At 45.0% G+C, this 144,179-nt stretch overlaps 2 protein-coding genes across 3 annotated transcripts in view; one reads left to right on the top strand and one right to left on the bottom strand.

Moving 5' to 3' along the window:
• LOC311119935 (synaptic vesicle glycoprotein 2A-like) overlaps window positions 1-21,030 on the top strand; it is a gene marked incomplete at both ends in the record, with an annotated part of 21,366 nt that extends 336 nt beyond the window's left edge. Inside the window, 12 exons of one of the 2 annotated variants that reach the window (XM_084157796.1) lie at window positions 1-265; window positions 6,013-6,193; window positions 9,547-9,698; window positions 9,847-9,980; window positions 18,350-18,439; window positions 18,756-18,863; window positions 19,149-19,237; window positions 19,471-19,635; window positions 19,819-19,952; window positions 20,102-20,305; window positions 20,510-20,669; window positions 20,847-21,030. The exon at window positions 1-265 is cut by the window's left edge and continues 336 nt beyond it. In XM_084157796.1, the coding sequence (XP_084013922.1) occupies window positions 1-265; window positions 6,013-6,193; window positions 9,547-9,698; window positions 9,847-9,980; window positions 18,350-18,439; window positions 18,756-18,863; window positions 19,149-19,237; window positions 19,471-19,635; window positions 19,819-19,952; window positions 20,102-20,305; window positions 20,510-20,669; window positions 20,847-21,030 (1,866 nt within the window). Of the gene's footprint in view, window positions 270-5,950; window positions 6,194-9,546; window positions 9,699-9,846; window positions 9,981-18,349; window positions 18,440-18,755; window positions 18,864-19,148; window positions 19,238-19,470; window positions 19,636-19,818; window positions 19,953-20,101; window positions 20,306-20,509; window positions 20,670-20,846 lie in introns of both variants that reach the window. The other variant, XM_084157795.1, reaches the window with a different exon arrangement.
• A 29,303-nt stretch (window positions 21,031-50,333) lies between these two features.
• LOC311117497 (protein Jumonji-like) lies at window positions 50,334-141,187 on the bottom strand. The gene is made up of 19 exons (XM_084157529.1): window positions 140,898-141,187; window positions 140,703-140,748; window positions 93,481-93,616; window positions 90,115-90,235; window positions 80,832-81,001; window positions 76,143-76,166; window positions 73,428-73,607; window positions 67,188-67,399; window positions 59,693-60,899; window positions 58,513-59,024; window positions 57,491-57,583; window positions 57,191-57,309; window positions 57,000-57,070; window positions 56,758-56,872; window positions 55,151-55,439; window positions 54,612-54,742; window positions 54,112-54,295; window positions 53,648-53,755; window positions 50,334-52,883 (listed from the first exon to the last, which is right to left on the bottom strand). The coding sequence occupies exons 2-19, from the start codon at window positions 140,745-140,747 to the stop codon at window positions 52,701-52,703; spliced, it is 3,900 nt and encodes a 1,299-aa protein (XP_084013655.1). The 5' UTR covers window position 140,748; window positions 140,898-141,187; the 3' UTR covers window positions 50,334-52,700.
• Window positions 141,188-144,179: the final 2,992 nt, after the last annotated feature.

Below are 144,179 nucleotides of genomic sequence, written 5' to 3'. Positions count from 1 at the left end.
GCCGACAGCCTAGCAGGGGGAGATGGGCAGCAGTTCAGGGACATGGCACAGTTGGAGGGGGAGCGGCGGAAGGACCAAGAAGAGCTAGCCCAGCAGTATGAGACCATCCTACAGGAGTGTGGCCATGGGAAGTTCCAGTGGACCCTCTACTTTGTGCTGGGGCTGGCCCTCATGGCGGACGGTGTGGAGATCTTTGTGGTGGGCTTTGTGCTCCCCAGCGCCGAGAAAGATATGTGTCTGTCAGAGGAAAGCAAGGGCATGTTGGGTAAGTGTGACCCTTAAACTGTGTATTTTTCATTAACTTGATTGATTTACATGCTAGGTTAGTGAGCCCTTAAATGTTTTGGACAGTGTTGGAGACTGTTTTTCTCCAATCAAGTGTCAAATGTGGGTGGGTTAATCGGTCCCAATGCAAATTCAACGGTTCTACGGTAAATTCCTCACATCTTATGTCTTTGATAGACAATAAAATGTGCAGTCTATGAATGTGTAACCTAATGTAGCAGGCGTAAAAAGACACCTGAGCGGAGTCTAGGTTGTAAACCTGAAAACTGGAAACATCCGCTTTCTGCCGATCCTGTGGAGAGTGATGAATGTGTAACTCAGTAACCTATTCATGCAAATCATCCATTGACATCAGCACCTGCTACACAAATGTCTGCTTAGCAGCACTTCATTTTATGATACAGAAATGACCTGGTGTTTAATTTATTCACAGAAATAACCAGGTACTGTAGATACTAGTGCAAACTTACAAAAATAAAAAAGTACCCATTGTCACCACATCATTTTCTAGAAAAAAACAGTACAGTGAAATCAAATTTACATTACATTTAACAGACGCTCTTATCCAGAGCGACTTACAGTTAGTGATTACGTATTTTTTTTTATTTTTATACTGGCCCCCCGTGGGAATCGAACCCACAACCATGGCATTGCAAACACCATGCTCTATCAACTGAGCTACATCCCTGCCGGCCGTTCCCTCCCCTACCCTAGACGACGCTGGGCCAATTGTGCGCCGCCCATGAGTCTCCCGGTCGCGGCCGGCTGCGACAGAGCCTGGATTTGAACCAGGATCTCTAGTGGCACAGTTAGCACTGCGATGCAGTGCCTTAGACCACTGCGCCACTCAGGAATTGTGTTGTGTGTTTGTGTTGAGTTGTGAATTTCATGCCAGTGTACCGCCAGCATCCAGCCAGTTGTGCTTCGAGTGCAACACCATCTGAAACAGGTCTCCCTCTTTTAATTCTCTTACCATCTCTCTTTCTTGTGCTATCTTTAGAATATTTTATACTGTAGGTGCCTATAATCTTTCTTGTGGCTCAGAAATGGCCCAAAGCAGACAGCAACCTAAGCCCAAATTGGCTACCCATTTTTCTGAGGAGATAAACATAAACATCATTTTATTATGCTGAAAGAGTATGATAGAGGAAAACATGCAAAACAATTGTTACTAGTTTTGATTGAATATAGGGAGCCTAATATATGTTCTGTGGCTTGCATTGATCTTGTCTCTCCGACACATCTATAATAATAATAATAATAATAATAATAATAATAATAATAATAGATTAAACTTCTATCTCAAAGCGCTTCAAGAGCAAAAATCAAACAAGCAATATGCAGTATCATAACAGGTTAACCAATAGAGGCCAAGTCTTTGCTGCATCCTCTGAAGATGGAGAGGGTCAGTTCATGGCTTGAGTGGAGGGAGCTGGTCAGAGGATGGTAAATGATGTTGATGTAGTCTGCTGGTGATCTTGTAGAGGGCAAGTCTGGGGACCAGCCTGAGTCTTATAGCCACTGGACATCTCCTCTTCCACTCTGTGTAGCAACCACTTGGGTGATGCCTCAGTGCTCTGGGCGCCAAAAAGCTCACCACACAAAGTTCAGAATAGTAGCCAGTCGTCCTCACTACAAGCCCCCTGCCTCAGCACTGCTGTATTCCTCTACGGAAGACTGGCACCCAGGTGAAACAAAAAAGCTGGTAATATGTCCAGATGCATTTTTCAAACAAAAACATTAGCCGGCTAGCCATAGCTAGCTACCTATGTCTTTCACTGACAAAGAGAGTTCATTCTCACATAAACGGGAAAACCATCTATAAATAGCCTCCTCCATCCCACACCTCCCCTTCACTACCCTTGAGCTTTTTGTGTTTAGGTGTGGGTGTGTACGTTTGTGTGTGTTTGTGTGTGTTTGTGTGTATCTGCCCGTTTGTGTGTCTGTTTGTGAGTGTGTGACAGTACCTGCCTGCCTGTTTTTTTTTTTTTTTTTACATCGCAAGACAGTCATGTACAGTGCATTCAGAAAGTATTCAGACCCCTTGACTTTTTCCACATTTTGTTATGTTACAGCCTTATTCTAAAATTGATTAAATCGTTTTTTTCCCTCAGCAATCTACACACAATACCCCATAATGACGAAGCAAAAACAGGTTTTTCAAAATTTTAGCAAATTTATTAAAAAGACAAAAACGAAAATATGTATTCAGACCCTTTACTCAGTACATTGTTGAAGCACCTTTGGCAGCGATTACAGCATTGAGTCTTCTTGGGTATGACGCTACAAGCTTAGCACACCGGTATTTGGGGAGTTTCTCCCATTCTACTCTGCAGATCCTCCCAAGCTCTGTCAGGTTAGATGGGGAGCATCGTTGCACATCTATTTTCAGGTCTCTCCAGAGATGTTAGATCAGGTTCAAGTCCGAGCTCTGGCTGGGCCACTCAAGGACATTCAGAGACGTGTCCCGAAGCCACTCCTGCATTGTCTTGGCTGTGTGCTTAGGTTCGTTGTCCTGTTGGAAGGTGAACCTTTGACCCAGTCTGAGGTCCTGAGCACTCTGGAGCAGGTTTTCATCAAGGATCTCGCTGTACTTTGTTCCGTTCATCTTCCCCTCGATCCTGACTCGTCTCCCAGTCCCTGAAAAACATCCCCACAGCATGATGCTGCCACCACCATGCTTCACCGTAGGAATGGTGCCAGGTTTCCTCCAGACGTGACGGTTGGCATTCAGGCCAAAGAATTCAATGTTGGTTTCATCAGACCAGATAATCTTGTTTCTCATGGTCTGAGAGTCCTTTAGGTGCCTTTTGGCAAACTCCAAGCGGGCTGTCATGTGCCTTTTACTGAGGAGTGGCTTCTGTCTGGCCACTCTTCCATGAAGGCCTGATTGGTGGAGTGCTGCAGAGATGGTTGTCCTTCTGGAAGGTTCTCCCATCTCCACAGAGGAACTCTGGAGCTCTGTCAGAGTGACCATCGGGTTCTTGGTGGTTCCAAACTTCTTCCATTTAAGAATGATGGAGGCAACAGTGTGTTCTTGGGGACCTTCAATGCTGCAGACATTTTTTGATACCCTTCCCCAGATCTGTGCCTCGACACAATCCTGTCTCGGAGCTCTACGGACAATTCCTTCAACCTCATGGCTTGGTTTTTGCTCTGACATGCACTGTCAACTGTGGGACCTTATATAGACAGGTGTGTGCCTTTCCAAATCATGTCCAATCAATTGAATTTACCACAGGTGGACGCCAAACAAGTTGTAGAAACATCTCAAGGATGATCAATGGAAACAGGATGCACCTGAGCTCAATTTCGAGTCTCATAGCAAAGGGTCTAAATACTTATGTAAATAAGGTATTTTTGTTTTTGTTTTTTTATACACTTCCGGTCAAAAGTTTTAGAACACCTACTCATTCAAGAGTTTTCTTTATTTGTACTATTTTCTACATTGAGGAATAATAGTGAAAACATCAAAACTATGAAATAACACATGTAGTAACCAAAACAGTGTTAAACAAATCAAAATATATTTTATATTTGAGATTCTTCAAATAGCCACCCTTTGCCTTGATGACAGCTTTGCACACTCTTGGCATTATCTGAACCAGCTTCACCTGGAATGCTTTTCCAACAGTCTTGAAGGAGTTCCTTCACTCTGCGGTCCGACTCATCCCAAACCATCTCAATTTGGTTGAGGTCGGGGGATTGTGGAGGCCAGGTCATCTGATGCAGCACTCCATCACTGTCCTTCTTGGTAAAATAGCCCTTACACAGCCTGGAGGTGTGTTGGGTCATTGTCCTGTTGAAAAACAAATGATAGTCCCACTAAGCCCAAATCAGATGGGATGTTGTATCGCTGCATAATGCTGTAGTAGCCATGCTTGTTAAGTGTTACCAGCAAAGCACCCCCAAACCATAACACCTCCTCCTCCATGCTTTACGGTGGGAAATACACATGCGGAGATCATCCGTTCACCCTCACCGCGTCTCACAAAGACACGGCGGTTGGAACCAAAAATCTCCAATTTGGACTCCAGACCAAAGGACACATTTCCACCATTCTAATGTCCATTGCTCATGTTTCTTGCGGAGATCATCCGTTCACCTACTCTGCGTCTCACAAAGACAGGGCGGTTGGAACCAAAAATCTCAAATTTGGACCGTCTAATGTCCATTGCTCGTGTTTCTTGGCCCAAGCAAGTCTCTTCTTCTTATTGGTGCCCTTTAGTAGTGGTTTCTTTGCAGCAATTCGACCATGAAGGCCTGATTCACACAGTCTCCTCTGAACAGTTGATGTTGAGATGTGTCTGTTACTTGAACTCTGTGAAGCATTTATTTGGGCTGCAATTTCTGAGGCTGGTAACTCTAATGAACTGATCCTCTGCAGCAGAGGTAACTCTGGGTCTTCCATTCCTGTGGTGGTCGTCATGAGAACCAGTTTCATCATAGCGCTTGAAAGTTTTTGCGACTGCACTTGAAGAAACGTTCAAAGTTCTTGAAATGTTCCGTATTGACTGACCTTCATGTCCTAAAGTATGATGGACTGTCATTTCTCTTTGCTTATTTGAGCTGTTCTTGCCATAATATGGACTTGGTCTGTTACCAAATAGGGCTATCTTCTGTATACACCCCTACCTTGTCACAACACAACTGATTGGCTCAAACGCATTAAGAAGGAAAGAAATTCCACAAATTAACTTTTAAGAAGGCACACCTGTTAATTGAAATGCATTCCAGGTGACTACCTCATGAAGCTGGTTGAGAGAATGCCAAGAGTGTGCAAAGCTGTCATCAAGATAAAGGGTGCCTATTTGAAGAATCTCAAATATAAAATATATTTTGATTTGTTTAACACTTTTTTGGTTACTACATGATTCCATATGTGTTATTTCATAGTTTTGATGTCTTCACTATTATCCTTCAATGTAGAAAAAAAAGAAAAAAAAAAAAGAACCTTGAATGACCGGTAGTGTAAATTTGCAAAAAAATCTAAAAACCTGTTTTCGCTTTGTCATTATGGGTATTGTGTGTAAAAAATAAATTTCATCAATTTTAGAATAAGGCTGTAATGTAACAAAATGTGGAAAAAGGGAAGGGGTCTGAATACTTTCCGAATGCACAGTATGTGAGTTTTGATAACAAAGTCTGAAGATGCAAGGGATTTACTGTAGAACGTCGTGGATTCTTTTAATTCGCATCGGGGACGATACGAAAACAAATAACATGTGGGTCGGTCCATGTCATTTCAGCAAGCCATGACAAGTCCCATCTCAGATTTTTCTGAAATCGTTTCTGTTGTTAGAAACCGATTAGCATTCCTGCAACGTTGTTTTGTTGAAATGTACAGTAATTTGATCTCTGAGAGCCAATTGATTGCACCCAAATTGGCTATTGTAATTTATAGGATACATATAATTTTTGACAATTTCTTTGGATTCCTCATGCCTAACTCATTGTTAGAAAAAAGTTTGGTCCAAATTGGATGTTAGGTACTATATTTATTAAATAATATATGAATCCTATAAATCCTATAAATGGCCAGTCCTATAAATTAAAATTGTCAATTTTTAACAACAGAAACTATTTCAGAACAATCTGAGATGGTGGGTGTCGAAATCATCTTTCTTGTGCCTCATGTTGTGCCGAAGGGTAAGAAATAAAGCAGCTGTATGCAGAAGTATGACCGAAACATGTATCTCTTTCATTGTCTCTCTTTGTCCTCTGCAGGTCTGATTGTTTATCTGGGAATGATGGTCGGTGCATTCGTGTGGGGTGGGCTCGCTGATCGGATAGGCCGACGGCAGTCCCTTCTCATCTGCCTCTCCATCAACAGCGTCTTCTCCTTCTTCTCCTCCTTTGTTCAGGGTTACAGCACCTTTCTCTTCTGCCGACTACTTTCTGGTGTTGGGTAAGATTCTGAAAACCGATGGATGGTGAATGATAGATAGAGACAGAGTGACACACAGACGCAGGTGGGCTTAAAAGCTTTCTTATACAGTGGGGGGAAAAAAGTATTTAGTCAGCCACCAATTGTGCAAGTTCTCCCACTTAAAAAGATGAGAGAGGCCTGTAATTTTCATCATAGGTACACGTCAACTATGACAGACAAAATGAGATTATTTTTCTCCAGAAAATCACATTGTAGGATTTTTAATGAATTTATTTGCAAATTATGGTGGAAAATAAGTATTTGGTCAATAACAAAAGTTTCTCAATACTTTGTTATATACCCTTTGTTGGCAATGACACAGGTCAAACGTTTTCTGTAAGTCTTCACAAGGTTTTCACACACTGTTGCTGGTATTTTGGCCCATTCCTCCATGCAGATCTCCTCTAGAGCAGTGATGTTTTGGGGCTGTCGCTGGGCAACACGGACTTTCAACTCCCTCCAAAGATTTTCTATGGGGTTGAGATCTGGAGACTGGCTAGGCCACTCCAGGACCTTGAAATGCTTCTTACGAAGCCACTCCTTCGTTGCCCGGGCGGTGTGTTTGGGATCATTTTCATGCTGAAAGACCCAGCCACGTTTCATCTTCAATGCCCTTGCTGATGGAAGGAGGTTTTCACTCAAAATCTCACGATACATGGCCCCATTCATTCTTTCCTTTACACCGATCAGTCGTCCTGGTCCCTTTGCAGAAAAACAGCCCCAAAGCATGATGTTTCCACCCCCATGCTTCACAGTAGGTATGGTGTTCTTTGGATGCAACTCAGCATTCTCTGTCCTCCAAACACGACGAGTTGAGTTTTTACCAAAAAGTTATATTTTGGTTTCATCTGACCATATGACATTCTCCCAATCCTCTTCTGGATCATCCAAATGCACTCTAGCAAACTTCAGATTGGCCTGGACATGTACTGGCTTAAGCAGGGGGACACGTAGGATTTGAGTCCCTGGCGGCGTAGTATGTTACTGATGGTAGGCTTTGTTACTTTGGTCCCAGCTCTCTGCAGGTCATTCACTAGGTCCCCCCGTGTGGTTCTGGGATTTTTGCTCACCGTTCTTGTGATCATTTTGACTCCACGGGGTGAGATCTTGCGTGGAGCCCCAGATCGAGGGAGATTATCAGTGGTCTTGTATGTCTTCCATTTCCTAATAATTGCTCCCACAGTTGATTTCTTCAAACCAAGCTGCTTATCTATTGCAGATTCAGTCTTCCCAGCCTGGTGCAGGTCTACAATTTTGTTTCTGGTGTCCTTTGACAGCTCTTTGGTCTTGGCCATAGTGGAGTTTGGAGTGTGACTGTTTGAGGTTGTGGACAGGTGTCTTTTATACTGATAACAAGTTCAAACAGGTGCCATTAATACAGGTAACGAGTGGAGGACAGAGGAGCCTCTTAAAGAAGAAGTTACAGGTCTGTGAGAGCCAGAAATCTTGCTTGTTTGTAGGTGACCAAATACTTATTTTCCACCATAATTTGCAAATAAATTCATAAAAAATCCTACAATGTGATTTTCTGTATTTTTTTTCTCTCAATTTGTCTGTCATAGTTGACGTGTACCTATGATGAAAATTACAGGCCTCTCTCATCTTTTTAAGTGGGAGAACTTGCACAATTGGTGGCTGACTAAATAGAACAAGTATTTGATACACTGCCGATTTTGCAGGTTTTCCTACTTACAAAGCATGTAGAGGTCTGTAATTTTTATCATAGGTACACTTCAACTGTGAGATACGGAATCTAAAACAAAAATCCAGAAAATCACTTTGTATGATTTTTAAGTAATTAATTTGCATTTTATTGCATGACATAATTATTTGATACATACAGACCTTCTCCAGATCCTTCAGGTTTCGGGGCTGTCGCTGGGCAATACGGACTTTCAGCTCCCTCCAAAGATGTTCTATTGGGTTCAGGTCTGGAGACTGGCTAGGCCACTCCAGGACCTTGAGATGCTTCTTACGGAGCCACTCCTTAGTTGCCCTGGCTGTGTGTTTCGGGTCGTTGTCATGCTGGAAGACCCAGCCACGACCCATCTTCAATGCTCTTACTGAGGGAAGGAGGTTGTTGGCCAAGATCTCGCGATACATGGCCCCATCCATCCTCCCCTCAATACGGTGCAGTCGTCCTGTCCCCTTTGCAGAAAAGCATCCCCAAAGAAAGATGTTTCCACCTCCATGCTTCACAGTTGGGATGGTGTTCTTGGGGTTGTACTCATCCTTCTTCTTCCTCCAAACACGGCGAGTGGAGTTTAGACCAAAAAGCTCAAATTTTGTCTCATCAGACCACATGACCTTCTCCCATTCCTCCTCTGGATCATCCAGATGGTCATTGGCAAACTTCAGACGGGCCTGGACATGCGCTGGCTTGAGCAGGGGGACCTTGCGTGCGCTGCAGGATTTCAATCCATGACGGCATAGTGTGTTACTAATGGTTTTCTTTGAGACTGTGGTCCCAGCTCTCTTCAGGTCATTGACCAGGTCCTGTCGTGTAGTTCTGGGCTGATCCCTCACCTTCCTCATGATCATTGATGCCCCACGAGGTGAGATCTTGCATGGAGCCCCAGACCGTGGGTGATTGACCGTCATCTTGAACTTCTTCCATTTTCTAATAATTGTGCCAACAGTTGTTGCCTTCTCACCAAGCTGCTTGCCTATTGTCCTGTAGCCCATCCCAGCCTTGTGCAGGTCTACAATTTTATCCCTGATGTCCTTACACAGCTCTCTGGTCTTGGCCATTGTGGAGAGGTTGGAGTCTGTTTGATTGAGTGTGTGGACAGGTGTCTTTTATACAGGTAACGAGTTCAAACAGGTGCAGTTAATACAGGTAACGAGTGGAGAACAGGAAGGCTTCTTAAAGAAAAACTAACAGGTCTGTGAGAGCCGGAATTCTTACTGGTTGGTAGGTGATCAAATACTTATGTCATGCAATAAAATGCAAATTAATTACTTAAAAATCATACAATGTGATTTTCTGGATTTTTGTTTTAGATTCAGTCTCTCACAGTTGAAGTGTACCTATGATAAAAATCACAGACCTCTACATGCTTTGTAAGTAGGAAAACCTGCAAAATCGGCAGTGTCTCAAATACTTGTTCTCCCCACTGTATATAGTAGAGATAGATTTGTTTTGCTTTAATGCTAAGAAGGACCTTTCATCCAAAGAGCATCCTCACAGAAGCTAAGTAGCACTCCTACCACCAAGTATTCTCCCCAAGTTTGATTTCATTTACAGATTTTCCAAAAAGATTAACTGGGAACAGGAATAGAAAGTCCAGCTCAACCTCCAGTGGTTTGTTTCTCTGTGCTAATCCTTGCAGGATCGGTGGTTCCATCCCCATTGTGTTTTCCTACTACTCAGAGTTTCTGGCCCAGGAGAAACGTGGGGAGCACCTCAGTTGGCTCTGCATGTTCTGGATGATTGGTGGCATCTATGCCTCAGCCATGGCATGGGCCATCATCCCACACTATGGTGAGTAGCTTATGGCAGGAATTCAATCATCACGGATATTGCCCCAAAAGCACTCAAAATGCCTTACTACAAAGTTGTATCTAGGAATTACGCAGGTTTACAGTTTGTGCTTCGTCCCATTTCTCTCTCTTTGCTCCTCTCCTCCCAGGCTGGAGTTTCCAGATGGGGTCAGCGTACCAGTTCCACAGCTGGCGTGTGTTCGTCCTGGTGTGTGCGTTTCCCTCTGTTGCGGCTATTGCTTCTCTAACCACCATGCCAGAAAGCCCTCGCTTCTTCTTAGAGGTAAGCAGGGGTCACTTTCTCATAAATCCATATAGAAGCAGTTTACCCAATTCCAATTCTAACCTCAATCATTTGAAGTCATATACAGTGCCTTCAGAAAGTATTTACACCCCTTGACTTGATTAAAATTGACTTAATTGTAATTTTCTGTAAATAATCTACACAAAATATTCTGTAATGTCAAAGTGGAAGAAAAATTCTAACATTTATAAAAACGTAATGGAAAATAAAACACTAATATGTGTGTAGCTCAGTTGGTAGAGCATGGCATATGCAACGCCAGGGTTGTGGGTTCGTTTCCCACAGGGGGCCAGTATGAAAAAAAAAATGTATGCGTTCACTTAACTGTAAGTCGCTCTGGATAAGAGCGTCTGCTAAATGACTAAAATGTAAAATGTAATATATTGATAACATACAGTTGAAGTGAGAAGTTTACATACACTTAGGTTGCAGTCATTAAAACTCATTTTTCAACCACTCCACAAATTTCTTGTTAACAAACTATAGTTTTGGCATGACACAAGTAATTTTTCCAGCAATTGTTTACAGACAGATTATTTCACTTATAATTCACTGTATCACAATTCCAGTGGGTCAGAAGTTTACATATAAGTTGACTGTGCCTTTCAACATCTTGGAAAATTCCAGAAAATGATGTCATGGCTTTAGAAACTTCTGATAGCCTAATTGACATCATTTGAGTCAATTGGAGGTGTAACTGTGGATGTATTTCAAGGCCTACCTTCATACTCAGTGCCTCTTTGCTTGACATCATGGGAAAATCAAAAGAAATCAACCAAGACCTCGGAAAAAAAATGGTAGACCTCCACAAGTCTGGTTCATCCTTGGGAGCAATTTCCAAATGCCTGAAGGTACCACGTTCATCTGTACAAACAATAGTACGCAAGTACAAACACCATGGGACCACGCAGCCGCTCAGGAAGGAGACGCATTCTGTCTCCTAGAGAAGATCGTACTTTGGTGCGAAAAGTACAAATCAATCCCAGAACAACAGCAAAGGACCTTGTGAGGATGCTGGAGGAAACAGGTACAAAAGTATCTATATCCACAGTAAAACAGATCCTATATCGACGTAACCTGAAAGGACGCTCAGCAAGGAAGAAGCCACTGCTCCAAAACCGCCATAAAAAGCCAGACTACGGTTTGCAACTGCACATGGGGACAAAGATCGTACTTTTTTGAGAAATGTCCTCTGGTCTGATGAAACAAAAATAGAACTGTTTGGCCATAATGACCATCGTTATGTTTGGAGGAAAAAGAGGAACGCTTGCAAGCCGAAGAACACCATACCAACTGTGAAGCACGTGGGTGGCAGCATCATGCTGTGGGGGTGCTATGCTGCAGGAGGGACTGGTGCACTTCACAAAATAGATGGCATCATGAGGAAGGAAAATTATGTGGATATATTGAAGCAACATCTCAAGATATCAGTCAGGAAGTTAAAGCTTGGTCGCAAATGGGTCTTCCAAATGGACAATGACCCCAAGCATACTTCCAAAGTTGTGGCAAAATGGCTTAAGGACAACAAAGTCAAGGTATTGGAGTGGCCATCACAAAGCCCTGACCTCAATCCTATAGAACATTTGTGGGCAGAACTGAAAAAGTGTGTGAGAGCAAGGAGGCCTACAAACCTGACTCAGTTACACCAGCTCTGTCAGGAGGAATGGGCCAAAATTCACCCAACTTATTGTGGGAAGCTTGTGGAAGGCTACCCGAAACGTTTGACCCAAGTTAAACAATTTAAAGGCAATGCTACCAAATACTAATTGAGTGTATGTAAACTTCTGACCCACTGGGAATGTGATGAAGGAAAGAAAAGCTGAAATAAATCATTCTCTCTACTATTATCCTGACATTTTACATTCTTAAAGTAAAATGGTGATCCTAACTGACCTAAGACAGGGAATTTCTACAAGGATTAAATGTCAAGAATTGTGAAAAACTGAGTTTAAATGTATTTGGCTAAGGTGTATGTAAACTTGCGACTTCAACTGTAAGTATTCAACCCCCTTAGTGAATACATGTTAGAATCACCTTTGGCAGTGATAATAATAATAATAATATGCCATTTAGCAGACACTTTTATCCAAAGCGACTTACAGTTATGCGTGCATACATTTTTTTTTTTGTGTGTATGGGTGGTCCCGGGGATCGAGCCCACTACCTTGGCGTTACAAGAGCCGTGCTCTACCAGCTGAGCTACAGAGGAAATACTTACAGTTGCAAGTATTTCTGGGTAAGTCTCTAAGAGCTTTGCACACCTGGATTGTACAATATTTGCACGTTATTCTTTAAAAAATAATTGGTTGTTGATTGGTCAAGTTGGTTGTTGATCATTGCTAGTCAGCCATTTTTAAGTCTTGCCATAGATTTTCAAGCCGATTTAAGTCAAAACTGTAACTAGGCCACTCAGGAACGTTCAATGTCGCCTTGGTAAGGAACTACAGTGTATATTTGGTTGTGTGTTTTAGGTTATTGTCCTGCTAAGCGGTGCATTTGTGTCCAAGTGTCTGTTGGAAAGCATCTAGGATTTTGTCTGTGCTTAGCTCTATTCTGTTTCTGTTTATTCTAAAATACTCCCTAGTCCTTGCCAATGACAAGCATACCCATAACATGATGCAGCCACCACCATGCTTGAAAATATCCCGCTTTGTATTCAGGACAAAAAGTTAATTGCTTTGCAACATTTTTTTGCATTATTACTTTAGTGCCTTGTTGCAAACAGGATGCATGTTTTGGAATATTTTTTATTCTGTACAGGCTTCCTTCTTCTCACTCTGTCAATTAGGTTAGTATTGTGGAGTAACTACAATGTTGTTGATCCATTCTCCTATCACTATCAGAACTCAAGATCAGACCCAGATGCAGACAGTTCGAATGACAGATGTTTATTAACAAAACAGGGGGGGCAGGCAAGAGGCAGGTCGAGGACAGGCAGGAGTTCGTAAACCAGGTCAGAGTCAGGTAGGTACAGGACGGCAGGCAGGCTCAAGGTCAGGGCAGGCAGAGTGGAAACAGGAGACAAAGGGCTGTGAGACATAGGTTTAATCCTAGACACATGAAAAGTGGGATGTACAGTGGGGAAAAAAAGTATTTAGTCAGCCACCAATTGTGCAAGTTCTCCCACTTAAAAAGATGAGAGAGGCCTGTAATTTTCATCATAGGTACACGTCAACTATGACAGACAAAATGAGAATTTCTTTTCCAGAAAATCACATTGTAGGATTTTTTATGAATTTATTTGCAAATTATGGTGGAAAATAAGTATTTGGTCAATAACAAAAGTTTCTCAATACTTTGTTATATACCCTTTGTTGGCAATGACACAGGTCAAACGTTTTCTGTAAGTCTTCACAAGGTTTTCACACACTGTTGCTGGTATTTTGGCCCATTCCTCCATGCAGATCTCCTCTAGAGCAGTGATGTTTTGGGGCTGTCGCTGGGCAACACGGACTTTCAACTCCCTCCAAAGATTTTCTATGTGGTTGAGATCTGGAGACTGGCTAGGCCACTCCAGGACCTTGAAATGCTTCTTACGAAGCCACTCCTTCGTTGCCCGGGCGGTGTGTTTGGGATCATTGTCATGCTGAAAGACCCAACCACGTTTCATCTTCAATGCCCTTGCTGATGGAAGGAGGTTTTCACTCAAAATCTCACGATACATGGCCCCATTCATTCTTTCCTTTACACGGATTAGTCGTCCTGGTCCCTTTGCAGAAAAACAGCCCCAAAGCATGATGTTTCCACCCTCATGCTTCACAATAGGTATGGTGTTCTTTGGATGCAACTCAGCATTCTTTGTCCTCCAAACACGACGAGTTGAGTTTTTACCAAAAAGTTCTATTTTGGTTTCATATGACCATATGACATTCTCCCAATCCTCTTCTGGATCATCCAAATGCACTCTAGCAAACTTCAGACGGGCCTGGACATGTACTGGCTTAAGCAGGGGGACACGTCTGGCACTGCAGGATTTGAGTCCCTGGCGGCGTAGTGTGTTACTGATGGTAGGCTTTGTTACTTTGGTCCCAGCTCTCTGCAGGTCATTCACTAGGTCCCCCCGTGTGGTTCTGGGATTTTTGCTCACCGTTCTTGTGATCATTTTGACCCCACGGGGTGAGATCTTGCGTGGAGCCCCAGATCGAGGGAGATTATCAGTGGTCTTGTATGTCTTCCATTTCCTAATAATTGCTCCCACAGTTGATTTCTTCAAACCAAGCTGCTTATCTATTGCAGATTCAGTCTTCCCAGCCTGGTGCAGGTCTACAATTTTGTTTCTGGTGTCCTTTGACAGCTCTTTGGTCTTGGCCATAGTGGAGTTTGGAGTGTGACTGTTTGAGGTTGTGGACAGGTGTCTTTTATACTGATAACAAGTTCAAACAGGTGCCATTAATACAGGTAACGAGTGGAGGACAGAGTAGCCTCTTAAAGAAGAAGTTACAGGTCTGTGAGAGCCAGATATCTTGCTTGTTTGTAGGTGACCAAATACTTTTTTTCCACCATAATTTGCAAATAAATTAATAAAAAATCCTACAATGTGATTTTCTGGATTTCTTTTCCTCAATTTGTCTGTCATAGTTGACGTGTACCTATGATGAAAATTACAGGCCTCTCTCATCTTTTTAAGTGGGAGAACTTGCACAATTGGTGGCTGACTAAATACTTTTTTCCCCCACTGTATATGGAGGGTACTGGGCAACAGAAGACAAACAGCAGAGGGGCTAAGAATCTTGGAGATGAGGAAAGGGACGATAAACGGGGGGAAGTTTGCGGGTCTCCACCCGGAGGGGTAGATCCCGAGTGGACAGCCTTACCCTCTGCCCGAGACGATAACGGGGAGCAGGGGTCCGGTGGCGGTCCGTCTGTCGTCGATACCTGGAGGTGGTCTTGAGAATAGCCGACCGGGCTCTTCCAGGTATGGCTACAGCGGTGGACGAAAATCTGTGTCGAGGGCATGCTGAACTCTTCCTCTTGCTCCGGGAAGATATCCCAGGTAACACTCAAAAGTCAAGAGACCAGTAGGTGAGCAAGGGAGGGTGTTGCGGATGTACTCTACCCGCACGATTTGCTGGCTCCAGGTGGTGGGGTTGGCGGAGGCAGCGAAGAGTCGTCTCCAGGTCCTGATTGGCTCGCTCCGACTGGCCGTTAGACTGGGGGTAGAACCCGGAGGACAGGCTGGCCGACAACCCAATGAGCGTGCAGAACGCCTTTCAGAACTGGGACGAGAACTGAGGACTCCGGTCGGAGACCATGTCCACCGGAAGTCCAAGGATCCAGAAGACGTGCTGCACCATGAGCTGGGCCGTCTCCTTGGCTGAGGGTAGCTTGGAGAGAGGAATGAAATGAGTGCAGCTGCAACCCCAGGAAGTGTTGCAGCTGCACTCTGGAGGTGGGTTGCGGCTAATCCACCACTGCTCTCACCTTTCCGGGATCCATCTGTATGTTGCCTGCAGCTCTGATGTATCCAAGGAAGGAGATGGTGGAACGATGGAATTCGCATTTTTCCGCTTTGACGAACAGCTAGTTCTCCAGAAGACACTTCATGTTCTTGAGCCGAGTGGGGAAGAAATGAGGATGTCATCGAAGTAGACGAACTCGAACCGGTTCAACATGTCACCGAGAACGTCGTTTACCAGGGCCTGGAATACAGCAGGAGCATTGGTCAGTCCAAACGGCATCACCAGGTATTCGTAGTGCCCGCGAGCCGTGTTAATGGTGGTCTTCCACTCGTCCCCTTCCCGTATCCGTACCAGATGGTAGGCATTCCAGAGGTCCAACTTGAAGAAGATGGTAGCCCCCTGGAGAGGCTTGAAAGCGGAGGCGATGAATGGAAGCGGGTAACGTTTTTTAACCGTGATGTCATTCAGGCCCCGGTAGTCGAAACATGAACGCAGGGTTTTGTCCTTCTTCTCCACAAAGAAGAACCCTGCGCCGAAGGACGGATACCCCCTGCAGCCAGGGAGTCGTCAATATACATCTCCATCGCCTTGGTCTCCGGACCTGACAGGGAAAAAAGCCACCCCCGCGGCAGTCATAGGGCCGATGCGGAGGAAGCGAGGTGGCACAGGCCTTGCTGAAAACCTCCCGGAGGTCCTGGTATTCCGCGGGAATGGTGGAGAGGTCCGGGACTTTTCCCAAGCCCACAGGAAGAAGTCCCGGGGCAGGCAGCGCTGACTTCAGGCAATGCGCATGGCAAAATGGGCTCCAACCCAGGATAGAACCAGAAGCCCAGTCGATCAGAGGATTGTGCCTCTGGAGCCAGGAAAACCCCAAAACCACGGGTGCATGAGGGGATTCAATGGGCAGGAACTGCATAGACTCACTGTGATTACCCGATACTCTCAGGTTATTGGGACACGTAGTGTGGGTGACTGCCAATAGAGCGCCAATCCAACGCACTGATGTCCTTGGGAATGGAGAGGGGTTGTGTGGGGATTCCCTGCTCCGACACCAGGGTAGCGTCCATAAAGCTCTTGTCGGCCCCAGAGTCAATGAGCACCTGGAGAGATTTGGACTGGTCACCCCACAACAGGATAGCATGGAGAGGGGTACGAGAAATGGAAGATGGGAAACTCCCCGTATGGCTCACCAACATACTTGTACCTACTTGATGAGCCTGGTATTTTAATGGGCAGGTAGATAAGAAATGTCCCGTAGCTCCACAATACAGACAGCTCTGGGTGTTTAGCCTGCGTAAACGCTCAGCAGGAGACAATGTAGCCCTGCCCAGTTGCATGGGCTCCGGAGGAGACGACTCGACAGCCCTCGGTGACCTCCGAGAGAACTCGGGCGACATCGGATCCACTCGGAAATGTGGACTTCGGGGATTTCCGGGATTCCTTGGAGGCGAGGTGGAAATTGAGGACGAGCGTTGGAGACAGGGAACAGACTCCCTCTCCCTCCTACGTTCCCGTAGCCGCCCATCGATCCGGATGGTCAAGGCTATGAGGGAGTTGAGGTCCAGGGGCAGCTCCCGGGCTGCAAGCTCATCTTTAATCACCTTCGATAATCTGTGAAGGAACGCGTCGAACAGGGCTTCTGGGTTCCAGGCACTCTCAGCCGCCAACATGCGAAAATCAATACGGGAATCCTGACGTAGTTGGAGCAGCTTCTCCCGGACAACAGAGAATTGAACACTTTATGTACCTCCGCCACAAACTCCTCTGAGGTCAGGGCAGGCAGAGTGGTAAGGCAGGCGGGCTCAGGGTCAGGGCAGGCAGAAATGGTCGGAACCGGGAGGACTAGAAAACAGGGACTGGAAAAACAGGAGCACGGAAAAAACGCTGGTAGGCTTGACGAGACAAGACGAACTGGCAACAGACAACACAGGTATTTATACACAGGGGATAATGGGGAAGATGGGCGACACCTAGAGGGGGGTGGAGACAAGCACAAAGACAGGTGAAACAGATCAGGGTGTGACAATCACAGCCATTAAACTATGTAACTGTTTTAAAGTCACCATTGGCCTCATGGTGAAATCCCTGAGCGGTTTCCTTCCTCTCCGGCAACTGAGTTAGGAAGGATGCCTGTATCTTTGTAGTGACTGGGTGTATTGATACACCCCAAAGTGTAATTAAAAACTTCACCATGCTCAAAGGGATATTCAATGTCTGCTTTTTTTTATTTTTACCCATCTACCAATAGGTGCCCTTCTTTACGAGACATTGGAAAACCTCCCTGGTCTTTGTGGTTGAATCTGTGTTTAAAATTCACTGCTCGACTGAGGGACCTTACAGATAATTGTATGTGTGAGTCCATGCAACATATTATGTGACTTGTTAAGCACATTTTTACTCCTGAAGTTATTTAGGCTTGCCATAACAAATGGGTTGAATACTTATTTACTCAAGACATTTAAGCTTTTAATTGTTAATTAATTTGTAAAAAATTGAGAAATATAATTCCACTTTGACATTATGGGGTATTGTGTGTAGGCCAGTGACCAGAAATCTCAATTTAATTCAGGCTGTAACACAACAAAATGTGGAAAATGTCAAGGGGTGTGAATACTTTCTGAAGGCACTGTATATCATTACATGAGTTGGCTATTGAACAGCAGTAAATATAGCAGATTATACCTTTAAAGGTACAATCTGGGATCTTGTTAATTTAATATTTTCAATTCTTCAGATTCTTCAGATTTACGCGTTGATTGTTGAGCTTAGCACAATTGTCTTAGTCTAATAGCATAACCCTAAATATAAGGTTTTATTACAAACTCATGGAAATGAAGGCACATTACAGTCTACCCTTAGACACTTCACACAGACGTAATGTTTCACAATACTCGTAATGTGTTTCAACTGTAAGTATTTTTGATGAAGTATGCAATCATTTCCCAACAGAACGGCAAACACGACGAAGGCTGGATGATTCTGAAACAAGTTCACGACACCAACATGAGAGCAAAGGGACACCCAGAGAAGGTGTTTTCTGTGAGTATTTCTGAGACAAACATGTAAAGTCTTTGAATCGAAGGGTTCTTCTGCAAAAAGTGTTTATGAAGTTGTATTCTCCTGTCCTAGCTGTTTGTTTTTGTGTAACCTCGTCCCCAGGCTGGAAGTGTCTGGTGAGACTATTGTTTGTCTACTGCGTGTCCTAGACGTACTATGTTTTGTTTTTTGTTTTTTTACCACTCCAAACAAGAAGTTCCCTCACAGGAAAATCTAATTTAATCTAATCCGATCTAATCTAATGTATACATGTACTGCACACAAATGAGTTGAAAATGGAAGGTCTTATTTTTCCCAGGTCACCACCATCAAGACTGTAAAGCAGATGGACGAGCTGGTGGACATGGGAGGAGACATATCAACTTTGCGACGCTATAAATTGAAGCTGACCAGCCTATTCCAACAGGTAAGAGTCATGTTAAGATCCCTATAAAGGTATGAGAATATGATTATTTTCTGTGTATATCTTTTATATTTCATACAGAATATGTTTATTTACTGTATGAATGAGACTGCATAGATGATGTATGCCACTTAGCAGATGCTTTTATCCGAAACGACCAAAGGCCAATTTATGCTTAGGTCCCAAAAAATGGTGCAATGTGTTTTATAGTGGGTTTTTATGTTTTTAAACCATGTCAGCAGTAAAACCTAGATGCATATTTCAGTAATTGTCTGTGGGTTGCTATAGGTGCGGAGTAACTTCTTGGCCATCTTCAATCCAGAATACAAAAGGACCACATTAATGATGATGGCTGTCTGGTTTACCATGTCCTTCAGGTAACAGAACCAGGGCGGTTATCAGTGGCCTGTGCACAAACTGGTTATTTTCTGATCAATCAAAAAGCTAAACAAATGTTTTGTCATATAAAACCTTTCGTCTTAACATACTGGCCATTGATAATATTAAGGTTCATACTTATCTCAACTGATTTCAACATAGTGTAATAAAATAAAGAAACATAATCATTTTTGTTTGGTTTAACTACATTTGTATTTTGCTTCTCCCTCAGCTACTATGGGCTGACAGTGTGGTTCCCTGACATGATCAAGTACATCCAGAAGCAGGAATATGCCTCACGCACCAAGTTCTTCACCAAGGAGCAAGTGGAGCATGTCACTTTTAACTTCACCTTGGAAAACCAGGTGCACCGCCAAGGACAGTACTTCAACGACAAGTCAGTCCTCATTATCTTACACAGAACTTTCTGAATTTGCTAAATTTTCTTCTGTATTTAATCGGGAATGGTAAACTGTGCGGGTCTTAATTTTGCAACTATGCTATGGACACTAATTGTTAGTCGACTCTAATACAATCGGGCCGTTAAATACGTCTTTCTTACTTTTCCATTGTCCACAAGGTTCATCAACCTTAAGATGAAGTCCATGGTGTTCGAGGACTCAGTGTTTGAGGAGTGCTACTTTGAGGACATCACCTCTAGCAGAAGCTTCTTCAGAAACTGCACCTTCATCTCAACCCTCTTTTACAATACAGGTAAAGTGTCTCCCAAATCAAGAAGCATAAGCAATATAAAGTAGAGCTTACAATAGTTTTGAGCTCAGTCCATGCCTAGCATTGAACTGGGCAGTATCCTACCCTTGGTCCCTTCTTGACACATCTCTAGCTTTCTTTTCTCTTCTCAGACTTGTTCCAGAACAGAATCATCAACAGCAAACTGGTAAACAGCACCTTCCTACACAACAAGGAAGGCTGTCTGCTGGACTTCACTGATGACAACAACGCATACATGATCTACTTTGTCAGTTTCCTGGGCACTTTGGCCGTATTACCTGGCAACATTGTGTCAGCCCTGCTGATGGACAAAATTGGACGTCTGAGGATGTTGGGTATGTCACGCCTTCATTAATGTGTTATTAATACTTTATACAACATTTAAAGAAAATGTGTATATTTTGAGATTATACATCTGATGATACATTAATCATGCATTACTACACCACAGTATTTCATGATTAGCCTACTACAGAAAGATCCCTTTGTCAGATTTTTGCTCCTCTTTCTCTTCCCCCTCAATCTCATTTCCTACACAGCGGGATCAAGTGTCATATCTTGTATCAGCTGTTTCTTCCTGTCATTCGGCAGTACCGAGTCGGGAATGATCGCCCTCTTATGTCTCTTTGGCGGCATCAGCATAGCTTCCTGGAATGCCCTGGATGTGTTGACTGTAGAACTGTACCCCTCGGATAAAAGGCAAGCGCAGCTACCTCACATTTTGAAAGTGTTATAGCTCCTTTATTCTTGCACAGTGAATAAATGTGTATTTTATGCAAATGTTTTTATTGAAAACATATTTAAGTTTTCATGTTATGTTTTGAGAAGTTACCCTGCCAGAAGTGCTGACAATTTCCACGGTCTTCTCTTTTTTAGGACCACTGCATTTGGCTTCTTAAATGCCCTTTGCAAGCTGGCTGCTGTCCTGGGCATAAGCATATTCCAGTCCTTCGTAGGCATCACCAAAGCTGTGCCCATTTTGTTCGCTGCGGGCGCACTCGCTGCCGGCAGTTTCCTAGCACTAAAGCTGCCTGAAACACGGGGCCAGGTGCTGCAGTAGCATAATTCACGACCAGAAGGCAGCAGAGTGTAGCTTCAGTGGCCACATTGCAACCAGGGCCTGACCAACCATACAATCCCAGCCCTTAGCAATCCAACATTGCTCATTAAACACTAATAAACAGACTGTCATTAACAGTGTCACAACAGTCCCAGATTACTGACGATAGCATCATACTTAAAATGCAGATCTAACCGATATAGCCAGCACAGACTAGCTGACATCTTCACCACAGCATAAAATAGCACATTTTGCTTCTCAGAGACCCTACGGATTAGACAGAATGAAAAATCCTGCCAACAAAGATACCAGTTTATAAACCACTGCCAACGGATACAAAGATACTGCTTGATAGCTACAATGCCTAATGGGGATACTTCCCAACAAAAGAGATCAAACATCTACAGTCGTGGTCAAAAGTTTTGAGAATGACACAAGTATTGGTCTTCACAAAGTTCGCTGCTTCAGTGTTATGAGATATTTATGTCAGATGTTACTATGGTATACTGAAGTATAATTACAAGCATTCCATAAGCGTCAAATGCTTTTATTGACAATTACATTAAGTTTATGCAAAGAGTCAATATTTGCAGTGTTGACCCTTCTTTTTCAAGACCTCTGCAATCTGCCCTGGCATGCTGTCAATTAACTTCTGGGCCACATCCTGACTGATGGCAGCCCATTCTTGCATAATCAATGCTTGGAGTTTGTCAGAATTTGTGGGTTTTTGTTTGTCCACCTGCCTCTTGAGGATCGACCACAAGTTCTCAATGGGATTAAGGTCTGGGGAGTTTCCTGGCCATGGACTCAAAATGTTGATGTTTTGTTCCCCGAGCCACTTAGTTATCACTTGCCTTATGGCAAGGTGCTCCATCATGCTGGAAAAGGCATTGGTCGTCACCAAACTGTTCTTGGATGGTTGGAGAAGTTGCTCTCGGAGGATGTGTTGGTACCATTCTTTATTCATGGCTGTGAGCCCACTCCCTTGGCTGAGAAGCAACCCCACACATGAATGGTCTCAGGATGCTTTACTGTTGGCATGACACAGGACTGATGGTAGCGCTCACCTTGTCTTCTCCGGACAAGGTGTTTTCCCGGATGCCCCAAGCAATCGGAAAGGGGATTCATCAGAGAAAATGACTTTACCCCAGTCCTCAGCAGTCCAATCCCTGTACCTTTTGCAGAATATCAGTCTGTCCCTGATGTTTTTCCTGGAGAGAAGTGGCTTCTTTGCTGCCCTTCTTGACACCAGGCCATCCTCCAAAAGTCTTCGCCTCACTGTGCGTGCAGATGCACTCACACCTGCCTGCTGCCATTCCTGAGCAAACTCTGCACTGGTGGTGCCCCGATCCCGCAGCTGAGTCAACTTTAGGAGACGGTCCTGGCGCTTGCTGGACTTTCTTGAGCGCCCTGACGCCTTCTTCACAACAATTGAACCTCTCTTCTTGAAGTTCTTTATGATCCGATAAATGGTTGATTTAGGAACAATCTTACTAGCAGCAATATCCTTGCCTGTGAAGCCCTTTTTGTGCAAAGCAATGATGACAGCACATGTTTCCTTGCAGGTAACCATGGTTAACAGAGGAAGAACAATGATGGTTAACAGAGGAAGAACAATGATTTCAAGCACCACCCTCCTTTTAAAGCTTCCAGTCTGTTATTCTAACTCAATCAGCATGACAGAGTGATCTCCAGCCTTGTCCTCGTCAACACTCTCACCTGTGTTAACGAGAGAATCACTGACATGATGTTCCTTTTGTGGCAGGGCTGAAATGCAGTGGAAATGTTTTTTGGGGATTAAGTTCATTTTCATGGCAAAGAGGGACTTTGCAATTCATTACAATTCATCTGATCACTCTTCATGACATTCTGGAGTATATGCAAATTGCCATCATCAAAACTGAGGCAGCAGACTTTGTGAAAATTAGTATTTGTGTGATTCTCAAAACTTTTGACCATGACTGTATACACCCTCAATTCATCCTAGCACCCATATCTGACAGTAATACCAAATAATCTGAGGTTAAAGATGCCCTCCAATAGATTCCCACCTGAAAATAGCTTTCACTGTAACTTAATTTTCCACTGAAAAAGCAGAGCTCAAATTAATACTTTAATATTAGCAGTATGATGAAAGCCCATTGGTTGATCAGCCTATTGCTTGCATCTTATCTCCTCTGTCCTTTAGGATCAGTGAGCAAGGGAGGACAGGATTATTGTCATTTAAATATCTTATTGGCTTCCTCTGAAAGAGAATATTGCAAACAATATTTCCCTTACCAGGTGACATGCATGAAGCTCCCTGCTTCAAAATAATGATGTAGATTATTTCTTCAAACTTGGCATTGATACTAGTTATTTTATTATATATAAAACAGACTGTGCATGTGTGTTGAAGATACATTGTAAGGAAATAAATAATGACCAATAACTGGTAAATATTTTAGTTTATTTATTGATGGTAATTCGAAGGGATCGGTTTTGTTGATATGCACACAAAAAAAGTACTATGTATGTTTGTCCACATCAAATTTACATCAAGCAGTGAAATATATGTCTAAATAGTTATATGTTGTGTGCGTATGAGAGAGAAAGAGATGGAGATAGAGTTACATCATATGTATCCTGTATATTTTTTGTAATTGGTTCTATGAGACCTCTGAGGAACTTGATATTGGAAAACCAGTCAAAGATGAGTAAATAAGATGAGAACCTATTTAACACATCAGTGGAGATAACCTTTAATTTTGAAAGGCTAGAATATAGTTACTTTAGAATAACCTTTAATGCATCAATGAGTCCAGCATTACAGCTCAAGCTTCCTGCATATCACATAGTGGTCTTATGCTCACTCTGCATCAGCATGTTTAACATTCCAGTTAGCTAAGGCCAACATGCGCCCTCTGCTGTCTATTAAAGCATACAGAACATTACACCTAGGAGGACCAAAGTCAGTCGGTTCAGTAGACAAACGATGCAGTATTAATGAAGCACAAATTAATCCATATACACTTATTAAGCACATTGTCCTTCAGTCATACGGCTTATGGGAATAGAACCATAGCAACTAGTCACTCACAGATTCATTTGAAGGGCTAAATTAAATCCAAACTGTGTTGTGTTTTTTCCACCGTTGTATAAAACACTATTTTCCCTGTGATAAATTTTTTTCAAGTTATTGTTCCCCCTCCCGTCAAAGGTAGATGCCTACAGTTTTTAGATTATGATGTGTGCACAAGGCCATGTACATTGGCAAGGCAGGCTTGGTTGAATCTGGCCTTATGTCTTTGTTGATTACTATGTGCTTACTTGTCACCATGCCACACCATCCCTTCTAATCTTTGTGTCACAAGTGTGGTGACAATCAGTGAGAGAGATGATCTCTCCATTGCTCACTGTAGTGTGAGTGTGATATTTGACTACAGGGCTATTGGGCTGGTTGAATGTGTTGCCTGTGGAATTTCTCTGTTGCTGTGTGTCTGATGTGGTACTGGATTTATTCATTAGAATCAGATCTCTTTAGTGTTGCATATGTCTGTATATGACATCTATTGTTATTTGTGTTTGCACATACAGTTGAAGTCGGAAGTTTACATACACCTTAGCCAAATACATTTAAACTCCGTTTTTCACAATTCCTGACATTTAATCCTTGTAAAACTTCCCTGTCTTAGGTCAGTTAGGATCACCACTTTATTTTAAGAATGTGAAATGTCAGAATAATAGTAGAGAGAATGATTTATTTCAGCTTTTATTTCTTTCATCACATTCCCAGTGGGTCAGATGTTTACATACACTCAATTAGTATTTGGTAGCATTGCCTTTAAATTGTTTAACTTGGGTCAAACGTTTCGGGTAGCCTTACACAAGCTTCCCACAATAAGTTGGGTGAATTTTGGCCCATTCCTCCTGACAGAGCTGGTGTAACTGAGTCAGTTTTGTAGGCCTCCTTGCTCGCACACGCTTTTTCAGTTCTGCCCACAAATGTTCTATAGGATTGAGGTCAGGGCTTTGTGATGGCCACTCCAATACCTTGACTTTGTTGTCCTTAAGCCATTTTGCCACAACTTTGGAAGTATGCTTGGGGTCATTGTCCATTTGGAAGACCCATTTGCGACCAAGCTTTAACTTCCTGACTGATGTCTTGAGATGTTTCTTTAATATATCCACATAATTTTACTTCCTCGTGATGCCATCTATTTTGTGAAGTGCACCAGTCCCTCCTGCAGCAAAGCACCCCCACAGCATGATGCTGCCACCCCCGTGCTTCACGGTTGGGAAGGTGTTCTTCGGCTTGCAAGCCTTCCCCTTTTTCCTCCAAACATAACGATGGTCATTATGGCCAAACAGTTCTATTTTTGTTTCATCAGACCAGAGGACATTTCTCAAAAAAGTACGATCTTTGTCCCCATTTGCAGTTGCAAACCGTAGTCTGGCTTTTTTCTGGTGGTTTTGGAGCAGTTGCTTCTTCCTTGCTGAGCGGCCTTTCAGGTTATGTCGATATAGGACTCGTTTTACTGTGGATATAGATACTTTTGTACCTGTTTCCTCCAGCATCTTCACAAGGTCCTTTGCTGTTGTTCTGGGATTGATTTGCAGTTTCGCACCAAAGTACGTTCATCTCTAGGAGACAGAACGCATCTCCTTCCTGAGCGGTATGACGGCTGCGTGGTCCCATGGTGTTTAAACTTGCGTACTATTGTTTGTACAGATGAACGTGGTACCTTCAGGCGTTTGGAAATTGCTCCCAAGGATGAACCAGAGGTCTTGGCTGCTTTCTTTTGATTTTCCCATGATGTCAAGCAAAGAGGCACTGAGTTTGAAGGTAGGCCTTGAAATACATCCACAGGTACACCTCCAATTGACTCAAATTATGTTAATTAGCCTATCAGAAGCTTCTAAAGCCATGACATAATTTTCTGGAATTTTCCAAGCTGTTTAAAGGCACAGTCAACTTAGTGTGTGTAAACTTGTGACCCACTGGAATTGTGAGACAGTGAATTATAAGTGAAATAATCTGTCTGTAAACAATTGTTGGAAAAAGTACTTGTGTCATGCACAAAGTAGATTTACTAACCGACTTGCCAAAACTATAGTTTGTTAATACGAAATTTGTGGAGTGGTTGAAAAACAAGTTTTAATGACTCCAACCTAAGTGTATGTAAACTTCCGACTTCAACTGTAACTGACAAATTTGTTCTCCTAGACCTAGTGTGTTTGACGGAGTTTGGGAAAGATAATTGTAAAATAATGTGTTCATGTTTGAGAGTGTAGATTGAATTTGTGCTCTCTATGTGTGTGTGTGTGTGTGTGTGTATGTGTGTGTGTGTGTGTGTGTGTGTGTGTGTGTGTGTCTGTGTGTGTGTGTGTGTGCTAGTGCCAAATATTTTTCTACTTCTGTTGTTCTGGTGTTTTCATCCCAAAGAACGAGCACAGGTCAATAGGGGCCAATATAACATATCTATGAACTAAAAGACTAATGCAATAGATATCTAGATCAATGTGATGTTCTTTAGATTTTCTGATTGGTCATCCGCCAAACAAATGTTTGCCCCTGAAAACAGACATTTTGTCTCTGTAATTGCCTGACAGGTTCGATGGTAATCATGACATTTGTTAAAAGCAAATTCAAATTAAATGTGTTACCAATTGCAGAGTGGTTTTGGGGAGTGTCAAAATCCCAGGCATTCTCCCTTTAGATAGATGCTTGTTGTTTCCAGCATAAGAATCTGGATCCATCAACCTTTAAACTTTTCTCTGTTCATATTTCTCTAAGATCAAAGGTCCGTCTGGCAGGCTTGTGAAAGTAGCCCTCACAGTAAACAGGATGTCAAGCATGCTTGTGGTGTCTGATCTCTTTGGCTGCCCTGTATGCCTGGTCTGTTTGTCCAAAGCAGGATCTGCTTTTGTATTGCTGTCGTGTGGTGACACTTTGGGTCTTTATGTACAGTATCAGTTCTATGATTGCTTTTGATCAGAGTGGGATGACTTGGTGCAAATTTAGTCTGTGTTTTTGAAAGTAAGACATTTTTGTTGATCCTATTAGTTACTGTTAAATTGTTGTACTTCTTTCTGCTTTCAGTGGGGGTTAAAGTTCAAGGAGAAAATAAATCAAAGCAATAAAAGGGACATCTTTCGCCCTTTCTTAGTGAACAGGCAAAAGAATAGATGGGTTTCCATAAGTAAGTATTTCAAAAGGACCACAATGTTTACATCAAAAGAGCGCCCTCAGTCAATTAAAGCTCATGCCCACTTAGATGAAACTGACGTTATTGAAATGTGACTTAAACATCAACGTGCTATCATTGTACTGTGTGTAGAAACTGTAGATGTTTGTACGTATGAGTATAAAATATGTGAACAAAAAAAGATCAAGGAAAACACTTTGACAATATTATCAATATGACAGAACACTATTGTATGTTGTCTTTGTTTTGTAAATGACATTTAAGAAAAAATATGTGAATATATTCTTCAGTAATCACTCCCATGGGATGTTGAGAATATTTTACAGATGCTGACAAGGTGCTGTATGTATTTATTTTTTGTGAGAATTGTTACTTATGCTGGGATTCACACGTGTGGGCTATTTGTCTATCCAGTTCAATTAAGAAAATAATAAACTACTATGGACATAAAACAAAGTCCTTTCCCTGTATTGTATGGTTTTGATAAGGAAATTGTGTGGTGTGTGTGTGTGTGTGTGTGTGTGTGTGTGTGTGTGTGTGTGTGTGTGTGTCACCATAGCAATCCACAATGTTGAATGCTGCGCTAAGATTTATAACAAACACAAGGCCTCTTACATCACATCACTGTACCTTGTATCAGTTAGCAGGAAGGCCATCCTTAACTGTAAGGCGACAGAGTCACTGTTACATGTTTGTCTCTAAGGCCATTTTAGGGCAGCTACCAATATATTGAAGCGCTTTCCTTACCCTACAGACTCATGGTCATTACCGTCTGAGATCACAGAACTGTATTTTATATAATGTTCCCAACATAATAACTGAGTTTGGTAAGAGTGTTTTTAGCTTTGCTGCCCCATCATCTTTTAACACTTTGCAGAAGGGCTTTAAACTAGGCCATTTTATTCTGATTGGTGATTTTAAATCCTGTTAGGAGGGCTGCTGACAACAGATTGCACATGTTTTTAAACCTGCCCTTTTAAGCTCTCTTATGCACTTTGCACTGTTTTAACTTCCATTTATTGTTATGTTTATGTTGTGTTGTGTCTCGTGTGTAACTAACTATATGTATGTTGCATTCTTGGCTAGGGCTCACTTGAAAAAGAGATGTAAATCTCAATGTGACTAAATAAAAGAGGTTGGCATGGGCCCCATCAAAGAGGTCAAAGAGGTGGACATCAGAGAGAGGGTGGCAGACGGCAGGGAACTGTTGTGTCTAATAAAGTCCTGGCCATCGTCGTTGACCATGTGGTAAACAGAGGCCTTACCATGGTAGAGGCTGCCAGATTAGCTCACCCCAATCTGAAAAGATCAACTGTCAATTCGATCATTAGAACATTTCGGCAAGAAAAACGGTAAGTCTGCAGGATATGCACTCTGCTTTACCATTACATTTACAATAAATGACATATTGTAATGCATGTAAATTCACAAAACATATTACAGTAATATTACAGTATGATACTCTGTTCTACCCTCAGAATTGACAGAAGACCAACAACAATCGGCCACCTTTTGAAGAGGCACCAGGTATCTATGAAACACATTTACCTGGTGCCTTTTGAGAGAAACAACGACTGGGTGAAACAACTGCAGGCCGAGTATGCTAAGGTACAGCACTATATACTGTATTACTGTTACTATTTGCTGCACATGCTACTTCACAATATCATATTGGAACTGTACTGTAAAAAATAACAAAGTAAAATATATTTTTAGAGGGTGATGTGCTTGATGCTGCTGTGAACCATCATAAGTATATCTTTTTTGATGAAGCGGGCTTCAACCTGGCTAAAACTTGGCGCTGTAGGCGGAACCTCATCGGCCAAAGGGCGACCGCCCAAGTGCCTGGAAAACATGGGGGAAACATCTCCATGTGCACAGCTATCTCTGAAGATGGTGTGGTAGAACGTAGGCCATTACTTGGATCCTACAACGCTGCACACCTCATTGTGTTTCTCAATGAAATTGAGCAGGCCTGTCAAGGTGAAGGGGTCACCTATGTCATTGTGTGGGACAATGTCAGGTTCCACCATGCAGAGGTGGTGCAGGCATGGTTTCGGGCCTATCCCCGATTCGTGACCCTATATCTGCCCCCATACTCTCCTTTCCTCAACCCTATTGAGGATTTTTCTTCAGCATGGAGATGGAAGGTATACGATCACCATCCCCATGAGCTGGCCATGGATGAGACATGCGATGACATCAAGCTTGGATTCGCCATGCCAAAAGGTTTTTCCCACGGTGCATGAACAATGAGGACATTCATTGTGATGTGGATGAGAATTGATGGCCAAATGCTCAAGACAGGCTTGATGCAAATTAATGCGTGTTAAACGTTATGTTTTATTTTCATTCATTTCATTTGTTTCATTCAATTTCTTACATTTGATTACAGACAGTACACCTATGTTGCAATTATATCTGAAAAATAACATTTTTTTGTTGCATTAATGATTGTAGAGGATGTCTTCATTGATCACACCTTTGTGGTCCTCTGTAGCTCAACTGGTAGAGCACGGCGCTTATAACGCCAAGGTAGTGGGTTCGATCCCCGGGACCACCCATACACAAAAATGTATGCACGCACGACTGTAAGTCGCTTTGGATAAAAGCGTCTGCTAAATGGCATATTATTATTTATTATTATTATTATTATTATTATTATTATTATTATTATTATTATTATTATTATTATTATATTATTATTATTATTATTATTATTATTATTATTATTATGATTACATATTGGATAGATATTATGGAAATTATAGATTTTCTGTAACTTTTGTTGGGTAATATAAGTGTATTGCCTAAAGTAAAAACTGTGTAATCTACAGTAATTTACAGTACTGTAGCATATTACTTTCAGCACTTCTAAGGGCGATTTCAAACACGTAGCTTGCATTGTTTTCTATTGGATTAACTGGCAGTTAAAACGACTACATTTTACATTTACATTTTAGTCATTTAGCCGACGCTCTTATCCAGAGCGACTTACAGTTAGTGAGTGCAAACATTATATATATATATATTTTTTATGTTTCATACTGGCAAACGCCATGCTCTATATTTACATTTACATTTACGTCATTTAGCAGACGCTCTTATCTAGAGCGACTTACAAATTGGTGCATTCACCTTATAGCCAGTGGGATAACCACTTTACAATGTTTTTTTTTTTTTGGGGGGGGGGGGGGGGGGGTAGAAGGATTACTTTATCCTATCCCAGGTATTCCTTAAATATTCCTTAATGTTCTCCTGAGTGGCGCAGTGGTCTAAGGCACTGCATCGCAGTGCTAACTGTGCCACTAGAGTGCCACTAGAGATCCTGGTTCGAATCCAGGCTCTGTCGCAGCCGGCCGCGACCGGGAGACTCATGGGCGGCGCACAATTGGCCCAGCGTCGTCCAGGGTAGGGGAGGGAATGGCCGGCAGGGATGTAGCTCAGTTGATAGAGCATGGCGTTTGCAACGCCAGGGTTGTGGGTTCGATTCCCACGGGGGGACAGTATAAAAAAATATATATATATATATGTATTCACTAACTGTAAGTCGCTCTGGATAAGAGCGTCTGCTAAATGACGTAAATGTAAATGTTAAAGAGGTGGGGTTTCAATGGAGCTTGTTCCACCATTGAGGTGCCAGAGCAGAGAACAGTTTTGACTGGGCTGAGCGGGAACTGTGCTTCCGCAGAGGTAGGGGAGCCAGCAGGCCAACTGAGCTACATCCCTGCTGGCCATTCCCTCCCCTACCCTGGACGACGCTGGGCCAATTGTGCGCCGCCCCATGGGTCTCCTGGTCACGGCCGGCTACGACAGAGCCTGGATTCGAACCAGGATCTCTAGTGGCACAGCTAGCACTAGTGATTAAACCAATGTTCTCATTACATTTCACAATAAACATATATTTTTAATCAATGGTTGTGTGGTGAGAGATGTTTACAATCCAAATGAATGCATAATGACAGATTTTGAAGGAAAGACAGGCTGCGCTACAAGTGTGACCAGTTTGGAGTTTTGTACTATTGCTAGCAATAGTCAGGGCCGGATTACGGAACCATGTGCCCTGGGGCCCCCAACCTCCAGGGGGCCCCCAATCCAAAAACATATTTGGAGGTTGGGGGGCCCCCAGATAGAATATGATTACAAAATATGTAGAATTGCAGGAAATTAGCTTTAAAACTGCAAAAATGTCTCTCAGCCTCATGGCAAAATGTGAACAAAAGCATGAGATGAGCTATAAAACATCAACAACAACAAAAAATGCAGGAAGTTGGCTGATCACACCTGCAAAGCACGTTATGCTCCTGCATAAGGTAAGTCTGAATACCAACTACTGAGAAGTGGTTAGGAAAGGTGTGTGCAGGAAAGGAGTACATTTGTCTGAATTTGGGCCCTAAGAGAAGAGGGAGGAGAGAAGAAGCGAGGCTGATTATTGTCCTGATGTTCAGCCTTATTGGAATTTGATTATTGTCCAGCCAGATGTAAATGATAACAACACATCATATCAGAGGTTCTCTTACTCCTCCTCTCTCTCTGTCTTACACAAGCACACATGCACGTATGCACACACACACACACACACACACACACACACACACACACACACACACACACACACACACACACACACACACACACACACACACACACACTATTTGCCTCCCTCTGCTCTTATTGTAGCTCTATGACTGTGGCTAATGGTACATTCCCAGCTCCTAGCCGTGTGATTGGTACATTCCTAGCTGTGTGATTGGTTCATTCCTAGCTCCTAGCCGTGTGATTGGTACATTCCTAGCTCCTAGCCTTGTGATTGGTACATTCCTAGCTCCTAGCCGTGTGATTGGTACATTTCCAGCTCTTAGCCATGTGATTGGTACATTTCCAGCTCTTAGCCATGTGATTGGTACATCCTCATCTCTTAGCCGTGCTGAAGCCTCTCTGTCTCCACAGCCAGATCAGTCAGCCTGCAGGCAGCAGCTCTACCCTTTCAGACAGCCAGTGTGGGGGAGAACGTTGCTACCGTGCTTCTGTGTGTGAGAGTGTGTGTGTATAATACTGTATGTGGGCATGACTGTGTGTGTGTGAGTTAGTGGTTTAAGCAGCCTCTTAGGATGAGCGGCAGAGGGAGACAGACAGTGCTGTGATTGAGAGTTGGCAACATCGCCTCTCTTTGCCTGTCCTCAGCCCATCCTGCCCTCCTCTCCTTTTCCTCTGGCTCTGATCTACAACACCACTGGGATGTCTTCTCCAGGATCCATGGACGGCAGCCAGAGGAATAGCTGTAGGTACCCACCATAGATATACATACAGTATATATACATATAATACAGCGCTCTAATTCTACGTCTATGGTACTGACACCCGCTTGTATTGGTTTATTTATTTGATTTATTTTTTGTTTTGTTTTTTGTTTGTGTCATGATGTCTACATGCTAAGGTATAGTGGACTAGCAGATGTTGATCCATGCATGATTATTAGATAGTTGTAATATTTCTGGATATGTTTCTTCTCTTTCCTGGTAGACTTTTTTTATCTGGCTTTCTTTTCAATTTTTTATCTGAACTTTGATCATGGTCACAAAAATGTAGTAATTTTTTAGTTTCAAAAGTGTATGGAATTCATATCAACATTATTTGATGTCAAACATTTGGAGTGAGGAGGATAAGATGCAAGCCTTCAACCACAACTGAACACATACAGTAATACTAAGATACGTATGTTATTAATGAATAACAAAAAGTCTGGGTCTGAAATTATTGGTACTGTAGCTACCAGTGATTGATGGGTGTTGTGACTTATTGTGAAAGCTTAGTGTGGGCACACACACACACACACACACACACACACACACACACACACACACACACACACACACACACACACACACACACACACACACACATACAGGAGATGAGAGAATGAAAGCTTTTTATTGCTTTCATTATTATTGAACCCCCCACTTCCCTCCTCCTTCTGCCCTTCTATTCATCCATTCCCCTCCTCCACCACTCCCTCCTCCACCTCGTCAACTCCCTTCTCCCTATCCCTTTCCATCCACCCATCCATCCATCCATCCATCCCCCTTTGTATGTCTCAGGACAAGAAAAAGATGGGACAGGACAGAGCTAAGGACAGGACAGGATAGAACAGGACAGGACAGGAAACAGATGGGAGAGGACAGAGGTAGGACAGGACAGGAAAAAGATAGGACAGGACAGGAAAAAGATAGCACAGAACAGGAAAAAGATGGGACATGACAGAGAACAGAACAGGAAAAAGATGGGACAGGACATAGATAGGACAGGGCAGTATAGAACAGGACAGGAGGAAAGGACAGGACATTGAACATTGGTCTCTGTAATCTATTGAAAAGCTACACAATAACAGTGCTGTAGAGGAGAGGGAACATTAGTTGGTGGCTCTGAATAGCCATCTATGATGAAAGCCAGAGGGAACCAACAACATTAGCAAAGCCAAAGAGAGAAAATGAAAGAAGAAGGAGTTAAAGGTTGCCCCCAAAGCATTGTTTACTGTGTGTTTGTGTGTATGGGGCGGCGGCGCAATTGGCCCAGCGTCGTCCAGGGTAGGGGAGGGAATGGCCGGCAGGGATGTAGCTCAGTTGGTAGAGCATGGCGTTTGTGGGTTCGATTCCCATGGGGGGCCAGTATGAAAAATTAAAAAAGAATGTATGCACTCACTGACTGTAAGTCGCTCTGGATAAGAGCGTCTGCTAAATGACTAAAATGTAATGTGTGTGTGTGTGGTTTGTTTTTTACTATCCTTGTGGGTACCAGAAGTCCTCACAAAACAAGGAAAATTGGGGACATTTAGTTGGTCCCCACTTGGAAAAATGCTATTTTAGGCTTAGGGGTTATGTTTAGGGTTAGGTTTAGTTTTAGGGTTAGGGGTTGGGGTTAAGGTTAAGGTTAGGTTAAAGGGTTAGGGAAAATAGGATTTCGAATGGGAATACTTTTTTGGGTCCCCACAAGGATAGTAAAACAAACATGTGTGTGTGTGTAATGTATTTTGTAACAACTATGTTATTACTGTAGTAATTTCAGTGTTACTACCCAGGTATAACAGAAATGTTATGTAATGAGTTACTGCAGTCTGGGGTGTTGCAGCCTATTTGACAGATGTTGGCACACCTGGTGAATGGCATGATGTCTACACTGGGTTGGCACTATGTCTACACTGGGTTAGGGTTAGGGATGGTTAACCCAGAAATAAAGTCCCACGTAATTGGTCAGCTGCTCGATTAAGTTCTGGGTCCATACGTATTAAGAGAAGAGACGAAAAGATGCTAGAACGAGGAGCAGAACTGGAAAACAAAGAGCTCCACCCTCTCTCTTCGCAAGTTCATTTCCCCTTACGAAATTTGAAAGATATTAACACCTACGAAATCGTGATTTGTCAATTAACCAGTGACAAAAAAAAAAAAAAAAAAAAAACGGAACTACTGCTTCTCGTTATCCCACGCATCCCATTCCTTCCCATCAGATTCTACGGTACCAGTTATGCGTACGTAGATTTGTACACAAGATATTAACACTGGGATGACATGACATCATCTTATCGTTCATCATCTTCTAAAAGACTGTTGTAGAACCATATTGCCTTTTGCTTCGACAGGGCTTTCCATAAATCATTTATCATAACTTGTGTGTGAGCTTTTTCTCCAGTGAACATAGTAAAGTACAATATCATCTGAAAAACCACATGCAAGGTTTTGGAATATTCATACACAGAGAAGCTCTAATCTACTGTAGTAGGCATGCTTGGTTAGGGAGGAGACTCACACAGAGTCTGTGTTTACACAAGCAGCCCAATTCTATTTAAAAAAAACATATTTTTTCCAATTTTGTGATATCCAATTGGTAGTTACAGTCTTGTCCAATCGCTGCAATTCCCGCACGGGGAAGCGGGAGAGGCAAAGGTCGAGATCCATGCATCGTCCAAAACACGACCCTGCCAAGCCGCACTGCTTCTTGACACACTGCTCGCTTAACCCGGAAGCCAGCCGCACCAATGGATCGGAGGAAACACCGTACAACTGGTGACCGTGTCAGCGTGCATGCGCCCGGCCCGCCACAGGAGCCGCTAGAGCGCGATCGGACAAGGACATACCGTCCGGCCAAACCCTCCCCTAACCCGGACGATGCTGGGCCAATTGTGCGCCGCCTCACGGGTCTGTAGTGACGCCTCAAGTACACCACTGGTAATATTCCACTGTTTCCAACTCCTTAGTCTGTTACATCTCCTTGCACTGCAACATATTGCAATGTTTCACCTCCTCCTAAGTAAGCATTTCACTGTTTGTTTGTTCACAAAAAAATGTGACAAAGCATCAGACCACTGCGCCACTCTGGAGGCCCTTACAAGCAGCCCAATTCTGATATTTGTTCACTAATTGGTCTTTTGACCAATCAGATCAGCTCTGGAAAATATCTGATGTAAAAATATCTAATGTGATTGGTCAAAAGACCAATTAGTGGAAAAAAGATCAGAATTGGGCTGCCTGTGTAAACGCAGCCAGAGAGGTATTGTGTCAGTAAGGAAGGATCAAATCAAAATTGTCACATGCTTCCTAATTGGAATATGTTGCAGTGTAAGGAGTTGTAACAGACTAAGGAGTTGGAAACAATGGAATATTACCAGTGATGTACTGTGTGGTACTACTTTGTGCTGGTTGCTTGGTTACTTGCTGATTTGGCAGTGATGTTCCCTGCTCATGGTTCTTTCTCCCACTCAGGGTTAGTGGTGATTGTCCATCGGCCTTGAGAATGCTGCAAGAAGGAGGAGGAGGAGAAGGAGGAGGAGGAAGAGGTCCATCTTGCACAATCTATTCATTGTCCATAAATGTGTTTAAAATAGGAGTTACTATGAGATAAACCATCACAGGAGGCTATGAAATTATATGTGTTGGTCACAGGAATAAGCCATCATTGGTTTACAGTTGCCTCATTGGTTTAAATTAGTGCGCTGACATAGAACACTAACAGTTCCAGCAATGAAGTGAGTAAGCGGTTCAAAATTAACATTAGATAGTTTAATGGCAGTGAATGCTTAGTGCTCTAGTAGATATAGTGCTTGGTAGATATAATGCTTAGTGCTCTAATATATATAGTGTTTGGTAGATATAATGCTTAGTGCTCTAGTAGATATAGTGCTTGGTAGATATAATGCTTAGTGCTCTAATATATATAGTGTTTGGTAGATATAATGCTTAGTGCTCTAGTAGATATAGTGTTTGGTAGATATAATGCTTAGTGCTCTAATAGAGTGTTGTTAATTTGGCTCTGCCAGCTCTCTCTCTAGGATGTTGAGTGGGCCTGACAGCAGTAGAGTGACTCAGTTTGCCCCCAGGTTCCCACTCCTACGCTCTTCTTGTCTGCACAAACCAAAGTAGAATGCAGATAGCCTGGGCACTGTCTTCCCATGAGTATTGTAGTGGAAACTCCTCTGTGTGTGTGTGTGTGTGTGTGTGTTTGCTTTGCCATAATCATTATAGCACATGGACGCTGGATGCAAATGAAGCTATTAAACAAAGCAAACAAAGACAGAGTGGTCTTGTCATTCTGGCGCCCCCCTCACAGTCATTAATCAGTTCACTTTGTCATGAGCATCTCACCATCAGTTCACTTTGTCATGAGGCACTCGATAAATGAATTGAATGAATCCTGTGTGCCACACAAGCACAGATGAGCATGTTGCTATCCCAAATCCTAATCCTAGCTTCATATCCACATCCCAGTTCAACGCTAACCCTAGCTTCAACCCTAACCCTAACCTTTAGCCTAATCCTAACCCTAGGTTCATGTCCACATCCCGGTTCAACCCTAACCCCAGTCTCAACCACAACCCTAACGCTAGGTTCATGTCCACATCCCAGTTCAACCCTAACTTCAACCCTAACCCTAACCTTTAGCCTAATCCTAACCCTAGGTTCATGACCACATCCCAGTTCAACCCTAACCCTTGTCTCAACCACAACCCTAACACTAGCTTCATGTCCACATCCCTGTTCTACCCTAACCCTAGTCTCAACCACAACCCTAACCCTAGCTTGCCATACAACACTCCTTCCGTAGCCTCCAACTGCTCTTAAACGCTAGTAAAACTAAATGTATGCTCTTCAATTGAACGCTGCTTGCACCCAACCGCCCGACTAGAATCACTACTCTCTGCGGGTCTGACTTAGAATATGTGGACAACTACAAATACCTAGGTTAGACCGTAAACTCTCCTTCCAGACTCACATTAAGCATCTCCAATCCAAAGTTAAATCTAGAATCGGCTTCCTATTTCGCAACAAAGCCTCCTTCACTCATTTACATTTAAGTCATTTAGCTCTTATCCAGAGTGACTTACTCATGCTGCCAAACATGCCCTCGTAAAACTGACTATCCTACCGATCCTTGACTTTGGCGATGTCATTTACAAAATAGCCTCCAACACTCTACTCAGAAAATCGGATGTAGTCTATCACAGTGCCATCCGTTTTGTCACCAAAGCCCCATATGCTACCCACCATTGTGACCTGTACGCTCTCGTTGGCTGGCCCTCACTACATATTCGTCGCCAAACCCACTGGCTCCAGGTCATCTATAAATCACTGCTAGGCAAATCCCTGCCTTATCTTAGCTCATTGGTCACCATAGCAACACCCACACGTAGTATGCACTCCAGCAGGTATATCTCACTGGTCATCCCCAAAGCCAACACCTCCTTTGGCCGCCATTCCTTCCAGTTCTCTGCTGCCAATGACTGGAACGAACTGCAAAAATATCTGAAGCTGGAGACTCTTATTTCCCTCACTAACTTTAAGCATCAGTTGTCTGTCACGATCGTTCATGAACGAGAAGGACCAAGGCGCAGCGTGATATGCATTCATATTTATTTACGTACTGAACACACGACAAAACAACAAACGAAACGTGAAGTCCAAGGTAAATAACATACCTCACACGGAACAAGATCCCACAACTAACAGGTGCCAAAAGGCTGCCTAAGTATGGTCCCCAATCAGAGACAACGAGCAACAGCTGCCTCTGATTGGGAACCACTCAGGACAACATAGATCTATACATACTAGATCTAACCATAGAAAATCGACATAGCAAACACAACACAGAAAATACACACCCTGACTCAACAAATACAAGTTCTCAGAGTCAGGGCGTGACAGTACCCCCCCCCCCCCCCCAAAGGTGCGGACTCCGACCGCGCCACATAAACATAACAGGGTAGGATCCGGCTCCGGGCGTGACCACCACTTACTCTCCACCTCCCTGTTGCGCCCCTGGTCTGGTCTGGACCTCGGCGCGCTGCTTCCCCTCTCCTTCCTCCCACGACGTACCAAGCCCTGTCTGGACCCTGGTGTGGGAGACCCCGAACCTGGAGAGAGGCTGACGTCTGGATCTGGACTAGAACCGCTGTCTGGAGCTGGACCCGACGACGGTGGATCGAGCCGCTGACCGGAGCTGGATCAGGCACCGGTGGAGCGGACTGCTCTGGCTCCAGAGTGGAGCCGCTGACCGGAGCTGGACTGGACCCCGGTGGAGCGGATTGCTCTGGCTCCAGAGGGGATCCGCTGACCGGAGTTGGACCGGACCCCGGTGGAGCGGATTGCTCTGGCTCCAGAGTGGAGCAGCTGACCGGTGCCGGACCAGGCACCGGTGGAACAGGCACGGGCCGTGCCGGACTGGACACACGCACCACTGGCTTGATGCAGGAAGCAGGAACGGGCCGGACCGGGCTGATGACGCGCACCAGCGGCCCGGTGCGGGGAGCAGGAACGGGCCGCACCGGACTGGCGACGCGCACCACTGTCCTAGTGCGGGGAGCAGGAACAGGCCGGGCCGGGCTGGCGACGCGCACCACTGGCTTGGTGCGAGGGGCAGGAACAGGCCGGGCCGGGCTGGCGACGCACACCACTGCCTTGGTGCGACGGACAGGAACAGGCCGGACCGGGCTGGCGATGCGCACCACTGGCTTGGTGCGAGGGACAGGAACAGACCGGGCTAGCGATGCGCACCACTGGCTTGGTGCGAGGGGCAGGAACAGGCCGGGCCGGGCTGGCGACGCGCACCACTGGCTTGGTGCGAGGGACAGGAACAGGCCGGGCCGGGCTGGCGACGCGCACCACAGGTTTGGTGCGAGGGACAGGAACAGGCCGGACCGGGCTGGCGACGCGCACCACTGGCTTAGTGCGGGGAGCAGGAACAGGCCGGACCGGGCTGGCGACGCGCACCACTGGCTTAGTGCGGGGAGCAGGAACGGGTCGGGCCGTACTGGGAACACGCACCACTGGCTTAGTGCGGGGAGCAGGAACGGGCCGGACCGTACTGGGAACACACACCACTGGCTTAATGCGGGGAGCAGGAACGGGTCGGGCCGTACTGGGAACACGCACCACTGGCTTAGTGCGGGGAGCAGGAACGGGCCGGACCGTACTGGGAACACACACCACTGGCCTTGTGCGGGAAGTAGGAATGGGTCGGGCCGTACTGGGAACACGCACCACTGGCTTAGTGCGGGGATCAGGAACGGGCCGGACCGGACTGGCGACACGCACCACTTGCTTGGTGCGAGGAGCGGGACTGGGTTCCCTTATAAACCCCCGCTCCTTCTGCTGCCTAACCAGCTCCTCTCGCCGTGCCTCTACACTCTCCTTCTCCCTTATAGCCTACTGTAGCTCCTCCCTCTGACCAAATAACTCCTGCTCCCTCTGAACCAATAGCCCCCGTAACCTGGCTGCCTCCTGCTGCCTCGTCGTCCACACCGTGTGCCCCCCCCCCCAAAAAAAATGTTTTCTTTGGGTTGCCTCTCGGGTCTCCGTCGTCGCCACTGTTGGCGCCGTTCGCGTTGCCGCTGCTCCTCTCTATATCGCGCCTCCACTGTCTCCTCCCAAGGACAGCGATCCATCCCGGCCTGAATCTCCTCCCAAGTCCAGGATCCCTTCCCGTCCAGGATCTCCTCCCAGGTCCAGGCTGTCTGCTCCTGGACACGCTGCTTGGTCCTATTTTGGTGGGATCTTCTGTCACGATCGTTCATGAACGAGAAGGACCAAGGCGCAGCGTGATATTTATTCAGATTTATTTACGTACTGAACACACGACAAAACAACAAACGAAACGTGAAGTCCAAGGTAGACAAATAACATACGGCCTATTTATTGCCTTACCTCCATAACTTACTACATTTGCACACACTGTATATAGATTTTCTATTGTGTTTTTGACTGTATGTTTTGTTTATCCCATGTGTAACTCTGTGTTGTTGTTGTTTTTATCACACTGCTTTGCTTTATCTTGGCCAGGTCGCAGTTGTAAATGAGAAATTCTCAACTGGCTTACCTGGTTAAATAAAGGTTAAATAAAATAAATAAATAAAAATTCATGCCCACATCCCAGTTTAAACCTAACCCTCAACCATAACCCTAACCCTAACACTAGCTTCATGTCCACATCCCAGTTCAACCCTAACCCTCAAACCTAACCCTAGCTTCATGTCCACATCCCGGTTCAGCATTAACCCTAGCGTCAACCACGACCCTAACCTTAACCCAAGCTTTATGTCCACATCCCGGTTCAACCCTAGCCTCAATCACTAACCATAACCCGTACGAACTCTCCACTACTGTTTACTGTCCTTTACTGCTAACTCTCCACTATTAACAGCGTGAGTTATTTTCATGTTGGCTACTGCCTTGCTGGAAATCTGAACACTTGAGAGAAAGATGCCTGCAATCTAAAAGTAACATTGCATAAATGCACTGCTACAACTGTCAAGAATGTGAGCTTCATCAGGCCAGCAGTTTTTTCTTTGAGTGAAAATCTGCCTTTTAACCAGGCATAACAAATTAATCTCAGAGTAGACAATCCATTAATTATTTGTATTTTTAATCTAATAATAGACAATAATTTGAGCTGATGCGTTTCAGAAGAATAAGGGGGGAAATTGTCAGCATTGTACTATATTGTGAATAATGTGTCCTGATGAATGGTGTTTATTGCTAATCTGTTGCCTCTGTGGTGGGATGTGCTTGCATTAGCCTACTTTCCGCTATTGGGCTGGACAAGGAAACTCGATTGTGTAGTCTGGCAACATTCTAAATGGAGCGCTGCAATCAGATAATGATGTCCAGTTTCATAGAGGCCCAGCCAAAACCCTCTCACAGAATACTAACATAATTGTTCTGCTTATATGCTTTATCAGTGAACCTTGGTCATCCATTCTGATTACAACCCATTAAGAGTTGTTATGCAGTAATAGTAATATGCACACACCTCTGTTTGTTGGTGTGGGTGGAATATGTTGGGATGGAATACTAATGTCTATAAATGCAGATTTTTTCATCAGTCAACATAAAAATATCTTATTTGATAGCATATACGGTGACTAACATGATCAATCAATCAAGTGTATTTATAAAGCCCTTTTTACATCAGCAGATGTCACAAAGTGCATGTTCAGAAACCCAGCCTAAAAACCCAAACAGCAAGCAATGCAGATGTAGAAGCAGGATAGGAAAAACTCCTTAGAAAGGCAGGAACTTAGAAAGAAACCTAGAGAGGAACCAGGCTCTGAGGGGTGGCCAATCCTCTTCTGGCTGTGCTGGGGGGAGATTATAAGAGTACATGGCCATTAAGGCCATATCGTTCTTCAAGATGTTCAAACGTTCATAGATGACCAGCAGGGTAAAATAATAATCACAGTGGTTGTAGAGGGTGCAACAGGTCAGCACCTCAGGAGTAAATGTCAGTTGGCTTTTAATAGCCGAGCATTCAGAGGTCGAGACAGCATGTGTGGTAGAGAGAGAGAGAGAGAGAGAGAGAGAGGGAGGGAGAGAGAGAGAGAGAGAGAGAGAGAGGGAGAGGGAGAGAGTGGGTCGAAAACAGCAGGTCCGGGACATGATTCAAACCTCTTGGCACAGTACATATGACTGATTTCATATTTACAACATGCGTGCAATTGTATTATGTCAAGTCGAGTGGAGACACATTCTACAAGGGCAGAATATCTTTATTTCTTAGGGTTAACAAAGTTGGAGCCAACTAACCACAGTAAGGAAACACACTGGAGTCCCTTAGGAACCCCACTACCTTTAATTCATCCTCAAACAAAGCACAACACACACATGTATGCACGTACACAAGCACACATACACGCATGCATGCAAAAACAAACACATAAGAAAATCACAGACACTCAAATACTGTACACACACACACCAACCACACTCAGCAGCACACATACAAAGAAAAAGAGTGGAAGGGCAACAGTGAGTGATGGAGAGAAAGAGGGGTAGCGAAAGAAAGAAAGGGGGAGAGAGATTGGAGATAGCTGCTGATAATGGGCACGTCAACTGTACCCTCTCTCTTTCTTTCTCCCTCTCTCCCTTTCGTGTCTTAGATCGTTCTTATATAACGGACTCTCCCTGTCTGAGAGAAACAGTCAGCAGAAGTGACACTGTGTCGTCTAAATCTCCAGGCTCTGTCATCATCCAGACAGACAGAGATGGTCAAAAACGTGATTTTCTTGTGTTTTATATATATTTCCACACTATGAGGTTGGAATAATACTGTGAAATTGAGAAAATGATAATGCCCTTTTAATGTATGAGCTGTTTGAAAAGACTGCCTGAAATGTTAGCCTGTTTTGGTGGGATGGAGTTTTGGCCTGCCTGGTGACTAGACCAATACGAAAGAGAGTTCCAAACCTCTCTGTCAATAACAGCTAGTTTTCAGTTTTCCCCTTCCCGCTCAGACCACTCCCGGAAAGTCCTAGCAAAATTCTTGTTTGAGACATTTTTATTTTTTAAGAAGCTATTTTTGTTTATTTTTGACCATTTTAATTGAAAACAATCACAGAAAGGTACTTCATTTTTACCCAGAAATGATTTGCTATTGAGATAGAAATGGCTGCATTGGACGTTTAAATGAAAAATTTAAATATCTCGGCCCTGTGTAGCGGAGAAGGTGCCACCCCAGGTGAAGGACGCGGAGCCTGCCCAGGTGAAGTTAAAGGAGGTGGATCCTCCCCAGGTGAAGCCAAAGGAGGTGGAGCCTGCCCCGGTGAATCTGAAGGAGAGGCAGAAGTTCTTTGAAGAGGCATTCCAGCAAGACATGGATCAGTACCTGTCCACCAGCTGCCTGCAAATCACTGAGAGGAGAGGTGAGAGACCCACCTTAACGCCTTATTATCATCTTCAATGGAGAAGTATGGTCACAGTGACAGATGGCGTGTGTGTGTACTGGTGCATTTCCAATTAGGATTTAACCCAGTGTTTTACCCAAAAGGTTCAGACTTTTTTGTTTCGATCTACACGGGCCAGAACCCGTGTTTTTACTGGGCCATGGCTCCGGCGGACCTGCACCTTCTCACAAAATAACAGATTTGAATGATGCAGACGTTGTTGATTCTACTCGCCACAAGTCTTTAGTGTCACACTGTTGATGTAAACACAATAACAGCTTCATTAGCATAAAACACTGGCGACCCACTGGTGTGGGGGTAAGTCTCATTGGAAAAACACTATTTGTGTGTGCGTGCATGTGTGGGTGTGGCTGGCTAATAACAGCTCCCTCTCTCTTTACTCTGCCCCACTCTGCTGCCCTGCCCTGCTCTCCTCGTATCCTTGAGGTACGCCGTCTCAGCTGTCAATCATCCCTCACAGTGCACTGTGTGTTTGTAACGCATGCACCACATGATCATAACACCGGTGTTACAACAGATTCTGTTTTGTTGCCTTACAACCTGGAATTAAAATGGATTTTTGGGGGTTTGTATCATTTGATTTACACAACATGCCTACCACTTTGAAGATGCAAAATATTTTTTTTTGTGAAACAAACAAGAAATAAGACAAAAAAACAGAAAACTTGAGCATGCATAATTATTCACCCCCCCCCCCAAAGTCAAAACTTTGTAGAGCCACCTTTTGCAGCAATTACAGCTGCAAGTCTCTTGGGGTATGTCTCTATAAGCTTGGCACATCTAGCCACTTACCCATTCTTCAAGGCAAAACTGCTCCAGTTCCTTCAAGTTGGATGGGTTCCGCTGGTGTACAGCAATCTTTAAGTCATACCACAGATTCCCAATTGGATTGAGATCTGGGCTTTGACTAGGCCATTCCAAGACATATACAGTGAGGGAAAAAAGTATTTGATCCCCTGCTGATTTTGTACGTTTGCCCACTGACAAAGACATGATCAGTCTATAATTTTAATGGTAGGTTTGTTTGAACAGTGAGAGACAGAATAACAACAAACAAATCCAGAAAAACGCATGTAAAAAATGTTATCAATTGATTTGCATTTTAATGAGGGAAATAATTATTTGACCCCTCTGCAAAACTTGACTTAGTACTTGGTGGCAAAACCCTTGTTGGCAATCACAGAGGTCAGACGTTTCTTGTAGTTGGCCACCAGGTTTGCACACATCTCAGGAGGGATTTTGTCGGACTCCTCTTTGCAGAACTTCTCCAAGTCATTAAGGTTTCGACGCTGACGTTTGGCAACTCGAACCTTCAGCTCCCTCCACAGATTTTCTATGGGATTAAGGTCTGGAGACTGGCTAGGCCACTCCAGGATCTTAATGTGCTTCTTCTTGAGCCACTCCTTTGTTGCCTTGGCCTGTGTTCTGGGTCATTGTCATGCTGGAATACCCATCCACGACCCATTTTCAATGCCCTGGCTGAGGGAAGGAGGTTCTCACCCACGATTTGACAGTACATGGCCCCGTCCATCGTCCATTTGATGCGGTAAGTTGTCCTGTCCCCTTAGCAGAAAAACACCCACAAAGCATAATGTTTCCACCTCCATGTTTGACGGTGGGGATGGTGTTCTTGGGGTCATCGGCAGCATTCCTCCTCCTCCAAACACGGCGAGTTGAGTTGATGCCAAAGAGCTCGATTTTGGTCTCATCTGACCACAACACTTTCACCCAGTTCTCCTCTGAATCATTCAGATGTTAATTGGCAAACTTCAGACGGCCCTGTATATGTGCTTTCTTGAGCAGGGGGACCTTGCGGGCGCTGCAGGATTTCAGTCCTTCACGGCATAGTGTGTTACCAATTGTTTTTTTGGTGACTATGGCCCCAGCTGCCTTGAGATCATTGACAAGATCCCCCCGTGTAGTTCTGGGCTGATTCCTCACCGTTCTCATGATCATTGCAACTCAACAAAGTGAGATCTTGCATGGAGCCCCAGGCCGAGGGAGATTGACAGTTATTTTGTGTTCCTTCCATTTGCGAATAATCACACCAACTGTTGTCACCTTCTCACCAAGCTGCTTGGCGATGGTCTTGTAGCCCATTCCAGCCTTGTGTAGGTCTACAATCTTGTCCCTGACATCCTTGGAGAGCTCTTTGGTCTTGGCCATGGTGGAGAGTTTGGAATCTGATTGATTGATTGCTTCTGTGGACAGGTGTCTTTTATACAGGTAACAAGCTGAGATTAGGAGCACTCCCTTTAAGAGTGTGTTCCTAATCTCAGCTCGTTACCTGTATAAAAGACACCTGGGAGCCAGAAATCTTTCAGATTGAGAGGGGGTCAAATACTTATGTCCCTCATTAAAATGCAAATTAATTTATAAAATTTTTGACATGCGTTTTTCTGGATTTTTGTTGTTGTTATTCTATCTCTCACTGTTCAAATAAAACTACCATTAAAATTATAGACGGATAATTTCTTTGTCAGTGGGCAAACGTACAAAATCAGCAGGGGATCAAATACTTTTTCCCCTCACTGTAAATGTTTCCCCTTAAACCACTCGAGTGTTGCTTTAGCAGTATGCTTAGGGTTATTGTCCTGCTGGAAAGTGAACCTCCGTCCCAGTCTCAAATCTCTGGAAGACTGAAACAGGTTTCCCTCAAGAATTTCCCTGTATTTAGTGCCATCCATCATTCCTTCAATTCTGACCAGTTTCCCAGTCCCTGCCGATGAAAAACATCCCTACAGCAAGATGCTGCCACCACCATGCTTCACTGTGGGGATGGTGTTCTCGGGGTGATGAGAGGTGTTGCCCCCTGTAGCTCAGTTGGTAGAGCATGGTGCTTGCAATGCCAGGGTTGTGGGTTCATTTCCCGCGGGGGGCCAGTATGAAAATGTATGCACTCACTAACTGTAAGTCGCTCTGGATAAGAGCGTCTGCTAAATGACTAAAATGTTTTAAAAAATTGGGTTTGCGCCAGACATAGCGGTTTCCTTGATGGCCAAAAAGCTCAATTTTAGTCTCATCTGACTAGAGTACCTTCTTCCATATGTTTGGGGAGTCTCCCATCTGCCTTTTGGCGAACACCAAACGTGTTTGCTTATTTTTTTCTTTAAGCAATGGCTTTTTTCTGGCCACTCTTCCATAAAGCCCAGCTCTGTGGCGTGTACGGCTTAAAGTGGTCCTATGGACAGATACTCCAATCTCCGCTGTGGAGCTTTGCAGCTCCTTCAGGGTTATCTTTGGTCTCTTTGTTGCCTCTCTGATTAATGCCCTCCTTGCCTGGTCTGTGAATTTAGGTGGGCAGCCCTCTCTTGGCAGGTTTGTTGTGGTGCCATATTCTTTCAATTTTTTAATAATGGATTTAATGGTGCTCTGTGGGATGTTCAAAGTTTCTGATATTTTTTTATAACCCAACCGTGATCTGTACTTCTCCACAACTTTGTCCCTGACCTGTTTGGAGCGCTCCTTGATCTTCATCTTATTTAGGGGCTTCATAGCAAAGGGGGTGAATAAATATGCATGCACCGCTTTTCCGTTATTTATTTATTATAATTTTTTTAAACAAGTTATTTTTTTCATTCCACTTCACCAATTTGGACTATTTTCTGTATGTCCATTACATGAAATCCAAATAAAAATCAATTTAAATTACAGGTTGTAATGCAACAAAATAGGAAAAACGCCAAGGGGGATGCAAGGCACTGTATCTTGAAACATTTCAGGGTTTATGGCAAGTCAGTGAGGATAGATTAAAAAAATTATTCTGATTAAGCGCAGTTCTTTTGACGTAACATGATTTCTTGAAGGTTGTGTTTGAATAATCTGAAGGTTTGGGAGGGTTTTGTAGTGAGCAGGCGCTGAATCTGCGGTTTCTGTTCATTCAGATTTAGCCACTTCCACCCCCAGAAGAATAGTCAGTTAGCTAGCTAGCTAGCTAGCTAGCTAGCATATAAGACTTTGTTGTGGGTTCAAATATATTTGTTGTTGTTGTTGCCAAGAGTAGTTAGATGGTTTGGGCTTTTTATTTCTTCCTTAGTGTGTTTGAGAGTTTTAAAACAAAAAGCCTTCAAGGCTCTTCCTGGACTCAGCTCCTTGCCGTTGCATTCTGGGTGATGAAGTTTTGTATGCGTTGGTGACTAACACCTGTGTCTTGCTGCTCAGGGCCAATAGGCAGCTTTTCATCCATGGAGGTGAACATAGACATGCTGGAGCAGATGGACCTGATGGACATGTCCGACCATGAGAGCCTTGACGTCTTCCTCCACTCTGGGGGTGAGGACAACCGCGCTGCCTCGCCCATGCTGGGTATGACACACAGACCCAGACACACATGTAAACAGACATGCACAGTAAACAGCAACTTCATACTTTGATTAATTCTCGGGCACTGCACAAAACATACATCCTCTGTCTCTCAGGTCCAGACGTGGAGTCGTTAACCACAGAGATCACACTGCAGGTTCCCACCCAGGCTGAGCTAAGACACAAGCTGTCCTCCCTCTCCTCCACCTGCAATGACAGCCAGAACACCGAGGCCAGGGAGGATGAAGGGGGTAGGGTGGACCGCAGCCACTGTCCTGTTGGGGTACAATCATACGAGGCAGAGGTTCCCCTCAACACGTTCCTAGCAGGGAGGCCACCGCTCCAGCCACTGCCCCCAACCAGAAACCAGACACTTAAACACTGAGGACAACAGCTCACAGGCCACATAAGGACCAGGGTAGGAGCTAAGACACTGAGCGAACTGAAATCCTGAGAGGATGGGACCGAAGACATTGAACGGACCAAAACCCTGCGACTATGCACTGTAGGCATGGAGGAAGAGATGCATCATTTATGTTTACTGTATTTTCATCCATTTAGTAAATAAATAATTCCATGTTGAACATTGTGTGGTTACAGTACCATTACCCTCAAATCTCTTGAGTTGGTAATAAACATTTCACCCCTTGTACTGCCATTTCTCATACTGATCCCTTATACTATTTCAGAATGAAATGAAACTGGAATAGAATTACCGTTTCATAGTCCCCCTCCACTAGTCTTGATTTATAACCCAGCCTGAACACTTTGAACACAAGGTGCTGACAGGTGGAACCGCAGACTAGCGCTGCGTACATTCAGGGTTTATTTTCTTTACTAGAGGCCATTATTGCACACCTACATACAGTACCAGTCAAAAGTTTGGACAGACCTACTCATTCCAAGGATTTTTCTTTATTTTTACTATTTTCTACATTGTAGAATAATAGTGAAGACATCAAAACTATGAAATAACACATATGGAATCATGTAGTCACACAAAAAGTGTTAAACAAATCAAAATATATTTTATATTTCTAGTGCAGTCGCAAAAACCATCAAGCGCTATGATGAAACTGGCTCTCATGAGGACTGCCACAGGAAAGGAAGACCCAAAGTTACCTCTGCTGCAGAGGATAAGTTCATTAGAGTTAACTGCACCTCAGATTGCAGCCCAAATAAATGCTTCACAGAGTTCAAGTAACAGACATCTCAACATCAACTGTTCAGAGGAGACCGCATGAATCAGGCTTTCATGGTCGAATTGCTGCAAAGAAACCACTACTAAAGGACACCAATAAGAAGAGGCATGCTTGGGCCAAGAAACACGAGCAATAGACATTACACCGGTGGAAATCTGTCCTTTGGTCTGATGAGTCCAAATTTGAGGTTTTTGGTTCCAACTGCCGTGTCTTTGTGAGAGACAGAGTATGTGAACGGATGATCTCCACATGTGTGGTTCCCACCGTGAAGCATGGAGGAGGTAGTGTGATTGTGCTTTGCTGGTGACACTGTCAGTGATTTATTTAGAATTCAAGGTACACTTAACCAGCAATGGCTACCACAGCATTCTGCAGCGATACGCCATCCCATCTGGTTTGCACTTAGTGGGACTATCATTTGTTTTTCAACAGGACAACGACCCAAAACACACCTCCAGGCTGTGTAAAGGCTATTTTACCAAGGAGAGGGATGGAATGCTGCATCAGATGACCTGGCCTCCATAATCACCTGACCTCAACCCGATTGAGATGGTTTGGGATGAGTTGGACTGCAGAGTGAAGGAAAAGCAGCCAACAAGTGCTCAGCATATGTGGGAACTCCTTCATGACTGTTGGAAAATCATTCCTCATGAAGCTGGTTGAGAGAATGCCAAGAGTGTGCAAAGCTGTCATCAAGGCAAAGGGTGGCTACTTTGAAGAATCTAACATATATTTTGATTTGTTTAAACACTTTTTTGGTTACTACATAATTCCATGTGTTATTTCATAGTTTTGATGTCTTCACTATTATTCTACAATGTAGAAAATAGTAAAAATAAAGAAAAACCCTTGAATGAGTAGGTGTCCAAACTTTTGACTGGTATTGTATGTATTTATATCATGATTATAGAATCATATATCATACAGCTGCTTGAAGCACCAGCAAGGCCTGTTAATGGAGTAATCTCTCACATGTGTGGGTGATTGGCAGGTTATTGCAGAGTGAGAGGTGGACTAAGTAGCTTCTCGGTCTGATGGGGTCTTACAGCGTTGGTTTGACACTTTTTTGTTATGGCATGCCTTTTAGATTTTTCCCTTTTTGTATATTATTGTCACCATTTGAACTTAAATGGTCTGGTTGGGCTGGCGTCCAGAGAGTCAGGACAGAACTCGCCCTGGCCCTGGTAAGTACGCTGTTTCCTGGGTACATTACAGACATCTGTCCGCTTACTCTTTAGTTTCACGCTAAATGCACACATTTATATCAGGTTATGGACCAGTTAGTCAGGCTTGGAACCCTAGACATGGTGAGTATACTTATTTGTAGAATGGTCAGTTAGTTTCGTAACATAACATCTTCAGAAGAACACAAGGACAGACACACACAGGTTCAAAAGAAAAGACAGTGAATTGTCTGTACGTTTTTATTAAACCTTTAGTACAAACTGCAAAAGTAAAAAAATGGCAATATAACCAACATGAAATCTTTCCAAGTGGAAGGAAAGATGGAGAAGCAGTGCTAATAAATTAACTTGCCAGACAGTGAGCAATAGTTTAAACTGTAGAAAAAGAAAATTGCAAAGAAATCTGAATAAAATACATTGTAAGGCCATAAAAACTTGACAACCACTTTCTTGTTGAAAACGACCAACTTTGTTTTAATGAAATATTCCTAAAACAGTTTAGTCTTCTGTAAAAGACAACAACCAACAAACTGGATAATAGGATCACCTTGTCAGCCACCACTGGCAAGCTCAGTGCAACATGAGGAGCTACTACATTGTTGAATTTTCAGTAATAAATGTAAAAACATTTTTTTGTGAACATATTTTCCCTTTCTTTAAAAAAGTAAAGCAAAAAAAAAAAAAAAACCTAGGGGGCCATTGCTACTCCATATCTTTGTCTCAGTGATGTAAGCAGCACTTAAAATGTATACACGTAACCAGAGCAACTATGTAAGCATCAAACTCACACAGATGAAGAAACTAAAACGTAAGGCTTTTTCTTCATCAAGCACTTCCTCCCTTGCTTCCTCTAATACCTTTAGAGGTATCATTTTCCTTCCTTCACCCCAGAAAAGGCTTGAGTATTTAAAGACATTTACAGGATTATGTACAAAAATGTATGTTTTTGTGTTGGACTATCTGCTCAAATCATTCATAATACATCTGAAATGGGAAAAAGGAAAAATATATATAAAACCTAAAGAAAATAAGAACTTGGATTTCCATATTTCACATTTCACACCCTTTGACTAGTGGCTCTACTCGCACATCAGAACAAAACACAATCAAATTAGAAAATAATAATGAAATAATTAATGTTTACTGGTACAGATGAAACAATAGGACTGGAAGAATGGAATGTTAACATGATTGCACATCGAGAAGAGGAGAGCCTAGAACCCTAACCCTGTGGGAGAGGAGAGCCTAGAACCCTAACCTAACCCTGTGGGACAGGAGAACCTAGAACACCAACCCTGTGTGAGAGGAAAGCCTAGAGGCTACCGCCCTGTGGGAGAGGAGTCTAGCAGTTAGCCAGCACCCCATCTTTCTTTTGTATTGTTATACAGTAATAACAACCAACAGCACCAAAAACAATCTCTTTGTTGAGTATCAGGCACAGTTTTCACTTGCTAGCGAAGGAGGCCTCCCTCCTACTACGGAGACAGAGACCAGCGGCACCTAGGTCTGTTTCTGACATACAGCCACGGCAACCCAGGCTGTGGTTCTGACATACAGCCACGGCAACCCAGGCTGTGTTTCTGACATACAGCCACGGCAACCCAGGCTGTGTTTCTGACATACAGCCACGGCAACCCAGGCTGTGTTTCTGACATACAGCCACGGCAACCCAGGCTGTGTTTCTGACATACAGCCACGGCAACCCAGGCTGTGTTTCTGACATACAGCCACGGCAACCCAGGCTGTGTTTCTGACATACAGCCACGGCAACCCAGGCTGTGTTTCTGACATACAGCCACGGCAACCTGTGTTTCTGACATACAGCCACGGCAACCCAGGCTGTGTTTCTGACATACAGCCACGGCACCGCTAGTTTCACAAGCAATAAAGAAAAAGGAAACAACGATGACAAAATAAACACAAGACGTTCTCAAAATCTAAAATCAAAGCTAAAATCCAAAATAAAACAAGCCAGCCAAAACACATCTTCCTTTCAAGTTTTACCTGGCGTGGGTTAGGGAGCAACAGGCCCTGAACAACAGGAGCTGCTGCAGACAGAGGAGGAGAATAAAAACAACTCATCTTCAAAAACTAAAGATGAGAGAAAACTTTGGGTTCTACTTGTGTCATTTCAATAAAATGAAAAAAGGAGCACCTTCTCCGTTCGTCCCTTTGTTCACAGTTGAGTGACAGATGGCGATGGGTGTGACTGCACCCATCTGGGGGGGAGACCAATCTGACCCTCTCCTCAAACAGTGTAGAGGGGGGGCAGTGCAAGGGGCACAACATTTACCTGTGAACTTTTCAATTAATGCTAAGGACGACATCAACTAACCCCCCCACCCAAAATAAAGAAACTGAAAAACGTGTTTTCCGTGCTAGTGCAAAAAAGACGGCTTGCTTTCACAAGTTTGCCATACTAAGGGGGTGGGTGGGGTAGTTTGTCATAGTAAGGGGTGTGGGTGGGGGAGATTTGGGGCATTAAATGCTGGAAATATTTGTTCTTTCTTTAAAAAGGACAACAGTGATTCTCCAAACTAAGATGGAGGGGCAGTGGGGGGTGTTAACGTCCTCATGTGACGGCTGCGGGAGACAGGTGGGAGGAGGAGAGGCGGGACAGGGACACCTCCACGGTGTCTCTCTTCCGGGGTCCGCGTTTGGGTGGTGGTTTGAAGGGGCTTGCTCCGTTACATTTCTCAGTTGTCTTCCCCAGGGCCTTGCCACAAACCTGCTTCACCAAGCTGTTGATCTGCTCCTGGGGGGCGATGGCATGGGGGGCACAGCCAGGGAATGGAGGGATCAGACAGAGAACATTTGCGTTATAATGAACACTACACATGAACAAATATCATATTCATCCAAACATTGCATGTTACACCACTCCACTATTGAAGGTTCTGATCAATTCTACTCAGATAAGAGAGGGCCATCCCAGCAAACCAAAATTGGTTCTGTGAACATTCCCAGAACATTCATTAGGTTGCCCCAAAAGTTCAAATAACACAAAAACTGTCCAGTTGTGCTGATGATTGTACAATGTTTGTTTAAAACATTCACCTGATTGCAAGAACGTTCCCAGAACACCTTTAGTTATTACATTACCTGGAAACATTATAAGAACCTTAGGGAAATGTTCTGTGCTGGTTGTTACAGATGTTGTGCACAACATTTTGTGAATGTTAGGAAGATGTTTGTTATCAAAAACATTCAAAGAATGTTATTGGGATGTTATCATCCTAATGTTAGATAAAACCCTAACTTGAACTTAGGCCTCTATTCAATCCGTATCGCGGAAGTTCAGCATTAAAGCCCAATTGAAATTTAAAGGCAATGTTCCCACGGTGGCGGAGACTGCATTCACGGTAAATGCTGCATACGATGGCTCAATCTGAAAAATTACCATAACATTTATATTGCGCAATCTGTAACGCTTCAGCAATACATATTGAATAGAGCCCTTAATGGGAATTTTAGCTAATGTCCTGGGAATGTTCCTGGTTTGCTGGGATGGAATCTTACCTCATCGTAACGATACATCATCTTCAGGCCTCTGCAGGACTTGTGATTCTCCACGTATCTCAAAGCACACTCCAGACAGAAGACCACATTCTCATTCTCCTGGACCACCTGGGATGGACATCACAACACAACTTTTCATGGAGTGGTAAACTAAATTCATCTTTACATTTACATTTTAGCCATTTAGCAGACGCTCTTATCCAGAGCGACTTACAATTGCAATTAGGGTTAAGTGCCTTGCTCAAGAGCACATCGACAGATTTGCCACCTAGTCAGCTTGTGGATTTGAACAAGCAACCTTTCGGTTACTGGCCCAATACTCTTAACCGCTAGGCTACCTGCCGCCCCGTACATGGAGTAGTTAACTACATTCACCCTTGCCCAGCACCAGCACCAGCTCTAGTCCTAACCCCAACTCCAACCCCAAATAACCATAGCACTATTCTCCATGGCCCAGCTCTCACCATGGACAGGTAGCAGAGGTGTTGGCAGGTCTGACAGCGTCTCTCTGACGACTCCAGCGCCAGCCACTTCCTGGGTTTCTTGCGTCCGTCGCCGGGCACCAGGTTGTTGTCATGTGTTCCGTAGCGGGCAGAGGACAGAAGCCCCGCCTCGTACAGTTCCTGCCGTTGTCTCATCTCTATGTTCCTATTAGAGCGGAGCAGAGCAACAACTCTGTGATTCAGAACAACACGACACAATTCACAACTTTGTGATTAAAGCTCAGTACAGCAAACAACAGTTAGTATTATTTAAAGGTATTACCGCCCTGATGTAGACACTAAGCACATCCATTAAAGCATGGAGTGTATTTGAAACAGAAGACTTTGGGGTTTTTTCAACCTGGCTTTGAGCAGTGAGACTGAGCTATGTCTTTGATCATACTGGCATGGCAACAGAGGATGAAGGATGAGGCCGTAACAGCATCCATGTTTTGATGTGCCTGGTTTCCATGGCTACCCACCTGAGGTCTTTGAGAAGAGCGGAGATTGTAGTCAGAAGGTGTCCGTTCTCGCGTTTGGATTCGGCCGTTGCGATCTGGTAGAGTAACTTCTCCATGGAGAAGGGTTTGGCTATGTGCCGGCATTTCAGGTCCTACAGGGGGAAGACAGCGAGACACTGGGTTAACAGAACATTGACAGAATATTCTACAGCCTTTTGTATTAGCCAGATTACACATGACACTCCATTAATCAACAGGAACAAAAACCTGCATAGACTGTAGAGCAGTGCTGCCCAACCCTGTTCCTGGAAAGCTACAATACCCTCCTGTAGGTTTCCGTTCCAATCCCAGTTGAAACTAACCAGATTCATGTTATCAACCAGCTAATTATTAGAATCAGGTGTGCTAAATTACGTTTGGGGCCAAAACCTACAGGACACAGCAGCTCTCCAGGAACAGGGTTGTGCAGACCTGCTCTAGAGATACTGTGGTAGACAATGAGCTATGTCTCTAAACGGCCACAGGGTGGCTGCAGAAAGCAGCTCCGGCTTCAGACTCACCTTAGCAGCCTCGTATCCCAGGTTCATCCACTGGGGGGTGGCAAAGTGCACGGTTTCCGACACACTGTAGCCACAGCAGACCTTGGACACAAAGGTCCCGGGGAAGCAGACCACGAACTGACCGCTCTGCTGGACGGTGCGGTGGACCTTAATACCCTCCCGACAAAGCACCTCTGGAGAGATCATGATGTTCTTCTCCAGCATCTCCAGCCCAGGAGTCCCGTTGGCCTGCAGCAGTGTGTGAACCACCTTGTCAAGCTTCACCTTCTCCTCAGCAGGAACAGAATACCTGGCAAGGCGAGAGAGGACCACTCAGGCTCATGCAACTGTGTGTGTGTGTGTGTGTTACGCTGGACATCAGCTGTGCAGTGTAACCCCTCTGCTTTGAACAGTCAGAGTTAGGTCTGTGCTTACGCTCTGCCTCAAGAGGTTAGAGAGAGCAAGAGAGAGAGAGAGAGCGAGAGCGAAGGTTGAGAAAGAGAATGAGTTCCTGAGAGGCGGCTTTCCTGTGGGGATCATAGCCTGTAGACTGACTGTAGGTAGAGCTGTCTGTCCGTCTGGGGTTTCATCTGTCAAATGGAGCACCTTGATTGCATAATAGAATGTGATCTCTTTTTAACAGACTCACTGGACAACTAAGTCCTCTGGGAATAGTGTAACTGTAACAGATTTATGCTTGTCCTAGGGCATCCCAAACTAGCACTTCCTGTAACTCTAGGACATGCAGACAGACTGTCTAGCCATTTCCTTTAACTCTAGGACATGCAGACAGACTGTCTAGCCCTTTCCTTTAACTCTAGGACATGCAGACAGACTATCTAGCCCTTTCATTTAACTCTAGGACATGCAGACAGACTGTCTAGGCCTTTCATTTAACTCTAGGACATGCAGACAGACTGTCTAGCCCTTTCATTTAACTCTAGGACATGCAGTCAGACTGTCTAGCCCTTTCTAGTCCTTCCTGTAACTCTAGGACATGCAGACAGACTGTCTAGTCCTTCCTGTAACTCTAGAACATGCAGACACAATGAAAATATGAGGGGATCTTCAAGAGAGCAGGCAGTCAATTATGATGATTATGACTTGCCTTCATCTCAGGAACCTCCTAGCACATTGCTACTCACCTGTGTCACCACCAATGGGCAGGTAGCACACATGGGGAGGAAGGGAGGAGTTGGGCTGGTGGATGTCTACAGCCACTGCCCTTTCTCAACCCCTTCATTACCATTACATTCAAGTTGAGCTAATGCAAAGAGATTAAACACTGCCTTCATAACAGGTCAATACACAACACACTAACGCCTGTGGTTTCCGCTAGCACCCAGTAATTTCTTGTTGTAAGTAAATGTAGCTTTAATGAGAGCCACTTTGGCATAAATACATATTTCCAAAAGACTGGCGTGTGTTCAAGGAAGGTGGAATTTGATCAGCTAATTACAAATCTGATCTGAGATGGGTGTTATCAATGACAGGGCATTATCATGTTTTGTATCATGTATTCCATGTCACCTTAGAAAAACCACATATCTTTGTAATGTCCTTGTACAGTACACATCTACCTGTGAGGAGGAAGAGAGAGCCAGAGGTGGTCATGTTGGGATACTTACCAAATGCAGTCAGCACCAGTGTGTAAGTAATCAATGTATGGAAGGCGGTTTTGGTCTCGAGACCAGCATGAGGTAGAAAAGACCATGCCAATGTTCAGCCAGGGAATGGTCACCCCTACACACACAGAGAGAGACAGAGATCCGTTTTAACATAGCAGACACCACAACAGGCATCACATTGTCTCCGACAGAAAGATGTGTGCCTCAGGGGTGAGGATGAGGGGTTAGGGTAGAAATCTCACCGGGCACAGCTCCAAGATGCCGCAGAATGGATCCAGAATTATTGGGGAGGACAGTGAGGTTCCATCCATGTCTGAAAGGGAGAGAAGAACAGTCATTACACAGTGGCCAATCAAGAGATATCATTTTCTCTCTATGGTTATTACGCCATGTATTACAATGTTTAGGGTATGATGACATTGGGTCTTCTTACTTAGAAAATGGCTCTGACTTTCCCACGGGGAAGCCACTTCCGTGTGTGTTGGTGTCCACTTTCCCATAATGCACTGCCACATGGCAGTGCCTCTGCTCCACTATCCTCCAGTATTCTTGCTGTAAAGGAAGACAAAAAAGGAGAAACGATAAGTGAGACAAATGTGCGTACTGAACAATTTTTTTTTACAGTAGTGACTAATAAATGGTGCCGAGGTCAATGGTATGCTACAGTAGTGAGTTGACCTCTACATGACCTCTACATAAGGCCAGTAGGGATTGAGACTAGTTCCATTCTTACCTCGACCTCAGCAGCCCCGGGCTCTTTGTTAAAGCACATGGTCATGGTGTTCCTGGCTATCCTAAAGAAGTTGGTGAGAGATACAGATTTCCCCTGCAACAAGAGAAGCCACATCAGGATAGTACAGCTAGCATTAAACAAAGTCAGGTACCCTGTAAAAGCAAATGCCGTCCTATAGACGAGCCTTGAAGAGAAACATACAGCCATATACCACCAGGGCATAATTCTGCAATGAAAAATGAAAGGAAAGACTGGCTGACCTGAGTGTACTGTATTGCAAGTCTCTGCAGCTCCATGTCGGTACTGAAAGTTTCTGAGCATGACTGAAGTTAATATGAATCTTCCCCGGGACGCCTCCTCAGAATGGAGGGGCGTTGATGGCGTCTATAAATCTGCCTGTACCATCCCTGGATTTAATGCCCCGCTGAAAGACACCCTCTCCTCACCCCTCCTCTCTGTGAGAGCTAGGTTACTATACTGAACTCACTAGCCTCACATCTTATGGGTATGCATGTGTTGGGGATTTGGTTACAAAAAAAAAAAGAGGGAAAAGATTTAAATGGAATCCAGACTAGAACAGTGTTTGAAATGTCATGAGATCACAGACACATAGCAGGTTCATAGTAAGGAGAGGGTTAGAAACAACATGCACAACATCACACTCAGGTTCTTCCATGAGAAGAGCAGCAGGGGGAACGTCTGGGTCAGGAAGATGTGGTGTGTGTGTGTGTGTGTGTGTGTGTGTGTGTGTGTCGATGTCTGGGCAGGGGTAACACTGAGAGAGGCAGAGCAGAACGATGTTGAGTAGAGAGGCAGAGGCCTGCTGTCTGTGTGTCCATTTCACCCAGCTCAGCACTGACCTACATTCCATCAGCTAGAACAACAGAACAGAGCAGGCAGGCAGGAAGACTGGAGCTAGACTACCATATTTCCCTTCCCCTTGTAGCATGAGCAGTGCATGAGCGGAATGAACAAAAACACTGATTTAAAAAGGATGTGCAAAGTTGTTGCCTGGGCCTCACCTTGTAAATACACTTGTGCTGGTCACTGAGAACCCCCTTCTCCTCCTCCTCTTCCTCCTGCTGTGCAATTTCCCCATTCTTCTTTTCCTGAGCAAACAGCCTCCGGCGTCCCACCTTGAGCTGCTGACTGTCCAGCTCCTTCAGCCGGCTGCACAGCTGACCGTTGCTGTGCTGCACCAGACTGCCTGCCAGCCCGTTCTTGGGCTCGTAGCGTGGTAGGGCCAGGCTCCTCTCTGTGTGGCCCTCCAGGGGCCCCCTGCGGCGCTCCAGGCCCTCCTTCTCCTGCAGCACCTCCCTCTCCAGGCGGCGGTGCTCCTCGGGGGTCAGAGAGTCATAAGACAGCAGGTACTGGAGGTAGGACTCCTGCAGCTTGGCCAGTCGGTCCTGGGCTGACTTCGGGATCCGCAGCAGATCAGCCAGTTTACTCCACTTCTTCAGGTCCATAACCTGCTGCATGCCGCCCATGTCATTAATCAGCTGGAAGAACCGAGCCAGGTCCACCTCGCAGCCACCTGGGAGAAGAGACAGAGAGATGGGGTCAGATACAGAGTTAACACTAACCTTAACCCTAACCCCACAGCCGCCTGGGGAGAGAGAGATGGGTTAGGGTCAATGGCCATGAGTTTAACATTCATACAGTAATGATCAAATCAAATTGTATTGGTCACATACACATATTTAGCAGATGTTACTACAGGTGTAGTGAAATGCTTGTGTTCCTAGCTCCAACAGTGTAGTAGTATGATAGCACTACATCGGCCGTATTCTCAAACAGTTTCAATAAATATTTATTTCAGCCATATAGACTGACTGGGCTCTGAAAGACGCCAGGGGAGACTTAAGGAGAGAGGCTGTTTAAAACACATCAAGCTGCTGAGTGCGAAATCTAAAGTGACAGACAAGCTGCTGGGAATACTGTTTTATTGTCTCACAGACATACAGGCCACATCTGAACATTGATATTGACGTCACAGTTTAAATACCAGATATGGTTGGTGGAATGCAACAAACATTTTATTGGATTGTCAATACCTTGGAGACCCAATGTTTGTGATGTTTGCTTAAGAGGTTTGTTTTGTGACAGTCATCCAGCCTATGTGAGTGTCTGAGACTAACTGATGACCAGCGTTAGGAGTGTGTGTTGCTGGTAAAGTAGGAACAGTCTATGAGTTCGACTCACCGATGAGCGGGGGATCTTCCATGGTGATGCCCTGAGATTTGAGGTGCTTCTTGATGCAGGCTAGCCTCTGTACGTTGGGGCCCCAGCGACGACCCAGCTTGTGGATGCGCTGCACCTGGGTCACAAAGCGCATCTCATCGTTCAGTTTGCACTCTGGGCGCCAGTCAGCCGGGGGAACCACACGACACAGTCCACAGGGCTCCGCCCCCTCCCGCACAGAGTCCAGGTACACCAGGGGGTCCTGGAACTCCCGCTGGGTGGGACAGAACACTGGCGCCTCACCCAACGCTGCCCAGCTCGCCCTGCTCCTCTCCGCCCTCTCTTTATCTTTCTCCCTCTCCCTCTCAGGCCGGGGCTCTGCTGGTTTGTGAGGGGTATGCCCGGGGGTGTGGCCAGGGGACTCTGAGGTAGTTGAGCGGTTAAGGGTGTGGGTGTAGTTAGGGTTAGAGGCAGTCTGTGCCCGCTGTTGTGCTTGTCTGATGAACATCAGCTTGCCGGCTGACGCCCGCTTGGGCCGCTGGCGCCCTGGCTCTGGATTGGCTAGTGGTGTGGAGGGAGGGGGTGGGGCTAGCAGGGAGGGGGGAGGGGTGGTTTCCATGATGATGTGTCCGTTAGGGACCGAGGCCTTGTCCTGACAGGCTTTCTTACTGCGTGTCTCCAGAGGGCTGCTCTGGTTTTGTTTGGTCTTCTTAGGGTTGGGGTTAATCTCCAGGATGACCAGCTTACCCTGGGAGTCAGCCACCGCCCCGATGGCCGCCACCGCCACCTCCAGCCTCCGCTTGGAGTTCCTCAGCCCCTCACGCCCCTGCCTGCCCACCTCCTGCTTGGCACAGAGGCGCCCGTTGAGCCGGCCGTTGAGGCGCACTCCGCCGCCTTTGGCCACCTTGTGCACCACATTGGATAATAGCACCTGTTTGCTTGTTTTTGCTTTGCTATTCTGGGCTTTTCCTGAGTTGGAGAGGGGGAGTTGCTGGTGGCGCTGGAGGTGGTTGTGGTGGTGATTGTTGCTATGGGCTCTATGGGCAGCAGCAGTGCTGTGTTTGCGCTGGTTCAGTTTGGTTTTCTTGACCAGTTCTCGTTTTCCTTTGGTGTATGTGACATGGCCATTCACAGTTTTAGACGGCAGTCTGAAGTCTTTAGTTTTTTTGGCACCGGCCGTGTGCACGCCTGCCTGGGACGCCCGTGTGGCTCCGTTCACTTTAGAGACCTGAGAGTGGGAGGCGGGAGAGAGAGAGAGATCAGGAACATGGAGTTGTTTATTCACATACTGAAGTGCAGTGATTCTGTGTTCTAACACACACACACACACACACACACACTCTCTCTGGAGCTGCGCCTTCACATTGAAGAAGTAAAAACTCCTAGCAAACATTCACACGCTGAAACAGCTATAAAAGTAAAGAGTTAGGGTTAGGACTAAATGCTATGTGGAAATTGCTGCCATTCATTAAAGCCTATACAGGGTAGCTGTACTTTCAAATCAGCTAGTTATAGACAAACACTCTTCTCACAGGGCAAAAAAACAAAGATTGTCAGCTTCAACAACAGACGAAAAAGCCATCCACGCCCTAACATGGAGAGTGAGGTTTTCATTTCAGAGACAACTGCTGTATGTACAAAACACTACATAAAATGGGTTACTACTTGAAACCCCATCCCAGCACATAAAGGCAGTTTTATTTGGTATGGTTTCCTTAAGCTCTTTAATTCGCCTTTAATGCCTAAAATACGTTTTTTCCCCCTGCAGATCTGAGAACCCCTGCTGAACATGAGAGCTCTGTAATGTAGATAGTTTGGGTTACATCGGGGACCTCACTGGCTAATGGCAGCTGGGGGAATAATGGCAGCTGGGGGAATAAAGCCATCCAGACCCACCAGCGGAAGAAGCAGAGTCGACTCCCTCTCTCCACTTTGTTTTCTTGCCCTAGTTTTAGTGCTGCCCCCCCCCCCCCGAACATGATACAGACTAGGATCAACCTGAACAGGAACAAACTTTATACATGTTTATATACATGTGTGTAGTAGTAAAATGTAAAAGTTGTGTGTGTAGTAAAATCTAAATGTTGTGTGTGTAGTCAAAACAGAGGGAATGTCTGGACTGAGACCCTGGGAGGGATACATTGGGGTTTCCGGCAGCTGGACTCCAGCCTTCTGCTTAGACTCCACTGGCTGCTCTGCTCTGTTGCTCTCTCTGTTCTGCCCACTGCATCCCTGTCAGCTTGAGTAGCACCCTGTTGTAAGTGAACCTAGTAACCCTGCTGAAGCATCCTGCTGTAAGTGAACTATGCAGAGGAGATGAGAGGATGGCGTTATCAAATCAGCAAGGCACCAGAGGGAGGTGACAGCAGGCTTGACGGCTGCGTTTGAAGCAGGGCCGCAGCTGTATTGTATTCCTATCAGGTGCAGCCAACACAAAGAGAGGCTATTAAAAGATAAGGGGAGTGAAATGTGACCCTCTTCATCAATCCTGCCCCCTTCCACTCCAACCCCAACAGTGGAAAAATACAGAGAAGGAAGGAAGACGAGTGAGAGAGGTGGGGAGGAAGGAGGGGGGAGGAGAGAGAGAGGGGAGTTGACAGCAAGAGAGAGAGAGAGGAGAGAGAGGGGGAGGAGAGAGAGGGGGAGGAGTGAGAGAGGAGGATGAGAGGGGGAGGAGAGAGGAGCGAGAGGGGGAGAAGAGAGAGAGGAGCGAGAGGGGGAGGAGACAGACAGAGAGCGCGAGACAGACAGACAGACAGACAGACAGAGCGCGAGACAGACAGAGAGGGCGAGACAGACACAGACAGAGAGGGCGAGACAGACACAGACAGAGAGGGCGAGACAGACACAGACAGAGAGGGCGAGACAGACACAGACAGAGAGGGCGAGACAGACACAGACAGAGAGGGCGAGACAGACACAGACAGAGAGGGCGAGACAGACACAGACAGAGAGGGCGAGACAGACACAGACAGAGAGGGCGAGACAGACACAGACAGAGAGGGCGAGACAGACACAGACAGAGAGGGCGAGACAGACACAGACAGAGAGGGCGAGACAGACACAGACAGAGCGCGCGAGACAGACACAGACAGAGCGCGCGAGACAGACACAGACAGAGCGCGCGAGACAGACAGAGAGCGCGAGACAGACAGAGAGCGCGAGACAGACAGAGAGCGCGAGACAGACAGAGAGCGCGAGACAGACAGAGAGCGCGAGACAGACAGAGAGCGCGAGACAGACAGAGAGCGCGAGACAGACAGAGCGCGCCAGACAGACAGAGCGCGCCAGACAGACAGAGCGCGCCAGACAGACAGAGCGCGAGACAGACAGACAGTGCGAGACAGACAGACAGTGCGAGACAGACAGACAGCGCGAGAGCGCGAGACAGACAGACAGAGAGAGAGCGCGAGACAGACAGAGAGCGCGAGACAGACAGAGAGCGCGAGACAGACAGACAGAGAGCGCGAGACAGAGAGAGAGCGCGAGACAGACAGAGAGCGCGAGACAGACAGAGAGCGCGAGACAGACAGAGAGCGCGAGACAGACAGAGAGCGCGAGACAGACAGAGAGCGCGAGACAGACAGAGAGCGTGAGACAGACAGACAGAGAGCGTGAGACAGACAGACAGAGAGCGCGAGACAGACAGACATACAGAGAGCGCGAGACAGACAGACATACAGAGAGCGCGAGACAGACAGACATACAGAGAGCGCGAGACAGACAGACATACAGAGAGCGCCAGACAGACAGACATACAGAGAGCGCCAGACAGACAGACAGACAGAGAGCGCGAGACAGACAGAGAGCGCGAGACAGACAGAGAGCGCGAGACAGACAGAGAGCGCGAGACAGACAGACAGACAGACAGAGAGCGCGAGACAGACAGACAGACAGAGAGCGCGAGACAGACAGACAGACAGAGAGCGCGAGACAGACAGACAGACAGAGAGCGCGAGACAGACAGAGAGCGCGAGACAGACAGACAGACAGAGAGCGCGAGACAGACAGACAGACAGAGAGCGCGAGACAGACAGAGAGCGCGAGACAGACAGACAGACAGACAGAGAGCGCGAGACAGACAGACAGACAGAGAGCACGAGACAGACAGACAGACAGAGAGCGCGAGACAGACAGACAGAGAGCGCGAGACAGACAGACAGAGAGCGCGAGACAGACAGACAGACAGACAGACAGAGAGCGCGAGACAGACAGACAGACAGAGAGCGCGAGACAGACAGACAGACAGACAGAGAGCGCGAGACAGACAGACAGAGAGCGCGAGACAGACAGACAGAGAGCGCGAGACAGACAGACAGACAGACAGCGCGAGACAGACAGACAGCGCGAGACAGACAGACAGAGACCGAGACAGACAGACAGACAGAGACAGACAGACAGACAGACAGAGACCGAGAGAGCGACAGAGACAGAGTGATGGAATGCCTACACATTCCATCACAAAGCCCTCACCTACAGAGAGATCCACTTAAAAAAGATGCCCCTCAGCCTCAGCCCCAGGTTCTGGGGCTCTATTCACAAACACAAACAGACCCCACAGAGCCCCAGGACAGCAACACAATTAGACCCAACCAAATTATGAGAAGGCAAAAAGATAACTAATTGACACACTGGAAAGAATGAACCAAAAAATTGAGCAAATTGGAATGCTATCTGGCCTTAAACAGAGAGTACACAGTGGCAGAATACCTGACCACAGTGACTGACCCAAAATTAAGAAAATCCTTGACTATGTACAGACTGCTATTGAGAGGGGCCGCCATCGGCAGACCTGGCTCAAGAGAAGACAGGCTTCGTGCACACTGCCCACAAAATGAGGTGGAAACTGAGCGGCACTTCCTAACCTCCTGCCAAATGTATAACCACCTTAGAGACACATATTTCCCATAGATCATACGGACCCACAACAAAAACAAATCTATAAAATCAAACATTGATCAACTCCCATATCTGTTAGGCGAAATACCACAGTGTGCAATCACAGCAGCAAGATTAGTGTCTTGTTGCCATGAGAAAAAAGGGCAACCAGTGAAGCACAAACATTGTAAATACCACCAATATTTATCTTCCCCTACTATTTGCACTACAACTATTTGCACATTGCTAAAACACTGTACATAGTTGATAATATAACACATTAAATGTCTTCATCATTTTCAAACCTTTGTGAGTGCAATGTTTACTGTTAATTTCTAATCGTTTTTGGTTTATATTGTTTTGGGTCTTCTCACTTTTATTTATTTCACTTGCTTTGGCAATGTAAACACTTTTCGCATGCCAATAAAGCCCCTTTGAAATGTTGAGAGAGAGAGAGAGAGGGAGAGATAACCGCGTCGCCCCAGCAGGCCAGAGTGATGGATGGCAGAGTGGCTATACGCAGCGTGACGTCTGCCAGGGGCTCGAAGCAGCAAGATGCCAAGAACCAACGAATACATCAGATTCTCAACTCTAGAGGGTTAGGGTCATAACCAAAGACTACATGAGATTCTCAAGACTTCTGTCTGCAGAATATAAACAACACCTTCCTTTAGGGTCAAACTCATCCATTTGGACCAAAATAATAGAAACAGAAAGCCAGTCAGCCAACTGTGACTGAACAGATATGCTGACAAAGGCACAGTGGGCTGGGTGGTGGTTGTCTACTTTAGTTTCACCACTAGAGAGCTCCCTGGCTCTGCTGAACAAGCCTCTCTCGAGGGTTGGTGTGCACGTGAGCCCTGGCCTTGCACTGTAATAGTTTGGTCTGAGACAGAGAGGAGAGAAGAGGAGAGAGAAGACAGGCTACATCCCAGCCCTGTGGAGCAAAATAATGGGCCAATGTTACCATGTTACTGTAGAAAGCACCAAGACTGGTGAGAATGAAGTAGAAAAATCAGTACAGGAAACAGACAGTAAGAGAGGGAGAGGGGGAGAGAGAGAAAGAGAACAGAACCACAGCCAACCCTCTGAAGTGGATTTTGGTCACACGTGAGTGGGAAGAGAGGGGGGTGGCGGGGGATGGGCCAGGATGACATCATGTGTTGCTATAGCCCATCTGCAGGATGGCAAGAAGATTTACACAGAACATCTGCAACTCAGCTGCTTATAGGAACAGACTGGATCTACTTTAGCTCAGCAGCCCATAGGAAGAGACTGGATCCATCTTAGCAGAACAATAGGAAAAGACTGGATCAGGAAGTGGAGCTGGTAACCCTTCCAGTGCATAGAGAAACAGACACACCCATGCACCAAAAAACACACAAAACAATGTAGCACACAAAACTACACAAAAACAAACAAACACACCAATGTGATAGCTGATAAGATGTGGCCTTAGAGGTCTTCATGAATAGCCTTCAGAATATTGACTTTTAAACTGAGACAGAAAGGTCAACATGAGACCGGAGCAGCAGCCCAATATTCCTGAGCAATTAACATTCCTCAGTTCGGATCTCACAGAATATCATTACTCTGGTTTACTCTAACTAAATGCTGTATAACAGGGACATTGGGTTCTTGTATGATAACAATAATTTAACCTATGGCTGCTTCCCTTCCACAGATAAGGGATCCTGATCGCGTTGCTTTCGTCCAGGGGATTGGACATCAGCCTGCTGCTGCACTCTCACAGTTAATATCAGAAAACACAAAATGCTAATCCCTCTGTTGCCAAGGATGGGAAATCTGCCAGTACAACACATCAACAGAGGTGAAGAGTGAGAAAGAGGGAGAGAGAGAGAGAGAACGGGGGAGAGAGAGAGGGAGAGAATGAATCAGAAGGAGAGCGCATGAGGGAGAGAGAAAGCAGAGAGAGGAGGGCAGAGGGAGGGGGGATAGAACAAAGGCCAATAACTTGAGTATAGTTTGTCTTGGCTCTCCCCTGCTCATTGAGATTCATTGTTCCTTAATTAGTCAGTTGGCGGCACTTAAAACCGACAGGCCCGGCATCAACATGAGACAGCGTGGCTCGGCCCCAGTCTGCTGGCCGTCTGGGAGAGCTGAGCTGCTAGTCTTGATGCTAGTCTCTCTGACGAGAGGCAAAGCCCCCAGCGCTCCATTCTGATTAGTTCATGCAATTGTCAGAAGCACAATGTGCTTTTTGAGCCGAGTCAAAGTTACTCTCCCTCCTCCTCCCCTCCTCTCCTCCTTAGCAGAGCTATTTTAAACCAACTGAACGTCTTGGACAGGAAGGCAGCTTTCACAACCCAGCCTCAGTACTAAATATAGTAGCAGACTGAAACACAATCATTACACAGAGACAAAGGGAGGAGAGGAGCTCAGGGATTTCACACAACACCGAGCATGGTGCTATTACGTTACTCTATTAATGTGTAATCTTTTTTTATCATAACACATTACTGCTCTTCTAATGACGATAATGTCTACCGTTTAATAACTCGCCTGGTGGCTACTGAGGCATGCTGGTCAGCCATCTTTATGACCATTATAGAGAGTTACATATTAGCCAAATCAACCAAGCATAACGTTCAGGTATAGATTAAGTATGATACAGTACCTGCTTGCAGAGCTCCTCTGCGGCCCTCCTGTGGGGCAGTCCGTTGGTAGTGTGGCTCCTGGGTAAGGTGTGGCCCCTGGCTGTAGCATCTAGCTGGCTAAGGGCCTGCTCCCTCCGTGCCTCGGCCCTCTCACTGCGCTCCCTCACCTGCACCCACTCCTTCCCTCTGGGCTTGGGGCTGTCTCGGGGTGCCTTGCTGTGACCGTTCAACACTGTACCAACAGGAAAGAAAAGATTATCTTAGGAGGTTGAACACTGGACCAACAGAGAAAATATGATCTCAGGTCAGTGTAGAAGGATGCGGTTGGCTTACAGTGCCTTCAGAAAGTATTCATACCCCTTGACTTATTCCACATTTTGTTGTTACACAGCCTGAATTCAAAATGATTCAATAAAAATGTCTCACCCATCTACACACAATACCCCATAATGACAAAGTGAAAACATGTTTTTCAAAATTTTTGCAAAATGTATTGAAAATGAAATACAGAAATGGAATTTACATAAGTAAATAGAAACACCTTTGGCAGCAATTACAGCTGTGAGTCTTTCTGGGCTTTCTCTAAGAGCTTTCCACACCTGGATTGTGTAACATTTAACCATTATTCTTTCAGTTCTGTCAAATTGGTTGTTGATCATTGCTTGACAACAATTTTCAGATCTTGCCATAGATTTTCAAGCAGATTTAAGTCAAAACTGTAACTCGGCCACTAAGGAACATTTACTGTCTTCTTGGTAAGTAACTCCAGTGTAGATTTGGCCTTGTGTTTTAGGTTATTGTCCTGCTGAAAGGGGAATTCATCTCCCAGTGTCTGGTGGAAAGCAGTCTGAACCTGGTTTTCCTCTAGGATTTTGCCTGTGCTTAGCTCTATTCTGTTTATTTTTTATCCTGAAAAACTCCCCAGTCCTTAACGATTACAAGCATACCCATGACATGATGCAGACACCACTACGCTTGAAAATATGGAGAGTGGTATCTCAGTAATGTGCTGTATTGGATTTGCCCCAAACATAACACTTTGTATTCAGGACAAAACGTTAATTGCTTTGACACATTTGTTTATAGTTTTATTTTAGTGCCTTGTTGCAAACAGGATGCATGTTTTGGAATATTTTTTATTCTGTACAGGCTTCTTTCTTTTCACTCTCATGTTGTTGATCCATCCTCAGTTTTCTCCCATCACAGCCATTAAACTCTTAACTGTTTTAGAAGTTATCATTGGCCTCATGGTGAAATACCGGAGCGGTTTCCTTCCTCTCCGGCAACCGAGTTAGGAAGGACTCTTGTATCTTTGTAGTGACTGGGTGTGTTGATACATCATTCAAAGTGTAATTAATAACTTCACCATGCTCAAAGGTATATTCAAGGTCTGCTTTCTTTATTTTTACCCTACCAATAGGTGCCCTTCTTTGCGAGGCATTGGAAAACCTCCCTGGTCTTTGTGGTAGAATCTGTGTTTGAAATTCACTGCTCGACTGAGGGACCTTACAAATAATTATATGTGTTGGGTTACAGAGATGAGGAAGTCATTCAAAAATCATGTTAAACACTATTATTGCACACAGTCCGTGCAACGTATGTGACTTGTTAAGCAAAGTCTTACTCCTGAACGTATTTAGGCTTGCCATAACAAAGGGGCTGAATACTTATTGACGCAAGACATTTCAGCTTTTCTTTTGTAATTCATTTGTAAAAAATAAAAAACACAATTCCACTTTGACATTATGGTGTATTGTGTGTAGGCCAGTGACCAAAACAATCTAAATGTAATCAATTTTAAATTCAGGCTGTAACAACAAAATGTGGAAAAGGTCAAGGGGTTTGAATACTTTCTGAAGGCACTGTATATTAATACTTTAACAAGAATTTATAAATGTCAATGAAATATTTTCTCCAGGCTTGTACAGTGACTTGTGGGGAACATTATCTTGATCAAGCACCAGACTACAGCCCCGCTAACCTCAGACTAGAGCAGAAGCACTGATATTAACCATCTGAACCATTCCAATTAACACATATTCAATAGCTCTCCCTTTATATTTAATGAGGTTCACTTTATTTTTACAGTGTTTTAATATCAACAGGCGCTGGCGTTTATAAAATAACATGGTTCTCCCCCTCCGTCTGTCTAAGTTCCTTCAGCGTTTTGAAAAGCTACCGGGAAACTGAACTCAATAAAAGGTGTTTAATTTAGAAATGTAAACATGGTTGGGGTTAGCGAGGTGCAGGGTAATGAAAGAAGAGCTCTATGGTTTCTCTCTCTCTCTGTGCACAGCAGCTCAAAAAAACTACTGGAGTCCTGCCCACGCTGCATTTTAAAGTGTCACATCTGACACACGGCCTTATAGTGTACTGTACTGGCCAGGTCTAATACTGTACTGGGAGACAGGCTTCTACGGTACCTACAGACCAGGCCTATCTCCCAGTACAGTGTTAGGGTTCTAATGTACTTACGGTCCAGGCCTTACACTGTACTGGGAGCAGTGGCGACCCATCTTTCTGTGTGCCTGTTTTGCATCTTATTTTGGCATTAATACGTGTCACATATCAGTTTGCAAACAATGAAAAAACTAAACAAAAAAACATTGAGTTAATAAAGCCAAATACAACTATTTTTTGCTTTCTTGAGAAAGGCAGCTCCAAAATGCAGGTGTTTCAGCCTAGCTCAGTGCTTTCTGTGGTGGTAGGGCAGCCAGCAGAAAATACGGAGCGTTGGGGTTGGTAATGTTCTCTAGTTGCTCTGTTATTGGCTCAGTGTTCTGTCATTCATAGGGACACTACGTGTAGAGCTCGAAAATTCAATCCCCTTGGGTGCTGCCATAGAGTTACATTAGAAGTGACCATCCAAGAAGGCTCAAGGTCATTGGCCACAGATAAAATGACATCAAATCACATTAGATCTACAGTAGCTTTGATTGGACTGATCATGTCAACATCATACTTTCAAAATCTTAGCTGGCAAGCTAGTATTCATCATGAATCAAATCGACAATCTACTGGCAAATCCTTTTCAATCCCTGTCATATGAAGAGAAATAATGAAGAGAAATTCTAGATAAAATATATAGGTGCTCATCGGCTATTGGACACAAACATTACACAACAAGTTGGAAATAACAAATTCAACAATGAGTGGTTTGGAAGGAATCAGTGGCTAACTGCAAGCATTGCAAAGCAATCACTAGATTGCTATTCAGTGGAGTGGGTGTGTGGTCCAAGTCTGGGTTTAAGGGCCTCTTTTCCAAGCTTAAAAGGATAAACATTCAACATTGGCCATGCTCAAAACAACTGGAAACTCTGAACTGGGAAATCTGACTTCAGTGAGTTCAAGACAACTGGGAACTCTGAAAAAAACGAGCTCCGACCAGGAAAATACATTTTGAACAGTCATCCAACTCGGAATTGAAGTCGGGAACTCGGGCCTCTTTCTAGAGCGCCGACCTGAAAATCACTGACGTCATCATGATTCGACATTGATTTTTTCCAAGTTCCCAGTTGTCTTGAAAGCACCATAAATCCAGAGAATGCCAGACTTTGATAAAGTTTGATGACAAAATTTGCCCACAAAGGAGCGCCGCACCACCTTCCTGTTCAAATGAGCACAGCACAACAAGGAGAGTACAAAAATGTATTGTATGCTGCTGCATAAATTATGTAATATGCCAGGGAGATATGTATACCCCCATTCACATTGACAGGGCTGTAGTGGAGCGGGTAGAGAGTTTCAAGTTCAAATCAACAAACTATCATGGTCCAAACACACCAAGAAAGTCTTGACGAGGGCACGACAACACCTTTTCCCCCTCAGGAGACTGAAAAGATTTGGCATAGGTCCACAGATCCTCAAAAAGTTATACAGCTGCACCATCGAGAGCATCCTGACCGGTTGCATCACCGCCTGGTATGGCAACTGCTCGGCATCCGATCGTAAGGCGCTACAGAGGGTAGTGCGTACAGCCCAGTACATCACTGGGGCCAAGCTTCCTGTCATCCAGGACGTATATACTAGGCTGTGTCAGAGGAAAGCCCAACAAATTGTCAAAGACTCCAGTCACCCAAGTCAGACTGTTCTCTCTGCTACCGCATGGCAAGCGGTACCGGAGCGCCAAGTCTAGGTCCAAAAGGCTCCTTAACAGCTTCTACCCCCAAGCCATAAGTCTGCTGAACAATTAATCAAATGGCCACCCGGACTATTTACATTTGACACCCCCCCCCCCAACCTTTGTTTTTACACTGCTGCTACTCGCTGTTTATTATCTATACATAGTCACTTTACCCTAACCTACATGTACCAATTACCTTGACTACCTGTACCCCCGCATATTGACTCGGTACCGGTACCCCCTGTATATAGCCTCGTTATTGTTATTTTATTGTGCTACTTTTTATTTTATGCTTTAGTTTATTTAGTAAATATTTTCTTACCTCTATTTCTTGAACTGCATTGTTGGTTAAGGGCTTGTAAGTAAGCATTTCACGGTAAGGCGCATGTGACAAATACACATTTGCTTTGATTTGAATAATAAGTGTATGTTGTGTAGTTAGCTGTTAGTAGCCCATGTGCCTCACCCTAATAATTTGGTCCCTTTCCCACTCATAATTTAGCCTACTGTTTTGACTTGGTGGTGCACATGTAGCCTATAGCCTGTGTTAGAGAAATGTCATCATCGAATATTGTAAGAGCTTTCATTGTCTACTTATATGCCCACTTTATTTATCCTATGGTTCTGACTTGGTCTACAGGGAGAACACTGTAAGAATGGCCCATGTTCGGAATTCTGTCACTGTACATTTCAAAAGTGCTGAAGAAATAGTTATATTGACTACGTCCGTCCTAGCTCGCTCATTAATGTCTTAATCGAAATTACAGATTGCCTCTTATCTGCTCGTTGTCCCCTTATGCCATAGTTTCCACAACTCAATTGTCAGTAGAAACCAAATGTTTAAAAAAGTCAGCCATATCAGCTATGTTTTTTTTAAAGGCAGTAAATGAGGCTGAATGAACTGTTTCGCTGCCAGACAAGGCTCCGCTGATAGCCAGGTGTAGCAGTGGTAAGGTGTTGGGACTGCTGTTGGGACAGCTTTATATAGGTCTAACAGTTTGTGGGCAACGTTTGTCATCGTTATAGTGCAATTCAGGTATTGTTTAGTGTTGTGTTGTGGCTTTGCTGGCATGCATCTACATTTTTTTTTTTTTTTTTTGCCCCACCAAGATTTACATGCTAAAATCGCCACTGACTGGAAGAACGGCTTCTCAGGTACTTACGGTCTAGGCCTAACACTATAATGGCAGACAGGCATTTAAGGTACCTGGAACTAAAAACACTGGCCTGGTTTCCATGGGGATTGCCTGGCCTGGTGGATCTGGTGTCACAGGGAGGAGGACTACAGAGTCTGGGATACAACACTGTACTTACAAGTGTGTGTGTTTGTGTGTTTCTATGATAACCACTGAAAGTTGCTGAGAAACACCAAGCATATGCCACTGATAACATGTAGCTATTTATTGCGTGGCTTTGCCTGCTTGTAGCTTTTATCACCACTGACACATTATTCTGTTTTAACATGACGTGTTTCATTAAGACAAGCTCCCCTCAGAACCACACACTGTGTGTGTGTGTGTGTGTGTGTGTGTGTGTGTGTGTGTGTGTGTGTGTGTGTGAGCGGTGGGGCTGTGTTCTCCTTGTTTTCCATCCCTGTTCCCCTCCTCCCTGGCCAGCTGTGAGCTGAATGCATAAACACCTTGTTACCGCTGTTCCCTCCTAGTGTTAATTGGAGTGGAAAGATGGAATGCTCCCCACCACACTCCCATGTGAGTTCCTCAGTCTCCACGCTCTCTCTTTTACTTTCTTTCCCCCCTCCCTCTCTCCATCCCTAACTTAGCCATGCTCGGCTGCAGACAGCTCTAACCGTGTGGGTATCTTGTGCACATTAGGTCCATTGGAACCATTCCACCCGTTCCCCTTCGGCCCTCAATCGTGATTGGTCAGTGTTAAATGTCTGTCGTGATTGGTCAGAGTGTGGTGTGGTACTGTAGTGTATGTACAGAGCTCTATAGAGACTAAGGGAGCTGGCAGTATGACTGAACCGGGCTGAAGGGTTGCACTGTGGCCGTTGACAGCGTGTTTCCCGGGCGGTTTGGGGTTGGGTGGGTGAAAAGGAGAGAGAGAGGATAGTTTCGTACTGTTGGGGTTAGGGTTAAGGTTAGCGTTGAGGGTAGGTAAGAGGACATTGTTGTACCGTGGCCGTTGACGGCGTGTTTCCCTGGGGGTTTGCCCTTCCTGGGCGTGGACTGACTGGAAGTAGACGCCACGCTGGCGTCTGGCTTCACGTCCTCGTACTCCTCTTCATCATCATCCAGCTCATCTTCATCCTGAGAGCTCCCAAAGTACGCCATGTTAATGGGCAACGCTGACGAACCTGGGGGAGAAGAGAGGGGGAAGAACGAGAGAGAGAACAGAGAGTGTGACAGTGTTAAAACCAGTGAGAACCTCCCAAGCAGTTATGAGGAGAGAGAGAGAACTACTGCAGCCATCTGACAGAGTGTAATGTGCTGGCAAACATCAGTACTGTAAAATCACAGCATCCCAGAAAATATCATAAAAGAAAAACTGGTGATATTAAATCTCATGGTTTCTAAAACTAACTCCTCTCCTCCTCTCCCTGTGTTATAACATGCGTAACAATTCCCATTGTCTGCAGCATGTTCCAGTCTCTCTCATAAATTATACATGAGTGCGACCGGTGCATTATGGACAGACCAGAATAACTGTCCTCTCATTAGCCAGCTATACATCTGCATCTATTTGCCTGTCTGTCTGTGTCTGCCTGCCTGCCTGCCTGCCTGTCCCTGAACCTACACTGGAATACACTCAAATGTATCCAGCAAGCTGTAGCTACACCACGTTACATAACACAACATGGCCGAGGGCTGGGGCACTGGGAACACACACTAGATAATTGTATAAATACAGGTGAGTCATAAGTGCAGGTATGTTGATATGAATGATTTACACTGGAATAGAATGTCCATAGGGTGTGGAATACTAATAGTATTGACAGTGTATATGTCCTTATGTGGTCCCACACCCACAGTTCACCCTAGAGCAGCGATCACCAACTAGATTGAGCCGCGGGCAGTTTTTTTCTTGAGGGGATGGTCAGGGGGCCGAAACATAATTACAAATAATGTGAGACTGCAAATTGACTGCAACAGATATAATATTTGACTAAAACATCATTTCAAACCTTGCTTATACACTATATATACATAAGTATGTGGACACCCCTTCAAATTAGTGGAATCGGCTATTTCAGCCACACGCATTGCTGACAGGTGTATATATATATAAAACAAAAACGAGCACACAGCCATGCAATCTACATAAAAAAACATTGGCAGTAGAATGTATTAACTGAAGAGCTCGGTGCCTTTCAACGTGGCACCGTCATAGGATGCTACCTTTCTAACAAGTCAGTTCGTCAAATTTCTTCCCTGCTAGAGCTGCCCCGGTCAACTGTAAGTGTTGTTATTGTGAATTGGAAACATCTAGGAGCAACAACGGCTCAGCCGCGAAGTGGTAGGCCACACAAGCTCACAGAACGGGACCGGCAAGTGCTGAAGCGCGTAAAAATCATCTGTCCTCGGTTGCAACACCCACTATCGAGTTCCAAACTGCCTCTGGAAGCAACATCAGCACAATAATTGTTCGTTTGGAGCTTCATGAAATGGGTTTCCATGGCCGAGCAGCTGCACACAAGCCTAAGATCTCCATGCGCAATGCCAAGCATCGGCTGGAGTGGTGCCAAGCATCGGCTGGAGTGGTGTAAAGCTCGCCGCCATTGATCTCTGGAGCAGTGGAAACGCGTTCTCTGGAGTGATGAATCACACTTCACCATCTGGCAGTCCGACGGACGAATTTGGGTTTGGCAGATGCCAGGAGAACGCTACCTACCTGAATGCAGTGCTAACTGTAAAGTTTGGCTTCTAACTTTGTGGCAAGAGTTTGGGGAAGGCCCTTTCCTGTTTCAGCATGATAATGCCCCCATGCACAAAGCGAGGTCCATACAGAAATGGTTTGTCGAGTTCGGTGTGGAAGAACTTGACTGGCCTGCACAGAGCCCTGACCTCAACCCCATCGAACACCTTTGGGATGAATTGGAACGCCGACTGCGAGCCAGGCCTAATTGCCCAACATCAGTGCCCGACCTCACTAATGCTAGTGGCTGAATGGAAGCAAGTCCCCACAGCAATGTTCCAACATCTAGTAGAAAGCCTTCCCAGAAGAGTGGAAGCTGTTATTGCAGCAAAGGGGGGACCATCTCCATATTAATGCCCATGATTTTGGAATGAGATGTTCGATGAGCAGGTGTCCACATACTTTTGGTCATGTAGTGTATTTGTATACATTCTCATACACTGAGTATACCAAACATTAGGAACACCTTCCTAATATTGAGGTGTTTTACAGTGTTTTATGTCCAACAAAATATTTGCACAAAAAACTTGTTGCAGAACCCTGCCCTAGAGCACATAGAGAAAGCTGTTCCATGGTCAGCTGGTGGAGGTCACAGTCCATTGTAGGATTAGGAACCGCTGTAGGACTACGGTCTGGCCTCTTGTGGCCATTAGAGACACCAGAGGGAAAAGAAGGATGGTTTGTATGCATCACCTCAGTCTCTATTGTTATCATGACAAGTGTAATGAAGTTGTGGTTTATCGGTTTAAAGCATTGTAATGGTCTCCAATGAGCTTTGATTAGGCCTAAGTTAAGATGTTTGAATTAAAGTTTGTTGTCAATCATTACATTACATTTCATGTATCATACGTTTATGTTAAAGTATATTATAATATATAAATGCTCATTCCTAATGACAGTGGGAAATATATGATTGTGTATTATTAACATTTACTAGATAATAAGTACTTTTAAAAAATGTATAAATTTAACTAACCTTCATTTGGCCACGAGGAGTAACCTGAAATTAGATGTTGTGAAGCTACAATTAGTCAGACATCAAACCAAAATTCATAATCAAATTAAAATGGATGCAAATCTATACAATCAATAGCATGATGGGAACTGGTTGCAGTCTATTGCAGAAAAGTGCGCTTTAAGCTAAGCATCATTAATCAGCGACTCATTGTTATCGTTCCAATAGGGGAGCAAATTGGGTTTGGGTTACTTTGAATACAGTAATGAACTACAGTGATATATGGAGCCTTGACTCACACGCACATCATAATACAGTTAGGTGGCCTACACAAAACGCCACAATGCAGTCAGTACCCACAATACAACACCGCTTCGTCACGACAGGACTAAACGCCAGCGTGGCTAAACTCGATACTGTAATGATACTTTGACTAGCCCTGCATGTAGAGAGAGCAGAGATGCCAGTCCATTGTTATTAGGGGTCATTGTGTAAGGTTTAGGAGAAGAGTATAATGTGTAACGTGAGAAGAAGCCACGTCTGGACTAGGTTTGAGGTGCTGGTTTCAGTCTGGGCTCCAGTCTGGCTAAGACCAGGCTGTAGAGAACTGGATTAGCTGGGTTCTGTATAAGCACTTTGTGACATCTGCTGATGTAAAAAGGCTTTATAAATAAATGTGATTGACTGACTGACTGTAGGGGAGTGTGAAATGTAGCACATCTGTGCCAGCTCGCCAGCTCTTTAAACTAGTCCTTTCTCCTGGTGACAGAGGCCAGGGGGACTTAGAGTCAACACACTCCCAATCAGCTCCAAGTGACCTACTTCATTAACAACATGGCTGCAATTTCTGTGTTCTCTGGGGTCACAGGACCAATGGCTAGCAGGCCCAGGGGGTACAGGGAGTTGAAGGGGGACGGGAGGTTGGCGGGTGGAGTGGTGCATGGGGGTGAGGTCTCTCGTCCGATGGGTGAGGGATCTCTTTGTGGGGAAGTGAGAGAGAAAGAGGGGAGGATGAGACTTGACAATGTTATCCTGTAATATTTTCCAGGGGCCCAAAATAAGCCTGTTACTCCCATATATTTACAGTAGCCCCCAGAGAGTCAGAGAGTCTCTGGTCACTGGTGTCTGGTCTATGGCTAGGCTATGTCTTCAGCGGGTGGTTCTCAGACAGAGGGGAGCAGGGTGGTGCTGAGACTCCATCTGTCAGCTCCCAGACACAGATAAATATAACCCTCCCTGCTCCAGGCCTGTTCCCCTCCCTCCTCCCAATCCTCAATTATGGGCCTTTTCATGTGCCTCAGAACCACAGTCAAATCATAATTAAGGCTGAAAGTGTCCATTATGATTGTCATTTTGAACTAGATAGGCGTAATTACAACCAAAATGGTTGACTTAAAAAAAACGTTGTCCAAACAGCCAATCAAGAGCTTTAACTGAGAAAAAAATTACACAAATGTATAATCTGACTAACATCCATGTTAGCAAAAATTAGCACTTCTACTGGTCCTCGGGTATAGGCTACAGACCCTCAGGAATCTCTAGAGCCGGTGGGAAAAGCAGTTCCAAGTTGTGTATAAAAACAGCAGACCCCTAAGAGTCAAGTGTATGAGCTCCCGCTTCTCTTCGATGGAAGTAGAGGGCCAATCCCTGGCTGAATCCCCCGTCATAGACAGAGACAGTGTGTGGAGAGACCATGTCAGACGCTCTCTGCCCCCTCATACTTCACCACGTGCCTCGTCAGGAAGAAGATGGGTGGAGAGGAGGGGAGGGAATGGAAGACAGCGGACTGTGGCTTTTTCAATAACATTGTTTTACAGGCCGATGCAACGGAGTGAATCTGAGAGGATTGGGGATTACATCTCCTCTAATTTACATTCCTGAATGTCTGCAAATCCATTAACCCACGCTGCCCTCAGCTCCAGTCAACTCTAGGAGTCGCTGGCTAAATTTAATCAACCTTCCCCCCGCAGCAGCAGCCTCAGACCAAGACCAAGACCCAGACACATTCAATGCTCAGCCAGCCATGGCGCACACACACACATTAAGAAGTACCTGTTATGTAACATTGGACGAGCATATTAGTTGGTGTTACTCATCTACTATATCTGGCATTATCTCAGCCACGTGTGTGTGTGTGTGTGTATATACACAGAGGTAGGCTCAGCTGCGATAAGGAGGAATCAGGGATATTGTCACAGCCACTACCAACAATGACCCTCTCTACCCAAGACTACAGGCTACAGCCTAGGCTCTGTGCTGCCTATATCCAAGGCTACAGACTCAGAGTTACAGCCTACACAAGCTGACAGGCCTACTACCACAGCCTTAGAGACAGGCTGGCCAGCCTCCAAATGGATTCTGCCACGGATATAAAACTGCCGTAATAAAAGGGATTTGAGAAGGCATGTAGCACATAAACACGACTGGGATTCGCTCCGTTTTGTGTCCGTCGCACGTTACTCCACATTGCATCAGAACAGCCAGCCGTTTCCCAAGAGGGATTAAAAATATATCGTTCCTGTTTAAAAACCAGGAGAAAGAAACAGCTAATTATGATGCCAAGTCCCAGATGAATAAGCAGTGGAGATTACAAGCTCCTGGTGCTGTAGAGAACAAAAGAGGAAAACTTCTCCCCATGAAATCATGGTGGAAATGGCCTGCTTTCATAACCAGCGTTTTATCATCAGAAGCTTTTCTAAAGCGGTCAGACAGGGGGCTTGCTGGGTAAATGTGGCATGTTTGTCAGATAAGATAAACATTTGAGAGGAGCGGAGTCGTTTGAACAGAATGACCGTTTGACCTCTAATGTCTACCAGGAACGCCATTGATCTGTTCCAGAGCTAGAAGAATAGACCGTGTGCCAACTGCTTGCCTCCCTAACCCCTCCCTGTCGGCTCTGGGGAAAATACAAATAAATTGATACAATACAGTGTACGTGTTGGACTCAAACATAGCTGCCTGTTCTTGGGACACCACAGTGGAATCAGTGTAACACACCTAGCTAGCGTGAGCCACCAAAGTGGATTCAGACGTACAAAGCCCTTTGAATGAAATCAAAGGCCAAAATTGACCTTTGAAAGATAAAATGTTAAAACGCTGCTTCCTTATGGTTTATATCCATCTGTCCACAGGACACCGACCGTGCACGTACATGCACACTCACACATATACACACCCCTGCGCTGCCCTGACATTCTTGCACGTCTCCTCGATGTATTGGTCTCTTCCACACAGGCCATTAAAGAGAAGGAAGAGAGAGCACAACCCTGTGTATGAAAATGCCATTAAGGCAGCATGAGCTCTGCAGAGGAACCAGTCCGCCTCTCGGCCGGGTAACAGGGCTATAAATAAGGCTGCAACAGAGACAGGGGGTGCAGCGGTCAACCAGGTGCGGCACAGTGGGGGGAAAAAACACTAGGAAACTGGTCAGGAGTTAGCATAGCATCCAGGAGTTGTCCAAAAATCTGAACAACAGAAGACATTTACTGGAACATTTTGAGAACAGATATGTTCCACTGAGAATAAGGCTGCCAACCTTGTCAGTTTGACTGATCTCTAATTACGTTACATTGAAGTGACATTGGCTTTTAAACACGAGTCTTCTTCATCTCTTCTTCTCCTCTGGGCCTCTCAGCTCCCAGCTGATTCCAGTTCTTTTTAACCTACTTCATGTAGCCAGCCGAGGTTAATGGCAATACCAAATTAATCTAATCGAGGCATTAGTCTTCCTAAAGGGCTATTTCTGTTTGTGATGTGTCGGGGGGGGGGGGACACTGTTCAGAGTTAAACACTCTCTGGGATTGAAGACCGCAGTAAAAGCCAAGGCCAAGGTTGTTCATAAAAAAAACTCCAAAAAACCTCTTTGTTCCTGAGGTGAGGCTATACTCCACTCGTTTCTCAATTAATTTTTTTGTGTTTCAATTCATCATGGAGGTAAAGAGTAAAGGGAAAAATGTCCATGATAGTGAACTTCTTGAGTCCTGTATAGCACTGTAGAAACCTGTTACACCACTACAGAAATGAGGTGATGTGGGATTTCCGCTGAACCCTGTAGCTGAAATGGTGCCCTGTTTTCCCTAGCAGGGCCGTGTTTGTGTTGGTGGGCGGCAGTGAGCAAACCAGGCCTCTTTGTGCTGAGGTACTGAGGTGTAGGAGCAGGGTTATCTGGCTCCACCAGGATGTCTGTGTGGGTGTGGGTGTGTGTGCAGGGGGGTGCTCAAAGCGGAGACTGTGCGTAGATAACAATATTCCTTGTTGAAACATTACCTGTAGACATGGCCAATGTGTAACCTGTGAGGACAGAATGGGTTTGGTGTTTGCCTTGTCAGGGTCAATGAACCTGGACCTCTGACTGAATTATTCCTGCTGCACAGCTAGGCCTGGATCTAGGTCAAAGGTAGGCCGGGAGAGAGGCCTGGACCTCTCCTGAGATGTGTAGTTGCTGAACTGAAGCCCTGACTGGCTGCTCAACTGAAGCCTTAGTCCTGACTGAGGTTAGAGAAACAGAGCCCTGACATTGGGCCCTGGCATTAGCCTGGTGACGAGATGCATGGTGCTAGGGTGACTGGGCAAGTGAGTGGCCGAATGGCCGACTGAAAGAGTAAATTAGTGCGGTGGGAGGATGAAGGGGTGTGGGGGTGGATGAAGGGGTGTGTGGATGAAAGGGTGATATGTGAGGTGTGGACCACAAGGGCTCCAGGGTTACTGTACCTCTCAGGCAGAGGAAGGTGAGGAAGTCTTCAGTCTTGGGTTTCCGTCTGGAGATGTCTCTGATGTGAGCGGAGGGGGCGGGCAGGGCGGTATCAGACACCTTGACCGGGGTGGTGCTGGGAGAGTTGGGCTGAGACTGGGCAAACTTCCTCTGTGCTTGCAGTCTGGGCCTGGGAAGAGACAGGAGAAAACAGGATTATTCCCATACATCCTTACAGTTCACCCTGTTTTGTGTATGTATTTCATCTCCACTGAACAAAAAATATTAAACGCTACATGTAAATTGTTGGTCCCATGTTTCATGAGCTGAAATAAAAAAATCCCTGACATTTTCCATATGCACAAAAAGCTTATTTCTCTCATTTTTTCCCCACAAATGTGTTTACATCCCTATTAGTGAACATATATCCTTTGCCAAGATGATCCATCCACCTGACAGGTGTGGCATATCAAGAAGATGATTAAAAAGCATGATCATTACACAAGTGCACCTTGTGCTAGGGACAATAAATAGGCCACTTTAAAATGTGCAGTTTTATCACACAACAATGCCACAGATGTCAAGTTTTGAGGGAGCGTGCCATTGGCATGCTGACTACAGGAATGTCCACCAGAGCTGTTGCCAGATAATTTAATATTCATTTCTCTACCATAAACTGCCTCCAACTTAATTTTAGAGAGTTTGGCAGTACGTCCATCCGGCCTCAAAACCGCAGACCACGTGTAACCACGCCAGCCCAGGACCTCCACATCTGGCTTCTTCACCTGCGGGTCCGCCGGGGTGGGGAAGCCATTTTGTGGGGAATACAACTCATTCTGATTGGCTGGGCCTGGCTGCCAAGTGGGTAGGCCTATGCCCTCCAAGGCCCACCCATGGCTGCACACCTGCCCAGTCTTGTGAAATCCATAGATTAGGGCCTAATGAATTTATTTCAATTGACTGATTACCTTATATGAACTGTAACTCAGTAAAATCTTTGAAATTGTTGCATATTGCGTTTATATTTTTATTCAGTATAGTTTGGAAGCCCAGGCTTAGCTCAATAAGATCATGGGCCCCAGATTACGAGTTGCCCTGGATGGATCCGAATTGAGAGGTATAATACAAAGTAGGATGTAGGAGTTAGCCAGCTAACTTGCCTGAATATTCTGAAATACCTTTTTGAAGGAGGGGATAAGCCTGAAATGGGCACGTTCTAATGGACTCAACAACCAAAAACACATACTGTATCTTAAGATTTCTTAATGAACCAGAAAATCAAATTCTTTCTGGTTGTTTACCAAAGTTAGCTGGCTAACTCATTAATCCTGCTTTGTGGTATACCCCTCTGTTAAGCGGTTTAACTCAACTCTGGTCTCAGTTGTTAGTGTGACTAATTTAGTCAGTCTGGGCATTGGACATGATTTCACTCTCTTTAATAACACTGCAGTGGCCATTGACTGCAGTGTCCAGGGAGGCTAAAACAATGAGAATACTCCTTCAGAATAACCCCCAGCAGCACCTGCCAGCAGCCGTCCACCTCATAATAAGACTTCTGATTTATGTTGACTCTGAATTGTAATTAAGTTCTCCATTAAAGCCAAGACCTCTGCAGCAGCTGACAACTGATAGCAAGTACAAAGGAGGCGTCAAATTGCCGACAGACTTTCAAAGCCAGATCTTTTTTCTCTGTCTCTCCATCTCAGATGCACAGGGCTTTCTTTGCTTTTCATTTATCTCTTTCTCCGTTTCGGCTCTCTCTGTCTTTCTTCTGATTCCACGGAGGGAGCAGGCTGACAGGATGGAATACTAAGAGCAGCTTGTCTGGAGATGGACCTAGTCACACCTCTTCATCTTTTATCACACACACACACGGACGCACACACACAGCACCCTGCTTTTAAGAGAAGAGTGCCATTTCATTTCACCATCATTTCATAATTTCACCATCTCCTTGTTTCAGAGACATTTGATGCCAGATACACGCCTTTCTCATGGTAAACAGAAAAAGACAACGCCATGCTCATACTGCCTCCTTGTATACCACCACCCTGTTTGAAATAATCTCCCATTCAATCTGATGCTTGTTAGAGGAGAATGTTCAGGCCTTCCAGGCAGGTTGAAAGACACAGACAGCATCACTAATCAATTGAGACCACAGGCACTTGCTCCAGACAGATTGTGACTACTCGGCTGATTGTCTCATTGTGCTACATGTAGGGAGGGGAATGCTTCAAGATATCCTGCAGTGATCCCCCCCCCCCCAAAAAAAAACAAAAAACATGAAATTTGGCAAATTATGCCCTGAAACACCCACAATGTATTTAGTTTCCATCAAGCCCCCAGAACCTACAGCTCTCCAATTTCACTTCAATCACAAAGCAATACACAGCCTATATATCCCCAACCCTGACCAAATACCTTGAACAAGAAGCTGTGAAGAGATTGCATCGATACACACACACTGGGTTCAATGACGGAACAATCTGTTTGGTTCCTGAGAGAAGCCATTTTTCAAGAAGGATTCTGTATTTGATGAGCAGGTGCATCAGTATGATAACCAATCTGTTCTCATGCTTTAGATCAGCCAGTGAAGAGAAAAACAAAAGGTTCTGTTTCTGTTCCCCCTGGAAGGACCAATGGCTGCTGCAGGTCACATGGTTCAAACACCTGAACATGTCTTTCATGACTACAACACTACAACTCCCAGAGAGCAAAACTAACACTACAGCTTACTTAGGGGAGAACCAACCCTACAACTCCTTGAACGTGGACGAGGGTATTTAATGACTGCCTCCCAGACAGTAACAGGAGAAAAACATGGCTTTCAATAAACCCCTTCAGAAATATGATCTTCCTCCTTTCATGGGAATAGAGCCAGAGATAAATATGAGCCATTTAACTGGACAGGGTTGTTAAAGGTAGGATCAGTCAGAGACATAAAATATACCAGTAAACTATTAGAAGTGTCATGGCTCTAGACAGACCTGAGCCCCAATGAGCACTGTTGCTTTTATTGGAGGGGCTCTTCCTATATGTTGCCTATTAAGACATTCAACAGTGAACTGAACAACATTACTAATCTGGACCCTTTCCCCAGGAGGACGGCGTATGGACCATCTACAGTCAGGAGTGTCATGGCACCAAGTACCCCAAAGGTCATAGCACCATGTACCCACAATGCCTGGCAGGACTCAAACTAATAATTTTGTTTAAAATGCAAATCTCCCTACATCAGTGATAAGTCAACATGAACCCAGCTCCTTATTGGGACCAGACGGAGACGCACCAACAGACACCAAGCCTCTCCAACTCAGAGCCTCTCTGCAGAAAGGTCTCGCTGACGCACAAACTTCTCAACACTGTCACGTCCATTATCTTTCAAAAATGAGCAGAGGGACAATTTGTGATGATATGGATATTTTCTTAACACCAGCCCTCTGTCAGAAGTGGGGTAAAACTGGAGCTGCTTGTTGAGGCGCTGTCCTTCTATAGGGTTTAAAGACATGCTATGTCTGGCGTTTATTACCACCATGCACCACCTAACCCAGACATTGACTAGCTGCCTAGGCACTGCTCTACACACGCCTAATAGAGAGATAGGGAGCGAGAGGGAGGGAGAGCAGAGCAGAGCACCTGCAGTAGAGGCACAGGCATACAGGGGATGGGGGATTACTGCAGGATGTCCCCTTTATCCCAAGCTAATCTTCCTCCTCCCCCTCCCCGCTCTTCAAAGCTGCCGTTCCTCTGATGTTACATGTGCTTCCACTCTGTATCATTGATTAGCACTCAGACAGAGAGGGTTACCCAGCGCCGTAACAGAAACACTGCCTGGATTCCCCTGGCTAAATGAAGGGAGGAATGAGGTTCTAAACCACTCCAGATGGAACACATGGTCCTAATAAACTCTACCAGCAGACACAGCAGCGCTCAGCAGCTGGAGAGGAGACAAGACTTTACCGTCAGACGCACATGCAGGAGAAGAGACCGAGCAAGAGAGAGACCGGGAGAGTAATGCCAAGGTAGGCTAGCAATATACTAGCAATATTAAGTTAACATTTTACATTTTAGTCATTTAGCAGATGCTCTTATCCAGAGCGACTTACAGTTAGTGAGTGCATACATTTTCATACTGGCCCCCCGTGGGAAACGAACCCACAACCCTGGCGTTGCAAGCGCCATGCTCTACCAACTAAGCTACAGGGGACTACAGTTAAGCAGCAGTAATGGTTATTGCGTCCTTGTTTAAAAGTATTGATCGACATCACATGAACACAGCCACGAGAGGAGTATGTAGCTGATAAACTCATGAGCTTAGTATCCAGGTAAAACTAAAGCCACAAGCTTTGTGTCCAACATTTCTCCTCACAGCAGCACCATTCTCCTTGAACATCAACACCATGGCTGTCAATACAAACATTATGACTCTGGAGGAATCAAATGACTAGGATACTTAGGCAGGGGGTTAGGGTCAGGGTTAGTGTAAACAGCGCTCAGGGAGAGAGCCACTCTGGCTAATGTGTTTTTTGCTTTTCTGTCTTGAGTGTTGAGCTCTTGGAGAAGAGATAGCATTGCATTGAGCTGACTGTGTGACCTGGTGACCCTGAGACCCCCCCCAGGGCTCAACGCTCCCCTTCCCCATGCAATAACAGGTCATCGGTCAGAGAAGCACAAAGACAAGACTACTAGGGTGATAGACAAACAAACATACAAAGACTCTTGAAGTCTGGATCACTTGAATTTCATCTAAGAGTCCATTACATCTATTGCACCTTGAAACATTCTAACTTTACCATTGTGTGGAATCTGCTAATGCAGAATAACCTTGATAGTACTGCTTGATGCAGATCCATGCTGGCTGGCAATGTTTTCTAGTCTATTCACAACCAAGACTAACCAAGACTTCTGCCACGTTCAAAACAACTGGGAACTCTGAAATCTGACTTCCGACATCAGTGCATTCAAGGCAACTGGGAACTCTGAGAAAAAGTTCCAACTGGGATAAATAGTTTTGAACGGTCATCCAACTCGGAATTCCAACTCGCCACTCTTGCTAGAGCTTCGACTTTCCAACCTGAAGATTGCTGACGTCATGATTTTACCTCGTATTTTTCCGAGTTCTCAGTTGTCGTGAATGCACCATAAAAGCCATTTCTCTTTTAATGATGTAAAACAGGGAGTGTTGGCGAGTATGCCAATGTGAGTTACCACAGACTAACAAATATATTGGCGCAGTGTTGGTGTGTGATGTGTACACAAGGCTTAAAATGACTCCTACACAATGACTTTCACACATAATCCACTTTGCACATCATTTCATTAAAGCAACCTAAGCCTACGTGTTGCATAATGCATTAATTGTGGGAAGAGGGGAGGTTCAAACCTGTTCTGTGTCCACTATTGCGCTTTAGTATAGTAGCATTATACTGGGATGACTATTTCTCTTTAGTATAGTACTACCATGATACTGTGTCCACTATTGATCATTATTAGAGAACCAGGGGTGGGAAAAGTACTTAAATGTCATACTTCAGTAAAAAGTATAGACACCTTAATAGAAAATGACTCAAGTAAAAGTTAGTCACCCAGTAAAATACAACTTGAGTAAAAGTCTAAAAGTATCTGGATTTAAATGTACTTATGTGGAAAAAGTACTCAATTGTCATACTTGAGTAAAAGTAAAAAGTAACAATAAATGCTATAAACCAGACGGACAGACAGGGGCACACTCCAACACTCAGACATCGTTTACAAACGCACTATTTGTGTTTAGTGAGTCCGCCAGATCAGAGGCAGTAGGGGTGACAACGCATTAAATTAATAGGTGTGTGAATTGGACCATATTGCTGTCCTGCCTGAGCATTCAAAATGTAACGAGTACCTTTGGGTGTCAGGGAAAATGTATGGGAGTAAAAATTGTCAAAAATATAAATAGTATAGTACAGGGAGATTACTGGACTGACCCTGGCCTCTGACCTCTAACCCGATCTTGGCGGCCATCTTAAATCACGCTAAGCCAGGTCAATAACCAGCAGGCTCAGAGAAAAGCTGTGTTATCACTGACATCACTTTAAAAATGAGGACCAGGTCAGAGGACACCTATGACATTATCCATGACATCACAGGCTCTCTGATTGGTTCTGGCCACGGCCGTGGAACATGGGCGATGCCACCCAGTCCAAATCTGATTATGATAGAACAAACTGCTGAATAGTTTGTTGTGATGGTGCAGTTTTATTCCTTTGATACGCCTATTGTTTTCAGTGAATACAAGCAGCCTGCAGAGAATAGAGAAACTGGAACAAATACTGTTTATGACAATGCCTTGCTCCCGCTCTGGTCCCACCTACTGTCCTTACTGCTTGGTAGCAGGGTATACAATATCACAATGTGTGATAATACACACTCCTCTGCTCAGCAGACAGTATTGTGATAGAGTTTATTCAGAATGCTGTGTGACAGTATGTAATGCAGGGATCATCAACTAGATTGAGCCGCGGGCCGCTTTTTTCTTGAGCGGATGGTCAGGGGGCCGGAACATAATTACAAATCATTTGTAGACTGCAAATTGACCGCAAGAAGCCCAAGCAGATATAATCATTTGACTAAAACATAATCATTTCAAACCATGCTTACATTTGTATTCAATCACATCTCTATTACGCATGGGAATACTTTGGAACAGATACCCACAATTAAAATCATGTGGAGTTGATTTGCTGGTGTTTTTACAGTCTTTCATCTCCACTTTTGCTCAGAAAAATTGGGGGGGCCAACAGAACGGCAGACAAAGGCAGTGCGTTACTAACTTGGCATTCATTAAAACACAAACAACAAGCAGCTCAATGAGCTCTACTTGGCTCCTGCTACTGAGGAGAACTGGCCTCAATAAAATCCCCCTAAGAAGTGGAGCTTTCCAACTATGGTCACCATGGCTGAACCTTGTGTTACCTACTCCAGCCTCGGTGGTGGTGCTGGGAAGGGGAGGGGCAGAACATCTCCAGTACTTGGCAGGGTTCTAGGGTCCTGGTGCCTGATCTCCAATCTCTGTGTCCTGGGAAGACGCATGCCTAAGGACCCAAACGCCTCCCTGGGACCGCCCATCCAAAACCATGCACCTGCGCCTCCACTCTCCTCCCCCTTTCCTCTCTTGTTCTTGCGTTGCCAGGTGTGAAAGGTCCTGGCACCTCCTCAATCAGCCACCCTGTTATAAAGCGGCATGGGCTGCAGATGCCAGGGCCAAGAAGTCATCCTCCACACACACACACTCCCCACACCAAAAGGCCTGAGCTATTGCCAAGCACTCGGTGAGCCGGCTGCTCATTAAGAGAGGGAGAGAGCCTGCTTTTATTCCAGCATGAGAACTAATGAAAACCACCAAACCACTCTAGTGAGCACAGGCATGTTGTTGACACAACGTCTGTCTGCTTCTCTCCCTTCCATCTGTCCATCTTGTTCTCTTGCTCTCCTTTTCAGGTTTGCCAGGCTTCTTAATGACCAGCTCTGCTGGACTATTAAAGAACAGGTACAGCAAGGCCAGGTACTGCACACTACCACACACACACACACAGAGAGAGAGAGAGGAGAGGAGGGTGAAAAGAGGAGAGGTGGAGACAGGGAGCAGAGGAAACATGCGATGGCTGGCTACACAGAGAAGGGTCTCATGGTGAGTGAGATTACAGAGCAGATCTCTGTACTATGGCTGCTGCAGTACAGCATGTGTATATGAATATATATGATTTAATGTAGCTGTGAGTGTGTGTGTCAAGCAGTGTATTTAATCCACAGTGGCTGGTCTGTTATAGACCCAGGACCTGCTAGTTGAGAGGGAATCGCTCCCAGTCTGAACCCACCAGTTTGCTCACACAACTCCTGCTGCCCAGTCTCTTCCAACCTCTCATACCCCCCAGCCCAGTCTCCTCATACCCCCCGGCCCAGCACCCGCCGTCCCTAATACCCCTCAGCCCAGCCCCCTCCCTCACACCCCCCAGCCCAGTCTCATTCAGTCCCTCATACCCCCCAGCCCAGTCTCCTCATACCCCCCAGCCCAGTCTCATTCAGTCTCCTCATACCCCCCAGCCCAGTCTCATTCAGTCCCTCATACCCCCCAGCCCAGTCTCATTCAGTCCCTCATACCCCCCAGCCCAGTCTCATTCAGTCCCTCATACCCCCCAGCCCAGTCTCCTCATACCCCCCAGCCCAGTCTACTTCTGCTCTTCCTGAGGACCACTGAGGACCAGGCTCCTGTATCTGTATCTTATTAACTGAACAAACATTCCCCAGGTGACAGCCAGCCAAGAGGTACAGAACACCACGTCAGAGGGGAACCCTACAGGGAACAACCAGGACAACATAATGCCCCATGTTCAACCTGTGCACAATATTTCACTCAAATACTATATAGACAGTCTTCATCCTAACTTCACCCAATCTCCACACAGACAGCTGTCTTTCTTTTTATACTAGATCTGAAGAAAATAACCCATTAGAGATCAACCACGTGAATCTCAAAAGGGAAAATAATGGTATAAGAAGCACATGTACCAATCTTCAATTTCCAATTTCAAAATAGAATACTGCCCTGCATACTTCCCAAATAATAGTCTTATTCTATTTTCCATGAGAATGAACCAGATGGGAGAAACTGAGTGAGAGAAGCTCCTGTGAAGCGGTTTCCCAAAGCCTTTACAGATTACAAATCACTACTAGAAATGACATGGAAACAAGGTAATTGTTGTAGTTTAATGCATTAACTTTTTCCTAAATTATGAACTGGAAATGCTCAACACATCTCTTAATCCCTAATTAAAAACGACTGAAACAACTTTCCGCCTTTTAAGAATGAACGCTGGTTAAAGTGCTCCCATTCTTCTGAATCAAACTCCTCTTTACCCTTCGCTGTTGATGCTGTCATGTCCCATTACTGTAATTCCCTGACTTACCAAACACATTACCGGAGAAGAGAATACAGCAGGAATGAAGTGAATTAATAAAAGACAGCAGAGGCTTTTATACATTTAGTACCACAATTGTTTATTTTTGCTTTGATAATTATCTCGTTCTCTCTCCCACACACACACACACTGAATTAACATGCTGACATCCCCTCGATCAAAACACCTCTCTATGATACCGTACCTCAGCTGTACTGTAGAACATGAAAATAAACTCAACAGGTACTGTAGAGCTCCCCCTGACTATCACTACCTTTACTCCAGCACTTTGTCTGGGTCAAAGCTGCTGCTGATCAGAGCGAGAGATCAGAGAGAGCCATCTCTCCAGAGTATAGGTTAACACACTCACCTCTTCTTGGCAGGGCCATCCTCAGAGTACTCGCTGCTACCATCGGTGCTCTGGAACCGCGACCCGTCAGCCTTGTGGCCCTTCTGCCCTGAGCCATTAAGCTGGCCGCGGGCATGGGAACCTACAGAGACAAGAGGACAGGGGTTTGAAACCGTGCCGTGTACTGCTAGGTCATGTTGACTAGAGAGAAACACGGTGACCAAAGTAAGAGGGCTGATTTGTATTTGGAGCCCCATCAGCTGAAGTCAGGACTCAGGAGAAAGGAGCAGAGTTCAAAAAGACATTCCAGTCAAATGAATGAAGACAGCATTGATGAGTAACCAAGACAGAAAAATGAAGTGAAACCCTCTTGATCAAACGAAACAGCATTTACTGCAAATACACAAACAATGTGGAAGTATTCATGATGGTTAAGAAAACAAACAGATTAATTATGATCCACTAAATCTTTGTAGGTAGTAAAAGTCTCTACTACCTGGTACTGGAATTTCCAATCACATTGATTAGGACCGATGCCTTAAATCATGTGCCAACCCCAAACCACACCCCTAACTGCAGGTGTCAAAGGAACATATATTAGAATGGTAATAATGACATAGTAGCTAATGGTGTTGAGCGGCAGCTTCCTCTGAAAACTTGTTTGAAAAGAACCCAGAACAAGCCCAGGCAGCTGAAGTCTGTGTACCGAGTGCAGGTCACTACCTGACAGCAGGAGACCAGTCATAGAGCCTATCATGGCTGTAGACCTCTTAACATGCTCTGGCAGTATGAGTCACACTATAGCGATGCTCAGGGAACTGACTGGGTTAGGTTTGGTGTGTGTGTGTGTGTGTGTGTGTGTGTGTGTGTGTGTGTGTGTGTGTGTGTGTGTGTGTTCTGTGCTCAGGGTTAGTAAGGTGTAGCTTAAATGAAGCTTATAACACCAAGAACTCAAAGAAAGCATTCTCCTGATTCAGCTATACTAATCTTCGTCTAACTAATCCGTAGTAGTAGGTGACTGTAATAACATTCATACTGTACATAAACAGCCTGGCGAGGGGCCATCTTGTCTCTTCTCTACTCCCTCCTCCCCTCTCCTCTGAGTTGTTTTACATATGTTGGTGTCACATCAGTGCCTTTGTGAGGGGCCGGGCAGGGAGGGAAAGAGACAGGGATGCAAACTGGCAGTCACGAAAGGGAGTCAGACTGGCTGGTGGAGGACCTAAACTCTTTCCCCTGGTCCCAGTGAAGTCTAGCTGGGGGAAGACCTAAACTCTTTCCCCTGGTCCCAGTGAAGTCTAGCTGGGGGAAGACCTAAACTCTTTCCCCTGGTCCCAGTGAAGTCTAGCTGGGGGAAGACCTAAACTCTTTCCCCTGGTCCCAGTGAAGTCTAGCTGGGGGAAGACCTAAACTCTTTCCCCTGGTCCCAGTGAAGTCTAGCTGGGGGAAGACCTAAACTATTTTCCTGGTCCCAGTGAGGCCTAGCTGGGAATGAGGATGTCGGCTGAGCCGTAAGGACCTCTAATCAGATTTATGCGTGTTTAACTAAGCCCATCGCCTTGCTATGTTCCTCCTGCTCTCCAGAGAGAGAGAGAGAGAGAGAGCTAGAGAATGAAGGAGATAGGGAGGGGAGAGAGGTTGGGGATGCGTACCTTAGCGAGCCACAGAGTGTAGCCCATTAGTGGGAGGTGGAGTAATGCAGACAGGAAGCCCAGATGCAGACAGAAAATATTAACAGCCAGGAGAGTGGCATTACTTCAGCTTAATCACCTTCACAAACACAGAGTGATTACGACTGAATAATACATGTTTCTTATGGAGCAAACTTAGGGTCCATCAGCAGCCTGTAGCAGTAACACTCTCTCACTGGTCCACTGTGGCCGTGGCTAGTAACTATATATGTTTTTCTCTCAAAGCTTTTCATGACACAGTATGATTGGGACCGTAGTGTGTATAAAAATAAACAATGTGTTTTTCATGTGGGACCACCTCTATATTTCCCCAGTCATCCTCAGAAAATACCTTAAACATATTTTTAAATAAAATATAACAATTAGAGTAGATGAGGTATGTGAGAATGACATGATGCAGATAGGGAGAGTGAAACAGACTCCCTATCCGAAAGGAAGCCAGCCCTATCACCAAGGCTCAGTGCCCTCTGCCACTATGTTCTGGCCAAAACTTCCACAGTGTCATCCCCTGAGGTCTCCATGAGACAGGACAGGGTCAGTGCTAAGGGACAGACAGGACAACGACGGTGGTGCTACGGGGCAGACAGTCACTACCATCCACCATCACCGATGGTTTGGAATGCAGCCAGTAGTTCCATCAATAGAGGGGGGGATGGAGAGGAGGGCAGGGCAGGGGAGCCGGAAGAAAGCTTCCTGAGCGGCAGTAACCAGAGGCCTATTGATGTAATGATTCCTTCCATCTAAGGAGGGATAACAGGAAGAGAGAGAGGGGAAAGGGATGCAGAAGGGCATCATGTAATTAGTTCAATAATGCAGAGAGGGAGCGAGGGAAAGAGGAAAAGAGATGGAGAGATGGACGCCTGCCAACAGTGAGAGGTAGTGGTCAGGGAGATGGCATGATTGCCAGTTATGGGATGGGAGGTAGACGGGGGGCCGGGTGGGGGGGATGAGGGGGGCTGACATGCTTAGGGCCTTGCAGGGTTGGTCCCTTCACTCTGCTTTTGGATCCATGGGTGTCTGCAGGCAGCTGGCTCCAGCCAGCCAGCCAGACACACCCCTCTAAAAGAGGGGGTGAAAAGGGATGAGAACACGTTTGACTGATTCTCCAAAATGGAGGACAGTTTCAGCCGGTACAATGCAGTCTGTGCGACTGAGCCTGTAACCTAGAACTGAACTGAGGCTTCCCCTTGCCTGCTTGGCATGGTGTAAACTTCCAAAGGCCTTTATCTCCCTCTCAGTCGCTGGTTTGTGTCGGTGACAGCTGATAATAGGTTCAGAGGCCCGTGTGAAGTTTCATCTCCTAGTTGGTTGGGGTTTGAAGCAGAGAGGAGACTGAGCAGAGTGTATCGAAGCACAGCGAAGGAGTCAAACAAAGCAGCATCAGATAATTCAAACCAGCCTTTATCCTGAGTTTATACCACAGATGGACACAAACAGGCACAGACTGAGCTCCCTGGCACCTGCTTAGAAAAAACCCTGCAGCATCAGCTCTGTTTCATCGTGTCTACCAAAGCACCTTCACTCTGAAATAACTCCATATTAATGTGTCACTATTCCATCACGCCTACCAGATCATTATTAGCTGGTCCACTGTAAACAACTAAACACAGAGTAGCCTATCACAGGTCTGTGAGCTTCCAGACAAAAAGCTGACTGGGTCAGTGTTGCAGAGAAATGGGTCCCAGGGGAAACTCACCATTAGTGTATTTGGTTCCATCTCCGATGCAGTCTCCGACCTGCCTTTTCTGAGCAGTCTTGAACTCTTTCAGGGAGAGATAGAGCACCTTCCTCACATCCCTCTCCTCTGACCAGGGGATCCCATCTATGTCATCCTAAAAAACACAGGACAGAGGACTACTGATTATCATTAGCATAACATAGCATCTTACCATAACACAGCATAGTAGATGACTACATGTTAGCTTAAGCATAACATGTTACATTAGCATAACATAGCAAAGCATTACAAGTAGCGTTTCTCACAACATAACCATGACCCACAAAAGACAAAAGAGTGATTCCACACGAAACTAGAACAAACTCGTGGTTTGGGGGATTTTCACAAAATGTAATCCATAGAAGTGTCCTTTGGAGGAAGCATTTTACATATATTTGATATATATATATATTCATGAGGAATCCCCCAGAACCAATGAAGCCTAATAATGAATTAAATTGGGAGAATATGGATGTCTAGTATGACAGTTTCCAATCGATTCCCTTGGCTGACAGAAAGACAGACGTAGGATGTTATTGTAACAAGGGTGACAGACATCTTTTAAATCACACTGCTTCCTTTTCCTGAATCACTTTTCATATTCGACAACAACCCTCTTTCTATCTCCGTACTATTTGTTATTTTAAACAATGGATGGACAGTCCATGAGGTCAATGTAGCACAGATACTCACAGCAGTACACCACCAGGAAAGACCGAAGAATAGTATGGTGACATGGACTTCCGTTACAGTACACTAACTTTCCAACATGCTTCATTATTAAGGTCTCCAGTGTCTGAGTACAGAAATAACCTGCTTCCTACACAGAGCAGATTTACTGTATAACACTGTTATAACCCTGCTTCCCCTCACAGTACAGCGCTACTTCCTACACACAGTGCAGCTGTACTAGGCTACTGTTTGATGTGTAACACTAATGAGCATAGGAAATTAGATTAGAACAAGATGACCAAACAACAAGCTGGATCTCTACTGAAATAGACCAGAAGTATGTGGACACCTGCTCGTCAAACATCTCATTCCAAAATCATGGGCATTAATATGGAGTTGGTCCCCCCCCGACGAACAGTTCTTGTGCTGTTGTCCAGAGGCAGTTTGGAACTTGGTAGTGAGTGTTGCAACCGCACTTCAGCACTCCGCGGTCCCGTTCTGTGAGCTTGTGTGGGCTACCACTTCACACCTGAGCCATTGTTGCTCCTAGAGGTTTCCACTTCACAATGATAGCACGTACAGTTGACCGGGGCAGCTCTAACAGTAACTGAATAACTGAAAGGAGTCAAAAGGCATTCCCAACCCTCAATGGAAACAACACGACACTTACAACATCTTGTAAAAAAAATACTTTATTCTGCGGATCGCTTGTCTTAACAGACAGGCAGCCCTGCCCATCTGCTTAGTAAGGGCTAAACTCCTTAGACTCATAACTAGATCTCAGCTCCTCTCATCACAACATGTTCATCCCAATGCTTTCAGAAAACAGACTAAAAACGATCTAAAAATCCAACATTGCCATCCCAAAATTGCTATCGTGCCTTTGCTGTAAGTAAATGCGGTTTTCTACCAAATGGCACGACCGACAGACAGACTGACGTGGGTAGGCAGAGAGACAAGCAGAGAGGCAGGAGTGGGTAGTTAGGCAGCTAGCAGGCCATTGAGCGGGCTGACTGACTGACGGACGGAGTAAAGCCAGGCCAGAGAGGGAGAGTCGGGCTGCTGGCAGAGCAGAGTAGGGCCGGGGCACAGATGAGAGCTGAGGAGCTGGCACCCCCACAGAGACAACACGCAGCACTGAGCTGACAACCCCCGCCCGCTGACACCCGCCCCCCCTCCGCTCACACTGGGAACCCACAGCCTGCTAATGAGCGCTGGGGCCTTTGTGTGTCTACTGTTGCGGGCCGACTGGCACACAGCACGCACACACATTTTAGGGGCCCCAAAGGGACTCAGAACCCACTGCCTTTCATACCACAGCGCTCCACCTTGGCAAACACAGCGAACAGAAAGACACACAGAGGCTCCTCTAAAACGACATCAAGAGCTTCTACTCCTTTAACATTCCCACTGAGACGAGCCAGGATGGGAAAGGTGGATATCCCCAGACAGAGACTAAAGGTGGGTAGTCACAGACAGACGTCTGTCACAGCAGACGGAGACTCTCTACATCAGACGACATGCTGGATCCGTCATCACACGCCAGTAGAGACTTAATAGACGCCAGAAAGAAACTCCATATCGACTTGTAAACCCTTTACGGTCTGGAACATCCCCAATAGGCTTCAGGAAGATAAGTAGTCTACACCTGATTGTTCTGAGGCTGCCGTTTACACAGAAGCCCTGTGGTATGGTTCTTTATACAGTGTTGGTACCAGGGTCTAAAGCAGGGACATTTCCAGCTAAGTCTTAAAAGGGAAACTTCTAAATGTTTCAACTTCATCATCTCCAGCACCACTCCAACACGTGAAAATTGTGTGTTTCTATGTTTTGTAGTAAAAAAAGATAGAGGAAGATAACTGTTTCCAACGACGTCGGTGTGCATCGTGTGATTTTGACCAATTGTGAGTAGACATTGCCTACTAATTGGTTGATGATGTCATTGGAAACGCTGATCTCTCATATTTTTTTACTACAAAACATAGAAACGCGCCATTTCCACACATGATGTTGGGGTGGTGCTGGAGATGAATATAAAGATGAAAATGTTTGACATGTCCTATTAACAGCAACATCAGTAGTCGTGGGAGAGGGTGGCGGTTCTGGTGGATCTTATTGAGCAGCTGGTGAGATGAAGTGGTGAGATGTCCCATGTTATCACATCACTGGGTTGTAAACCTCTAACCCTTCCCATCCAAAGCCACCTGATCCATTAAGACCAGGACTAATATAATAACCAGGACAGAGACAACAACTCAGTTTCATCTGTCAACTCTAACATTGCATGATGGATGGAATAAAGCTTGAATGTAGTTGTAGAAATAGAGATCGAGAGCTTGGGACTATAAGGTTCTATCTGCAAAAATATGATTGAGATAATTGGCTGTAAGGTTCCGAACCCTCATTGGTTTGAATGGTGTCAGCAATGTATTCTTTTGAACTTGACATGAATGGAGGTATTTAGAGTACTATAACTCAATTTTGACAAAAATGCAGATAGAACCTTAGTGTTTATTTATCTGTCTGTGTGTAATATATATATATATATATACATACATATATATATACACACACACACACACACACACACACACACACATTCTTTTTTTGTGTGTTATTATTGTATTCTTTTTACTGCTCTAGGGATATAATTATGGCTTGGATAACCTTATTTACTATGTCTTGATTTATTTTTCATTCTTTATGCAGTGCACAAAACACCGGAAGAATTATCGCAGTGAATTATTGTAATGTTTTTTTATAAATCAATTAATCCCATAAGGGATGGGTTGCCAACTGGCAATTTGACACGAAAATAAATGTAATTCATCCATTCATTAATTGCCAAGCTCTTGAGGTCTGTAGCACTGATGTGAGACGCGTGACAAAATAACAATTGTTGTGAGGTGAACAACAATGGAAACTGCAATGAGAAATAAAATATCACTTGTTCTTTAACCTACTGTGTACTGTAAGAGGACTGGCTGAAAGATTTGGTGCCGAGAGAAAGAGGAAGTCCATCTAACCAAGCAGGAAGTTCACACGCCCATCTGCAGATGATTTTGTCATAACCACCATAGATTAATTTCACAAAACAGAAAAAACCCTCACACCACACCACACTGGAGAGAGGTTGTCCCAATTTCAAAACAAAAAGGAACATGCTTGCGTTGGTTCACATAGCAGACTAATAATAACAGCCCTGATAGTCTGGATCTCATCAACCAGAGAATGTGGGCCAGGAGCCAACTGAGATCAGGCTGAAATGTGTTTTAGTACTGTATAACACACATTCTCCTGAACAGAGAGGAGTGGTGAGGGGGGAGGGGGGCTTAGTGTTTGTGTAGCTAGGAAGGGTCGCCCTTGCTCTTCCTCTCTCCTGAGGGTCTCCCCCGCTCTCTAGGCTCCACGTGTCCCAGTGCTGGTGTATCTGTAACAGGAGGGGTTTTCACACACTGAGATTTACCCAGCACAATAACTATTTTTCACAGCTTTTCTCCCAAACCATTACTTAGCTTGCAGATACAAGTGACAAGCTGCGAATGATTTGGAGGGGTTGCAAAGCCGACAGGATTTCACCAAGTCACCAGCAGAAGTCCATTCCAGAGTGCAGGGCTGAGTCAGTCACTCAGTCTGCTCCTAATAGGAGAAGTGCCGAGCTCACGGAGGGTTAACGGGTGCGTGAGGAACTTAATGGCATCCCCTCATTACACCTCTACCTCAGCGCATCGGAATGCCCGGGCTGTATCCATAGAGTCTACCAGTGAACACCCTCATGCTGGGATCGACCACATTCCTGTTCCCAGTCTCAGACCCAGAGCACTTCCACCTGCACCAGAAGCAATGCTAAACATTATCCAATTTTGGTAACTTTTGAAATGTTAGGGGCTGCCGACCCAGAAGGGGAGAGGGGAGCTTTGCCTCGCTGCATCACTGTGTGTGTATCCTGCCCTCCTCATCTCCAGTACCCAGGGGCCCACCATAAACACCCTGAGAGAAAACACTCAGTTGATCTGAGACACACAGAGACGCACTGCCAGGCTCCACAGAATGCATTTAACTGAAGGAGGGATGTAAAGCGCTTTATCATCCTGTGGTTTCTCTTCCTCTTCACTCTCCCTCCCTTTCCCTTGGACACACACACGCCAGAGCTAAAGCCAGCTGAGCGTGTCTAAGTGACAGACTGCCACTGTCATTCAGCCCTGTCAAGCACAAAATGCTATCAGACTCATAAACTGGAGCAGAAAGAAGCAGGATGGTGCAGGGTAATATATCCAATTCATTTGAATGTATGTTTTAGCACGATGTTCCAAATGCCTGCATCACTAGAATCAAGTTGAATGAGCGTGTGTCTTTTTGGTCTCGTCTCTTTCACTCCCTCGGTGTTGTGTGCACCTTCCCACTCACACACAGACACCAAGCCCTCCCCCTGCCACTCACAACAACAAAAGAGATGAAAGATCACTTCTTCCTCTCTGACAAGCGGTTTCAGCTCACCATTTGCATTTGTGGTTTGGTTTATCAGAACCGGTCATATGGACACCGAAACACATTGAGATATTATTTTACTGTACTAGAGGAGAACTTATCCTTTGTAACGATACCCTTTTTACATCTCAATTCCCCAATTTTTTAAGCGCAGATCCTACTAAGACGGGAGTATCAATGAACATTATTGTGGAAAATGTATGCTCAGTTTGTCGCGCGTGGCATTGTGGTACCATGTACCGCTAGCAGCATTTTAGCCACAGACTTATGTGCTAGCTGTCTACTCTGTTTTATAAATGTGCATACAAATATGGATTTGTATAAGGAATTGGCAACTCTTTCTCAGTCTGAGAAATAAGCATCTTCTTCCCCAGGTAGGCCACTTGATTTCAACATAAACAAAAGAGAAGAGGCTATGTTGTTCAAACAGTTGGGAGAAGGACAGGAGGGTGTATTCATAACAGTTAAACTGTTCTACCTTGTTAGCAAGCAAATAGATCCAAAGTTGGCTAGACTTAAAATATTAAAGATTAGCTGGCTACTCACTAGCAGTGGGTGATTTTTTTTTATGCCACGTTAATTTTCTACAATGCCTGCTACCAGAAGTTCGTCATTATTAGTGGATGTGCATGGTTCTGGTTACATTGCAACAAAAAAGGGCATTTTCATAGACTTGAAAGCCAGATCAGTGATTATTGCAAAAAAGCCAGTTAAACTATTTTGATGATTTTTTTTTATTATTAGTGGGTCTTATGGTTGAAGGCTTATATTTAGTTTAGGTATAACTTTACTAGCCCTGAATTCATGAGATTATTCCTGACTGTTTGAAATGCAGTGTATTGACCTTTAATTGTGCAACAGCGCTTATTTTTTTAGATAATTATTTTGTAAAAAAAATCTAGATATATCGTGAATCGCATATAAGTTCGAAAAAAATGGTGATATGGGTTTTAGGCCATATCGCTCAGACCTAGGATAATGTAACGATTTAAAGGAGCAGTATAAATGTCATTTTTCAAAGGAGCAGGATAATGTAATGTTTTAAAGGGGGGGGGGGGGGGGGTGGATTCCAGGTCATAGGAACTAGAGGGAGGTTCCAGGGCCCAAGTTGGACCAATAAAGAGGCTTTATAAACTAGGCTGACTGCCCCTGACCAGTCACAAGACTGAAGAAAAAACCCAATGATAAACAGAGTCCACCTGGTCATAATAACAGCACGTGTGTGTGTGTGCGCTTCCGCATGAACGCATGTATACTGGGCCCCTCAGTGGATGCAGACAGATTCAGGAAATTATCCGGTGGAAGGGGGGATGGACAGGAAGTCCAAAGTCTCATTACTCCGCTGGGCTCTGATTCTGATTGAGGGGAAAGGGTCTGGATCCCACAGGCGGAGATAGCATGAACACGTTCATACAGCCCAGGCACAGACAGGCTAACACGCTAATACAGCACAGCACAGCTAGCCACAGACAGGCTAACACTAATACAGCCCAGCTAGCCACAGACAGGCTAACATGCCAATACAGCCCAGCTAGCCACAGACAGGCTAACACGCCAATACAGCCCAGCTAGCCACAGACAGGCTAACACTAATACAGCCCAGCTAGCCACAGATAGGCTAACACGCTAATACAGCCCAGCTAGCCACAGACAGGCTAACACGCTAATACAGCCCACAGACAGACAGACCTGGTCCCACTTCCCAACTTTTCAGGGTTTAGTGTGGCCAGGGAGAGTGGGGTGGGTGTGGGACGGGGTTTAGAGTGGACAGAGAGAGTGAGGTTGGTGTGGGGCAGGGTTTAGTGTGTCAATGTTCCCTTCTTCAGCCTTGATAGTGGATCAGCAGTCTCCTCAGTGAGATCCAGCCCAGAGCCCACCATGCAGCTCTGTTTACACAGGCAAAACATAAAACTAGATGAAGAGTAACAGATGGTACAGTCCTCCCTCTGCTCTCATCCCTCCATATCTCTCTGCCTTCATGTGTCAATACTACTCAAATCTTTCTCTTCCCATTACTCCCACTACTTTTTCCACAGGATGATCCCCTCACGCTATACCTCTCCCCCCTCCCGCCATTCCTCTCAGTGGAGAACATAGTGAATCAAAACGTCCAATCAGGATCCTGAACAGCTTCTACCCCCAAGCTATCAGACTGCTTAATAGTTAGTTAACCAATAGCTACCCGGACTATTACAAGTTTAAACTATTGCATTGACCCTTTTTGCACCAACTATTTTGACTCATCACATATGCTGCTGTTACTGTTTATTATCTATCCTGTTGCCGAGTCACTGTATCCCTACCTACAGTGGCTTGCGAAAGTATTCACCCCCCTTGGCATTTTTCCTATTTTGTTGCCTTACAACCTGAAATTTAAATGGATTTTTGGGGGGTTTGTATCATTTGATTTACATAACATGCCTACCACTTTGAAGATGCAAAATATTTTTTATTGTGAAACAAACAAGACAAAAAAAACAGAAAACTTGAGCGTGCATAACTATTCACCCCCCCAAAGTCAATACTTTTGTAGAGCCACCTTTTGCAGCAATTACAGGGAGTTCACCACAACCCTTACAATCTGAAGGAGGAGTCGACTCCAACACACACAGGCAGGATACTCATTGTGCTTGTGCCTCTGGCGCCCCTGCACTCAGCTCGTATGGTATTCATAGAAGGTCTTATGAGGCCAGAGTTTGAAATTGCGTGTGAATCAGCATCATAGACTGAGCTTTTCTCCACACAAACGCACCACACACACAAACAAACTCACCACACACACACCAGTATTGTGCTCGAGCTGGAATCCAGCGATGCACAGTGAAAGTTGCCCAGCAAGCCAGCCAGCCAACCAACCAGTCCCCACACCTGTGTTTGATCGTTTGCAAAGCAGGCAACACCATTTCAAGGTAAACATGTAAATCCAGCAACATCACTACTTTTATCCACCCAATCTAACCCGACTGGTCAGTTACACATGTATTTCTGTCCCTGACCTGTTGTGTGTACGCCCCCCCCCGTCTCTAGTGTAATGGACCAAGGTTAGTGTAACTTGTTACCTCACTGCTACACTCTGCCAGCTGTAGCTAGGTCAGGAGCTAGGTGTGTGTGTGTGGGGGGGGGGGACCACCACAGCATGTGATTCCTCTCACAACCTCCAACTTAGGAGATTACTTTATTACAAAACAAAAGCAGACCACTGTGGGTTCACACACAGAGGAATGGAATGCCAGGAATGGAATGAGCGAGAGAGAGAACAGTCACTGCTCCACTCTAACATTGCCAGCCTGGCTCAACCTGGGAGAGACAGACAATGATGCCGAAGCATGTGACGCCACCACCCACTCCCTAGCCCCCTTCCTCTAATTACCCCTCTCCCTCTCTTTTTCTGTCTCCTGGGGTGAATCAATCTTCCTGTTCTCTTATAGAAATTAATGTGCCCTGAACGCTGTGATCCCTCCCATGCCTGTCCTGGGCTTATTATTCAGCCCTGTCCCTTGGGACAGCTCCTAGCTCTACACTGTCCTACCTTGTTTACACCATGTGACACTCCACCACCATGTTGTTTACACCATGTGACCCACTAACTGCACTGCCCCACATGATGTTGAGTAGATGTAGACTTAGTTCAGTGGTAGTGTATGACTACTGAGGTGGTAAGGAGCACGGTAAGAACAGAAGAGAAACGGAGTAGAGAGAGACGGGTGAGAGGAATAGCAGGAGGGGAGAACAACAAGGCAGCTCCTGTGTGTCAGCCCTGGGAGCTTTAGCACCTCTTCTCACAGCTGGTGGAAATACTTTCCAAACTGTTGGCAGCAGCAGCGGTAGGGCTGGAGCCTGGATGTGTTGCAGCGAGTGGCACAGAGCAGAGCACTGGGGGTGCCAGGACACCGGGCAGGATGGCACAGAGTAGCACGCGGTAAACAATGCACAGTGTTCTGGGATGCCCTCCTCAAATCTGGCACTCACTGGCCCTGTAGCACATTACTGGGCCTGAGCTTTTGGCTCTAATCGAGCATGCGCACATGTGCGTACTGAAGCAGGATGAACAGCTGTTTTCAGATGACTTTACGGTTTTAGTAGACGGATCAGAGTCAAAGTGGTGAGGATCAGGTTGAGTCAGACATCAGGAAATCAAATGAGTGAATTTGTTATTGGATAAAAACGCTGCCCTATCAAAAGAAGAGCAGAGCATGTTGTAATGTGTGTATGATGTCAAGCCTGTCTCCCTCTAGCACTACCAACAAGCACCGCTCAGCTCTATTTTTATCATATCCATCAGAGCAACACATTCAGGCTGCCATCCACAGTGTTTCACAGCACAGGGGCCTGGTGTCTTTGGTTTATTCAGGCTGCTGCTGCCCCCCCCCCCCAGATGTGTGCTGCATCCGCCTTTCTCACACACACACACAACAGCAAAGTCCTCCATTCTCCTCTAGCTCCATATGGGCTTGCATTAATTGTGAGCGACGGGTCAGCTTGAACATATGTCGACCCTGACAAACTTCACTTCCTAGAGGGATTCTGCTGCAGAACTAAGATCATGTTGGCCATGGAGACTGACTGCTGGGGGACTGACCAACCAAATGGCTGATCTTTCCCCTCTAACACAGGGTGAGCTTTTTATTTCATTTTGAGGCTTCAGAACAGAGTATTTAGACCAACAGCATAACTAAAATAGTGTCAATACATCATGGTATTTCAGGTAAGAAGGAAAAACCAATACAGTTCAGCTGAGATATCCAGCAGTAAGCCAGCACCAGTCTGTCAAAAGCAGATTCACAGTAGAGCGATGACCATCTCAGTTTATCACAAGGTTAGCAGCGGAATGGTTGTAGCCAGTAGCTTATCAAAAGCATGCCTATACAATTAGAATAACTAACATGACCTTCTTCCTTCCTCTCAGCTTTACAGAGAAGTCAACAGAAACAGAACTGTTACAACCATCTGGCAGCAACCACTAGGACCTCACACATTGCTTTTTTCACACGGATGGGAGAGAGAAGTCTACACGCACCGTATACAAACGCAAGTGTGGGGCACACAGGCGCGCTCGCACACACACACACACACACACACACACACACTATGGACGTTTTATTATCATTGCGGTCCACTGTCTTCTGTTTATTCAGTCTGACCCAATTTAGACAGAAAGGGAAATTAAATCTGCACTTCCCTGTTCACCAGCATCCATTAGTTTGTCATTGTTAGTGGCTGTTTGCAAGACAATATTAAACTAACGTCTAGCGCAGGCAGGCAGACAGAAATTGCACCGCGCTGCAAAAGTGACAAAACAAAATAAATGATTCAGTGAAATGTTTAATAACATAAAATCACACACTTATCAGCAGCCAGCCTGGCTTAACAACAAAAGCGGAGTTGGCTGGCCTTCTGGAGTTTACAGAGGTCAGAACACACTGGAACCTGGAAGAGGAACGATCTGGACAGAGAGGGACACTTTAAAATGTCTACAGCAATTCAGAAGCTCTAAAAACACTTCCTAATGTTGATATTGACTGGCGGATATGTGGGAGCAGAAGAGACAGACCAGGTCTGTGGGAGCAGGCAGGAGGGAGGGATAACAGAACAGAGATACAGGATCTCATGTCCAGGGACCTGCACCAGAGGAGTAAGGGGTTAGAGGTCAGGGGTCAGGCAGGCGGCCTCTGGGGTTAAAGGGGACTCCCAGCAGACACCTCTAAGTTGCTCTGCTCAAAGAGCCCGTCAATCAATATTGATGATTTACCATCCTGGGTCTCGCTCACCCTAACCCTCATAGCCCCAGGGTCTCTGTTAGATAAAGCCCCTTTACATGACAAAGTGGTACGAGAGAAAGGCAGAGGGCAGGGAAAGAAAATAACTGCAATAGCAGGATGGATGAAACGCCCACGCACCAGGTCCATCGTCAGTATCCTGCTTTTAAACCGAAGAATCAGAGGGACAGGAAGGGTCATGACATATTCTACAACGTCAATCTGTGCTAGTAAAGATTCCGTTGGTTTAGATTCCCAGAGAGGGAACTCCCTCATCAAACCATATGTCAGGTGAAACATCACACAACAAGCTGAATCTGTCCAGACAAAGAAAGAGGAAAGGAGAGGGGGAGGGGGACAGGTATGTATTGTGTCTCGTCTTCCGTGTCTTTCTTTTTATCCTTGGTTGTCTTTCCCTCCAGGGTGAAACTAGAGTAGGTGTTGAAAATGTTCCCCTGCCCTGCCAGCGTCTGACCTGGATATCAGCAGACAGAGGACGGTGTGTTGCGTATTACTTTAGCCCTGTCAATAGGCACTTCCTGTTCAGGGCTCAAAATGAATTAAATTAATCCAAACTGGTCAACTAGAAGACGAGAGGAGCCAGTCAATAAATATAAGCTAGGTCTAGGATAGGAGGAATTAAACCTGTCATTTCATGATATTTTTTGGGCCAAATATCCAAACATATGACATTGATGTTTTCCTCTGCAGGAAAGAAAGATAGCCCCTCTGAAACAGAAAACATGAACTATATTTATTTCCTGAAAGAACTGCCATTCTGACAGGCCTTCCCATAGGTCCATTATCACAGATCTTCCCAACGGCCCTAATCGGAGGCCTTTTCAGGGAGACGTTGTAAACAATCCCACCTCCTAAAGGCATCAACATGCTTCAGTTCGGCTGGCGGCTAGCAGAAGTCGACTAGGTGAACCGAACGAGTGTGCTCGCATACTCCCTTAAAAGATTTTCGCTAGAAAAATGAGAAAAAAGCAGCAATAGTACTGTTTGGCCAGTGAGACGCCGTAGCCAGTATACACTTCCTCAAAATAGTCAGAATTAATCTAAGATAAAAAAATTTATGACATATTTCTTGAGTTATGTTTTTTTGCCGAGGAGGATTTCTCAATGAAAAAATGTGCATGAAAACAAGTCGTCTCTCGTTGAATGACAACAAAGACTTTATTGAAGAATCCATACAGCTGACCAATCACGGACGAAGGGGCGTAGACTTCTGCTGGCCTCGTGAAAAAAAGTGTGTGCCCGAACAGCCAAAAACAAGTCCAAAACAAACAAAAATATCATAATATATGCAAACTCTTCTGAACTGTTTAGTCTGGGAAGCATGTGGACGCCTTCACACACGTCAGTCTCTCCATCAATCACTGACAGCAGCTAAATAAACAAAATCATACCTTCCATCAATCACTGTCTATTTAAAAAGACAGTCAGACAGTTTCAAATCGCTGCCGGGTTGTGTGCATGCGACGTGTGCCTATTATACATTTTAAAGAGAGAATGTAGCTCAAGGAAGTCAATGGAGCACCCTGGCTTGGAATATGATTTACAAAGGACCTGGAACGAAGAGGCTGGTTTAGTGGCCGAGACAGTCTGTCCCTTCCAGCTCTGTTTAATGGCAATGGTGTGTGTGGCACTAGTCACTGGGACATAATGTTTTTACGTAACGTTATCACAGCCCTGCTACCAAGAAACTAATGACACTGGATATTGTGAGCAAACACCAGTTTGGTCATTTCACAGTCAGATGTCAAACAAGGTCACATCATTACCTGGTGATCCTGATAAACATCTGTAGTGACGTAGACCTACTGGGAACCTTACCGGCTACACCGGTGGCGTTACCGGCTAGGTACCCAACACCTCACTGTGCACGTCATGACATGTCTGACTCAGCACTGCCTAGCCTGGTCCTGCGTAGATATAACCTCATCCCAACCGGCTACATTCCTATCGTGTTCATTCCCCGAGCTGAAGGAGATTGATAGCTATGCCGTTCAAAGGAGAGGAGCAGCACGGCCTCTCACCGACCCTGAAGGAGTCATAATAACTTCATTAAAAAAATAACTAACTTGTAGGAATCCATTGCACCGTCACCAGGAATCACAATTAATAGGGCAGTGAATAAAACACAGCACAGGCCAGACAGAGAAGAATCAGACAGACCCCAGTAGGAGACGATCTACATTTAACTAACTGCAAAGTCAGACAGCGCCGATTTGTCTTCTCTAAAGACGCTAATAAGGAGAGTATTGGCTCAGGACATTAGTCTTTTCCTGTCTGTCTACAGAGATCCATAGAGGAGAGAGACCAGAGGACTGGGTTGTTATATTAAACCCTACTAGGCATTTAAACCAGTCCTGGCGTTTTAATGTACGTTCGTGACTTATAGGGCATCATAAAATGTGTCGTTTAATTTAACCTATTTTTCTGTTAACGAACCTCACAATAACTCCCCTGTATTAGCTCACTGAGGGACTTTAAGGTTTAATCTCAGTTTTACTGTGCCTCGGAAAAAGAGGGAGCAGAAAAAAACCCGAAGAAATACAGGACATAATTGCACGCCACTTGCAATCAGCCTGAATGCAGCTCCACCCCAGCTTCAAAATACACAAACAATAAATGCTCTAAAGAAGTCAAAATGTGGAATCGAATCAAGAGCTGTGTTCAATTTCCTAGTGAATGGCAGTGTGGTTTTGCGCTGGTATATTGTCATCTTCCATTAGTGGGAGGTTTTAAGCTGAAGGCTCCTGCTGGAAAAGAAAGAACCCTTGTTTACTGGAGAGAAAAAATTATCTGAAAAAAGCCTCTTCCATCACATCCAAAACAGTACAGGACTATAAGGTGTGAGAATGTCTAATGACAGTAACAGTGCCAGGGCATTAAAATACTCAGACTTAACACAAATATAATGACAAAAGTGATCTCAAAGGAGCAGCAGCTACTGTTAAAATGTAGGTGTAGAAAACCCATGATTATGGTCCAAACATTTAGCAAAGTAAAGCCGTGTCTGATCGCAGCCTAATTTGCATTGTAATGACACTTGCTGATGCTGGCTAGTTCAGACCTGAGACAGACTCATTTTAACTAACAAATGCTTGTTCAATTACTCTCCCAGCCACACCTAAAACCATTAAATCTAGCTGCCAGAGAGCAGCCATATTTCTCCATGCTGCCTGCCTTACACAGAGGACTGAGCACAGCCAGAAAGGGTTCTGGCCTCCTTCCCTCCCGACACCGCCCCCCTCACGTCCCCCCCTGTAGCACCCCTGGGGCACGCTTGACTTCCAGATTTCCTGTCCACAATTAAGCGGGCCAATAATGTGGCTGGCGCCTGGCGGGCAGTGCAATGACAGAAGGCTTCCCCGGCCCGGTTTAGGGAGGGAGGGTTTCTGCTGATGCTTCGAGGAGCAGAGCGTGGAGAGGGAGCAGAGTGGGGAGCAGAGAGGAGGGAGGGTAGAATAACAGCCATCCACTGAGTGTCTGAAGGAGACGTGCTCGAGTGACTTTACTGAGAGCAAGAACACCACACAACTAAAGCATCAAATGCTTAGACAACGGACCAGGTTGGGTACAGTGGGGGAGGACTGTCTTGTTGTTCCCAGATCGTTGGCACAATGAACTGGTTTCTTTAATGACAAAGTGACTCATGGAGGGCAGTGCTCTGATCTCTGTTTCAGCTCATTTAGGCAGAGAGACTTTTCATATAAAATCACTTCACTACACCCCCCCCACACACACGAAGAATCAACACATGGAAAATGGACAGAGAAAGAGAGAGCGAGCGTGAGAGAGAGAGAGAAGAGGAAGACAGGCGCCATATGAGAGGGTTTTCAGACTCAGTTCAGGGAGATGAGAGAGGAGAGCAGGGGCGGACTGGGACCAGAAATCAGCCCTGGCATTTATAACACACCAGTCCATTTTTTCCTTGAGGCACCGACACCGGCCCATTTTGTTCCGAGGCCCCCACTATTAGCCAAATAATGATAATTCTGCGCTAAAAACCCAAGTTAGACAGGCCCACTGGGCTAAAAATGTACCAGCCCATCTTGCATTTGCCCAAAATGCCAGATGGCCAGTCAGCCCCTGGAGGAGAGGGAGAGTGCAGCGAGTGCATTTCACTGGGTGAGGTCATCTTTTTCCTATGGGTGTCATTCGAGCCATATCGCAGGCAATTATGCTGCCTTTAATGCCATTTTATCTCCTGAGCCAACTGCACATCTAGATAATACTGTCTAAATATACCCAGTCTGGGTGAGAGGGATCTTCCTGAAATAAAACACTTATCCCCTTAAAATCTGAAAATACTCAGAGCTATCTTTACACATGACATTCAAGTCTGTAGATAAATGAGTTAGGGCAGGTTAAGGAGCCATCTTAACCTACTAGTCCCCTATAGCTCAGTTGGTAGAGCATGGCGCTTGCAACGCCAGGGTTGTGGGTTCGTTTCCCACGGGGGGCCAGTATGAAAATGTATGCACTCACTAACTGTAAGTCGCTCTGGATAAGAGCGTCTGCTAAATTACTAAAAATTTAAAATCTTAGGAAGCATGAACCAGGCAACATGTTAACCAGGCAGTTAATGCCAGGCAGACCCAGAGAGCCTTAACCAGGCAGCAGTGGTGGAAAAAGTACCCAATTGTAATACTTTAGTAAAAGTAAAGATACCTCATAGAAAATGACTCAAGTAAAAGTCACTCAGTAAAATACTACTTGAGTAAAAGTCTAAAAGTAAATGATGTTAAATATACTTAAGTATCAAAAGTAAAAATATGAATAATTTCTAATTCCTTATATTAAGCAAACCAGACGACACCATTTTGTTGTTTTCTTACATTTACAGATAGCCAGGGGCACACGCCAACACTCAGACATCAATTATAAATGAAGAATGTTTGTTTAGTGAGTCCGCCAGATCAGAGGCAGTCAGGATGACCAGGGATAAGTTTGTGAATTTGACAATATTCCTGTCCTGCTAAGCATTCAAAATGTAACAAGTACTTTTGGGTGTCAGGGAAAATGTATGGAGTAAAAAGTACATTTTCTTTAGGAATGTAGTGAAGTAAAAGTAAAACTAGTAAAAAATATAAATAGTAAAGTACAGATACCCCCAAAACTACTTAAGTAGTACTTTAAATTATTTTTACTTAAGTACTTTACACCACTGCCAGGCAGACCATTAACCGGCAGGTAAAGGTTTATCCAAGCAGCATGTTCAGCAGGTAGAGACCAGGCAGAGTGATAAACAAGCAAATCGACAGGTACAGCTTTACCCAGGCATCCTTCAGGCAGAGCCTCAACTAGGCTGAGCGTTAACCGGCAGGTAAAGTGGGCGTTCCGCTTCATTAAGTCTGTGGTGATTCTCTGAGCCGGAGCAGATTTACCCAATTTAGGCAGGAAATGACAGGATGTCAACGAGCTGAGGATAGAGGGAGGGGAGGAGGAAGGAGAAGAGGCGGATGCTGCCAGAGAGTGAGACTGGTGATGGCCATCAGAAAGCCTCAAGCAGCGCAAACTGAATTACCATGCACCGCAAGGACGGGAAGACAGGACACAGTCTAATTACATTACTACTGGGGGGAGGAGGAGGAGGAAGGGAGAGGGTTACTGTTCGACATGGCCATATTGGAAATCAAGTCTGCTTCTGAGAGGATAAAGGTCAACTTGTTCAGCAGGGAGATGGAGGGACAAGGTGGAGCAGGGTAGTTTGAGTTGACTTAACAGGACAAGGCCACAGGAGAGCAGGAGGAGGTCGATAGTGCATTAAAGAGAGCGAGAGAGAGTGCGAGAGAGAGAGAGAGAGAGAGAGAGAGAGAGAGAGAGCGCGCGCGCAAGCGAGAGCAAGGAGACATACAGGGCTGAAGTCAGCCAGGCGGTCTCTGTAGCGTGTGCAACGGCCTCTGCACTAATCAAAAGGGGCTTAAAATAGCAACAGCAGGAGGAGAGGAGCAGGCCAGGCTAACAGCCTCTTCTGTCTGTAATCATGTCTCCGAAACCTCAAGAGGAAGGGCTATATAGTATCAACACACAGGACAGACCGGGATGGCAATATAACATAGGAAAAGATTAGTCTGAAATCCCAAAACAAGGCCTGGAATATCATGAAACAATAAGTACATTCAGTATGGATTCCAGGCTAGGAAAAGATAGGACACCATTCCATTCGCAATCCTGAGTCAAATCAATGGCATTAGAAAGGGGACAGGATCAGATCTGCAGGTTCCCCTAAAGCCTAGGGGGTGACGTTTTTATTTATTTATTTTATTTCACCTTTATTTAACCAGGTAAGCCAGTTGAGAACAATTTCTCATTTACAACTGTGACCTGGCCAAGATAAAGCAAAGCAGTGCGGTAAAATCAACAACACAAAGTTACATATGGAATAAACAAAACGTACAGTCAATAACACAATAGAAAATCTATAAACAGTGTGTGCAAATGTAGTAAGTTATGGAGGTAAGGCAATAAATAGGCCATAGTGCAAAATAATTACAATTACAATTAGTATTAACACTGGAGTGATATATGTGCAGAAGATGATGTGCAAATAGAGATACTGGGGTGCAAATGAGCAAAACAAATAATGTAAATAACAATATGGGGATGAGGTAGTTGGGTGGGCTAATTACAGATGGGCTGTGTACAGGTGCAGTGATCGGTAAGCTGCTCTGACAACTGATGCTTAAAGATAGTGAGGGAGATAAGAGTCTCCAGCTTCAGAGATTTTTGCAGTACGTTCCAGTCATTTGCAGCAGAGAACTGGAAGGAATGGCGGCCAAAGGAGGTGTTGGCTTTGGGGATGACCAGTGAGATACACCTGCTGGAACGCATACTATGGGTGGGTGTTGCTATGGTGACCAATGAGCTAAGATAAAGCGGGGATTTGCCTAGATGTGATTTATAGATGACCTGGAGCCAGTGGGTTTGGTGACGAATATGTAGTGAGGGCCAGCCAACGAGAGCGTACAGGTCACAATGGTGGGTAGTATATGGGGCTTTGGTGACAAAACGGATGGCACTGTGATAGACTACATCCAACTTGCTGAGTAGAGTGTTGGAAGCTATTTTGTAAATGACATCGCCTAAGTCAAGTATAGTCAGTTTTACGAGGGCATGTTTAGCATCATGAGTGAAGGAGGCTTTGTTGCGAAATAGGAAGCCGATTCTATATTTAACTTTGTATTGGAGATGCTTAATGTGAGTCTGGAAGGAGAGTTTACAGTCTAACCAGACACCTAGGTATTTGTAGTTGTCCACATATTCTAAGTCAGACCTGCTGAGAGTAGTGATTCTAGTCGGGCAGGAGGGTGCAAGCAGCGTTCGATTGAAGATCATGCATTTAGTTTCACTAGCGTTTAAGAGCAAATGGAGGCCACGGAAGGAGTGTTTGTTAACACAGTGTCCAATGAAGGGCCAGATGTATACAAAATGGTGTTGTCTGCATAGAGGTGGATCTGAGAGTCACCAGCAGCAAGAGCGACATCATTGATATACACAGAGAATAGAGTCGGCCCGAGAATTGAACCCTGTGGCACCCCCATAGAGACTGCCAGAGGTCCAGACAACAGGCCCTCCGATTTGACACATTGAACTCTGAGAAGTAGTTGGTTAACCAGGCGAGGCAGTCATTTGAGAAACCAAGGCTATTTAGTCTGCCAATAAGAATGCGGTGATTGACAGAGTCAAAAGCCTTGGCCAGGTCGATGAAGACGGCTGCACAGTACTGTATTTTATTGATTGCGGTTATTATATCGTTTAGGAACTTGAGCGTGGCTGAGGTACACCCATGACCAGCTCGGAAACCAGATTGCATAGCGGAGAAGGTACGGTGGGATTCGAAATGGTCGGTGATCTGTTTGTTAACTTGGCTGTCAAATACTTTCTAAAGGCAGGGCAGGATGGATATAGGTCTGTAACAGTTTGGATCTAGAGTGTCACCCCCTTTGAAGAGGGGGATGACCGCGGCAGCTTTTCAATCTCTGGGGATTTCAGACAATACGAAAGAGAGGTTGAACAGGCTGATAATAGGGGTTGCGACAATTTCGGCAGCAAATTCTAGAAAGAAAGGGTCCAGATTGTCTAGCCCAGCTGATTTGTAGGGGTCCAGATTTTACAGCTCTTTCAGACCATCAGCTATCTGAATTTGGGTGAAGGAGAAGCGGGGGGGGCATGGCCAAGTTGCAGCGGGGGGTGCAGAGCTGGTGGCCGGGGTAGGGGTAGCCAGGTGGAAAGCATAGCCAGCCGTAGCAAAATGCTTGTTGACATTTTCGATTATCGTAGATTTATCGGTAATGACAGTGTTTCCTAGCCTCAATGCAGTGGGCAGCTGGGAGGAGGTGCTCTTATTCTCCATGGACTTTACAGTGTCCCAAAACTTTTTGGAGATAGTGCTATAGGATGCAAATTTCTGTTTGAAAAAGTTAGCCTTTGCTTTCCTAACTGACTGTGTATATTGGTTCCTGACTTCCCTGAAAAGTTGCATATCGCGGGGGCTGTTCGATGCTAATGCAGTACGCCACAGGATGTTTTTGTGCTGGTCAAGGGCAGTCAAGTCTGGGGTGAACCAGGGGCTATATCTGTTCTTTTGAATGGGGCATGCTAATTTAAGATGGAGAAGAAAGCACTTTTAAAGAACACCCAGGCATCCTCTACTGATGGAATGAGGTCAATATCCATCCAGGATACCCGGGCCAGGTCGATTAGAAAGGCATGCTCGCTGAAGTGTTTTAGGGAGCGTTTGACAGTGATGAGGGGTGGTCGTTTGACCGCGGACCCATTACGGACACAGGCAATGAGGCAGTGATCGCTGAGATCCTGGTTGAAGACAGCGGAGGTGTTTTTAGAGGGTAAATTAGTCAGGATGATATCTATGAGGGTGCCCATGTTAACGGATTTAGGGTTGTACCTGGTAGGTTCCTTGATAATTTGTGTGAGATTGAGGGCATCTAGTTTAGATTGTAGGACGACCGGGGTGTTAAGCATATCCCAGTTTACGTCACCAAGCAATACGAACTCTGAGGATAGATGGGGGGCAATCAATTCACATATGGTGTTCAGGGCACAGCTGGGGGCTGAGGGGGGTATGTAGCATGCAGCAACAGTGAGAGACATTTCTGGAAAGGTGGATTTTTAGAAGTAGAAGCTCAAACTGTTTGGGCACAGACCTGGATAGTATGATAGAGCTCTGCAGGCTCTCTACAGTAGATTGCAATTCCGCCCCCTTTGGCAGTTCTATCTAGATGGAAAATGTTATATAATGTGTTATTGATTAATCCACACAGCAGTCCGTGAGCCCAGGGAAAACACCCAATAAAGCCCTGGCTGCTGCATACAGACCCACAGACCTGGCTGAGAGGCAGCCACTTAGGAAGGAAGGCAGTGTGTCAGAAGGACATGCATGCAGGAACTCACATTTTGGCAGAACTAAAGAAACAGATGTTTGGCTAAACAAACGTTAGGCCTATCCCCACGGCAACTGAAACTGCTAACAGCCATTTGGCATGAGGGGGAGGGGTTAAATATTTATATGAGATTCTACTAACATCACATCCTTTTTGTCATGGGCAGGATAGAAATAAAATAGATGGTGTCTGTGTCTGTCTGTCTGCTGAGGCAGCCTGCCATCAGACAGACATCACACCCCAACAGACAGCACTGATGAGTCACCAGCCTCTCAGAAAAACACAATCCCACCATCCACTGTGCTAAACATCCTACCAGACAAGATAGGTTTTTAAATGTAGAGTCACGGTATGGTCAACAAGCCTCTAATTAAAGACTCTAGTCTTTCTGCTACTTCCTCGTCTAATACTTTACAATTACAGAGAGAGATGGAGAGAAGAGGGAGGGAAACTTAAGGGGGGAGTGCTGTTACATTCTGACTGACTGGCAGTCCTACTGGGCTGGCTGGCGCTCTGTGCTGGAGTGCATTGGACTCAGGCAGTAGACTCGAAGATGAACAGACTGAGCGAACGGAAAGGGCGAGCGGAGAGAGAGACGATCTTGATGTGCAGCCAACGCAAATGTGTATATCGAGAACTGTGAGATCTTGTCTGACTGTCCCTCACCTCCTACTCAAATACACAGAACGAGACAGATATATACAAGCCTACAAACACATTTCTGTGAGAAAAGCTAGAATTTGGACAGGAAGCAAGGCCACTTTAGAGCAGCAGCTGAGGCAGTCAGTAACTGGGACATCAAAGATCATGGTCAAGTATGATAAGACCCTAATTCCCCCTAACCCTCCACTACCCCATCATTGCTCCACTGTTATATTAATGATGACAGGTTTAGCCTGGAAGGTCTAGTGGGGGCAGCCAGTGGAGCGAACACACATCCACATCCAGCTAAAACCACAGCAGCATCTGCTAGTTAACCTCTTATGCACTGAGCGCAGAGACCTAAGAGCACGCTTGACTTGGTCTGAGGCTCCATACTGTAGCTTTAACCAGTTCTCTTAGTGCTGAACTAAAAGGCAGAAGGCCTCCATGCTGGCTGGCTGGCTGAGAGAGACAGAGAGAGGCATGCAGGGCTCAACATCAAGGCTTGTCCACTTTTCAATGGCAAGTTAAAAAGAAAAAAAAAAAAAGAATAGTCGGACAACTAGAATATAGATTTCAGTTGTTCGAATGGACAACAAAATCCCAACATCAAACAATTACTCTGATCAGAATTGGATCAGGCAGCGCACAGGAGGGCAGTGCATGGTTGACATGGAGTAAATTGCCTATACTCCTATAGCCTATTTCAATAAATGTTATATTTACACAAAGCAAGAGAACAATGTGAGCTAGTCTCACCAAAGCGGCGCAAAATATCCGGTTAGATAATGTTTGTTTTCTCTCTCTCTCGAATGTCGGATGATCTGGGCCAATAGCCAAAGTCAATTTTTATAGCGGACACTCAAAATGTTCAATTTTCACTCCATTTGGTATAAATATGACTTGGCCTATTAAGCCACTTAGTGTAACGCATGCTAGATTTCTCCTGCCGCGCTATTTCATGATCAAACAATGAATGAATCTAGTGGAGTTCTAGGCCATCTCAGAAAGTTGTTGTTTTTGAATAACCCCAAAAACATGGGAGGCCTAAGGTAATAATGAGACAGAGAAGAAACAATAGCAAAATATAAAAATCGAATGAGAAATTGGAACAAACCTTACAGAGCATAAGACAAATGATTTATGCATGCATGCATGCATGCATGCGAGGCAGAAAGAAAAAAATCCATCCTTGCCATTGCGAAGCAAATGACAAAAAGCCAAATCCTACTAACTGAAATATCATAAAAGCATTAAGACAAATTAAAGTTAGTATTCTCCAAACTATTCTAATAAAGTGTTTGTCCAATAGTTGCAGCTTTTAAATGGGAATCAGTATGAAAGTCGGAGTCCATGCCATTCTCATTCACAGATTTATTTAGAATTACAAATATTTTAGGCCACAACAAGTGAAATTGAGCAAACAACACCAAGATGGAGAAATCTAATGAGAAAATAAAAAACTAACTTAGGCTACAGCTGAGGAAAGCTTTTGAAATAAAATGATACATATAGTTGGCCTAGGACTATTTCCATATTATTCTAGCAATGTGCAACCTACCTACAATGCATATACAGTGCCTTCAAAGTATTCACACGCCTTGACTTTTTCCACATTTTGTTGTGTTACAGCCTGAATTTAAAATGGATGAAATGGAGAGAGAAAAAAATGTCAGTGGCCTACACACACATCAAAGTTGAATTATGTTTATTTTTACAAATTAATAAATAATTAAAAGCTTAAATGTCTTCAGTCAATAAGCATTTGACCCGTTTGTTATGGCAAGCCTAAATAAGTTCAGGAATAAAAATGTGTTTAACAAGTCACATAATAAGTTGCATGGATTCACTCTGTGTGCAATAGTATATAAAGTTATTTTTTTATGACTACCTCATATCAGTACCTCACACATACAATTATCTGTAAGGTCCCTCAGTCAAGCAGTGAATTTCAAACACCAGTTTCAACCACAAAGACCAGGGAGGTGTTCCAATGCCTCGCAAAGAAGGGCACCTATTGGTAGATGGGTAAAAATAAAATGACATTGAATATCCCATTGAGCATGGTGAAGTTATTATATTACACTTTGGATGGTGTTTCTCTCCTCTGCTCTTGTCCTTCTAGACCTGTCTGCTGCCTTTGATACTGTGAACCATCAGATCCTCCTCTCCACCCTCTCCGAGTTGGGCATCTCCGGCGCAGCTCACTCTTGGATTGCGTCCTACCTGACCGGTCGCTCCTACCAAGTGGCGTGGCGAGAATCTGTCTCCGCACCACGTGCTCTCACCACTGGTGCCCCCAGGGCTCAGTTCTAGGCCCTCTCCTATTCTCGCTATACACCAAGTCACTTGGCTCTGTCATATCCTCACATGGCCTCTCATATCATTGCTACGCAGACGACACACAACTAATCTTCTCCTTTCCCCCTTCTGATAACCAGGTGGTGAATCGCATCTCTGCATGTCTGGCAGACATATCAGTGTGGATGACGGATCACCACCTCAAGCTGAACCTCGGCAAAACGGAGCTGCTCTTCCTCCCGGGGAAGGACTGCCCGTTCCATGATCTCGCCATCACGGTTGACAACTCCGTTGTGTCCTCCTCCCAGAGTGCGAAGAGCCTTGGCGTGCCCCTGGACAACACCCTGTCGTTCTCCGCTAACATCAAGGCGGTGACCCGATCCTGTAGGTTCATGCTCTACAACATTCGGAGAGTACGACCCTGCCTTACACAGGAAGTGGCACAGGTCCTAATCCAGGCACTTGTCATCTCCCGTCTGGATTACTGCAACTCGCTGTTGGCTGGGCTCCCTGCCTGTGCCATTAAACCCCTACAACTCATCCAGAATGCCGCAGCCCGTCTGGTGTTCAACCTTCCCAAGTTCTCTCACGTCACCCCGCTCCTCCGCACACTCCACTGGCTTCCAGTTGAAGCTCGCATCTGCTACAAGACCATGGTGCTTGCCTACGGAGCTGTAAGGGGAACGGCACCTCCGTACCTTCAGGCTCTGATCAGTCCCTACACCCAAACGAGGGCATTGCGTTCATCCACATCTGGCCTGCTGGCCCCCCTACCTCTGCGGAAGCACAGTTCCCGCTCAGCCCAGTCAAAACTGTTCGCTGCTCTGGCACCCCAATGGTGGAACAAGCTCCCTCACGACGCTAGGACAGCGGAGTCACTCACCACCTTCCGGAGACATTTGAAACCCCACCTCTTTAAGGAATACCTGGGATAGGATAAAGTAATCCTTCTACCCCCCCTTACCCCACCCCCCAAAACAAATAAAAATTAAACTAAATTAAAAAAAACACCATATTGTAAAGTGGTTATCCCACTGGCTATAAGGTGAATGCACCAATTTGTAAGTCGCTCTGGATAAGAGCGTCTGCTAAATGACGTAAATGTAAATGTGCATCAATACACCCAGTCACTACAAAGATACAGGTGTCCTTCCTAACTCAGTTGCTGAGTTAAAACAGTTAAAGTTTAATGGCTGTGAAAGGAGAAAACTGAGGACGGATCAACAATATTGAAGTTACTCCACAATACTAACCTAATTGACAAAGTGAAAAGGACACCTGTACAGAATAAAAAAATATTCCAAAACATGCATCCTGTTTGCAACAAGGCACTAAAGTAATACTGCAAAAAATGTGGCAAAGCAATTAACTTTTTGTCCTGAATACAAAGTGTTATGTTTGGGGCAAATCCAATAAAACACATTACCACGCTCCATATTTTCAAGAATTTGCTTGTAATCGTTAAAGACTGGGGAGTTTTTCAGGATTAAAAAAATATTGCACAATCCAGGTGTGCAAAGCACTTAGAGACTTACCCAGAAAGACTTACGGCTGTAGTAGCTGCCAAAGGTGTGAATACTTATGTAAATTATTTATTGTATTTAATTTTCAATCAATTTGCTAAAATGTGTCATTATGGGGTAGTGTGTGTAGATTGGTGAGAAAATATCAATTTAATCCACTTTAAATTCCGGCTGTAACAACAAAATGTGGAATAAGTCAAGGGGTATGAATACTTTCAAAAGGCACAGTAGTAGCCTAGGACTAATAAGAGAGGATGAGGCAAAAATGCAAATCAGTTTATAATTATCCAGTTCTGAGGACAGCAGAGTTGCTCTGCAGCCCATGATGATATACAACCCATCACAAGACGCACAGCCAGAGAGGCTCGTTGACTGCATCACTCACTCCATCTGCATGCTTCAGCACACACAGATAGCCAAATGTGTAGTAGCCTAGCCCTCTCTTCTGTGCCACAGCTCCACCAGAGTGGAATAGGCTATTCGAAAAGATTTGCATCCACAAAGTATATTTTGTCAATGTCATGATTCCTCTCGTCCCTCCTGTAGCATGCGAGCCAAATGCGTAGCAGTGTTTTTTTGTTTACTTTTTTGGGGATGGCTGTTAGTGGGCGATGACATTGTCTATGGGCAAGCACAGAAAATTCTTTCAGATCCCTTCTATGTACTTCACTCATTTTCAGTAACCCTTTTGGCGTTACAGACCTTTCTGGGGGCGGGACAAGTGACTTCAGCTTTCGGACAAGTAAAGAAAATCTGTCCTAGGTGGCTAAAAAAGTTAATGTCAAGTCCTGGGCATGTATGACTGTGAATCGCTTCACATCTGAGGTCCTGAAAAAAAGTAAAGAGTGCTCGCTGCAGAGTTTCAGTTAAGTATCATTGTCACGTGCACAAGTACAGTGAAATGTCTTTCTTGCTTGCTCTTTCCCAATAATGCAGTAATCGATATCAGTAGAACTTTAAGTAGAACAAAAACACACAAGAAATAGAGTACAGCCCAGTGGAGAATACTGCATTAGAAGCAGCTCCGCTCTCGGTGCATGGCACCCAGTTCAGCTGCAGTAGCAGTGCACGCTCACCTGACCTGACCACAACACAGAAACCCAGAGCTGTGGGTGGAGAGCAGCAGAGTGGGTGGGAGGCTGGAGGCGCTGAAGAAGTAGGACATGTCAAAGGTCCATATTCTACAAACCTTACCAGGCAGGCACAAAATGGATGTTAACACAGTGTGAGAGAAAGAGAGAGTAGAGGAGTTTGGACGAGGCTGTGCCCTTAGGAACCTTTTCAACCCACACAGAAAAGTAAGAATATCCCCTAGCCCAGAGTATAGACTAGACTTCCTGCAGCTACAGTAATACCAAATAGAGGAGCCTTCATGAACACTGTTTACGAGTGCTGTTGCAGATTTGATTGTGTTAAGTGCTTCCAACATAACACTTGGCACAAGGGCACATTTTCAGTTGCAATTTGGCCCTCCAGTAAAAATCTATACAACGTGATGCAGGAATGTAACAAACATCAATATGAACATTCCAGGGTTAACAAATAGTATTTGAATAATCTGTCCTAGCAGCTCTCTACTCTTAGGTCAGTCATAAATCCATATAAGTGCATTAGTACTTCCACACTGGCGTAAACTACATTCCACTGCGTCTTTGAGCGTCCAATTTAAAAGCAGGACTCTGAACCACCAGCCATGCTTTGCTATACTTTGGAAGTTTATATTGAATACCCAACATTCTGTCTGTGCATTTTTTACTTATTTGTCACTCAATCACAGGCTTGTGCTGCAGCAGACCCTGTTCATCTCTTTTGTATGTGACATATTTCTGTCTGCTGCTGAAACAGTTCAGTTCTATTAGAACAAGTAAACAGCTAAGCCCCCAGTGCAGCAGACCACCCCTTCCTGGGCCAAACTCCATGACCCTTCATCTAATCATCAGCCTGGTGCTGCCTGAGAAAGAGGACAGATCAAAGGCTGGGCTACAGAGAGAGGCAGCCCTGAGAGAGACCATGGTGGGGTGAGCCATACCAGACGAGTCAGGAGAACCCACTACTACTGCAGTGTTGTGACATTCAGACAAATAACATGTATATTAAACAGCCCATTTATACAGTCTGTATGGGTGTTTATAGGTCTACAGTGACCTTGTCTGACAGACTAAAGGAGGAGCCCCTCTGTGCCATAATAATACAAAACCATTCCCATACCCAGCAACCATATGACTCAGTACAGCCTGTTTAATATGGTGGTGGGGGAACAAACCACCGGAGGTTTAGTCAGTTAGGTGCATCATGTGACTGAGTTAAAGCAACACTGACACACAGACCATTCAAGCCTTGCCAATGCTTTGTGTCAGATTACTCAGCCTGACCACTGTCTGATAAAGTTCCTCTTTCGTACCATTCTGAAGCCCCTGATGGCCACCCTGCTGCTCACCCCACAACAGCCCACCCAGGTCCCATCGTTAGGGTCTAGATGCTTGGGTGACTGGATGCCTCCCCGCTCCAGAAACCACTGGAGGTAATTTGTCTGATGGTTAATAACTGGGTCTCCCCTCCCTCCCCTCCTTGACAAGTCATCTCTGCTTAGAGTAATGTTGTTAGCCAGGGGGCGGTATCCCCCAGGGACATGGAGGCAGGCCAACCTGAAACCAAGGACACATGGAGAAACAACCACACCACAAAACCAGTCCTAATGCCCACCGGGTCAAATAACCGATCGCTGAAACACTACAGACTGAAGTGGAGAAACAAACTCGTTTATCTCCGAAGATCTTGCTCTACCTCAACTACTTCGTACCGCTGCACATTGCCTTGGTACTGGTACTCCGTGTATACAGCCTCATTATTTTATTGTGTTACTATTTCATAAATAGAATATTGTAATTTATTTATGTATTACTTTAACTCTGCATTGTTGGGAAAGGGCTAGTAAGTAAGCATTTCACGGTAAAGTCTACAACTGTTGTATTCGGCGCATGTGACAAATACATTTGATTTGAGCTGAACATTTCACAGCTTCTGACATCACCACAAGGCACCGACAGCGAGAGGAATGACTGAGAAAGAGTTTCCCTTTGGTGACAACACTAGTTTCCTTCAGCTCAGTCTCATGACCGAGGAGGATCTCAGAAACATTCGGCAACAAAGCAAGGAGCTTCTGGTAGGCGATACACTGAGATGAGTAAAAACCACTTCAGATATTGATGTCATCTTCCTAACAACCCACTCAGGTTAAAACCCACATAATGATTGGATGTGATGCAGGGAAGTACGCTCTGAGGAAACTACTGTGACTCAGCCATCCTGAATCATTCTTTCATGTCTTCATCATTATTCTACGGACAGAGAAGGTTCTCATGAACACATTGCTGCTGGATGGGAAAGAAGTTTGCGAGACAGCGAAAAATAAGCTTGATTCCAGCACGCAGGAGCAGAGGAGGCTGCAGAGAATTAAAAGTCCATTTTGACAGCGCCATAAAAACTAAAACTGGAGCGGAGGTCCTCGCCTCACCCGGATGGCTCCTAATTGTAAACTTCCTTATCAGGAAACTCCTTCCTCCATCCCTCCTACCCCCCAATATCTTCTTCCTTTTTTAAATCAGTCTTCACTTCCGCCTGGCTGTTCAGGCTGGCTGGGTGCCAGTGGGCTCAGAGAGGGGGGGGGCATCAGGCTGCCATAGGAGATGTTTACTGGACTGCCAGTCTAGGAACTAAAACACCATGGAAGTGGTTGAGTTTTATCTCCTACAGGCAGGAGGGACAGGTTCAGGTCATGAATTGTGATCCGTGACACATTTATCCTGTTCTGTTCTAGTCAGGCCACTGTAACTTTTACTTGAACAATAAAATATCCAACTCATTCAATCACGGTATCGGTCTAGAGTAGAATAATCAATATAGTTAGTTACATTTAGCATTGACCTAGGGCAGACAACACTAGAGCCATGTCTGCCTGTGTGCAGACTGTACATACCTCCAGCTGATCTGAGCTACCTCAGTCTGCATTCACATTCCACTAATTATCTGGGCCAGATGCTCTGTTTGTATGACAGGAGTGGGGAGGAATGAGGGAGAGCTCAAGAAAGCGAGGGCATGACTTGAATTGAGCTATCAGAGGCAGACAAGGCATCAGCCAAAAGAGAAACCATGAGAGGAGACATCAGTCTCAGATAGACCCAGGGAGACCCAATTATACACACAGTCTCACGCACACCCTTGCACCGTCACTTCCTCACACACAGGCCCGTATTCACAGTCACACAGGGGCCTCTGCATGAATGCTTAGAGGGTTCTCCCAGTTAAGATGAGAGCTGTGCTGTGACAGGGAGGGCATGGGAACACTAGGGAGCCACCAGGCCTCTAACCCCACTGTTCCCAGTAGACAGACCCACAGACAGGCAAGTCCGAGCCCAGCTACCTGTGTGTATAGGGCTTGACTGGGTGTCGTCTTGGACTCTGGAGTGGCTCCCACAACAGCCAGGGGCTGGGTTGGGGTAGGACACTGGAGGCAGGTTAACTACCACTGTCTACACCCAGCGGAAACCAGATAGTACAGAAGTAGCTGGCCCAAACATCTGTTATTCAGAGAGCAACCATTGATATCTCTCCCCATCTTCCTCCCACCTTCTCTCACTACTGTCGGTGCCAGAGGACATTGCCAGTCAAAGTGTGACATGTCAGTGCACCACTAGTCTCTTGTTCACCTGCTCAGTTGAAAACGTGTGAGTCTTTTTCCTCTGGTTCCTCATACCCTCCTCTATAGCCAGTCAAGTCCAGCCAAGCCAGTGGTGGGATTTTAATTTGAACCAAACTAACCAACTATGTATCCTCAATTGCCATGTTAAACCACACACCATAAAATGGCATTTCTATTTTCTTGTTATTTTGCACACAGTTATTCCCTGTCCTCTAGAACTTCCTTTTCTATAAAGCTACTTTGGAACACTAGGTAGATAATGTATTGGAGTAGGCAGTTCTGTGGGAACACCTTTGACATCAGAGGATGTTCCCGTTGTGCTACCCAATGTGATTCCGTTGTTTTTCCTCAGGTTCACACCCTCTCATCTCATCTCCAACTTAATACGTGTAACTGTACCGCCTTATCATGCCACATCGTAGTTAACTTCAATTATGTTATGAATAAAGACTTCCATGATATGGTATGAAACTCCTCCCCCATCTTCCTTAGTTTCCCCTCATAGAAGAAAGCTAAGGCTATGGAACAACCATGGAGCACAGAAAACTGTTTCCATACCAACACTTCCCCCAGCTCCCACACACAGAGGAGTTTGCTTCCTGGGATCTACATCCACATGATGTAATGCTTTGCTATAGACTCACAATATGGTCTGTTCGCTCAGTTTTTAAATGGCCAACAACAGACCAGGCTAGCAGAGGGAAACTGTGGCATCATCTTGGGTCAAAGATGAAGAGCTAATGAGACCAGACCATTTATAATAATAATAATAATAATAATAATAATAATAATAATAATAATAATAATAATAATAAGCCATTTAGCAGACGCTTTTATCCAAAGCGACTTACAGTCATGTGCGCATACATTTTTACGTATGGGTGGTCCCGGGGATCGAACCCACTACCCTGGCATTACAAGCGCCATGCTCTACCAATTGAGCTACAGAGGACCGCATTTCCTGCAAATCAGTGATGTACGCTTTCCATTTCCCCTTCATTGGAACTTCTGAAATTATGACAATCTTTTCTTGGTGGTTCTCTCATAGCGAAACCTCTCTGACACCAGTCTTCCTGTCAGATGGCAGTGTTGATACACTTATCAGGTAGCAGATTTCTAAATGGACACTGGCCCATGACCCACAATGCCACGGTAGTGATGTAACCATCTGAACAGGAAGAGCAGCCAGAAGGATACTGTCTGGTAGCCATGGGAAAAACAGTACATCTCCCTGCAACACTGCCATCTAGCTATCCCATAGGCAGAAATAATTAAACCCTCCCTTTCTTCAGGCCAGGACTGATGGGAAGTTTCTCAACCAAGCCTTAGGTGAATTCTCCAGGTTCCACTAACAGACTAGGGTTGGTTGGTTGGTCGGTCACCCACTTACAGGAGGCTACAGTGTGTCATAGACTTTCACTTGTGTGTGTGTGGGGGGGGGGGGGTGATTGTTGTGCCAGTCATCTGAAGAGAAGAAAACAAGTAGTCAAACTGTTCTCTGGTTTTAGGCCTGGCTGCCAATCACAGCTTGTATATCAAATACAGGGGAATTTCTGCCAATTATCTTTGCATGCGTGTGCGTGTTTGTGTGTGTCAGTCTGTGAATGCTGTTAAATGTGATGAGGTCTGAATGACGAAAGGATGAGAAAAGAAAAGCAGAAACCGGAGGGATGGCTTAGTGACCAGGGTCTGTGCAACGCTCCAGTGAGAGAGAAAGAGGGGAGGAGCAGGAAGAGAGAGCCCTTACTGACAGGCTAGATTATTTCTGAGCCTGGTGTGGTAGAAACACACGCACAGGGTACTGAGACCGGCTCCATGCTTCCTGAGTTGACTACCTCACGTTGCCATGCATGACTGGGCGGCAGGTAGCTTAGTGGTTAAGAGCGTAGTGCCAGTAACCAAAAGGTCGCTGGTTCTAATCCCCGAGCCGACTAGGTGAAAAATATGTCGATGTGCCCTTAAGCAAGGCACTTAACCCTAATTGCTCCTGTAAGTCGCTCTGGATAAGAGCGTCTGCTAAATGACTAAAATGTAAAATGTAAATGACAGCGTTAAAAAGACAGGAGTGTTGGCCACTTGTAGACTTAAAACAACATCCATCTGTGATTCGATAAAGACGATAGATGCTTCGAATAATCTTGATCCAACATTACACAGAAAGGGGGGAACCTCTGTAACGGCTGTGGTCTTAAATCAATATGTTATTGATATCGTTCATTCTGATTGTAGTTGGCAGCATTGATCTCAGCTTTGTGTTCAGGATGCTTAACATTGGAGTCAGCAACAACTCCGGGCTGGATGGTACGAGCACCCTGAGACCAGTAGGGCCATGGCAGTGCCATCTTGAGCTCTCGTTTCAGCACTTATTAGCCATTTAAAACACATAACAATACCCAGGGGAGAGAGACATCCCCCCCAGAGCCCCTCAATACCCAGAGTCAGGTTACACCGCTGCTCACCGATCAAAAGTACTTTGTTCTGTCACGGAGACATCAGCCAATTGCACAGCAGAGTAAGCAGGCAGCTTGGCAGGGATTGGCCAAGGCATGTGGGTGGCTCCGCCCAGTCTCCCCCCGTCCCCTAACAACAGCAGCAGCATGCTGGTCTCTCCCTCACCCCCTCTTCGCTTCCGCTCTCTCCTCAGCAGACCAACTGTACTCGATCTCGCTCCCTCCAGCTCTGTCGCTCTCACCCTCTCTTCATACATAACCCTTTTCCTGTCCAGTTTTGCCGGTCTGTCTGTGGAGAAGCCGTCATCATTCTCCCCCACCGCTCTCCATTTCCCCCTCAACCCTATCGCTTGTCAGTCTGTCTCATGCTTGCAGCACGACACTGAACAGACCCCTCCAAGCACAGGGGCTCAGCGGTCACACACACCACACACATGCCTCCTGGGCCTCTTGCCTAAAGGCTCAGAAGCAGTGTGAAGTCAAGCTGGTTGCTGGCGGAAGGAAACACTGAACAGAAACACAGAGTAGAGAGGCTGAGACAGCAGAGGCATATTGCTCTATGCAGGTCTGCTTGACGCAGCAGGGTTGGACGAGGCCTCTGATCTGACCTACTTTTCAATCATCACTACAGGAAGGTAACTGGGAGTAAAAGAGGTGGATGGTCGGTTCCTCTATGACTGCTCAGGTACACAGTTCCACATAAGACCAGGTGAAGTCCTGTTTCATCTGGTGAAGAGATGGGTGGCGGGGGGGGGGGGGGGGGTCTGTGTCATTATTGCTCTCCCTCCCTCCCCTCGTTGTACTCCCTCGTTCCTCCAGCAAGGGGAGCAGAGCAGCAACAAAGAAAGAGAGGCCCTTCCCTTCAGCACAGGGAGGTGTTAACAGCAGCCTGCCTGCGTGTGTGTGTTCGCACGTGCGTTACTATATCCAGCGATTTGTCCAGGCTGTACCATGGATGGCACAGGTGGAGGCGGACAGCCCGCGTCTTTGGGAGTGCGAGCAGAACGTACCAGCTCAGACACATGGCCATGGTCCTCGCACTAGCACCTGTCTGAGCAGGAGCAAAACAGTCTGGTCGACTTGAACAGGGAGGTGAGGAATATGCTTCTCTTTTGCAGAGTGACAGACAGACAGACCCTGGACAGAATCATGCAGCAAGAGAGGAGAACGGCGTGAGGAGTGACGAGCAGTGGCTCTTTTCTGAGGAGATGGAGAAACTGGCTCTGATTGACAGCCTTCCTCTACTGTGAATGGGCAGTTGAATTACTATTGATTTATTTTGTAGTAGAAGTACAGATAAGATACAATTAAATACGATTTTCTGAATGAATTATAATTTCACAAAAAAATGGTAGTGTGGGTGTGTGTTCTTACGAGGACGCTTGCCTTGTGTACCTGTCCTTAGAAAATCATCCGTTTCTAATTCCAACATTCTTTCCTCTGTCTGTAGTGGCTTTATAGAGGAAATGTTATTTTCAGCAGAGCACAGCTGTGCATATCTCACACATCCCTATTCAGACACCACTGCCTTTGTCCAAACAGCCTTGAAGAATAAAAGCCAGTTAGATGTAGACAATACATTGATACTGGGCTTGGCAATCCGCTTCAGTCCCATCCTCCTTTGTAAATACATTAGCTACATTAAGTCACAGCACCTAAGACCTTTAACATTGCACATTTAACACCTTTCTCCATTGTTTGTCATAAAAAATATACAACAATTAAATATGGCCAGCTGTCAATCAGCCATTGAAGAGAAGCTGAATGATGAGTGAAGAGAATAAAGGTCCAGGTGCTTTCCAGATCCATGTTGTTGCTCAGAGTAGAATCACTGCTGTACAAATCACTGGTCTCATATTACCATACAGTTGGGCTACATTACGCATGGCTGACCACACCGTTTAACACAAACACCTGCAGACATCAGGTTAGTGGGACAGAAGGAAAAGGTTCACACACAAAGGGGGGCATGTGGCATTGTCACAGTGTCTCTTTCAGAATGGACAATGGCAGCATGGATGGAGAAGACTAGCAATGAAAAACACGCACACAGACTGTCAGTCAGAGAGAGCGAGAGCGAGAGAGAGAGAACAAGAAACCACAGAGGAAAAGTTGAGTAGGAAAAAGAAAGGCAGTAGTAGAGCTGCACAATCAATTTAAAGTATTGGAGTTATTTTTTCTCAGAGAGCAAAAGGAAACATTGTATTAAAGCTATTCATCAAATCCTTTGTGAGACAGAAAAAATAAACAAAATAATGCTTGGCCCTGAACACCAAGCTGAAGCTGAGAGAGGTAGAGGTTTAGACGCCAAGATGTCCTACTGACTGATATAAGGTGATCATCTAAATTTGGCTGTCAATCTGTAGGCTCCCTGGGAACAGCCGTGTGTTTGAGGAGGAGAAGGCTGCTTTTGGTATCAATTCCTCTGACAGGTTCTTCATACATCAATGCCCTCATTTAGGGAGAGAATATGCACACTGCAGAGTCAGACAATCGTGGCTTCAGCTTTTCCATGAAGTCATTTCACAGGACTGTGAAATAAAACAGTATGGTTTAGAGACTAGTTTTTCTCTGGTGAGGAGGGAGAACATTAAACTAAACTAGCATGAAGCGCTACTGTATACCTTTAGATGTTTATAATATTAATATTTAGGCCTTTATAAATGAATAAAAGGCAAGTAACCAGCTCCAATACATCAGAACTGAGTATAGTCAAACTCAAATATCTGTTTCAGTGGCATGGACTGAAGAGAATTTTGAATAAATAGTCAACACAGCTGAGATTTAGTGTAGCCTAAATCTCATTGCTGAGGAGGCGGCTGTGCACAGACACATTTACACAGACAGATACATCGTAGTGGTTCTACTAAACCTGATGGGATCCCCAAAACACAGAGGCTGGGTCTAGACTTGACAGTTCATGCAGCTTTAGTATTCTGATCATAGAGTTCTAATCATGGAATTCTGAATGGGTCATGAGTCTACACCTACATCCCTTTTCCCATACTATATTCAAATGCCAGTACGCATTCTACAAACGGTGGAATAGGCAAAATTATAATAACACAACAACTGATGGCAGTAGCTAACCTCTGTAGCAAGCAACGCTAAAGGGATTGCAAACGGGTTAGTATATCTCTAGCCAAACGAAACATGTTTTTTCCTAAATATTAGCTAGCTGGCTAGCATTTATGAGGCCTGCAAACACGTTCCGCACGCGCTAGGAATGTGCTGATGATGTTGCCCACTGTATGCACTTTTGGTAGCCTGATTGCGAGAAATTCGCACACAATGTATCCCTGACCACCTGATGTGGTCAGCCAGATCTGAACACAATCAGACCACAAAGCGACTTTTGTGCATCTAGACCCGTCTTTCAATGCGATCTTCTTATTCTGATAGCAGGAGTCACATGTAAGTGTCAAGTGTAGACACGACCAGAGAAACAACAAGTCAAAGGCATCATGAGTTTCTCTGGAGTGAGGAAGACAGGGGGCGGGAGGTAGGTGGTTGGCCCATGCATGCAGCAGCAGACTGAGCATGCTGGCAGTTTCACAGTACTGTGGTTTGAGGACAGACAGAACAGGGCACAGCTCTGTAGCTGTCGCTCACAACCAAGCAGAGCGATTGACAGCCAGAGGGAGCCTTGCAGCACCGTGCTCCCAGAGCCATGTTCCCACAGTCAATTAGTAGTGGAAAAAACTAGGCTCATGGGAGGAAGAGCGGAGGGGGGGGGGGGGGGGGGGGGTATCAGGAGGGTTACTCTGTTACACCAAAACATATAATATAATATGCCATTGAGCAGACATACATTTTTACATATGGGTGGTCCCGGGGATCGAACCCACTAGCGCCATGCTCTACCAATTAAGCTACAGAGGACCACATGACTTGACATAGGAGTATTCAGCACTCTGCAGCTCCCATCATGCACTATCACTGCTCCATCATGGCGGTTGGGGAGCTGTGTTGATGAAAGTGTGAGGAGGCCGGGCCCCAGCACGGCCAGTAGAGAGCTGACTGAGTTGAGACGCTAAGCTGCTTTGTCCCATCTGTAAACGTCCAATCAGGGTCAGAGGGTTCACAGCATACAAACACTGTGCTTAACCCCTAACCGACCTACCAGCCATGTTCCAGGAACCAAAACAATAGCAGCAGAAAATATTATTTGTTTTTCCTCAGCACTACGGTTACTCAATATAGTCCAGCCGTATGACCATCATATTTCAACCATATTCATTTCATTCACAAGCTATTCTCCTTCGACGTTCAAACAAAGTAGGCCTGAAAATGACCCATAACAATGGACTCTATTTCTTTGATAGAGAGAGAAGTTATTTACAACAGGAGAAAAAAGCCAGACAGACAGCCAGCAGCAGCCGTGGCTTCAATAGACTCATGCCCCATAAAACTAGCGGTGGATGGATTTCAGAGAGCAAAGTCACCTGCCAGATGCTGGGAGACTAAATGATTACGTTAGGTTGCAGTCGCACTACACTGCTCTAACTGTTAGCTTGAGGAAAACAACTATCAGGTCAGCTATCAGGGCCAACAGAAATTAAGTGGAGGATTACATGTGGTTTAATGAAGCTGTGAGCTCTGCTCTCCTGCATCAGGCCCAGTGTCACCGACAGAACACACTGTGGATGACAGATACAAGCGGCTAGCGATTAGCTGGCCTGGACTTTACAGGCCAGTTTGACTGGGAGGTAGAAACTTCAACTGTCACTAAAGCGCTCTTCTGCGGAAACAATGAGTGGCCTGGTAGAGGGAAGCTCAAAAGAGATGGCTGAGTGTAATGCTAACTGTCAGGGAGATAAGATTAGCCGTTACTCTGCTGGTAATGGAGGAGACCGCAGCAGAACACAGACAGTTGACAGGAAGCTGACCACAGAGGGGCCCCAGTCTGGCTCTACACCATGCTACTGCTCTGGGCTCACAAACTCTCACTGACATAGAACAAGTCAACACCGAGTTGGATGCATGTCCTATACCACAACCTTTAAATCTAATAGCCAACAGAGAGACTAATATAAAAAAGACCGAAAAAGTTTGTTCTGGCAATTATCACACACTGTAGAAATGTTATTGGGATGAAGGATGTTTGATATGCTTTTTACACTTGTAACACAAACCATTGCAGAGAAAATGTCCTCCTGAGTGGCGCAGTGGTCTAAGGCACTGCATCGCAGTGCTAGCTGTGCCACTAGAGATCCTGGTTCGAATCCAGGCTCTGTCGTAGCCGGCCGCGACCGGGAGACCCATGGGGCGGCGCACAATTGGCCCAGTGTCGTCCAGGGTAGGGGAGGGAATGGCCGGCAGGGATGTAGCTCAGTTGGTAGAGCATGGCATTTGCAATGCCAGGGTTGTGGGTTCGATTCCAGTATAAAAAAAAATATAAAAAAATGTATGCACTCACTAACTGTAAATCGCTCTGGATAAGAGCGTCTGCTAAATGACTAAAATGTAAAGTAAATGTAAAATCATGATGAAAGTGGCCATTCAGAGTGCATGGCCATTTGACTGTAGATTACAGTAGGCCAGCCTGCTCCCAGACACAAAGACAGCTGTTTAGCAGAGCTGCTCAGGTGGTTTGGGGCTCACAACACTAAAGCCCCTCTTTGGCACAGAGCTGCAGAAAACAGGCAATTAAGAAGTGATTTTCACCTCATAGCTCGACCCGTTTCCTCACAAAGAACCATGCTGCAGCCTGGGGAGTGGAGGAGAGGCCCAGGGAAGGAGCTGCAGCGGTAAGATGGGGAGGTGTTACTGGGAAGCAGCGTACTGTGTTACTGTGGGGCCGTGCGCAGAATATTATGATGATGTATGAGAAACGATTAGATCAGATACAGACGGGAGGGAAGGAAGGAAGGTTCCCCAGCAGACTAGAGAGAGTAGAGAGAGCGGAGCAGCAGGGTTGATTTATACCTCTATCCCCTTCTCATTCACTCTCCTCTCCCTCTAGTTAGTAATTGAGCTCAAAGGGATCCTGCAGGAGGTGAAATAAATTAACTTTGTCTTGGGCACACAGACAAACCTGGTATCCACAGGGACACAGAGACACCTAGCTACTACGGTGTCACCACTTACAGGATCCTCTGCCAATGTCACAGTAAACAGGAGAGCCAGTCACACACCTCCTGTCCTGTCCTGTCAGGCCAAGTCACAGTCACACAAAGCCCCACACCAAACCATGGCTGCTGCCTCAGTCAGTGGGTCTGGCAGATTGTCCAGTGATAAAGGTACTCAGCCAACCTTGAAGGAGGAGAGTCTAACGGTTCCACTCCACTATGTCTGAGCACTAAGCCAGTAAGACCATTCAACACTCAGAGGAAACTAAATGGCTGCCTCTCCACTCGCTCTCCATTCAGATAGTCAAGTAAATGTGTCAACAATGACTGATAGGAGTAATAATGCAACAGTTGATTTCAGTGGAACTCTCATTTACAGTACCAGGTAATGGTTTTATGGTTTCATTCAAAATACAATCGTGTGCTATTAAAGGGAATAGGTCTCATACAGCTAGTTGTCAGGCAATGCCTTAGTTGTGAAATACTTGAAGGAGCACAAGCGTGTAAATTGCCACACATTTCACACCACAGTAAGTCATGCCTCTCAGCCTGTTACCTACAACCACCACTCAGTACATTCTGTGCAGAGCTACTTTACAGTCTAACTTCTGCTCTCCACTATGTTCAGACACTGGAGTGTCGAGTCTGAAAACAGACAGACAGACGCTCCAGTCTGCCCAGACTCCAGCAGTTGCTATAGTAACGGAGTGGCTAGACCCCTCCAATGGCATGGTGTATAAAAGAACACTTCTGGTCACTATGGTAACCCTCTCTTTAGGTGACTTCCAGATTCAGTTTACATTACATGGCAGAGTTGGTTTGGGTTGAACTTCTATGATTACCAACTGAACCATTACTAAATATCATACTCTGTCCTCAGTCACACAGTATACTGTAGGCCTAGATGGACATCTATGGGCCTAAATGGCTATAGTGTAAATCTGCTGAAAATTACCAATGTAATAGGATTTAAGCAAGGCTTTTTTCTCTGTGTGTACAGTATATGAATCTGACATGAGCTACATATACTAGAATAAGTGAAACATTAAGATCAGTTTCCAGACCCGGCTCTGTCATTAGCGACGGTAAAGGTTGAAATTCTACCCGCGACAGACCACAATTTAATTAGTTCTATCCTCTTTAGACTGCCACAGGTTGTGGTTTTTAGTGCTTCCTTTGCGACGGTTATTTGATCCAGGGCCAGGGGGCAGGGCCAGCCTTTCAGCCCGGGCTTTGGCTCCCTTCCCTGGGTGTACCAAACACTACAGTCTCCTGCTGTGAGGCCTAGTGGAAACTTAGCAGCTAGAAGTGCCATTAAAATACTGCCATTGTGCAGAGAGGAGATCAAAGAGGCATTAGTTTTGACTGAATCAGATTTCTGACAATTATTCTATTTTAAATATTAATCCCACTGTTGGGTCATAATGAACATCTGTCAAAGTGCTTTATGAAACCACATGATATTGTGAATCATCTTTATATGTTTCAGGCCGTCAAGACAACAGTAACTCTCTAATGCCATGTGAGGGACAGAATGTGTGGCTAACCAAACTCGTGGCCTCATGCGTTTAGCTGACCCACAGGGACAAAGCACAGGGTGCCTGTTTATTGTGAGCGAGGGAGAGAGGGTGAGGCGAGGTATTCACACAGTTTAGACTCCAGCTGCATGACATCTATCTGGGGAAGCTTCCAATGTTTCCTTTGGCAGTCTGAAGCCAAACAAAACAAAATGTGGGAAGAATGCAGTGAGGAGGGAGCAGAGAGAAGAAACCACCAACGAGACGAATCTCCCGCCAAACATATGAATACATAAACACACTAAACACACTACAGACAAATATATGAGTGCTGAAAGCAGCAAGACTCCAGTCACCCAAGTCAGACTGTTCTCTCTGCTACCGCACGGCAAGCATTACCGGAGCGCCAAGTCTAGGTCCAAAAGGCTCCTTAACAGCTTCTACCCCAAGCTATAAAACTGCTGAACAATTAATCAAATGGCCACCCGGACTATTTACATTGACAACCCCCCCCCCCCCCCCCGCCCTTTGTTTTTACACTGCTGCTACTCGCTGTTTATTATCTATGCATAGTCACTTTACCCTAACCTACATGTACCAATTACCTTGACTACCTGTACCCCCGCACATTGACTCTGTCCCGGTACCCCCTGTATATAGCCTCGTTATTGTTATTTTATTGTGTTGCTTTATATTTTATACTTTAGTTTATTTAGTAAATATTTTTTAAACTACATTTCTTGAACTACATTGTTGGTTAAGGGCTTGTAAGTGAGCATTTCACGATAAGGTCTACACCTGTTGTATTCAGCGCATGTGACAAATAAAATGGAATCTCCTCAGCAGTTTAGAGGAGAATCTCTGGCTAAGCAGGAGAGAACTGCCATAGCTTCTGCTCTCATGCTGAGACCACTGGAAACTGCATTGCTCTGCTCTTTGTACCTGGCTGAGTAATGACACAGTAAAACATTAAAAATCAGCCACTCAGTATCCTATTACAAGACAAGATGGAGCGGGAGACTACAGAGCTGTAACTAACTAGTTTCCACTGACCTAAAAATCAAATCAACTGTTTCTTGCCTCCCCACCTTTGAGAGTCCGACCCTCCTCCCCCCCTGCCACTCTGTCCCCCACCCTCTCCAGCCCGCTTTCACACAAAGCCAATGCACCCCACCTAACTACTCCAGCAGTTTATAGTGAGCAGAGTACACACTGCAGCCACTTACTACAGTAATGAGCTTGTGCAGTAAGTCAAGAGGGGAGCTGCCACCCAGAGTTAGGCCTGTCCTCAGAAGAGGGCGATGCATGTTGAAAAGGCTGCATTAATATGCACTGAGGGAGAGATCTTCATCGTCACAGTAAATGTGACATCTGAGTAATGCTTTGACTCCCAACTTAACCTGTGGATAAGTCAACAGTGTGCCAATCTAACACAACAGTGGCCAAAGGTCCATGTGGGGCTCTCTGGCAGGAAACAGAGATATTATACAGCTATATATGAAATATCACCATCATTATATACCACTACAAACATCACCAATTCATCGAGAATAAATTGGTGGAAACCTAGAACCCTAAACTACATAATGAGAGTTTTGCTATGAGTGCACTATGATTCAAACTCAGATATGAGTAAATACTAAGCACTAACACAGCTGTGTAATTGGATTATGTCAACTATATTTATAATGATTTATAAATCATGTTGAATAACATATGGCTAAAATATCCTCCTCGTTGACCATTTCCATTGAGCAGCTTGTAACCATAAAGGCTTTAGGAGTCTAATGTGGATCAATATAGTCAGAGGCTCCATTCTATTGCTTTATCCCTGGAGGCTTACTGCTGCCTGATGAAGGCAAGTCAGAGTGGTAGAGGGGGATCTAGAGATAATACCGGATTGACCAAAAGTGTATAAAACTGACGTGCACAGCCCCAGCTCAACCATAGGAGAAGTCCATGCAGTCTGTGGTTGGACACTCTCCGTAGGGTCGGTAGAATGCGGATGTTTCGGGTTTTCAGGGATACAGTATTTTTCAACCTAACTTCCGTTTGCCCTGAAGAACGGATGTGGGGACTCCACTCAGGAGTCTTTTTATGCCTACTATGTTAGTGACCGTCCAGTCTCCCCTGTTCTGCCCTCCAGTCACACCTATGGAGCCTACCTTCTACTGTCCAGTGTCCTCCCTCCTCAGGGCTGAAGCATGTTGAGGCAAAACCAAAGACATGTTGATTCAGCTCCTCAGGGATCCAGAACGGATGAGCTATGGCTGCCACACACACACTTTGTGTAGTGCAGCTTGTGTCCCTCTCAGGGCTGTCCAGCCAAACCCATAGGAGTAGGACAACATAAATCATGGAGCAAAATGAAGCGGTGCATTCAGTGAAAATGTGGTTTACATGATGGGTCTCATATATATACAGTGGGGAGAACAAGTATTTGATACACTGCCGATTTTGCAAGTTTTCCTACTTACAAAGCATGTAGAGGTCTATACATTTTATCATAGGTACACTTCAACTGTGAGAGACGGAATCTAAAACAAAAATCCAGAAAATCACATTGTATGATTTTTAAGTAATTAATTTGCATTTTATTGCATGACATAAGTATTTGATCACCTACCAACCAGTAAGAATTCCGGCTCTCACAGACCTGTTAGTTTTTCTTTAAGAAGCCCTCCTGTTCTCCACTCATTACCTGTATTAACTGCACCTGTTTGAACATGTTACCTGTATAAAAAAGACACCTGTCCACACACTCAATCAAACAGACTCCAACCTCTCCTCAATGGCCAAGACCAGAGAGCTGTGTAAGGACATCAGGGATAAAATAGTAGACCTGCACAAGGCTGGGATGGGCTACAGGACAATAGGCAAGCAGCTTGGTGAGAAGGCAACAACTGTTGGCGCAATTATTAGAAAATGGAAGAAGTTCAAGATGACGGTCAATCACCCTCGGTCTGGGGCTTCATGCAAGATTGCACCTCGTGGGGCATCAATGATCATGAGGAAGGTGAGGGATCAGCCCAGAACTACACGGCAGGACCTGGTCAATGACCTGAAAAGAGCTGGGACCACAGTCTCAAAGAAAACCATTAGTAACACACTACGCCGTCATGGATTAAAAATTTAATTAAAATCCTGCAGCGCATGCAAGGTCCCCCTGCTCAAGCCAGCGCATGTCCAGGCCCGTCTGAAGTTTGCCAATGACCATCTGGATGATCCAGAGGAGGAATGGGAGAAGGTCATGTGGTCTGATGAGACAAAAATATAGCTTTTTGGTCTAAACTCCACTCGCCGTGTTTGGAGGAAGAAGGATGAGTACAACCCCAAGAACACCATCCCAACCGTGAAGCATGGAGGTGGAAACATCATTCTTTGGGGATGCTTTTCTGCAAAGGGGACAGGACGACTGCACCGTATTGAGGGGAGGATGGATGGGGCCATGTATCGCGAGATCTTGGCCAACAACCTCCTTCCCTCAGTAAGAGCATTGAAGATGGGTCGTGGCTGGGTCAAATTCTTGAGGGAAACCTGTTTTAGTCTTCCAGAGATTTGAGACTGGGACGGAGGTTCACCTTCCAGCAGGACAATGACCCTAAGCATACTGCTAAAGCAACAGAAGTGGTTTAAGGGGAAACATTTAAACATCTTGCACGCTCAAGTTCAGTTTTTTTGTCTTATTTCTTGTTTGTTTCACACAGAAAAAATATTTTGCATCTTCAAAGTGGTAGGCATGTTGTGTAAATCAAATTATACAAACCTCCCAAAAATCAATTTTTATTCCAGGTTGTAAGGCAACAAAATAGGAAAAATGCCAAGGGGGTGAATACCTTCAATACAGCACAATGTCTGACACATTGTCTCATCTCAGAATAGTCGCACATATGATAGAGTATATTTCAACACATGATTACAGTATGATACAGTACATAGGACAACATCCTCCTCAGCACAGACATGGAGTCATCATCCATGGTATCAATACAGTCACCCCCATTTTTATGACATCACAGCAGTTAATCTGCCTGGTACAGTACGGCACTACCCTGGTAGTTCAATAAAAGTAGTGAATGAGCCTGGCTGGTAGTTTGCCCATAAAAGAGGTTGGTCTAATGAACAGAGAAGGAACTGTGGCCCTGTGCAGAGATTGTGCTGAGATGTTAACAGCTGATAAGAGAAAGGTCACGTTACATAACAGGGTAACAAGGGCAGGGTGTGTGAAGTAAAGCTGTCATAAAACGGGACAGACAGAGAGGGAAAGGGAGAGAGAATGGAGAATAGGAGGCGATGGGCTGGCTGCAGCTGATCACTGGCGGCCCAAATTAAATCTGGCAGTTTGGGGAGCTCCCGTAACGACGCAATAAAGTGGAACATTGTCTGTTGGCAGACAGCAAAACACTGAGAAGAACTGAATAAATCCATCAATAAATACAACAGTATCAAAAGACTGTCTGCCAGTTCCCTGCCTTCCAAGAGATCCGGCTCGCCGGAGTCAGTGGTTCCTCCGATATAAGGGAGGATATAACTATGGTTAATATTGAGAATGCTTGAGCGAGAAGGTGCAAGGGAGGGTAGTGGTGTAAAATGAGGTGTCAAACATTCCTGTTGAAACCTCCTACCTCACAGCATCTCACTGGCCCAGTTAGTGCCAGGGCTCCTCAGGGCAGAACAGTGAACTCTGCCGTGTTCCACACGTGAAGAAAATGAGGATTTAAAAAGGACAATCTGCATTAAAACAGAAGGTTAAATGAAGCCCATTCAGGCACCACAAACCCTCATGGGTGGATATGAGGCCCACATTTAAATAGTAAAGCTGAAGGACTGGGGAGGGGAGGGAGAGAGGGGACGGAACTTTTACAGGCCTCGACCCCGGCCCCCTCTCCATTTTTGTTACCTCTTTTTGTGCTCAACACACTGCAGTGGATTTTTCAACTTGGCCCTCATCAGTTGTGCGCCTGATGAAACAAACACTGACAGCTTCTTTACATTTGTAAAGACCCCTGCAGCAGCTGTGCTTATCCCACCACAGCCCAGCTCTATCCCAGCACACAGAGCCTGAATCAGAGGCAGCTCTATCCCACCACACATCCTGAGAACAGCCTAGTCAGGACAAAATGGCCCTGGCTGCACGTCTCCTCTCAGTGCTATGTTCAGTTAAACACCACAAATCTGGCAAACGCTGCTACCAAAATTACTTATTACAGCCCCGCCCCCCCCCTCAAATTTACTGAATATACAAATATATAATTTCAGAGGGAGAGAGTGTTTGTGCCTCTAAATGTCTGTCTAGTTGCCAGGCAAAGCTATTTGTGATGAGCCATTGTAGAAACCAGTGTTGTTGTTGTTGTTGTTTTTTTTTGGGGGGGGGGTTAACTTTTGCGTCCTATCAATGGTGCGGTAACTGCCTTGTTTGCTTTTATAACGTTTTTTTTCCTGACTGATGAATTTTTATAACATGGCTGGAGCACATGGGGGAGAATAACAACTCTCACTCTTTTCCAGTGTTCCAGAGGATATGGTAAGCCAAGCATGGCTAATTGTCTAACGCTAATTAAGGGGAGGTTAAATCAGAGGGGCCAAGAGTTGTTCTGAGGGGGGAGGGGTGTTGTGTTCTGAGTGGGGGGCCCCTGGGGGCCTGAGGAGAGGGGGGCACCTCCAGGTTGTTTTGTTGTTCGCATGGTTTGGTCCAACCAGATTTCTACCCCAGCTGCTGCAGCTCAGCAGATGTGACAGCCATGTTCTGTGCGGTCCAATTCCACACACACACACACACTTACAGCCATATAAGCATACATCTATAATTACACAAGAAGGTATGAATAAAATATAAAAACAGACCTATATCATTTTAGACCAACCCTGAGATTTTTTTTGAATGTCTTTTTCACTGTCAAATTATCTTACCTGTCCCAAAGAAAGTTGGAAATGTAGTGCATTGATTACTTGAATAGCATTGCCATAAGAGCTGAGTATGTTGGGGAGAAATAGTATCACACTTATGGGGAAATACAGTATATTGACTGTAACTATATGCTTAACACTTCAGGAATTATGTATTATTTCACCTCATAATATAATAGTATAACGTTTCAATCACACCTCATAATATAATAGTATAACGTTTCAATCACGTTACTAGAGTGGAATGTTTTGGGAAGGCCACAATCACCCCTTATGAGTAGTCCCACTGGGCTTTAATATCTCAGTGTAGTGGGCCACAAACAGCAGGCCCACACGTGGCTAAAATGTTTTGTGATTAGTTCAATTGAAATAAAAACGTGCATAATCTGAAAATATGTTACTATTCAAAGTGGTTCATAATAACTTCATTGTTTTTACATGAGGAAATTCACACGAGGACACACGCAGTAATGTGAGGGTTAAACTCAGCCAAGGGATGTGCCGAGTGTCTCACTTTGAGAGAGCAAGTCATTGTTTAGTTTATGCCTGTTTTAAAACTCAATTTAAAATATGTAAAATCTTGTAGGTTACACCGAGGGTAAAAATCTTGAAATTACCTAAATTGGTATAGCCCCTTTGACAAATTCGCCGGTATTAGGTAGTTGCAGATAGAAAATGGTCGCTTCTTGCTTCCCTTCACATTAACCTCTGCAATGCGACTGAAACACTACCTCCTTAAATTTACACGAAAAACAAGTTAGCGCTTAATAAACTAACCCCTTTAACATTTTGTTTAGTTGCATCCAGGGTCTCTAGTCTGCTTAAACTTAACTGCGGATTTAGAAAAAATGTCCGAGAAGCGTTAACATTCTGGCTCAGCAAGCTCAGGCTGCTGCTGCAATATCTTCCATTCAGAGGTCACACAGACGTGCAACACGAAATTAAAATGATCAGACCCTTTATCGCATATCAATGTTAGTAAACCAAAACAGACAAGCAACTCCTCCTGAGCGTTCCACTACGATTGTAAATGATTGGAAATTCTACGTAAACGTTAAATTTCCTAACCCCCTTTCTGCTCCCTCTCCCTACGGAGAAAATTAAAAGAGCCACAGTCCACTCGTCATGGTCGGACCGTGCTATTCACCTACACTCAAGTCACATCAACATAATTAAAGTGAATGTTGTTGTGATATCCAACAGCAAAACAAAGTGTTCATTTATAAATGCCACAGTTTATAGAGGGGTGCTCAGCATAGGGTATATAACCCGGAATAAGCCATGGGCGATATGGCGGTCTCTCTTCATGGCTCTGGAAGGGACTATGGGAGAAAACAAAGACATTCTGAAAACAGTTAGCCAGCTCCTGTGGAAAATTCTGACTTAATCAATAAACCTCACACAAGTTGATTATTATATTGTACCGTGTTGATTCCTTAATGCGTATTGCCCTTCCATGGCGAGTTAAGTCAAATACATAGCCTTGTCTGATGTTGAAGAAATGAAGCAACACAGACACTCTATAAATAATATAACCGACTCTTTCAAATCAAAGACGTCCAATTGATAACACGTTCTACAAATTAAATATCTGAAAGGCAATTCGACCCCAATAGGCCACAGCTGTGTAATGGTAACCTTCCTACTCCGCGAGCGAAGTTGATGCATTTTCTTTAAAACAGGCGAATCGAACGTGCAAACTTGTAAAGGTCAAATTATTTTATGCACATTGGACAATAATAGGCAAGTAGCTACTCACGTATTTCTTTTGGATGATATTCCTCTTAGGTCTTTCCTTGCTCATTCTGCAATCCAAAATATTTTGTTAAAGAGAGAATGGCCACATGAATTTCTTTCTTTGACTCTCGCTTCTACCGGAGCACACCAAACACAATTTAAATCCCCGGTCTGTTGGGAGCTCTCTGGCTTTGTAGAATCCTATCTCTGGGTTTACCTCGACGATGTGGTTTTCCTCGATAGATTCCAAATTAAAGTTCCACGACGAACCGAGACAAACCAAAAACAAACTCACTTCGCCATAACATATTCAAAACAATTCACAACAAATAACTTCCATTCGCAGAAAACCCCTCGGCGTTCTCTCCCGACATGAATATTCTAAAAGTATTAGTCTGTTCTTTTAAAAGAGTCACATCTTGTTTGAGAAGAGGATTTAAATCGAACCAAATAAATAAAATAAAAAAGGTTCGATGTCCCGTTTTGGCTGGAGCTATCAGACGACGACTGTAGGCTACTCCAGCACCGTTCCTATTCTGAACGAGGCGAGCTTCTTTCTTCCCCGGGTTCAGCCTATCACATCCGTTACCATGGACAGCGGCAACTTTAAAAGGCCGTTTTTCAGGCACCGGGTAAAAATTATTTTACAAAACTGGAGATAAATAATATATCCAGAATAAAGTAGCCTATCTTGTCAGAAGGAATCGGATACCCACGTGTAGGCTAGTTGGTTCTTCACAAGTTACCACGTGTTTCCTATTTCTCCTCAGTGGCTTGAGATATCCAGGGAAAAATTTATCTGGATGCCATTCATATTTAGTGTGCAAATTAGCAACATTGTTTCAAGCCCTCAATATATGTAATGCCAATGCTACAAAGTAATTGACAATATTCTGTTGCCAAAGTAAACACTTGTTCTTGTGATATGTTGTTTTTAGCGCACAGGCCTACATTCACCTTCAGAATGGCATTGTTGCGTTGAGGTAAGAATGATGAAGTAAAGTGGTCAAGTAAACCTTCCATCACAGCGACCATATTATTTATGGGAAGCTTATAAAATGCATATGTGAAAACTATTTCTAAGATTTCAGATTTTCCAAACTGACTTCCGTGCGCAACTTCCTATAGCACATGACCTACAGGGGTGCATTCAGCTTGGTTTCCACTAGCTTCCATAGCCACAAAGTCAGATTCACCGCCTCAAAGTCAAAATTGTCTACAAAAATGTGCTTTTTGGTAATAATTGAAGGTTAGGGTTATGCATAAGGTTAGCAGTGTGGATAGGGTTAAGGTTTAAAATCACTTTTTTTTAAAGATAAATTGTAGAAATAGGTGGGGTTTATGACTTTGTAGCTATGGAACCTAGTGATGAGATTCGGCAGTGGTGTAAAGTACTTAAGTAGTACTTTAAAGTATTTTTACTTAAGTATTTTTTTTGGGTATCTGTACTTTACTTTACTATTTATATTTTTGACACCATTTACTTCACTACATTCCTAAAGAAAATAATGTACTTTCTACTCCATTCATTTTCCCTGACACTCAAAAGTACTCGGTACATTTTGGATGCTTAGCAGGACAGATAAATGGTCAAATTCACACACTTATCAAGAGAACGTCCCTGGCCATCCCTACTGCCCCTGATCTGGCAGACTCACTAAACACCATTGAGAAATGGTCACCAGAATCAGAGATTATGCTACAGGACTACTTTGCTAGCACTGGAATATGTTTTGATTAACACTGAGGTTGGCGCTAAACTAAAGGAGTAGACAACCCTGAGGCTACAGCCAAGGACAGGTATAAGTACAAGAAGTTCCGCTATGACCTCCACAGAGTCATCAAACGAGCAAATTGACAATATAGTAATAAGGGGGAATCAAATTACACAGGCTCCGACGCCCGCTGCATGTGGCAAGGGCTACAGTCCATTACGTTCTACAATGGAAAATGCCACTGTGATCTGCCCAGCGATGCCTCTCTACCAGACTAAAATGCATTTTATGCATGCTTTGACAACAACAACATTGTGCCGGGTGTGAGGATTGGGTGTGAGGATTGGGTGTGAGGATTGGGTGATCTTGCTCTCCGAGGCCGACGTGAGAAAAATCTTTTATCATGTCAACATCCGCAAGGCTGCGGGGCCAGACTGTATTCCAGGGCTCGTTCTCAGAGCATGCGCAGAACAGCTGACAGGCATATTCAAGGTAATATTGAACTTCTCCTTGTCCCAGTCTGTAATCCCCACGTTTTATAACGACCATCATTCCTGTCCCCAAGAACTCTAAGGCTTCATGCCACAATGACTTCCGCCCTGTAGCACTCACTTTTGTAATGATGAAGTCCTTTGATAGGCTGGTAATGGCACACATTAACTCCACCATCCCAGACACCCTAGACGCAATTTGCATACCGCCCCAACAGATCCATAAATGACGCAATCTCAATTGCTCACCACACTGCCCTCACCCACCTAGATAAGAGGAATACCTATGTGAGAATGCTGTTCATTGACTACAGCTCAGCGTTCAACACCATTGTCCCCTCCAAGCTCGTCACCAAGCTTATGACACTGGGTTTGAACACCTCCCTCTACAACTGGATCCTGGACTTCCTGATGGGCCGACCACGGGTGGTAGGGGTAGGCAACATCGCCTCCGCCACGCTGACCCTCAACACAGGGGCCCCAAAGGGATGTGTGCTTAGTCCCCTCCTGTACCCCGTTCACCCACGACTGCGTGGCAACGCACGACTCCAACACCATCATCAAGTTAGCTGATGACACGACAGTGGTAGGCCTGATCACCGGTGATGATGAGTCAGCCTACAGGAAGGAGGTCAGTGACAGTCAGTAAGACCAAGGAGCTGATCGTGGACTACAGGAAACGAGCATGCCCCCATCCACATCGACGGGGCTGCAGTGGAGCAGGTCGAGAGCTTCAAGTTCCTCGGTGTCCAAATCACTAAAGACTTAAAATGGTCGAAACACAGGCGCACCACTGAGAGGATCTTGACTGGCTGCATCACTGCATGGTATGGCAACAGCGCCGCCCTCAATCGCATGCCGCAACAAAGGGTGGTGCGGACAGCCCAGTACAGTGGGGGAAAATAGTATTTAGTCAGCCACCAATTGTGCAAGTTCTCCCACTTAAAAAGATGAGAGAGGCCTGTAATTTTCATCATAGGTACACGTCAACTATGACAGACAAAATGAGAAAATAAAATCCAGAAAATCACATTGTAGGATTTTTTATGAATTTATTTGCAAATTATGGTGGAAAATAAGTATTTGGTCAATAACAAAAGTTTCTCAATACTTTGTTATATACCCTTTGTTGGCAATGACACGGGTCAAACGTTTTCTGTAAGTCTTCACAAGGTTTTCACACACTGTTGCTGGTATTTTGGCCCATTCCTCCATGCAGATCTCCTCTAGAGCAGTGATGTTTTGGGGCTGTCGCTGGGCAACACAGACTTTCAACTCCCTCCAAAGATTTTC

The sequence above is a fragment of the Coregonus lavaretus genome, assembly GCF_964263955.1.
Source record: "Coregonus lavaretus genome assembly, chromosome: 3".
Lineage (NCBI taxonomy): Eukaryota > Metazoa > Chordata > Actinopteri > Salmoniformes > Salmonidae > Coregonus > Coregonus lavaretus.
This window is presented reverse-complemented; position numbering and strand designations above follow the sequence as displayed.

Excerpts from the sequence above, each read along its gene's own strand:
- LOC311117497 (XM_084157529.1), bottom strand. The coding sequence starts at position 140,747 with ATGAGCAAGGAAAGACCTAAGAGGAATATCATCCAAAAGAAATAC. Across the intron at positions 76,167-80,831 it reads CACCTTCCTCTGCCTGAGAG|GTTACTCCTCGTGGCCAAAT; the intron begins GTACAGTAACCC and ends ATCTAATTTCAG. Across the intron at positions 53,756-54,111 it reads ACCTCTGCTACCTGTCCATG|GTGGTCCAGGAGAATGAGAA; the intron begins GTGAGAGCTGGG and ends TGTCCATCCCAG.